Raw genomic sequence first — 134,684 nt, 5'->3', positions numbered from 1 at the left:
AAATATAAGGCGATATATGAGGCTTGATTCAAAAAAACAAAGAAAATGGGGTTTGACACTTATCCAACACTAGTAAAAAAGACCATTTTCGTTACATGAGTATATAACAATTGGCAAATAAAATCACCTTATACTTGGAATTATAACAGGTGGATGAAATCTCAGGTTGGGCTTCTACCATGCTATATTTCACTGTTAAATTCCCATTACTGCTGACTGTCAAATCTGTTCTGATTGTGTCCAATGGAGCAACTACAGTTATCGACGCAACCCCTGCAATAACCAATCCAGAACCGATTAGATGATTCAACAAAACATACCTTTAATACTAAAAAAGAAACCAAATGCATCACCTATATATTAATCGAATCTGACTTGAGAAGATAAGGCGCATGGGAGAATTACTTCTTGCACCTGAATTCTACTCAATCTGATGGCTTCACAGAGAAAGTGACATCTACACTATTACCCACTGCTTTGTTCTTAGAAAGAAATCTGGATTTCATGAAAATCTGCCAGTGTGAAGTATAGCCGTTAAAAGGTGTAGCACCTGTTAAAATACCAAAGAACTTCAATTGTTTTCACATATGTAGTCTTACAAAAGTTGCACATGTTTTCCACCTCTCACTAATTTTGTTGAATCCATACTGTGATTTACAATTAGAAAGACCCAGTCTTGTTAAAAACAATGATAAAGTCAACCTAATTAGCATGTGCTTTTCATGCCATTTTCCCCCCATTCTTGGTACCCGTCTTTACTATTTGTAAATAAACCCCATCTATTAACAATTAGGCGAATCAACTTAACAGAGGTTTATCACCATCCAAATACACTCAAGTTTTAATTTTCGTATGGTTTAAGTTTAAAGTTGGAACTTACAGTGACTTAATCCTTGAACCGTTTCCCACTAAATATAAGTATTACTGGGATCCAAATTAGATTCAATTGTAAAATGGTGCGCAATACAATTCAATTGTAACATAGTATTCATGTTAATCAAATGATTCAGTACTCAATTTATAAAAAAAGCTTTCATTTTTCTTGAGCCAGAGCACCTTGGCTTCAAAAATAATGTGGACTACGTCTTATGGTTTTTGGTTCATCCCGTATAATAGATTGAACTGGAAAAATGAAAGATTGCCATTGATATGTCTCTGTAGGGATATTAAAACCCATAAATATGTGCAATCACAAATCTAGAATACTAACCACGGAGAACATCATTCACTTAGTGATTAACACTGGTAAGAACAATTGAACCCACAACTTAAAAAAAGGAATCAGAAAATGTAAACTAAAAAGAAGAAAACCAAACCAAACTGAATTGAATTACCTTGTGAAGCTTAGAGCCATGTCATATCAAAAATATCCCATCGTACATTTCCTTTAGTAAACTATCAAAATCACAGTTTTCGTCATATCATATTCGATTCAAGCCAGGACTGGACAAATGAAAGAAAATACTGCTAACAGGGATGGAATTAAACGATAAGGGAAAATCCCACAATGTAAGAAGAGCACTCACTTGTAGGATTAAATCATCAGTTTTCTTCTTTTTTCCATTAAAGGTTCTTGCATTTATCTTCCTCCAAAAGTCCCACGGGATAGCATTGATAGACACATTTTTTTGTCTACGTTGTCCTTAATTTCATGTATTGTTGGTACTCGATTTTTGTATTTATTATGGTATTTTATGTGTTTTTAGGTATTTTATCGAGACATACATATGAAGTTCAATTACGCGCCGCAGATAAACCCAGTTGTCTTGACAGAAACCTTAGATGAGGACGTGTTCCTTCTTTTCATTTTTCTGAATCAGTGCAGTTGTCTCATACTGGTGTCAGCTCTATTTGGTCTTATGGACTCACAATTGTTTCGACTATTGATATATGACTTTAGAAGGTGACAATACTTTTTGAGGTATTTGATGTCTAGCTAAAAACTTTAAATTTAGTATTTCCTGGGAGGTACTCATGCTTACGGTAATATCCTTCCTTATTTCTTTTTCCATCCATCAAGTGGTAAGAGTTTCTTATTGTTCATGCTTTTAATTTCATCTTTAGAACATTAAGGACAATGTTAGATTTAAGTTTGGGGGTGGGGAAGAAACTATTTGTTAGCTCTTAGCTGCAACAAATAAACTCCAGAGCCTAGAAATTTATGCTTATTAAGGTTGGCACTAACCAATCTAAGTGGATGGGAACATCTTGGTTGTAGGAGTTGAGGAACCAATCTGATTAGATGGAAACATCTAAAGAGTCTATTCATAAAAGCACAGAGCTCAGGTGTTAGAATTAAAAAAATCATGGTAGTTTCGCCATATCTCGTTGAATCCTAATCCTTCTGTTTTTATTTTTTAAGTGATTTGGTGGGGCACACGATTCAAGTTATTACCTTTGCTAGGGTGGAATAGAGTGATTGAGATACCAACAAAAAAAAGAGAGAAAAAAAACAAAAAACAAAAAAACAAAAAAAAAAACAAAAAAAATAAAAAAAATAATAATAATAAAATAAAATTAAAAAGAAAAAAGAGACCAGACCATTAGACCAACCGGAATAAATTCAATAAAGTAGACCACTGGTGCCCTTGGAATTTCGCATCAGGGTACTTCCTCCTGTAGCCAACGAGAGTATGCCAACCAAGGAGATTCTTTAGTGCTTTCCAAGGTTTTGCGTAAATAGCTAGGGTCTGTAGTAAAGGTTTTGTGGGTACACCTCTGGTAAACCCTCCAGAGACAACACTCCGCCGCTAGGGCCACCTAGCGGCTTAACGGCTTGCTGCACGTGCTAAGTGTAGTCATTTTATTTTCTAGATTAGTTTTGCTCGAAGACTAGCAAATAATAAGTTTGGGGGTATTTGATAGACACATTTTTGTGTCTACGTTGTCCTTAATTTCATGTATTGTTGGTACTCGATTTTTGTACTTATTACGGTATATGTGTTTTTAGGTATTTTTGGAAATAAACATTCTTGGAAAAATCGGCTCGAAAAGTCGTCTAAAGCACCGGAAGGAACGTGTTATTCAGACTCTCACTTGTGGATAAGGGGCGCCCAAATGATAAGGGGTACCCAAAGGATATTTGCACCCAAACAGCTGATCAGAGACACCCCTCATGGCATCTGCTATTCGCACCCCAGGACCGGATAGGGGGCACCCATCTTCTTCTTCATGGGAAAGATATTTGGCCGGAAAAGAAATCTCAACTGTGTGAGATTCTGGTCATGATATTATGGGGATATTTGTGTCTTTAAGACATGATTATCTTCTTACCATGACAGTAAGATTTTGTACGTGTCTTGAATGGAAGGAAATCGTATACTTTTGGATATTTTCGAAAACAGAGAAGGAATTATTCACGGAATTAATTGAAGATATTCTCTTCATTATTTGGCTCAATTAAATACTTTCATCAACTGCAAAGATGTTTTGGAGTAATTGAGATGATTGTCGACCTAAGATTGGCTTCACAGTATAAATAAGAGTGTCTTGGGTATGAGTGAGGGATGGAGAGTTTCGGGATCGCTTAGAGCAAACCCGGTTTAATCATTATTTTCTCCCATTTCATCACTTGTAAACACTTTTGAGCAATGAAAAATTATTTTGAGTGTGTTTCCAATATGCGGAGCTAAAGCCAATCCTTGGGGCTATGGAGGAAGCTGTTGTTTCGGTAAAAGTGATATATTTTTATTAATTAATTACAACAAGTCTATTATGATTTTTGCATTGAACTAAAAATTGTTTATATGATTTTGATTAGTAGGGTGTATTTTCTCTTGATAGAATATGCTTGCTTTAGGGTTTTGATATTCTATGCTTGGATTAACATCTATTCTTTTGGAAATCTACATGTCTAGGCAATACTATTAGAATCAATCTGAATGTTGAGTTGCATAATTATTGTTTTATTAAATCACTAATATCAACCAATGGTGGAATCCTAGTCCTATTCTCTCCATAATTTTCACAACACCTTTTTAATTTAGTTCGCTATTTTTATTTATTAAGAAAAATCTAAAAATCCGCTTTCACAAGTCTTGAACGAATCATATTACTACAACAACTTTGAAAATACATCAAATTTTTGGCGCCGCCGACTCGGACTTGTCTTTAGGCTAGAGTTTTTAGATTTTTTTTTTTAGGTTTTTATTTTTATTTGTTCTTCTTTACGTTTTTGGGTTTTTGTCTTTTTCTTTCAGATTTTGGAATTTGGAGCGAAAGAAAATTTTTCCAAAGCTTTTGGTAAATACTTAAAGACTGGAGTAAAAGGCAAAGCGAAAGGAGGGAAAGAAGAAGATTTTTTTTCTTATAAAAAAAAGAGAGACATTTTTCTTTTTGCAGATTTTTTTTTTTTAGACTTTCTTTTTCTTTTGCACTTTATATTTTTGGACTTTGGACTTTATATTTTGGGACATTATTTTTAAACCCTACGGAAGGGTAGTTTAAATATAAACTGTTTGCAGAGAAGGACGGTGATTACGATATCACCTCGGCCCCTCGGGTTCGTACATGACATAGGAATCGTGACCCGAGTCGACTACAAAGGTTCATCCCCCGTCTGGTACGGGAGGTAAGTTTGTCGAAACACTCGCGAATCCCCTGTCAGAGAGTTACTGTCTTCCTTCGTATGTGTATATGTTGAGGACTTGAAAACGACTGCTTTAATTTCCTAATAAAGGGCAAGGACTTGCCATACAAGATAAGGGTTCGGATTTCATCACCGTTCTCTTCTTGCTTGCCTTAGGAAAAAGACACCAAACGAGAACCTAAGCCTAAAATTTTGACTAGAACGAGACCGGTAGGGTAACGAGCTTAACAGGAAAGTCACTCGAAAAATATTGGTTACTCTATTAAGCATACTTCGAAGTTCTTGACGGTTTCTGTAAGTTGAATGCATGACTGCGCCGCCTTGTAATACCGGTGAGGCCTTGGGTATCAAAGCTCCACCGAGCTTCCCTCGCCTCTATTCAACTTACTTTAACTCGGGTTGATTCCAGAGGGGTTTGCTTAAATTGTAACGAATTCCCGTTCGAAGGATTAGAAGCTGGTCTAGAAACAATCTAAGTGGAGCCATCATGCTTTTTGTTTACTAGAAATCAATAGGTTTGCTGTGGTGGAGTCATCCTTGTTTGTGTTTGCATAGAACATCCCTTCCTTTTTAGGGATTTTCTTTTTGATTTTGTTTTTCTAGTGTACACCCGAATCTTTTAAACGGGCTTGGAAAAGAAACACTCTAGGTCGTTTGATTAGTGAAAAACCTAGTAATTCTTCTTGTGAAGACGGGGGGCTCGGATACTCTTCTTTTGAGAGCCCCGTTTTTGAAAGCTTCAGTTTTGAGAATCTGTCTCTTTGTGAGAAAAGTATCCCTAGTACTCCTAGTCCTTTGGTAGTGCCAGAAATGGAAACTATGAAAGCTTTGCTAAACCCAACTAGGACCTATCGTCCGTCTTGTATCAAGTTAGCTGAAACCGATGCAAATTATGAACTGAAACCTGGGACTTTACAGATGCTCCAAATATTTTTAGGGAAGGAGAATGAGAACCCCTATTTTCATTTTAGGGAATTTGAGGAAGTTTGTAGTACTCTGAAAATTAAAAACCTAAGTGATGATGCGTTGAAACCTAGGTTATTCCCCTTTTCCTTAAAAGATAAAGCCAAATCTTGGTTGTATAGTTTGGACTCTGAGTCAATTGAAACCTATGACCAACTTACTTCTGCCTTTATACATAATTTTTTCCCAAGGCATAAAATATCGTCTATTAGGACAGAAATATGTACTTTTGCCCAATGATGAGTGCCAAATATTGTATATATTTATCCCTTTTTGTTGGCATTTAACTCATCTTTTATGCATTAATTCTACATTTTATCCCATATTCTGTATTTTCATTGTTTTCAAGAATAAATATTTTTCTTACTTAATTTTGCATTTTTAGGTAATAAATAAAGTCTGGATGACTTGCGGAGCGGAAAAGAGCAGAAAAGTAGTGAAAAGCCGGGAGAAATCACGCAAGGAAGCCGCGAAGAATGGTGCGCACAACCTCATTTTCTACACACAAAAACGCCTCCGTTCTCAGCCATCAGATCAGTTCTCAGAAGCATCCGATGGTCGCTACTTCATAGATCATCAAAATCTGAAGTCTCTGCCAAACACCACAGCGCTGAAATTCGAAGCCTTCAGATTAGATGGTAGTTGAATCCAACGGTCGCTCCCTTGTTGTTCATCAAATCCCGATACTTCCGCTTAACACTATAACACCTAACCCCATCTAGAGCCGTTAACTTGGTTGTATCAAAACAATCTGACGGTCGCTACCAGCATCTTCAGGAGGAACCATCCGATCCACCTACCAGCTTCACATCCCACGGCCCATCTCACGAAACATCACCTCTTGATGGACCCGCCTCACACCAGAACATCCCATACCCTAAAACTATCGAACCAACCTCATTCTTCCTCTTCCCTTCTCTTTCTTTTCCTTCTCCTTCACCCGACAGTTGCAGAGCTCTGCAATTCGAGCTCCTGCCTCTCTCCCTTGTCGCAACAGCCACCACACCACACCGTACATCACCACCCCATCCCAAGTTTCTCCCTTGTCTCGTTTTTAGCATCAAACTAGGTGCTACAAGCTAGAACAGTGAGAAGCTAGGGTTACACAATCGAAAGAGGGGACAAAACTTGAAGAGACAGGAGCAGAAGAAGAAGATAAAGCATGGGTATGAGCTTAATCGCAGAGGGGACAACGAAATCAGTGAGTAATTTTGGGAATTTGAGAAAACCCTAATTTGTAATTTGGGGGAAACCCTAATTTTAATGCTTTTGTATAAATAGAAGAGATGGGTATGGTGTAGAAGGTGTTCTTGGACTAGCCAAGTTACCAATTAGGTTTAATTTTAGTTTGTAAAATTTTAATTTCAATTTCAATTTATGCCTGTTACTGTTTTAATTTAGTTTTAATTTCTGTTGATTTTCAATATTCACTGTCTTTATCAATTTCACTGTCTTATGTCAGTTTAATTTTAATTGTTTTGATTTTTTTTGCAAATGTTATGTTGGTATCCTGTTTAGGTTAATTTTGTTCATTGTTAATGTTTGTCCCCTGTTAATGATAATCCTGTTAGTGTTAACTCTGTTTAATGTGCCTTTGTTAGTTTAAATGCTCAACTTGCTCAACTGTTGTTTTAGTTCACTGTTAGTTGTTGTTCACTGTTGAGTAATGGAATGATAAGTTAAAACCTGGGTGCATTGTGTTGATTGAGTAGTGGGGAGAAACTAGTGCTCACTAGTGACAATGAGCAAGCTAGTTCTCTTCCCACTCTAGATGAATGCCTTAGCTTTGCTTTGTTACTTCTTCTCCACATCCCTGCCCTTGGCTAACAGCCTTGGTTTCTTTGATTTTTGTTTCCTGTTACTTGCCACTATTACCTTGGCTTAGTGCCACCATTACTTCACTGCCACTGTTTTACTTTCACTTCCATGATCATTTTGTTTGCTATTTTCTCCTGCTGCATTCACTGCCCTGCTGTGCAGCACTTGTGCTGCTGCCACTTCTTCTGCTGTTGCTTCCCTTGCTGTTGCTGCTGTTGCTGCAGCTGCCTTTTCCTTCCTGCTGTTGCAGCTGCTTCCTAGCCAGCAACTCTGTTCTTTCCCCTGCTGCTGTGCACTTGCCCTTTGCACTGCTGCATTGCCTTCTTTGCTTTGTGTTGCTGCTGCTGCCTCCCTTCCACTGTCTGCTGCTGCTCCAAAGCTCACTTCAACATTGAGCCCAATTCACAGTTGAACTGTTGAGCCCAAAGCTCAAATCAGTTCACTGAAACCAAGCCCAGTTCATTGCTTGGCTATAGGTCCAGTTCAATACCAAGCCCAGGTTTGAACCAAAAGCTAAAGCCCAATTCATTCCCAAAGAACTCAAAGGCCCAAAGTACAATCATAACCCATTGGTTACCAAAATCCATTGGTACCCAAAGCCCAACAATAGCAACTAGAACCCAAAATAGGTAGAAACACTCCAAACACTCCCAATCTCTGTGGATCGACCCGTACTTGCACAAGCTACAACCGACGACCGTGCACTTGCGGTATTACTGTAGGCCCGCGCTTTTATTGCGCTTAATTTTATACACATCTTCGGGCCCACCACCCAACAAGAGGGAGAATCTTTATATAGGTGCTTAGAAAGGTTCAATGACTTGATATCTCAATGTCCTCATCATGGTTTGGAGAAGGTTAGGTTAGTTCAGATCCTCTACGAGGGTTTAGATTATTCAACAACAACCATGGTTGAGTCCTTATGCACAGGTGGGTTTGAGAATAAAACTGTTGATGAAACGATGACATTTTTGAATGAAATATCCGATAAGACATAACAATGGGAAAATAGTATGGAACCCCAGAAAAAAATTGTTCTAAGTAGAGGAAATGTTAATAGGGTAGAAGGATCTTATGAGTCAGATTCCAAAATAGCAGCTATAGCCAAAAGGTTAGAAGCCTTAGAATTAGGTCATTCTAGTAGTAGTAGTGGAAGAAATGATCCTTTTTGGGAAGGTCATGCTGTTGAAGAGCAAGCCAATGCTCTTTATAACAACACTAGGTTTGATAACCAACAGAAGTTTGACCCATATTCAGAAACCTATAACCCTGGCTGGAGAAACCATCCAAACCTTTCTTGGTCCAAGGGCCAAAATCAAGGTCAGTCTAGTAATGCTCAGGTTCCCCCAGGTTTTGGATATACTAAGAATCCTTCAGCTCCGGCACAGTTTCAGAACCCTTCAGATAAAAAGATTATGAGTTTAGAAGAGTCTCTTGCTTTGTTAACTCGTAACACTGTGCAGTTTCAGCAATCTATTGCTCAAGTTTTAGAAGAAAATAAGAGAATAGGTCAGGCTAACTCTCAGGCTATTTCCGAGTTGAAAACCCAGGTTAGTCAGATAAATGAGACATTGAGAGAAAAAGGAAAGTTTCCTAGTCAAAACACAACCCAACCCTAGGAGAGTCCATCAAATATCTTTAGCTGGTGAGAAATCATAAAACCATGTGAACTCGATAACAACCCTTAGGAGTGGTAAAACGGTAGACAATAAGGTAGCCATGCCTAGTGTACATACTGTAGTTCCACCTTCTAATTCCCAAGAGGATCCCGTAGCCGAGGAAACTGAAACAGTCTCTAAGCATTCCCAAGACATTCCTGATAGGTCTACCTTTGTGCCTAGAGCCCCATATTCATATTTGTTAGCCCCAACAAAGAAGGAGTCGACTTTCAACGAGATAATGGAAACATTTAAGCAGGTGAAAATCAACATTCCGCTATTAGAAGCAATTAGGCAGATGCGTGCTTATGCCAAGTTCCTTAAATACCTTTGTACACGAAAGCGTAAGCTTAATGTCCATAAGAAAGATTTTTTAGCTGGTCAGGTAAGTTCCATTCTTCTGAACCAAACACCCCCTAAGTACAAGGATCCTGGATGCCCCACCATATCTTGTGCGATTGGTAATCACATGGTCGATAAAGCTTTACTTGACTTAGGAGATAGTGTTAACTTACTCCCGTATCATGTATACACCCAGCTAAGTCTTGGTAAGTTGAAACCGACTAAAATGACACTACAATTAGCTGACAGGTCTGTCAAAGTCCCTCGTGGTGTCATAGAGGATGTTATGATTGAGGTTGATAAGTTTTTTTATCTTGTGTATTTCGTTGTTCTAGACACCCAGCCTGTTCAGGACCCAAGTCGTCAAATCCCAGTGATTTTAGGTCGCCCTTTTTTAGCCACAGCTAACACAGTCATCAAATGTAGGACTGGGCTTATGAAAATATCCTTTGGTAGTATAACCACTGAACTAAAAGTCTTTAATGTTACTAGACAACCTTCTGAGAATGATGATTTAGAAGAAGTGAATATGATTAGCACTTTAGTTAGGATTTGGTTCAGGATAATTGGCTTGACACTTTACTGGTAGATTCTTTAGATGATTTTGAGGAAACCATTCTCTTAGATCAGATATGTGATCAATCTTTAGAAGAATCTCTTGAGTATTTTAAAGATTCTATGGACCCAGAAATTCAGGCAATAGTTTTAGGTTTTTCTGAGAATAATGATGACCCTAAGTTTGGGGGTAGAGAAAGAAGAATCTCTTGAGTATTTTAAGGACTCTGAAGATCCGGAAATTCAAGAAATAGTTAGAGGTTTGTCTGTGAACCCTAAGTTCGGGGGTAGTGATGGTTCTTGTGATTGTATCGTATCCCTAATTAGAGTCCCTAACTTGGGACTCGAGCCTTGTACATCTGAGATATTACTTGAGTCTTTTCAGACTCCGCAACCCGATCCTCCTGATACTGTCCAGGAGGTAACCCAGGTATTAGAGACCCTTTTTCGGATGAATCTATTTATCGAGACACACATATGAAGTTCAATTACGCGCCGCAGATAAACCCAGTTGTCTTGACAGAAACCTTAGATGAGGACGTGCTCCTTCTTTTCATTTTTCGAATCAGTGCAGTTGTCTCATACTGGTGTCAGCTCTATTTGGTCTTATGGACCCACAATTGTTTCGACTATTGATATATGACTTTGGAAGGTGACAATCCTTTTTGAGGTATTTGATGTCTAGCTAAAGACTTTAAATTTAGCATTTCCTGGGAGGTACTCATGCTTACGGTAATATCCTTCCTTATTTCTTTTTCCATCCATCAAGTGGTAACAGTTTCTTATTGTTCATGCTTTTAATTTCATCTTTAGAACATTGAGGACAATGTTAGATTTAAGTTTGGGGGTGGGGAAGAAACTTTTTGTTAGCTCTTAGCTGCAACAAATAAATCCAGAGCCTAGAAATTTATGCTTATTAAGGTTGGCACTAACCAATCTAAGTGGATGGGAACATCTTGGTTGTAGGAGTTGAGGAACCAATCTGATTAGATGGAAACATCTAAAGAGTCTATTCATAAAAGCACAGAGCTCAGGTGTTAGAATTAAAAAAAACATGGTAGTTTCGCCATATCTCGTTGAATCCTAATCCTTCTGTTTTTATTTTTAAGTGATTTGGTGGGGCACACGATTCAAGTTGTTACCTTTGCTAGGGTGGAATAGAGTGATTGAGATACCAACAAAAAAAAAAAAAAAAAAAAAAAAATAAAATAAAAGACCAGACCATTAGACCAACCGGAATAAATTCAATAAAGTCGACCACTGGTGCCCTTGTATATGCCAGTTGTGTTGACCTAGAGTTAGGTTTATCGACCACTGGTCCCCTTGTATATGCCATGTGTTGATATTAGTCAGACCGGTATCTCAGTCCATTAGGATAGGTTCACCTTGGCAGAGGCCTTCAGACAGATATGGGAAACACCGTTCACTTTTAACCATCTCTTTATCCATCTTCTTAATCTTTCCATGTGATTGGTTGACTCCGGTTATGATGTACAGAAACTATCTGAGTAGAGCTCTGTCACTTATATATGAATTTTAGTATGCTGAGTGCAAACTCGTGTACATCAATTGGAATTTCGCATCAGGGTACTTCCTCCTATAGTCAATGAGATGCCAACCAAGGAGATTCTTTAGTGCCTTCCAAGGTTCTGCGTAGATAGCTAGGGTCTGGAGTAAAGGTTTTGTGGGTACACCTCTGGTAAACCCTCCGGAGACAACACTCCGCCGCTAGGGCCACCTAGCGGTTTAACGGCTTGCTGCACGTGCTAAGTGTAGTCATTTTATTTTCTAGATTTTGCTCGAGGACTAGCAAATAATAAGTTTGGGGGTATTTGATAGACACATTTTTGTGTCTACGTTGTCCTTAATTTCATGTATTGTTGGTACTCGATTTTTGTACTTTTATGGTATTTTATGTGTTTTTAGGTATTTTTGGAAATAAACATTCTTGGAAAAATCGGCTCGAAAAGTCGTCTAAAGCACCGGAAGGAACGTGTTATTCAGACTCTCACTTGTGGATAAGGGGCCCCAAATGATAAGGGGTACCCAAAGGATATTTGCACCCAAGCAGCTGATCAGAGACACCCCTCATGGCATCTGCTATTCGCACCCCAGGACCGGATAGGGGGCACCCATCTTCTTCTTCACGGGAAAGATATTTGGCGGGAAAAGAAATCTCAACTGTGTGAGATTCTGGTCATGATATTATGGGGATATTTTGTCTTTAAGACATGATTATCTTCTTACCATGACAGTAAGATTTTGTACGTGTCTTGAATGGAAGGAAATCGTATACTTTTGGATATTTTCGAAAACAGGGAAGGAATTATTCACGGAATTAATTGAAGATATTCTTCATTATTTGGCTCAATTAAATGAGAAGATTTGGATATACCATACAACTCAGAAGACGTGTGAAAATGGAGAGAATATTCCGTGAAATACTTTCATTAACTGCAAAGATCTTTTGGAGTAATTGAGATGATTGTCGACCTAAGATTGGCTTCACAGTATAAATAAGAGTGTCTTGGGTATCAGTGAGGGATGGAGAGTTTGGGGATCGTTTAGAGCAAACCCGGTTTAATCATTATTTTCTCCCATTTCATCACTTGTAAACACTTTTGAGCAATGAAATATTATTTTGAGTGTGTTTCCAATATGCGGAGCTAAACCCAATCCTTGAGGCTATGGAGGAAGTCGTTGTTTCGGTAAAAGTGATATATTTTTATTAATTAATTACAACAACTCTATTATGATTTTTGCATTGAAATATAAATTGTTTATATGATTTTGGTTAGTAGGGTGTATTTTATCTTGATAGAATATGCTTGCTTTAGGGTTTTGATATTCTATGCTTGGATTAACATCTATTCTTTTGGAAATCTACATGTTTAGGCAATACTATTAGAATCAATCTGAATGTTGAGTTGCATAATTATTGTTTTATTAAATCACTAATATCAACCAATGGTGAAATCCTAGTCCTATTCTCTCCATAATTTTCACAACATCTTTTTAATTTAGTTCGCTATTTTTATTTATTAAAAAAAAAATCTAAAAATACACTTTCACAAGTCTTGAACGAATCATATTACTACAACAACTTTGAAAATACATCAAGCATACGAAAGGAAAAACTGCTAACATGGATGGAATTAAACGATAAGGAAAAATCCCACAACGTAAGAAGAGCACTCACCTGTAGGATTAAATCATCAGTTTTATTCTTTTTTCCATTAATGGTTCTTGAATTTATCTCCATCCAAAAGTCCCACGGGATAGCATACGAAAGCCATTTCCACAATGTGTTACACCTGCCAGTTGCACATTAAGATCTTTCATTTATCAGATATCAATGGAAATCTTTATGATCATATCATTTGTATACATAATCCCTTAGGATTTGAGAGGAATCAAACCTTTACTCGACACTAATTCGAGATGGTAAACTTACTGCAATTGATAGATACTTACCTGTGGGAGAACCAATATTTTCGATCAAACTCTCATGACATGCAAAATTTTAATAAAATTCAGAAATTTTAAGAAAAATTAAACATATATTTTCAAATAAAAAAATTATAATCGGAAATTTTCTGCATTATCTACCTAGATTTGTTGACAATGACGCAGAAACCCTATGATAACAAAAGAAAGATCAGATTGAAAATATGGGTAAAATCGGGGCAAACCCTAACCCTCAGTGTACCGAAACAAAAGTGAAAAAAGGAAAGAAAAGAAAAGCTTATTTTTAATCATGCTCATAAATAATATTTAGTGTGGCCTTAATTACTCAAAAGTAACGCCTCCTACATTAATAACATTTCTGATTAATGGAGAAATTAGAAACGACTGACTGAGCAGAGTAATGGGAAGGAAAATCTGAAGTTGAAGGGGAAGACCAGAAGAGTAACGGGAAGAGTACCACATAAATACAATTTTGGACGTGTGATTTGAGTGTATCTAGGCCGCTCTTTATATGCCCAAAATATAGATCCATGTCCATTAACAGTGAATGAAAACATAAATTAGTGGCTTAATCTGGACCGTCCTTTATATGTCACAAATGTAGATAACCGTCCATAGAAAAAAACACCATTTCCCCTTATAATATAGATAAAGGATACTTTACATATGTAATAGGCTAATCAATAGATATCCTTATCTTCTTTGTCTCTTCCTTTTTCCCCTATTATTCTACTACAACGCTTTATCAAGCACGACTCTACCAGCTAGTGCAATTTTTTTTTCTTCATTCAATACCAATCATGGTTTCCTTCATGAACATAGTAGCGTTGTTCTGATCAAAATTAATTTTTATTATGGATGCGTTACCAGGTATTTCTTTTGAACAAAGAAATTTCGTTTTCGTAGTATATATTAGGATTCCACGAATGTATGATTATAAAACATAGAGATTTCACCATCAGATTTTCCTGAAATTTTAATATATTCGACCCAGTTAGGAAGGATGTACTCTATTAAAATTTCAATCTAATCGGAATATGTTGCAGTCTCATAAACAAGATATTAATGAATCTGTGTACGGTCAGGAAAACCCAAATTTATAACAGTGTCGAACACCTAATTTTTAGGAATTACAACCGTTAGATTATGCTGTAATTTTAGTACGTGTTACATGTTGTTATCCTTGAACCACTGTAAAAGTTTCATAAAGATCCGACCATGGTAAATAGTCCAAAGATCGTGATATTTCCAGCTGTGTTCACATAAACGTTAATGAAACAGTCATACGGCATCATGAATATATTTTTCTATGGCCGTTGGATTCCTTTGAAATTGTATTATGTCCATAAGAAAGCTTTTTTAGCTGGTCAGGTAAGTTCCATTCTTCTGAACCAAAGACCCCCTAAGTATAAGGATCCTGGATGCCCCACCATATCTTGTGCGATTGGTAATCACATGGTCGATAAAGCTTTACTTGACTTATGAGCTAGTGTTAACTTACTCCCGTATCATGTATACACCCAGCTAGGTCTTGGTAAGTTGAAACCGACTAAAATGACACTACAATTAGCTGATAGGTATATCAACCCTCGTGGTGTCATAGAGGATGTTCTGATTGAGGTTGATAAGTTTATTTATCTTGTGGATTTCGTTGTTCTAGACACCCAGCCTGATCAGGACCCAAGTCGTCAAATCCCAGTGATTTTAGGTCGCCCATTTTTAGCCACAGCTAACGCTGTCATCAACTGAATGACTGGGCTTATGAACATATCCTTTGGTAATATGACCACTGAACTAAATGTCTTTAATGTTACTAGACAACCTTCTAAGAATGATGATTTAGAAGAAGTGAATATGATTATCACTTTAGTTAAGGATTTGGTTCAGGATAATTGGCTTGACACTTTATTGGTAGATTCTTTAGATGATTTTGAGGAAACCATTCTCTTAGATCAGATATGTGATCAATCTTTAGAAGAAGCTCTTGAGTATTTTTAAAGATTCTATGGTCCCAGAAATTCAGGCAATAGTTTTAGGTTTTTCTGAGAATAATGATGACCCTAAGTTTGGGGGTAGAGAACTAGAAGAATCTCTTCAGTATTTTAAGGACTCTGAAGATTCGGTAATTCAAGAAATAGTTAGAGGTTTGTCTGTGAACCCTAAGTTCGGGGGTAATGATGGTTCTTGTGATTGTATCGTATCCCTAATTAGAGTCCCTAACTTGGGACTCGATCCTTGTACATCTGAGATATTACTTGAGTCTTTTCAGACTCCGCAACCCGATCCTCCTGATATTGTCCAGGAGGTAACCCAGGTATTAGAGGCCCTTTTTTCGGATGAATCTATTTATCGAGACACACATATGAAGTTCAATTACGCGCCGCAGATAAACCCAGTTGTCTTGACAGAAACCTTAGATGAGGACGTTCTCCTTATTTTCATTTTTCTGAATCAGTGCAGTTGTCTCATATTGGTGTCAGCTCTATTTGATCTTATGGACCCACAATTGTTTCGACTATTGATATATGACTTTAGAAGGTGACAATCCTTTTTGAGGTATTTGATGTCTAGCTAAAAACTTTAAATTTAGTATTTCCTGGGAGGTACTCATGCTTACGGTAATATCCTTCCTTATTTCTTTTTCCATCCATCAAGTGGTAACAGTTTTTTATTGTTCATGCTTTTAATTTCATCTTTAGAACATTAAGGAAAATGTTAGATTTAAGTTTGGGGGTGGGGAAGAAACTTTTTGTTAGCTCTTAGCTGCAACAAATAAACTCCAGAGCCTAGAATTTTATGCTTATTAAGGTTGGCACTAACCAATCTAAGTGGGTGGGAACATCTTGGTTGTAGGAGTTGAGAAACCAATCTTATTAGAAGGAAACATCTAAAGAGTCTATTCATAAAAGCACAAAGCTCAGGTGTTAGAATTAAAAAAAACATGGTAGTTTCGCCATATCTCGTTGAATCCTAATCCTTCTGTTTTTATTTTTTAAGTGATTTGGTGGGGCGCGCGATTCAAGTTGTTACCTTTGCTAGGGTGGAATAGAGTGATTGAGATACCAACAAAAAAAAAAGAGAAAAAAACAAAAAACAAAAAAATCAAAAATCAAAACAAAAAAATAATAATAATAATAAAATAAAATTAAATAAAAAGAGACCAGACCATTAGACCAACCGGAATAAATTCAATAAATTCGACCACTGGTGCCCTTGTATATGCCAGTTGTGTTGACCTAGAGTTAGGTTTATCGACATTGATCCCCTTGTATATGCCAGTTGTGTTGATATTAGTCAGACCGGTAATTCAGTCCATTAGGATAGGTTCACCTTGGCAGAGGCCTTCAGACAGATATGGGAAACATCGTTCACTTTTAACCATCTCTTTATCCATCTTCTTAATCTTTCCATGTGATTGGTTGACTCCGGTTATGATGTACAGAAACTATTTGAGTAGAGCTCTATCACTTATATATGAATTTTAGTATGCTGAATGCAAACTCGTGTACAACAATTGGAATTTCGCATCAGGGTACTTCCTCCTGTAGCCAACGAGAGTATGCCAACCAAGGAGATTCTTTAGTGCTTTCCAAGGTTCTGCGTAGATAGCTAGGGTCTGTAGTAAAGGTTTTGTGGGTACACCTCTGGTAAACCCTCCGGAGACAACACTCCGCCGCTAGGGCCACCTAGCGGCTTAACGGCTTGCTGCACGTGCGAAGTGTAGTCATTTTATTTTCTAGATTAGTTTTTCTCGAGGACTAGCAAATAATAAGTTTGGGGGTATTTGATAGACACATTTTTGTGTCTACATTGTCCTTAATTTCATGTATTGTTGGTACTCGATTTTTGTACTTATTATGGTATATGTGTGTTTAGGTATTTTTGGAAATAAACATTCTTGGAAAAATCGGCTCGAAAAGTCGTCTAAAGCACCGGAAGGAACGTGTTATTCAGACTCTCACTTGTGGATAAGGGGCGCCCAAATGATAAGGGGTACCCAAAGGATATTTGCACCCAAGCAGCTGATCAGAGACACCCCTCATGGCATCTGCTATTCGCACCCCAGGACCGGATAGGGGCACCCATCTTCTTCTTCACGGGAAAGATATTTGGCGGGAAAAGAAATCTCAACTGTGTGAGATTCAGGTCACGATATTATGGGGATATTTGTTTCTTTAAGACATGATTATCTTCTTACCATGACAGTAAGATTTTGTACGTGTCTTGAATGGAAGGAAATCGTATACTTTTGGATATTTTCGAAAAAAGGGAAGGAATTATTCACGGAATTAATTGAAGATATTCTCTTCATTATTTGTGATAGACACATTTTTGTGTTTAATTTGATCTCAATGCTATATATTGTTGGCACTCGAGTTTGTACGAATTTTGGTGTTTTATGTGTTTGTAGGCACCTTTGGAAAATAAATATTTTTTGGAAAATTCGGCTCGAAAAGTTGGTAAAAGCCCCGGAGGCATCTGCTATTCGCACCCCAGTACAGTATTAGGGGGAGGTCATCTTCTCCATTTGAATTTTGTTTTTGGCGGGAAAATGGAGAACACTTCTGCAGATTTTTGATCGAATTGTTGAACGTGTTCTAGGGAGATTCAGTGGCTGATTTTTGGTAGATAGTTGTGATATGGCCTATTAAACACACTGTGGGTGTTTGGTTCGACCTGAATTGGCTAGAATCAGCTAAACCATTCACGGGTTGAAAACATGGCAGTTCGTGTATATCACGGGTTTCACGTGATTTGGAGAAGATTCAACGTGTTTTGTGCATGCATGGAAGACCCTCACAGCCTTTTGGAGCGTGAAGGAGTCAAATACGGTAATTTGGAGGCTTGAAAACGTGTGAGAAGATGAAACAGGAAAGAAAATATTCCCAGAAATATTTTCTTTACCGCCGAGTTAAAGAGAATTATATGGAGTGAATGAGCGAGATTCGATGGGTATGTTGGCTATAAATAGGTTTCTGGGGTTGAGTAGAAAGTGTGTCGAGAGTCTGTGGGGCTGAGGAGAGCCAGAGAAGAAGAAATTCGAGTTTTCCCAAACTCGGTTTCTGCTGCTGCTGTTGCTGATGAACATGAAGAACACGAAGAAAGGACCTGCACCAGCAGTCGTTTTTCTACAGTAATAACGACTCACACCTGTGGGTCGTACATCAGGCAGACTTATTTGCCACAGCTTTTGCGACACAGCTGCAGCAGTCTTATTTTGTCACTGAGGGTCGTAGTTCTCTGGTTTGTAACAAATATAATTGTTACAAACCCGGTTTTATTGTATTTCTCATATTCTCATCATTTGTAAACCATTTTTGAGCATCAACGAAATTCTTTGAGAGGTTTTCCAACATGATGAGCGGCTAATTCTCTCGTAACCAAGGCAATGGATGAAGCTATTCACACATGAACAATGGGTAACTATTTCATTTTCTCTAATATTTAATTATAATTCACTCAATCACTGCTTTTGCAGAGTTCTTAAAAGTTTACATAATTTTCTTCATTAGTTGTGATTCAATTAGATAGGTTATGCTTTGGTTAGATAATCTATGCTTAAGGGATACAATTAATTTTTGAGAATATGTTTGATTATTTGTGGATTAATAAAGGATTAAAAGGATAATTAGAGTTATGAAATATTTGACATCATTCATGTGTAATAGTGGATTCTAGTGTCTTGGTTACCTCTCGCCCACTTTGTTAATATTTTTGTATATAATTTTATCAAATCTTTAAATTTAATCTTCACAAGTCCGAGAGTTTGAACCTCATTACTACAACATCAACAAAAACACCATCAATTTTTGGCGCCGCCGACGCGGATTTGTGCTTAGGTAGAATTTTTAGTTTTTTTTTTTTTATTTCATTTGTTCTTTTTACGTTTCTTTGGGTGTGTCTTTGTATTACAGGTTTGAAGTTGGATACTAAAGACTTGGAATCAAAGATTAAATCCAAAAGAGAAGGAAAAAGACAAAGCAAAAAAAAAAGCGAAAGAAAAATTAAAAAAAAGAGAGAGAATTTATTTTATTTTTTTTTAGAGACCTTCCATTTTTTGTAATTATTTTTTTTTTCTTTTGCTTTTTATTTGGACTTTGGACTTGGACAATTATTTTTTTTAAACCCTAAGGAAGGGTACATTAAATATTAAACTTTTTGCAGGGAAGGACGACGATTACAATATCGTCTCGGCCCCTCGGGTTCGCACATGACATAGGAGTGGTGGCCCGAGTCGACTTCAGCGGTTCTTCGCCCGTCTGGTACGGGAGGTAAGCTTTCGAAACACCCGCGAATCCCCTGTCAGCGGGTTTATTGTATTCCTTAAGGTGAATATATGTTGAGGATTTGAATACGGTTGTTTTAATTTCCTAGTAAAGGGCAAGGCCTGGAAAAATTAAGATAAGGACTCGGATTTCATCACCGTTTCCTTCTTGCCCGGCTTAGGAAAACGAAACCAAACTCGAACCTAAGCTTAAAATTTTGACTAGAACGAGACCTATAGGGTAACGAGCTTAATAGGAAAGTCGTTCGAAAAATATTGGTTACTCTTTTGAGCATACTTTGAAGTTCATGATGGTTTCTGCGAGTTGAATGCGTGACTGCGCCGCCTTATAATACCGGTGATACCTTGGGTATCAAAGCTCCTCGCAGCTTCCCTCGTCTCAATTCAACTTACTTAAACTCGGATTGATTCCAAAGAGGTTTGCTCAGATTGTAACGAATTCCTTTTCGAAAGATTAGAAGCTGGTCTAGAAACAATCTAAGTGGAGCCATCATGCTTGTTGTTTGCTAGATTTTATAGGTTTTATTTGGTCGAGTCAGCCTTGTTTGTGATTGTGTAGAATTCCCTTGCGGTTAGGATGTCGAACTGGTATTATAATAGCCAATACAATGAGTATCCGACTGAGCAGCTTGGACATTATCCTTTTTATGACCATAGTATGAATAGTGATTGGGAACGCGAAAATTTTGAAGGTTATGGTCCATACCATTGTGAGCCCAATTACTATCCATATACCCACAGGTCATATGAGCAAAACAATCCTTCTATTTCTCTAGAAGAGTCTCTCAAGAGTTTCAATGAGTCAACACGGAATTTATTTATGAAAGAGACTTATAATATTCTTCTCCCAGAAGAGTCCGTAAAGCGGTCAACTAAGATATCTCTAGAAGAGACCCTCAAGCAATTTACTGAGAATACAAATAGGATTGTGGAAAAACTTGCTCAGGATAGTCTTAGTTTCCAGTGTAGTTTTCCCAATACCACCCTCGAAAATAAGGATAGTTTTTATTCACATAATAAAGATGACGAGGTTAGAATTGGTAACACTACTTGTTTTGATAAGGTTCGATAATTTTCATGTTATTATAGTGATGATTATGATGAGGATAGTATTGATGAAAAACATGAAATATATAGGCATAGTGATCAGGAATTGGTTACTCCAATTGAACTTTACAATGATAATATTATTTCTAATTCAAATCCAAATAATTTTAATAATTATTCACCTATTCAAAAGGACGAGGATTTGACTAGAGATACCCTCGTTTTAGACGATGTAGTATTTCCTGTTTACAAAGCCGATAATGATTTAGAGGAGAGTTTATTCTGAGAATAATGTTTTAGAGTCTAGCGATTTAGAAACAATAGTCTTAGACGAAGAAGATGAACTCGTAGAGTGAGGATGAACCTGACTTAGAAGAATCAATTGACCATTTCCAGGAATCTGATGACCTAGAAATTAGGGAAGTTGTGACTAGTCTTTCTAGAGACACAGAAAACTCTAAGTTTGGGGGTGATTATCATTCTCCATGTGCTTTAACTCTTAGAAAGTTCCCTCGTGTAGGACTTGACATTTATGCCTCAACCATATTACAAGATTATCTTCATACATGTTTTCCCGAACCTAATGATGTCCATAGAGAAGCTCAGTTGTTAGAAACCCATCCTGGTTGATGTGGTTAACCCAGGCTATGATACCAAGATTGACTTTGTTTTCCCACCAAAAATTTTCTTCCAATTGTGGGAACATATGATTTTCAGATGTGCGGATATTAAGTTTTGAGACTAAACCTAATTACTTTAGGATATTAGGGTCGACACATTTTCTTAAGAATGACCATTATTATGGTCAACTTTGTGAGTCAAATCTAATTGACTTAGAGGATCCCCAATTATTCAGGTTATTATGTGCTTAAATTTTATTTGAGTTTTTACAGACTCTAGGACCTAATAATTCGGATCTCACTTTTGAGGAGTTGCAGCCTAAAGAAATTATTTAGACCCTTTTATAGAACCTGAACCTGAACCACAATTAGATGTAGTTGTCTTAATCAGGAAACTAGGTAAGGGCATGCTAGTCTTGTTCATTTTCTTGGTTTACTGCAGTTTCCTTTGGTCAGCTCTATTTGGTTTTGAAGACCCGCAGTTATTCCGGCTACTGTTATACGGTTCGAGTTGACTAATCCTTTCCTAAGTCTGGCTGAAGACTTTAAACTTAGCACTTCTTGGGAGGTAACCCATGCTCATGCAACATGGTAATATCTTTCCTTAACTCTTTTTCTTCAAGTGGTAACCGTTTCTCCTTGTTCATGCTTTTAATTTTATCTTTAGAACATCGAGGACAATGTTAGATTTAAGTTTGGGGGTATGGGAGAAACTTTTTAGTTGCACTTTTGAAACTTCTAGCGTCACATGGTATCCGGTTAGCTAAGTTTACATATGTTTCTCACCGAAAAGATAGAAATTGGAATGCTAGAGATAACAACTTATTGAGACATTAGAGAAAAAACATTGAGATCCTTGAAATTCAGGAGAGAACTTGTTCCTTTTAGAGGGTAACCGTGATGGACCTAACCATACATGATGGAAAGGCAAGTAGGTCAGGGAAATGCCAGAAAGACAAAGCAACCTCACAATGTAGTCTTAGTTACTGGATTGCGACTCTCTCTCAGTAGAAACTTATCATCATCAACAAGCGGAGCGACATCAAAATCTATGAAGAAAGTTGAAGACGTTTTAGGTTTAGAAGCAACAATAGAAGAGAATAATTCAAAAATCAAAGTTGAAGTTATAAGAGCAAATGATATAAGTTGTTAGAATCCATGATACCAAGACATCACAAGTTGCGAAGATCCAAGTTTTGAAAGTCCTTCTCTCATGGCCATGTAAATTTTTGTCTTGTAATTTTTGTTTTCAAAAAAAAAAAAAAAAAAAAAAAAATGAAAAAAAAAAAAATGAAACATTACGTTCTTTTTGTTCAATAAGGCCATAGGGAAGAAGAAATTTATAAGTCAAGCAAGAAATCGAAGAGAAGAGTTAATTGTCAAGGTTCTATGAGGTTCGAGAGTTTATCATCAACAGTTGAAGACCGAAGAAGGCGTTGTTTCTACTGAGCACTATGAGAGAGTCGAAGAAAGATGCATTTTGGTTGCTTTGTTAGTCTGCTTTCAATCTGGCACAAATCTTTCTAGCACTGGTTTAACTCATCACACGTAATTAGTCCAGCTGTGTAGCAGATGTCCCTCTCATTTTTATCTCTCTCCTAATCTTATCCAGCTGTAAAGCAGCGGACGCATCTTACAATGTTTATCTAGCTGTGTAGCGGATATCTCTTTATCTAGCAGTGTGTGGATGTGTCTCCCCTTTTCTTCAGTCAGCTTTAGAGCTGACACCTTTAATTTCTTTGGCATTTTACTTACTTGGAGATAGGTTGAGAATATGTATGTCCTCATAGATCTTTGGATACTTGTGACCAATTAGGAGTAAAGGTTTTGTGGGTACACCTATGGTAAACCCTCCGGAGACAACACTCCGCCGCTAGGGCCACCTAGCGGTTTAACGGCCTGCTGCACGTGCTAAGTGTAGTCTTTTTATCTTTTCAAAAATAAATTTTGCTCGAGGACTAGCAAATAATAAGTTTGGGGGTATTTCATAGACACATTTTTGTGTTTAATTTGATCTCAATACTATATATTGTTGGCACTCGAGTTTGTACTAATTTTGGTGTTTTATGTGTTTGTAGGCACCTTTGGAATAAACATTTTTTTGAAAATTCGGCTCGAAAAGTTGGTAAAAGCCCCGGAGGACACGTGTTATTCGGACTCTCACAGTTGGATAAAGGGCACCTCAATTACTAAGGGGAACCCTAGGTCACCCCAAAAGGCATCTGCTATTCGCACCCCAGTACTGGATTAGGGGGAGGTCATCTTCTCCATTTGAATTTTGTTTTTGGCGGGAAAATGGAGAACACTTCTGCAGATTTTTGATCGAATTGTTGAACGTGTTTAAGGGAGATTCAATGGATGATTTTTGGTAGATAGTTGTGATATGGCCTATTAAACACACTGTGGGCGTTTGGTTCGACCAGAATTGGCTAGAATCAGCTAAACAATTCACGGGTTGAAAACAGGGCAGTTCGTGTATATCACGGGTTTCACGTGATTTGGAGAAGATTCAACGTGTTTTGTGCGTGCATGGAAGACCCTCACAGCCTGTTGGAGCGCGAAGGAGTTAAATATGGTAATTTGGAGGCTTGAAAACGCGTGAGAAGATGAAACATGAAATAAAATATTCCTAGAAATATTTTCTTTACTGCCGAGTTAAAGATAATTATATGGAGTGAATGAGCGAGATTCGATGGGTCTGTTGTCTATAAATAGGTTTCTGGGGTTGAGTAGAAAGTATGTCGAGAGTCTGTGGGGCTGAGGAGAGCCAGAGAAGAAGAAATTCGAGTTTTCCCAAACTTTGTTTCTACTGCTGCTGCTGCTGATGAACATGAAGAACACGAAGAACGGACCTGCACCAGCAGTCGTTTTTCTACAGTAATAACGACTCACACCTGTGGGTCGTACATCAGGCAGACTTATTTGCCACAGCGTTTGCGACATAGCTGCAGCAGTCTTATTTTGTCACTGAGGGTCGTAGTTCTCTGGTTTGTAACAAATATGATTGTTACAAACCCGGTTTTATTGTATTTCTCATATTCGCATCATTTGTAAACCCTTTTTGAGAATCAATGAAATTATTTGAGAGGTTTTCCAACATGATGATCGGCTAATTCTCTCGTAACCAAGGAAATGGATGAAGCTATTCACACATGAACAATGGGTAACTATTTCATTTTCTTTAATATTTAATTATAATTCACTCAATCACTGCTTTTGCAGAGTTCTTAAAAGTTTACATAATTTTCATCATTAGTTGTGATTCAATTAGATAGGTTATGCTTTGGTTAGATAATCTATGCTTAAGGGATACAATTAATTTTTGAGAATATGTTTGATTATTTGTAGATTAAGAAATAAATGATTAAAAGGATAATTAGAGTTATGAAATATTTAACATCATTCATGTGTAATAGTGGTTTCTAGTGTCTTGGTTACCTCTCGCCCACTTTGTTAATATTTTTGTATATAATTTTATTAAATATTTAAATTTAATCTTCACAAGTCCGAGAGTTTGAACCTCATTACTACAACATCAACAAAAACACCATCAATTTGGCTCAATTAAATGAGAAGATTTGGATATACCATACAACTCAGAAGACGTGTGAAAATGGAGAGGAAATATTCTCGTGAAATACTTTCATCAACTGCAAAGATCTTTTTGAGTAATTGAGATGATTGTCGACCTAAGATTGGCTTCAAAGTATAAATAAGAGTGTCTTGGGTATCAGTGAGAGATGGAGAGTTTGGGGATCGTTTAGAGCAAACCCGGTTTAATCATTATTTTCTCCCATTTCATCACTTGTAAACAATTTTGAGCAACGAAATATTATTTTGAGTGTGTTTCCAATATGCGGAGCTAAACCCAATCCTTGAGGCTATGGAGGAAGTCGTTGTTTCGTTAAAAGTGATACATTTTTATTAATTAATTACAACAACTCTATTATTATTTTTGCATTGAACTATAAATTGTTTATATGATTTTGATTAGTAGGGTGTATTTTATCTTGATAGAATATGCTTGCTTTAGGGTTTTCATATTCTATGCTTGGATTAACATCTATTCTTTTGGAAATCTACATGTCTAGGCAATACTATTAGAATCATTCTGAATGTGTAGTTGCATAATTATTGTTTGATTAAATCACTAATATCAACCAATGGTGGAATCCTAGTCCTATTCTCTCCATAATTTTCACAACATCTTTTTAATTTAGTTCGCTATTTTTATTTATTAAAAAAAAAATCTAAAAATCCTCTTTCACAAGTCTTGAACGAATCATATTACTACAACAACTTTGAAAATACATCAAGCATACGAAAGGTATATTACCTGTATTCATTCCTGAATAATCAAATAAAAGAAAATACTGCTAACATGGATGGAATTAAACGATAAGGAAAAATCCCACACTGTAAGAAGATCACTCACCTGTAGTATTGAATCATCAGTTTTCTTCTTTTTTCCATTAAAGGTTCTTCAATTTATCTCCTTCCAAAAGTCCCACGGGATAGCATACGAAAGCCATTTCCACAATGTGTTACACCTGCCAGTTGCACATTAAGATCTTTCATTTATCAGATATCAATGAAAATCTTTATGATCATATCATTTGTATACATAATCCTTTAGGATTTGAGAGGAATCAAACCGTTACTCGATACTAATTCGATATGGTAAACTTACTGCAATTGATAGATACTTACCTGTGGGAGAACCAATATTTTCGATCAAACTCTCATGACCTGCAAAATTTTAATAAAATTCAGAAATTTTAAGAAAAATTAAACATATATTTTCAAATAAAAAAATTATAATCGGAAATTTTATGCATTATCTACCTAGATTTGTTGACAATGACGCAGAAACCCTATGATTACAAAAGAAAGATCAGATTGAAAATATGGGTAAAAATCAGGGCGAACCCTAACCCTCAGTGTACCGAAACAAAAGTGAAAAAAGGAAAGAAAAGAAAAGCTTATTTTTAATCATGCTCATAAATCATATTTAGTGTGGCCTTAATTACTCAGAAGTAACGCCTCCTACATTAATAACATTGCTGATTAATGGAGAAATTAGAAACGACTGACTGAGGAGAGTAATGGGAAGGAAAATCTGAAGTTGAAGGGGAAGACCAGAAGAGTAACGGGAAGAGTACCACATAAATACAATTTTGGACGTGTGATTTGAGTGTATCTAGGCCTCTCTTTATATGCCCAAAATATAGATCCATGTCCATTAACAGTGAATGAAAACATAAATTAGTGGCTTAATCTGGACCGTCCTTTATATGTCACAAATGTAGATAACCGTCCATATAGAAAAACACCATTTCCCCTTATAATATAGATAAAGGATATTTTACATATGTAATAGGCTAATCAACATATATCCTTATCTTCTATGTCTCTTCCTTTTCCCCATATTATTCTACTACAACGCTTTATCAAGCACGACTCTACCAGCTAGTGCAATTTTTTTTTCTTCATTCAATACCAATCATGGATTCCTTCATGAACATTGTAGCGTTGTTCTGATCAAAATTAATTTTTATTATGGATGCGTTACCAGGTATTTCTTTTGAACAAAGAAATTTCGTTTTCGTAATATATATTAGGATTCCACGAATGTATGATTATAAAACATAGAGATTTCACCATTAGATTTTCCTGAAATTTTAATATGTTCAACCCAGTTAGGTAGGATGTACTCGATTAAAATTTCAATCTAATCGGAATATGTTGCAGTCTCATAAACAAGATATTAATGAATCTATGTACGGTCAAGAAAACCCAAATTTATAACCGCGTCGAACACCTAATTTATAGGAATTACGACCTTTAGATTATGCTGTAATTTTAGTACGTGTTACATGTTGTTATCCTTGAACCACTGTAAAAGTTTTATAAAGATCCGACCATGGTAAGTACTCCAAAGTACGTGATATTTCTAGCTGTGTTCACAGAAACGTTAATGAAACAGTCATACTGCATCATGAATATATTTTTCTATGGCCGTTAGATTCCCTTGAAATTGTATTATGTCCATAAGAAAGCTTTTTTAGCTGGTCAAGTAAGTTCCATTCTTCTGAACCAAACACCCCCTAAGTATAAGGATCCTGGATGCCCCACCATATCTTGTGCGATTGGTAATCACATGGTCGATAAAGCTTTACTTGACTTAGGAGCTAGTGTTAACTTACTCCCATATCATGTATACACCCAGCTAGGTCTTGATAAGTTGAAACCGACTAAAATAACACTACAATTAGCTGATAGGTCTGTCAAAGTCCCTCGTGGTTTCATAGAGGATGTTCTGATTGAGGTTGATAAGTTTATTTATCTTGTGGATTTCGTTGTTCTAGACACCCAGCCTGTTCAGTACCCAAATCGTCAAATCCCAGTGATTTTAGGTCGCATATTTTTAGCCACACCTAACGCTGTCATCAACTGTAGGACTGGGCTTATGAACATATCCTTTGGTAATATGACCACTGAACTAAATGTCATTAATGTTACTAGACAACCTTCTGAGAATGATGATTTAGAAGAAGTGAATATGATTAGCACTTTAGTTCAGGATTTGGTTCAGGATAATTGGCTTGACACTTTAATGGTAGATTGTTTAGATGATTTTGAGGAAATCATTATCTTAGATCAGATATGTGATCAATCTTTAGAAGAATCTCTTGAGTATTTTAAAGATTCTATGGTCCCAGAAATTCAGGCAATAGTTTTAGGTTTTTCTGAGAATTATGATGACCCTAAGTTTGGGGGTAGAGAACTAGAAGAATCTCTTGAGTATTTTAAGGACTCTGAAGATTCGGAAATTCAAGAAATAGTTAGAGGTTTGTCTGTGAACCCTAAGTTCGGGGGTAGTGATGGTTCTTGTGATTGTATCGTATCCCTAATTAGAGTCCCTAACTTGGGACTCGAGCCTTGTACATCTGAGATATTACTTGAGTCTTTTCAGACTCCGCAACCCGATCTTCCTGATACTGTCCAGGAGGTAACCCAGGTATTAGAGACCCTTTTTTCGGATGAATCAATTTATCGAGACACACATATGAAGTTCAATTACGCGCCGCAGATAAACCCAGTTGTCTTGACAGAAACCTTAGATTAGGACGTGCTCCTTCTTTTCATTTTTCTGAATCAGTGCAGTTGTCTCATACTGGTGTCAGCTCTATTTGGTCTTATGGACCCACAATTTTTTCGACTATTGATATATGACTTTAGAAGGTGACAATTGTTTCGACTATTGATATATGACTTTAGAAGGTGACAATCCTTTTTTAGGTATTTGATGTCTAGCTAAAAACTTTAAATTTAGTATTTCCTGGGAGGTACTCATGCTTACCGTAATATCCTTCCTTATTTCTTTTTCCATCCATCAAGTGGTAACAGTTTCTTATTGTTCATGCTTTTAATTTCAGCTTTAGAACATTAAGGACAATGTTAGATTTAAGTTTGGGGGTGGGGAAGAAACTTTTTGTTAGCTCTTAGATGCAACAAATAAACTCCAGAGCCTAGAAATTTATGCTTATTAAGGTTGGCACTAACCAATCTAAGTGGGTGGGAACATCTTGGTTGTAGGAGTTGAGGAACCAATCTGATTAGATGGAAACATCTAAAAAGTTTATTCATAAAAGCACAAAGCTCAGGTGTTAGAATTAAAAAAAACATGGTAGTTTCGCCATATCTCGTTGAATCCTAATCCTTATGTTTTTATTTTTTAATTGATTTGGTGGGGCACACGATTCAAGTTTTTACCTTTGCTAGGGTGGAATGGAGTGATTGCGATACCAACAAAAAAAAAAGAGAAAAAAACAAAAAACAAAAAAACAAAACAAAAAAACAAAACAAAATAATAATAATAATAATAAAATAAAATTAAAAAAAAAAAGAGACCAACCGGAATAAATTCAATAAAGTCGACCACTGGTGCCCTTGTATATGCCAGTTGTGTTGACCTAGAGTTAGGTTTATCGACACTGATCCCCTTGTATATGCCAGTTGTGTTGATATTAGTCAGACCGGTATCTCAGTCCATTAGGATAGGTTCACCTTGGCAGAGGCCTTCAGACAGATATGGGAAACATCGTTCACTTTTAACCATCTCTTTATCCATCTTCTTAATCTTTCCATGTGATTGGTTGACTCCGGTTATGATGTACAGAAACTATTTGAGTAGAGATCTATCACTTATATATGAATTTTAGTATGCTGAATGCAAACTCGTGTACATCAATTGGAATTTCGCATCAGGGTACTTCCTCCTGTAGCCAACGAGAGTATGCCAACCAAGGAGATTCTTTAGTGATTTCCAAGGTTCTGCGTAGATAGCTAGTGTCTGTAGTAAAGGTTTTGTGGGTACACCTCTGGTAAACCCTCCGGAGACAACACTCCGCCGCTAGGGCCACCTAGCGGCTTAACGGCTTGCTGCACGTGCTAAGTGTAGTCATTTTATTTTCTAGATTAGTTTTTCTCGAGGACTAGCAAATAATAAGTTTGGGGGTATTTGATAGACACATTTTTGTGTCTACGTTGTCCTTAATTTCATGTATTGTTGGTACTCGTTTTTTGTACTTATTATGGTATATGTGTTTTTAGGTATTTTTGGAAATAAACATTCTTGGAAAAATCGGCTCGAAAAGTCGTCTAAAGCACCGGAAGGAACGTGTTATTCAGACTCTCACTTGTGGATAAGGGGCGCCCAAATGATAAGGGGTACCCAAAAGATATTTGCACCCAAGCAGCTGATCAGAGACACCCCTCATGGCATATGCTATTCGCACCCCATGACCGGATAGGGGGCACCCATCTTCTTCTTCACGGGAAAGATATTTGGCGGGAAAAGAAATCTCAACTCTGTGAGATTCTGGTCATGATATTATGGGGATATTTGTGTCTTTAAGACATGATTATCTTCTTACCATGACAGTAAGATTTTGTACGTGTCTTGAATGGAAGGAAATCGTATACTTTTGGATATTTTCGAAAACAGGGAAGGAATTATTCACGGAATTAATTGAAGATATTCTCTTCATTATTTGGCTCAATTAAAAGAGAAAATTTGGATATACCATACAACTCAGAAGACGTGTGAAAATGGAGAGGAAATATTCACGTGAAATACTTTCATCAACTGCAAAGATCTTTTGGAGTAATTGAGATGATTGTCGACCTAAGATTGGCTTCACAATATAAATCACAGTGTCTTGGGTATCAGTGAGGGATGGAGAGTTTGGGGATCGTTTAGAGCAAACCCGGTTTAATCATTATTTTCTCCCATTTCATCACTTGTAAACACTTTTGAGCAACGAAATATTATTTTGAGTGTGTTTCCAATATGCGGAGCTAAACCCAATCCTTGAGGCTATGGAGGAAGTTGTTGTTTCGGTAAAAGTGATATCTTTTTATTAATTAATTACAACAACTCTATTATGATTTTTCCATTGAACTATAAATTTTTTATATGATTTTGATTAGTAGGGTGTATTTTATCTTGATAGAATATGCTTGCTTTAGGGTTTTGATATTCTATGCTTGGATTAACATCTATTCTTTTGGAAATCTACATGTCTAGGCAATCCTATTAGAATCAATCTGAATGTTGAGTTGCATAATTATTGTTTTATTAAATCACTAATATAAACCAATGGTGGAATCCTAGTCCTATTCTCTCCATAATTTTCACAACATCTTTTTAATTTAGTTCGCAATTTTATTTATTAAAAAAAAAATCTAAAAATCCGCTTTCACAAGTCTTGAACGAATCATATTACTACAACAACTTTAAAAATACATCAAGCATACGAAAGCTATATTACCTGTATTCATTCCTGAATAATCAAATGAAATAAAATACTGCTAACATGGATGGAATTAAACGATAAGGAAAAATACCATAATGTAAGAAGAGCACTCACCTGTAGGATTAAATCATCAGTTTTCTTCTTTTTTCCATTAAAGGTTCTTGAATTTATCTCCCTTCAAAAGTCCCACGGGATAGCATACGAAAGCCATTTCCACAATGTGTTACACCTGCCAGTTGCACATTAAGATCTTTCATTTATCAGATATCAATGGAAATCTTTTTGATCATATCATTTGTATACATAATCCCTTAGGATTTGAGAGGATTCAAACCTTTACTCGACACTAATTCGAGATGGTAAACTTACTGCGATTGATAGATACTTACCTGTGGGAGAACCAATATTTTCGGTCAAACTCTCATGACCTGCAAAATTTTAATAAAATTCAGAAATTTTAAGAAAAATTAAACATATATTTTCAAATAAAAAAAATTATAATCGGAAATTTTCTGCATTATTTACCTAGATTTGTTGACAATGACGCAGAAACCCTATGATAACAAAAGAAAGATCAGATTGAAAATATGGGTAAAAATCAGGGCGAACCCTAACCCTCAGTGTACCGAAACAAAAGTGAAAAATGGAAAGAAAAGAAAAGCTTATTTTTAATCATGCTCATAAATCATATTTAGTGTGACCTTAATTACTCAAAAGTAACGCCTCCTACATTAATAATATTGCTGATTAATGGAGAAATTAGAAACGACTGACTGAGCAGAGTAATGGGAAGGAAAATCTGAAGTTGAAGGGGAAGACCAGAAGAGTAACGGGAAGAGTACCACATAAATACAATTTTGGACGTGTGATTTGAGTGTATCTAGGACGCTCTTTATATGCCCAAAATATAGATCCATGTCCATTAACAGTGACTGAAAACATAAATTAGTGGCTTAATCAAAATTAATTTTTATTATGGATGCGTTACCAGGTATTTCTTTTGAACAAAGAAATTTCGTTTTCGTAGTATATATTAGGATTCCACGAATGTATGATTATAAAATATAGATATTGCACCATTAGATTTTCCTAAACTTTTAATATGTTCAACCCAGTTTGGTTGGATGTACTCTATTAAAATTTCAATATAATCGGAATATGGTGCAGTCTCATAAACAATATATTAATGAATTTGTGTACGGTCAGGAAAACCCAAATTTATAACAGCATCGAACACCTAATATTTAGGAATTACAACCGTTAGATTATGCTGTAATTTTAGTAAGTGTTACATGTTGTTATCCGTGAACCACTGTAAAAGTTTCATAAAGATCCGACCATGGTAAATACTCCAAACTAAGTGATATTTCCAGCTGTGTTCACAGAAATGTTAATGAAACAGTTATACGGCATCATGAATATATTTTTCTATGGACGTTGGATTCCCTTGAAATTGTATTATGCTTGGCGCAACATTGTGATGAATCCGCCATAAAATTTGAAACATGATCGGACTATGATGCATTATCCTGTCGATCAGAACAGTTGAAAGAAGAAGTTTTCAATTTTTAGGGTTAACGATATGTTTTGGGCGCATATGCTAATAGTTTCAAACTTATTCTCAATGGGCCTGAATGCTTCATATATAATGGACCATATATGTTTATGTTAATTAACCATGACCTTGTCAACCCAATGGACCGTGTCTTGACCAAATAGTTGACCAGACTTTGACTAAACCAATTCAACTCTAATTTGACTTTTTTGACTCAGAAGTACTTGAGCACCATTAAAGAGTCTGAGATGTGGAATTTGTGTGAACAAGTAAAATACTTTCATCTTAAAAATATTAAACTTATGAAGATACATCGTTTAAAGAGGAACCATGCCTTCAACATTTCTAAGGCGACATATTGACTTCAGACGATGTAATGATTTGAAGGAAGTTTGTCGAAAAATTCACTTTCCTCCCAAACTTGAATGTTCAGTGGGATGTAATCCACTTGTTAGACTATAATGAGTCGATAAATTCGACAATGATATGTTGTAATTAAAAGCACACCTCACTTTTTGTGAAAACAAACTCACAAAAGTTTCCATGAGTCAGAGATGTAATTCTTGCTCCAGTAATGATGATACAAAGTAAATGTATCTACCTATAATGGGACAGAGATGTAATTCTGACTCATATCAATGAGAATTGAAAATCTTGGTATAAGCATTTTACTGAGAATGGTACAAGCGTTATAATGCAAGTATCATATATTAGTAGTCAACTATAAGAGATATAGGGAGTTTAAAGGAAAAAGAACTCACTATATTCTTGGAAAAGGTCATATCATAGCTACACTTCAACATTAATGGCAACAAGAAATTTTCCAACTTTTCTTATTGTCTATCTTTATTCAATTGAATTAGTATGGTTAGATTATATATTTTGCACGATTTGATCCTAAAATATTGTCTACATGATATTTGACCGATATTTCATTAGCTAAAATAAAGAAATTTTTTTTGCGAAGAATTAAATTCATTGTCTGCACTTATGGAATGAAAAGTATATCATTTTCATGAGATTGAAATACTCAAAAGAACGTGAGAAATACTCAAAAGTACTCGAGTTATAAGGATCATTCGTAAATTATGATGAAAAGTATATCATCTTCATGAACGGTAACACTCTAAGGTAAATGAGATAGATTTTCTTTTGTTACGTAATAAGGTCATACCACTTATTACACGAAAATCTTAAGGAATTTAAATTAGTTGTTGAAATATTTCCTTCTACGGTGATTGGATCATCGAGCGAAGCAATGTTCAAATTTTGTTTCCAAGAGGGAACAAAGATTAAAAGTCACAAAAGCTCTATATGTACCGAGAGATAATCACTTTGTTAAATTCCAAAGAGACCCTTGCAAGTGGATATCATATGGAAACTCACAATGATGAGAATGTAATTGATTGCATCTTTTATAGTCTCTAATATATTTGGAAGGAAATATATCTTAGAGAAACTAATGAGTCCATCTAGTGAAATGTAAATCACTATAGTATTTGGATTATTGAATCCATATTGACTTCGACGATGAAATATTAGAAATTGACTCATACATACTTTGACATAACCATAAAGGCACTTTGGTTATGAAATGGTGTTTCGTTTTGAAAGGACTCATATGTACATCACTGTGTTTGAGTGTACGAGAAAACGGGAAAAAGATTGACAGAATTCGAAGTAACATCATATCTCTCAATAAGTGTTCTCTAAAGAACTAGATGCACAACCCCCCTTCCCCTTATGCTTTTAAGTAAGAGAGCATATCACTCATTTCACAAAGCCTTCAGTAAAATAGGACTGAGACCATCCTAAGATGCAAATGGTAAATAATCGATATTATAAAGAAAGCGAGGTGATATTAAGATAAATATCCATGCAGAATGCAGACTATTAAAGTGACATATGGCTCTCGTGGATTTTTTGACATTTTTGACTAGTTATAGTTCCCAAGTAATGTTGCGTTTGGAAAAGTAATAGCACACATTATACATGTAAGGACTCACCACCCCTTGTAAATGCGAGAGAGTATACATCAAAAGGATTTGATGGTTATTGCATGTTTAATAGGATCAATGTAGAGCATCCTATACCCTACGGTCTCCCAAAGGCTATCATCAAAGGTTACATGTGGTGCCTAAGGCATGGTTATGCGTACAAACCTACCTTTAACTGCTTGGGGAATATGCAATATTACACATATCTTCACTTATTCTTTTTAGACCCACAATTGGTCAACCATTCTTTGCGTACCAGTTGGTAACTGGATATAAGACTGACATTTTGTGTTCTTACGCATTTTTGGTTGCACTATATATGTGCCCTTACGACTCCACATCGTACTATGATCGGTCATCGAAATGATTAAGTAATTATGTAGGACAAGAATTTCCAACAATTGTCCGCATTTTAAAACCTTTGGAAGGAGATCTCTTACCGCTATATTTGCGGGTTATCACTTTAATAAGATATACATGATTAATTTGTCATCATTAATTTGTCATAAAGCATAATGAGAATAAAGAAGTCTTAAAGTATAAAGACTCGCCTTGTGGCGCGAGGTTTCTCACAAATCCTTGGAATTGTTTTGTATTGAACTTCATAGTGTTCGGCTACTCAGTTATCTTGGTAATTTCAAAAGGACTTGAAATGCAGCATATGTATGTGGTTGTTACGTATCTCTGAAAGAATTAAGGGATAAAATATATCTACAAAAGTACTTGATAGCCTTTTTTTACCAAATTAGGTGACTCTAAACCACATAATGCGTCTACAGTTAGATAGAACGCTCACTTATAGATAGAAGAAATCAGGCGGATGTGGTATACCGTCTAAGTAGCTATTTGAATTGGAGGGGATAGACAAGTAAGTTATTTTTCCTTGCGTATTCACAAGAAAGTTCCTGATTTGGAATTGTAGCTACCTATGTCGATGGTACAGACATGATGGGTACTCTTGATGTAATAAGAGATCTTAAAAGCTATTTGAAATACGAATTTGAGATTAAAAATCTGGGGAAATCCCGACCGAATACTGAGCTTGTGGTATATCATTCCACTAGTTTGCATATGTCTAAAGTTTTCAGGCAATTTAATAAATACATGCATCCTGATAGCATTCCCATGATTAGTCGAGGTTCAAATGTAAGTAAGTGACCATTTCGTCTAAAGGAAGATGACGAAGATGTATTGGGGATGAAATTCCCATATATAAGTACAATTACGCATTGTTGTACTTAGTATAATAATATAATCGATTAAATTTTACATCCTCATGGAACTTGTTAGCTAGATATAGCTGAGCGCTAATGCAACGTCATTGGAATGGTACAATGAATTTAATTATGTACTTAAAAGTAATCATTGACATGAGTTTGTTTTATCCCAGAAAAGACATAAAAATGAATGCTAAAGGGACTGCAATCCAAAGGTTGTTGATTATGAAGGAACAATAATCTCTTCTCCAACGAAAGTAATCAGGGGGAGATATGGTAGACTATTTTCTAAGTCATCACCAATATTTAGTTTCGAAAAGTACATGACTAAAGAAACTGTCTAGAACAACTCTGAAAGTAATCAGGGGGAGATGCCGACATCAGGTGGAGGATCCAAGGATATGATGTCGACATATTTTACTTCGAAATTGAAGCTGTGTTGTACTTTTTTTCCCTCCGATCGAGAATAGTTTTTCCCAAAGGGTTTTGTTACTCGACAAGGTTTTTAGTGAGACAACACTAAAAACATCAAGTATGTTGAACGTTGAAGACATTAGAGATCGCGTTGATATTACTGAAAATATCTGAATCAAAGTAATGAAACACGATGTTCTCTTAAGCAACGTAACTTCCAGAATCAACAACATGGTCTTATAAACATCCAAGTCACCAAAGTAAAGTGTAATAAACTCCTTTTGAATGCATTATACTAATGAAAATTATTTGACATCAAGGGGAGCTCTTTCCCACAGGGTTTTGTTACTCGGTAAGGTTTTTATTGAGACAACAACAAACACCGGGAATATAATTTCCCATCTAAGGCTATTATCTTTCTCGCGAGGATTCTCTGTCTTAAAAGTTGTGAAGCAACTATTCAACTTCAATGGAGCAAAGTGATCATCTGCAACGGATCACCTTTACTTGCACCTATCACGTTGTACTCTTTTCCCTTCGTCAAGGTTTTATCCCGCTGGTTTTTCCTTGTCAAGGTTTTAATGAGGCAACATATTTGAGTCCATCTATGTTCTAAGTTTTCTTAATATTGTACTCTTTTTCTTTAGTTCAGGTTTTGTCCCTCTGGATTTTCCTGACGAAGTTTTAACGAGGCAATTAACTTAGACTCGTCGATCTTTGAAAATCGTATTGCATGTAATGAACTACATGTAAAGTACGTGACAACATGTGAAGTACTAAATGTGAAGAGTTTTACCAAGGTTTTATCCCACTGGGTTTTTCCTTGTCAGAGTTTTAATGAGGCGATTGATTTCGGCACAAGTCATCAAGAAGAGAACGACATTTGAAGACCTACATTCGAAGCACTATACGTGAAGCAATACAAACGGAGTTCTATTAGACCACACAAGGGGGAGTGTTGTAGGGCCTAAGGCCTATGGGTATGCGTCCCAACTAGAAGCCTAAAGGTTTCTCTTTATATGTATATAAATGATACTTTACATATGTAATAGGCTAATTAATAGATATCCTTCTCTTCTCTGTCTCTTCCTTTTCCCCTATTATTCTATTACAACAAAAACAAAGTAGAGTAAGGTTATTTGATGACTTTGGTCAATAAGGGCTGACTCAATCGGAACTAATTAATAACAAAACAAAAGGAAACTGAGATATAAAGGGTTCAAAAGGAAATTGAAGATATTTTCAAGGGCACCGTATTTCTGGGATTTTCCCACTTCTTCTCCTCTAGTCTCTAGATTTAGACTCAAATCTGAATTGAGAGTTTCTAAATCTTAGATTAATTCAAAGGTAAACTTTGGAGTTAGAGGACTTAAACTCCACTGCTAAACACACTTTCTTCAACAGGTATGCAACGCATGCTACGAGAAGTTTTTTTCATTTACGGGCCCAAATAATCAAGATTGCAGCCGCAGAAATTTCATAGTGGGTAACTGCATTAAAAGAATATATTTATTACAATGCAACGGGTAATTGGAATTTGGCACTCAGGATTTGGTCTTTCATTTGACCTATGTTAGGGCTTCATACCTAGACCATACATTGACCAGTAATGACCGTTTATTACCAGGCTATACTTATTTTTATAAAATAAAAATATTGAAAAAATATTATTTCACAAATATACCCCTGAATTGGATCCAGGATACAATAGTTACAATATAAACGCTTTGGCACATCAGCAACTAATTCCCCGATTCAACTTCTATAATAAGGGAATAAGTTGTTGAAGTGCTAGAATGGAGGAGGAAATATATAGAATTAGGTTAATTGATGGTGGAAATCAAGACCAGAGATTAAGTTTCTTCAGTTTAGATCCGTTAATTCAGTCATATGATAAATCGCTAAAAGAGATTAAAGATTAGGGTTCTTCAGTTTCATCTGTTATTTCAATTGTAAGTTTTTTCAATTTAAGTTTTTTCAATAATCGATATGTTAATTCAATCGTTTGTTTTTCTTTCCTCGTAAATCAAATATGATTTAGGGTTTTATCTGTTGAAGAACAGAAGAACCTTGAAAAACTTATATGAAATCTCGACTTCGAAGGTATTTGTTTCGTCATCTGTTAAATCAAATTTTAGGATTTGAAGGATATATACTTACTGATATAATCTGATTTTCAGATTTCATTTTAGTGTTTGACAAAATAAAGAACTTTGAAGAACTGAAGTTAAAGACAACAATTTTTATCAGTATGTATTGATTTGTTTAATTTCAATTAAAAAAAGAAAGCAAGCAGAGAAGACAACAATTTTTATCAATATATATTATCTACTATGAATTGATGTGCTTCATTTCAATTAGTACGTATTAATTTGTTAAATTTTAATTTTAAGATTTTAGTTAGTATGGATTGATTTGTTTAATTTCAATTTTAGGGTTTCAAAATATCAGGTGATTTTGGGTTTTTTTTTATCAGAGTTTGAACTCAAATTTGAACTTCGAAGAACTGGTCAGAGTTTGGACTTGGAATAACTGGTCTTAGTTGAACTTGGAGGAACTATGAAGGTATTGATAAAAGATTTTTCGGTGGTTGTAGTAATAAAGGTTCAAACTCTCGGACTTGTGAAGGTAATGGATTTTTAGATTATAAATATATATACAAATATTGACAAATTGGTAGAGAGGTACTGGGACTAATGATTCGGCCAATCTTCATAACATAAGGCTTAATGATTTATTCTCAACAATAATAGCTCAAAACATATATGGACTCTTATTTTGCCAAAGTCGATTCTCAAAACATTGGTTGTAAATGTTAAGCATGGAACATCAAATCACCTAAGCTAAGCATGACCCATCTAATCAAATAACACCCAATTTAATCAAATCATATTTCAATTAATTTTTAATGCAAAAGTCTTAAAAAGAATTAATAAAATTACCCATTTCTGAAGCTCGGCCTCCTCCGTCGCCCCAGTGTTGTGGTTTAACTCATCATAGTAAAAATGCTCTCAAAATATTTCATTGATGCTCAAAAGTGTTTTACAATGAAGAGAAATACAAGAAATTGATGTAAAACAGAACTCTGCGACCCACAGAAGACGTCCAGAATCAACGACAGAGCTGAGGTGCTGTTGTCGTTGAAGAACTACGACCCACAGCTGACAGTCGATTTCACTGTTAAAGAACGACTGCTTCTGCGAGTCCGTTCTTCGTGTTCTTCAGGCGTGTTAATGGCAGCAGCAGCAGCAGCAGGTAACTTCTCTGCAACGTTCCTTCTCTCCTCCCAACTCTCGACAGCCTCTCTAGTACTCCCAGGGAACATATTTATACACCTACAGCTCGTTGAATCTCCCTCAATTACTCCATATAATTCTCTTTAACTCGGCAGTAAAGAAAAATATTCTTGGGAATATTTTCTTTCCATTCTTGCTCTGGTACGCATAGATTTCCATCCTGGTCACTCTAGAAGTGCTTAAACACGACCCAAAACGTTTCTAGAGCCCTCATGCATGAGAAGAACACGCTCAAATCTTCTCCAATCCCGTGTCCAACCCGTGTTTCCCTGTTTTGCTTCCGTGAATTGTCCAGCTAATTATGGCCAAATTTGATCGAACCAAAAGCCCAAAACGTGTTCCTTAACCTATATCACATCTTCCTACCAAGTTTGAGCCATTGAATCGCACCACAACACCTTCATTTTGTCGATTGAAATTCTGCCAGTTGATGAATCAATTTTCCCGCCAAAAAGTTTATTTGAATTTGAGAAGAAGGTGCCCCTTATCCAGAGTGCTGGGGTGCGAATAGTAATTTGGGTGGAAATAGTAATTTTTGGGGTGGAAATGATAATTTTTCTGGGATCCTCCGGTACATTTCTGGGACGTTTCCGGTGCATTTTTGGGGTGCCTTTCAGTGCATTTCTCCGGGGTGTAAAACATTACTTATTGAGCAACTCTTTCTACACAAGGGGTATTTCTCCAAAAACACCTAAACAAACATAAAAACACCACAATAAGCAAAAATGGGTACTAACAAAATACACAAAAGAGATGAAAATAGACACATAAATGCGTCTATCAGGTATATGTTCCTATCATCTGAAGTTATTTTATAGTTCAACTATTTTTGTTTTTCCTGGTAATAAAAGCATGATTATATGTTAGTATTGTTTCATGTGAAGTTTTGATTTTGGATGACAATATAAGCATGAATCATACCCTACCCATACCCGCCAATCCTACCCTACCCGCCAGTTTTTTAACCGTATCCTACCCTATCCACTATTTGGCGGGTAGGGTGGCGGGTAAAAAATTTCTTAACCGCCGCTAGATGGGTAGGGTGGCGGGTAAAGCTCGAAATTATCCTACCCTACCCGCCTACCCGCCTGTTTATACTATTGATCTCTGCCGTTGGTTCTCGTTTAATCTCTGCCGTTGATCTTTCAACTATTGATCTCTGCCATTGCTTTATATTTTCCTACAACACTAAAAACTAAAAAACTAAAAACTGGATTCAGTTTTCGTTTTATCTCTGCAGAGAAACTCTCGTTTAGAACTTTAAATCTCGTTTACCAGTACCTCTCACATCTCGTTTAGAACTTCAAATCTGTTATCAGATCTCGTTTAGAACCTTTTAATAGGTTGATTCAAGGTAAGATCTAACTTCAAAGTTCATTTTGTTTCATTTTTTTTTTTTGTGTTAAATTGATTGAAAAATCATAAGGTTTCAATGTTTCATGCATGTTGCTGGATATGAGGAATCTGAGTTTGGAAAGCTAATGAAGGGTTTAGAGAGTGGTTCTTCCTCCTAATTTGAAATCCAAACTAATTTTCAGGTGAAAATTTGAATAATTTTTTTAATAATTTGAATGGTTTTTCTTTTATATGTTGTATTGCTTGGTGATTTTATTTGTATTTATTTGAAGAATAGTTGAAATCAGTTGAGTAATATGATTGCCATCGTGAAAAATTGACATGCATGTTAACTGATTGATGAAATTTCTCATAGAAATTTAGTTTGTTCCTCATGAATGACGAGTTTCAATGCGATTCTGTTAGGAGATGGGAAAAGGCAATTGAATGGGATTTAAAATCTGTGGTCATATGTAAACTGATTGATAAATTGTCTCTTCATGATTTCTATCTAAAACCCATGTCTTTAAATGTTTAGATTATCAATATTTCAAACAATTTCAGTGAGATTTTGATTATGTGACACCCATGTCTTTAAAGGTTTATCTAAAGCAATTGAATTAGCTTTAGATTCTGCTCACAGTAATAGTATTAATGAAAATCATTGGTTTGATTGAACATTAGCATCATGTCAGGTGAGTGAGTACATTTAAGACCTTTGCTAGGTGGGTGAGAAAAGGAGAGATTTGTTTTGTAGTTTAAATAGACAGTTGACACTGGAGTCCAGTATATATGTTTTCTCGCAAATAACTTGTCTCCACAATGCTTGTATGTCTGCAGAATATCTCGAATGCCACTTTCCCAATAATATCTATACATGAGTCTCAAATTCCTTATTCCAAGTCAATACAACGCAGAATAGCACTATCATCGATACCAATAGAACCCTCTAATTCTCCAAGGGTATCTTAACCAACACGGACGGATAACTACTGTCTAATTCTAGATTTCAGTGTGTTCTCTAGATTTCAGTGCTGTTATTAGGACCCTTTGAAGCCTGTTAACTTTTTTTGCTTTCTATTCATATCACTTGTTCTTTCTAGTGAGGAAGCATGGTTGAGATTACAGAATTGATGTCAACGAGACCTCCTATTCCCTCTCAAGATGCATCTCAATCCGTGCAACAAAGGGTCAGGGTTGTTATATCTCCGCCACCTCCACCTCCACCATCTTCTCAACCTGAGGTCAGGGAAAGTATGAAGCGGAACAGAACATCTTCGGTGTGGGAGCATTTCCAAAAGAGTGTTGATGAAGCTGGTATTAAATGGGGGAAATGTAACTACTGTGAAGGTGGTAAATATAGGGCTGGTGGTAAGAAGTATGGCACATCAAATTTGAACTGGCATTTGACCAAGTGTCGGAAGTATTTGGAGTCACTAGAAGCTGCGCAGTTGGACTCTCTCGGTCAGCCTAGCAATCTGGGAGATCAGCAGCAAACAGTTGGGGTTACGTTCTGTCAAGATGGATGTAGGAGAGCCTTGATAAAGTTCATCATCACAGATGAACAGTCTTTCCGAATGGTTGAAGGAGAAGGATTTATAGCATTTTGTAGATATCTTGAGCCGAGGTTCAAACTTCCATCGCGGATGACCGTCTATCGTGATATCTGTGGACTGTTTTTGAGTGAAAAAGCCAATTTGGTGAACTATTTCAAGTCGAACAAGGTTAGAGTTTGTCTCACAACCGATACATGGACATCCATTCAGAACTACAACTACATGGTGGTTACTGCCCACTTCATCGATGACCACTGGAAGTTACACAAAAGAATAATATGTTTCTGTCAAATTACTAGTCATGGAGGTGAGCATATTGGAAGAGCATTGGAGAAATGTTTGATAGAGTGGGGTCTTGAGAGAGTGTTCACCATCACGCTCGATAATGCATCTGCAATAAAAAAGCAATTGAATATGTCCAAGAGAAAGTTGTAAGTTGGGGATCGTCAATTGTAGGAGGTAAACATTTACATGTAAGGTGCTGCCCACGTATTAGCTTTAGTTGTTAAGGATGGGTTGAAGAAATATCATACTTCAGTGAGCAGAATCAGGTCGGTGGTTAAATACGTCACGGCCTCTCCTGCTAGAATGAAGAAATTCTTAGATGCCTTATTTCTTGAAAGAATGGAATACAAAAAGGGATTAGTGTTAGACGTGAAAACAAGATGGAACTCCATTTACTTGATGTTGGATGCAGCAGAAAAATACGAAAAAGTCTTTATAAGGCTAGGACGATCTGATAAATCATTTCGTGAGAGGTTTATCTTCGATATTCCCGATGAATCAGTAATGGGTGTTAATGTTGATGATATTGACAGTACTGATTTTCTTGATGAATCCAGTTCTTCTGATTCTGATGCTGATGAAGTTCCCTTATCTGGTCGAAGAAAAGCCAAGAAGAAAAAAGCCTCGCGTGCATGCTCCTGAAAAGTATGACTGGGCTAATGCTCGAGTCCTAGTTCAGTTTCTACAGGTATTTTAAAGATTTTATCAGCAGTTTATATTCGTTCTTTGGTTAGTTTATCAGTAGTTTATATTTCGAAGCTTCTCTTGCAATATCATATGAATGCTCCCATTCATAATGCTCCCATTTGACCATGAATCAATCATATGGTTTAGATTTTGAGCTCCTCTCGAAACCTCTAACAACTGATGTGATGAAGATTGTGGAGCATTTCTATCATCTCCTCTATATGAATCGTTCCGACACCCCAATTTTATTCATTCTAAGAATGCCTTAAATTTCTTTGCTGGAATTCAATTATTTCGTTTCATATCTGTGATGTCTATTTGCCATTAATTCTACGGATTTGTTGCAATGAGGAGTAAGTATTTGCCAGATGTCAGGTCTCAATGATCCATAAGAATATCTGAGCAAAAATTTATTTACAATTTTACCTGCTGATATAGACTGTAAGAACAAACATTGGACGCTGTTATGTTGTTAGGTTTATGTTTTAGTTCTTGGATATCAAATGACACAAACCTTTACAAAAAATGGATGCATGGAGTTTGCATGATAAAATTAGTTTGGCTTCAGAAACATTTAAAAAACAGAAACAAGGTTATAGTTCACAGTATTGGTTGGACTATTTTCTCTATTTTGGTTAGTTACAAATGGAAGGGGTTGTAAATAACTAGATGTCATTACAGGCAGAGTGATCTCAAATTCGTTTTTGTTTCGTGCTCATGTATTCTACAGCTAAGTAACACGCATAGGTTTCTTCTTCATGAGTTTTGTTGGGCGATGCTTTTGTTCTATAGTGTAAAGAAGGATGTTATATCAACTGCTTTTCTTGGTCTTGCAATAATTGTACTCATTGCTGTTTGTTCTTGGTAATTCTTTCACTCAGATGAACTGCTTTTCTTGGTCTTGCAATAATATGTGGTTGTCTAGATGTTTTGGTCTTTGCTTACGAGTTAATATGATCTGTATATGAAGTTTCAATAACAATTAAAACTGTTTCTACAGGTATTTTTTGAAGCCACTGTTGAGTTTTCTGGTTCTACGTATGTCACTTCGCATACATTTTTGGGGGAAATTTGTGATGTACGTGGAGAGTTAAAAGAATGGCAAAATGCTCATCATGATCCTCACTTAAGCCATATGGGTGAGAAGATGTTACTTAAATACAACAAGTATTGGGGTGAGCATAAGAACATGAATCCTTTATTGTTTATTGCTGTGCTTCTTGACCCAAGAGAAAAAGAACGTGGACTGCAAGTAATACTAGAAGACCTGATTGTGCATGATATTCCTTGGACGAAACAAAGATTGGTAAACAATTGGTTAGATGAAGTGAAAAAGGATTTTAATGAATTATTCAGCTTATAAGGCAGAATATATAGGTGTAGGAAGTGTGTTAGCCTCGTCGGAGTCTGTAGGTGATACTGGTGGTAGTCCTAGTCAAGAGAGTTGTAGTTCTACGTCACATAGAAAGAGAAGACATAAGGCCCATAGAGAAGAACGTAAAACACAGTTATCTATAACGGAGGATGTTGACAAATCAGAGGTGGACAGATACTTATCGGAACAGATTTACTCACCAACAAAAGACAACAAAAATGGTTCGAAGTTTGATATACTCACTTGGTGGAAAATCAATGCTGCAAGATTTGATATTCTATACTTATAGCAAGAGATATACTTGCTATTCCCGTCTCTTCAGTTGCAAGTGAATCTGCTTTCAGTACTGGAAAGCGAATACTTGGTCATTTCCGAAGTTCTTTAAAACCCCGAACTGTGGAAGCATTGATTCTCCTACAAAACTGGTTAAGGACACCGATTGATATGGATCCATCTACATTTGGAGCTGAAGAGAAGGAGGATGACGTCTTAGAATCAGGTATACAACTTTCCTACATTTGGGTTTCCTTACTCTTTTGTTTGCTTTTCTTAATCTGTCTTCACTATGTTTGCGAAACGACTTAGTTGGCATTTTCTTTATCTGTCTGTATCCATTTGTGCTTCTTTATGGGAAGTACTGGTGGAAGTTTGAATGTTGTTTAGAACTTTCCATTTCTAGTCAAGGAACTTGCATGTTAAACGGAAACACGCTACCGTGCTCAGTTGATAATTTGTCACAACTTTAGTTGCTTACTTTTGTACGTTGAGCCACTCGAGCTGATGCTGTTCTTGGCATGTGTTGAAGTCTAATTTTGCCAGCTCCAGATTAGTATTGTTACTCACATCTGGCAACCTGATTAGTGATTATATATGTTGAATGAGTACCTAAATTTTAGATTTTATGATATCAGAAATTGTCGAGAGCAGCAATGTGATATTTCACTAAAATTTGGAAAACTTATGCATGTGTATACTTATAAATATCTTTAAAACAACACTTGATATTGTGATATTACTTGATATTGTGACTGAACCAAAAGTCTGAACTTGTTGTGATATTGTATTCCATAGTAGGATGTTGTGATATCTCTTACTTGATGTTGGTATTATGACTGAACTTTGAATCAAATCGTTCACTATTATGACTGAATCTAACAAGAGATAACTTGTATGCAGATTTATTTGGTGATCTTAGTACTTATTCCATCATCGTAGATGATGATTGAAGAAGAAGGTCAATATGAAGAGCTTTTGGTGATGATACTGCTATATGAAGAATACAACTCTTTTCTTGAGAATACTTTTGTTTGTACATTTTTCGTGGTTATGTTTTTGTTTCTAAATTCATCGTTGGTCTATTAGCATCATTGCTGTAGTTGACAGTCTTGGTTATGCCTAGTTTTTGATGCTGATTATAAGGATGTGTATTTTGATGCTAACTAGTCATATCGATACAAGTTGACAGTCTTGGTTATGCCTAGTTTTTCTTTTCTTGTGCCACCTCTCCTGTCTGTGTTCTTTTCTTCCTTAATGGTGATTGTATTTCATTTTTTCTCTAGGTCCTTCAAGTTGGAAAGGAATTGCTTGGGTGTCGAGTCGTCTTTAAAGGATTAGCTGGTTGCGTTGAGGGTAAAAATGCTTTTGCATCCGCTGCTGATCAGATACAATGTTCTGGTTTTGAGAAAGATAAACCTGAGAGAAGGCATGAACAGGATGCAATGTCAGCAGCCTTTATGGCATTGATTGGAACTCGGAAGCGACACCATTTTGCTGCAGAAATTTATTGAGATCGATAGATGGGGAGGATAATTGTCTGCTTATGCGACTGAGGCTCTAAGTGCGATGTCTCTAGGTGCACTGTCCTTCTGCATTGATATAGACGGTTATACCCGCCACCCTACCCTACCCGACCCGCCAGAGAATGGTTGGGTAGGATCTTACCCGTTTAATGGCGGGTAGGGTGGCGGGTAAAATTTTTCTTACCCGCCAGTAAACGGGTAGGGTGGCGGGTATAGGCCATATCCTACCCACCCTACCCGTTGTGCATCCCTAAGCATGATGAGATTTGGATGATATATAAGCATGTTGAGATTTGGGTGATTGCTGAATTTCCATTTTGATTATTTATAACATAAGTCTATGAGCATGATGATATTAGTTCTACTGCCGATTCTCAAAAGCTACTTGTAGCTCATTCTCTCTTCTTTGAGAGGATGTTTCTTTCATTAACTTGCATGGCTTTGGCAGCCATGTACCTACTAAAACTAGTTTGTTTGAATTACCTTTTCTATTTTTTCCGATGTAAGTTTTTCCTTTGTATGTGAACACAAACTTGCTTATGAATGGATATATACACACTTTCAATTCATCTTTTATTTGTATATATGTTGGTCGTTGTTATGCTATATACTCCCTGTGCCCCAAATTAATTAAGCTAATTGTAGTTTGCACAATTTTTACACTACACCAAATTCCCGGATTCGTAGTAGGAAATCGTAACGGCTTCGTGGCCGTTACAAAATCCCCGTTAAAAATGGTCATTACGAAAAAAATTGGAACAGACTTTCGCCGTTACAAAATTTTGAAAATTTCATAACAGAGTTCAGCCTTTACGAAATTTTTTTATAGGCATGCCAGCCACATGTTCCGTCACACCAGGGTCGTAACACATTGAGTCTATGAGTGTGCCATTCACACGCGTACCGTTGTGTTTCCACCCAAGACTAGTAACATTAAAGGATATTTCCTCTCATGCGTGTGCGATTCATGAGTGATTTCTGTATTACCCTAATGAAAACAGATCGCAAATTTCATTTCTCTTTTCTTTTCTCTCTTCTGCTCTCAGCCTCTCTTCTCTTCCTCTCAGCCGACGAAACCAGATGAGTTTCTGCTCTCATCCTCTCTTCTCTTCCTCTCAGCCTATGAACCAGATCGAGTTTGATGAATCAGTTTCGATTCAGTTTCTTCATCATCTATAATAGGATTGTTAGGGCTTCATATATAGAGTTTAGGGTTTCGTCTTTTCGATTTTAGTTTGTTCGTCGGAGTTCGAACTTGGAAGAACTGACCTTCACTCTTAGATAATCGTGAGAAAGCACCTGTTCTACATTTTTCAATTTAGGTATCTATTTTTGGTTTTGATTTCGATTTATTTTCAGCTGGATTTAGGTTTTTGTTTTAAGGTTTCAAAGTGATAATTGATTTAGGGTTTCTTCTTCAATCGATTATGAGATTTGGGCTTCTGATTTAGGGAATTTTATTCAGATTTATTTTTAGATGCAGATGGAAGTTCATAAGTTGACCGAGAAACTACAAGGGATTGGGATTGCTTCTGCTAGTGCTGATGGTCCCGTCCTTAACAACTTCTAAGGGTAATTTTGATGTTTTGGGTTATTGGTTTTTTGTTTGGTTTTGTGATTGATTGGAGAGTTAGGGTTTCTGATTGGTTTTATTATTGGGGGTGTCTTATAAAGCGGAGTTCAACAGGTAAAGAACAAGTAAAAGGCTTCCTGGTGGAAAGATTAAGAAGAAGGTAAGTTTTTTTGTGTGAAATTCCAATCGGATTAGTACATTAGAAAACATGTTCAGCGTAGTGACGATGGTGGGTTGTTTAATGCAGTTAAAATTGGTGATTTAGAGTGTGTTGAGAGTCTTTTGAGAAACACAAGTTTGTTATAACAAACTCGTCTTTTTTGTTTTTCCGTTGGACATCGCATTCAGAGTCAATTGGGTGAAAAGCATCATCCTAGTCTTTATTACTATTGAATTTATATTGTTTAGATTGATCAAGGGTCTTGGCTCTCTGTGTCGGTATTGATGTTTCTGAAACTTACACTCTCGTTAGTTGGTGCCAGAATTTCTCTTTCATTTAACTATTTTGTATCCCCGTATCTTGATTATACTAGGATATCTGATGCACATAATTTGTTTTAGGGAATCCTCATTTGGTATGATTAGGTTTTCATCTGGTATATATTTGGATCTAATCTTTGGCTTTTCTCTATCTGCAACTGCAATTGGCAGAACATTTCCATTACCGCGCCAATTTTATTTATAAGGAAGTACGGCGGGTTTGGTAGTTTTTCTGGGGTGCGCATTTGTATTTGTAATTTTAAAAACAATGTGATATGTTAAAAGATTATGAATTGGACAAGAATATTTTTTCATGGATTGTGGCGGTTAGAAAAAGAGCAATCTTTCTCGGTTTACAGGCGACTTTTGGTAATGCTATCTGCTACGTTTCTTTGTCTGGTTTGAAGGTGGTTAGAGGTCATCCGAAAATGTGTGACCTTTGTTACTTAATGGCGGCGATATACAAGACTGAAGGCCTTCTTACAAATTCAGGAGGCATGGTATCTTTTTTGGGATCTCTGAGTTATAACTCACTGCCTACTTTCTTAGAGAATGTGATAGTTTACATAGTTCTTACATGTTGAGGTTTGGTTCTTTAGGTAGTGAATGATATTGTGGGAACGTTAGCCCTTGGAAATTTTCATGACAAAGACACTCTAGCAGTATTGATAATTGGAACTGGTACTAATGCTTGGTGTGTGGAGAGAACAGATGCAATAATCAAGACTCAAGGCCTTATTACAAATTCTGTAGGCATGATATCTTTTTTGTGATCTCTGAGTTATACGCACTGCCTCCTTTGTTAGAGAATATGTGATAGTTTACATAGTTCTTACATGTTGAGGTTTGGTTCTCTAGGTAGTGAACACGGAGTGGGGTAATTTCTGGTCGTCTCATCTGTCGAAAATTTCATACAATAATGATCTAGATGCGGAGGGTCCTAACCCATATTCATGACCTGATAGTATGACTTGAAAATTGTAAATATGCCTGCTTGCAAACGCCATTTGCATTTTTGGTTATGTAATGAGAGATCTTGCAGTATAACTTGTATTTGCGAGTTACAGGGTACAAATATTTTCTCGATGTTGCATACATTAACAAACTGTGATAATGCATAATAATTAGTTAACTATTGTGTTTAATGTTGCTTTTCAATTAAGTTTGTACCACTTCCTATGATTTCTTACCATTATCTCAATGCCTAAGGGTGCATAGGAACCGAGCCGGACCACCGGACCGTCCCGGAACCGGTGGAACCGTACTGGTTTTGTATCGAACCGAGGAAGGGGGTACATGTACCGGTCCAAAAATTAAGAACCGGCCTCTGGGGTACAGGTACACGGTCCAATACAAGTCCCGTGCCGTCCCGGACCGAATGTACCGAGTAGTAATATTCGTTAGATCTAGGGGTACTAAACTAATAGTATCCAATAGATTAAAGGTTGGTATATAATCGAGAAATGAAGCTAGGCTTTCTCATTTTCGTTTTTTTTTTTTTTTTTGGTTTTCCCGTCTCCTCTCTCTCTCAGAAGGAGAAGAACTCCATTAGATTTTTTCTGAATCTTCTATTCTCCATTAGAAGAACTGCACGAACTTGATTTACTTACCAGTTACACCTCTCGATCCAGAAGAAGAAGGAGAAATTTTTAACCAAGGGTAAGTGTTGAATCTCCTATTTTGATTTTTGGAACCTAGGGTTTTTATTCTATCTAATAAGTCTACCTTCCTTGATATTTGATCAGATTTGTAATGAAGATATCAAAAAGATTTCTTCCTTCTCTACAAGAGTTGATTGATTTGGCTTGGATTGTAAATCCACCAAACTGGTAAGAATTATATCTTCTTAATCTTTTGATTTTTCATTGTTTTTTAGTTCATATGAAACCTAGACTTTGAATTTGGTTTTAAAATTGTAGACAGTGATGAATCTAATAATTCCAATTTTGGGTATTTTGCATTTCTGATATTTTTGGGCATCGGGGATTTGTTTGAATAGTGTGGGTTTGGTAACCTTCATATCTGGCCGCAGTCACCTGTAAGGGTGATGTTAATATTTCGTTTCAAGGGGATAATTTTTGTGGAGTTTAGGGATTTATCCTCTTTTGTTGGATACTGATGTCAATTTGGTTCATTTTTTGTAGATTCAAAGATTTAGTTGATGTACTGTGTACTGAAAAGGTTTATATGCATACTGGTCGTCATTAGGACTCACAGTTATTAGATTGTAATTGTTTTTGTTCATTTTATTTTCTTTTAATGTGGAAAAGGCAGAATGAGAGCTAACTCTTAGTTTGGTCAGATGGATTGATATTGGCTAGGGAAATTTAATAGTCTGACTAATGAGTAATGATTCTATTGTGTCTATTAGTGAAAAATGATTTGCCGCTTCTGATGCATACCATCTACTCATCTACTACTGTTCAAGTGAAGCGTTCTTTTGCAGATGTTATTATAAGATAGTTTGTGTTTATTGAACTCTGTTTAGAGGATGTTACTACTCTGGTCGGTTCACATGATTGTAGTATATTATTCCTTACTGTTCATTTATTTCTGTTATTTTCAATGTAAAAGCAATGGATGCTAGTTGACTGATACATCATTATGAAACTCCTGCTTTGCTTTGTATCATTCACTTACTGAAACTTCTGCTTTGCTTTTTACCATGTTTGTTCTTAATTTGTTGTTGTGTTCATCATTATTGCAGAGTTACTGGGTCCTATCAAAACCACCAGTGCAGCCATGGAATAGATCTCCACAACGACTTCATCACCAATGCTACAACTTCAACTAATTTTCTATTAGTTGTTAAGACAAAAAAACTTAAGAATTAAGACTATTGTAGATTTCTAGTATTGTTCATTTGTTTGTGTTGGTCAGTGTGTGTGTTTGTGTGCTACTTGTTAGTTGTTATTTTTTCCGATTTTCAAGACTTTGGTTGTTTGGCACTTTGGTTTGCTAGTATTATTACTACTTGTTAGTTGTTACTTTGTTCTTTGATTGAGATATTGCTTAATAAATTAAAAAACAGGTAAAACATGTATTTAATTTGTCTGGAAAACTGAAAGGGAAATCTGTCTGGAATTTCGATAGAAAGTACCGATTGGTACCGGAACTGTACCTGGAACCGTACATGTACCGAATGGTATCAGAACCGAGGTACAAGGTACAGGGACCGGTCCAAAATTTTGGAACCGATCCTAGGGAAGTTCAGGTACTCGGTCTCGCCAAGAACCGAGCCGAACCGTACCGTGTGCACCTGTAAGGACCCTCAAATTCGTCAACGCTATTAGACTAGTCAAGAGACGTCTTAGCAGATAATAAATTGATTAATTTGAAATGAACGTTAATTAATATGAATTAATCTAACAACGAACCAGATACGAAACTAGCATCATTGTATAGGTCTCGAAAAGTTACGCGGAATAGACTAGTAGAACGCGTCATTATACGAAACTAGCATCATTGTATAGGTCTCGAAAAGTTACGCGGAATAGACTAGTAGAACGCGTCATTTGGATAAGAAGATATTAGCAGATTGGTCTGAAGGGTAGAATCGTCATTTTTTCAAAGCACCGGGTGGATCCCTTATCTGTATGGCACGTGTCCTAGTAATATTTCCTTGGTATTATCTAAATCCAGGTCGAAGATGAGACCATATCTCTTTCTTTCTCTTTTCATTTCTCTTTTTATTTTTCTCGTATTCTCTGTTCTTCTTCTTCTTTTTCTTCTCTTCTTTATGTTCTTCCTCCGAGAGATTTACGAGCTATAAGTGAGGATTGATTAAAGAAACTCAGAGATGAAGATTTATAGATGATGGCGGAGTCGAGTTGTTGTTGATGAATATTAAAAGAAAGATGAATCAGAGAGAAGCAGAACTAGGGTTTTTGGTAAGACTTTGAGTTCGAAGTAAATTAGTTGGGTTACAGAGTTGCTTGTAGATGATGGACGAATTGGTTACTGTTTATTTGATGTTTTGAACTGGTTCTGTTGATGAACTAAAGAATTTAGGGTTTGTAAGAAGTTACATGGAAGATGAAGTTGATAATTTTGAAGTATGATTAGAGGTGGGTTTGCTGTGAATTAGGTTTAGACCGAATTATTAATTCGAGATTGGATAATTTAAGGTTTTGAAGATGAGATCGATTGAAGCTGTTAATAGATTAGTTTTTCGTTGTTTTCTTGAGAAAGTAATGAAGGTGATTATGAGTCTTAAATCGATAGAAGAAGAGTTGGGTTATGCTAAGTTATTGGAGATGTTGTTGATTCAGTCGATTATGCAAACTCAGGAAAAGGAAGAAAAGGTAATTTAAGGTACCCTTATAATTGAATGAATTGATAATTGTAGATATGTGTTGCTTAGATTTAAACTGAATTGAGCGTGCTGGAGTTTTACTTTTTCTTAACTGTGGAATTGAGATGTGTGAAACTCTGAATTGCAAATGGTGGTGGTTTGTGTTTTGAATTAAAAAGGTGGATGGCTAAGGTTGTATATGATCTTAGTTTTTTTTATTGATTGGTGCAGTGAGTGATATAAATGAAGCTTAGATGTATGGAGTATGAGTTATATGTAACGGAAATGTAACTAATGATGATTTGATGTAATGAACTGAGTTGCTATTGGTGGTACTTTTGTCCTGGTGATTGCATGAATGTGCAGTAGTGGAACTAGTGTTGGTGTTGTTGCAGTAATTCTGTAGGATGTAGCTGGTTTTAGTGTTGAATTAGTTTGATTTCGTGGTCATGATGAGGTTGCAGTTCATGGAGTTGGGTTTTCTGAAATGGTATAGCAAAAAGGATAGTGGAATGGAATTGAAGGATGTGTATGAATATAATATGGGTACAGATTGCAGGGTATGGTTCAGTTATATGTGTTTATGAATGGTGTAAATGTTGGTATTGCTGATGGTATAGGTTGCAGTTCATGAACTTGGTGTTTAGGTTGTTGTACTGGTTGTAATGAAGATGGATGTTAATGAGAAGCTCAGAGTTACAGATGGTAGTGGAACTGAAATAGTAATATGAATGAGTTCATGGTAGAGGTCTTAGTGTTATGAATTAGTGATCATGTATACTAGATGGTTGTGTTGAGCTACAAGTGCAGATAGCATATGAATTGTAGAAAGGTGTTGCTTAGAGCTGCAATTGCAGGTGAAGCTTGAATTTCAGTTTTATTGAAATTATAAAATTGTATATAATGAAAGTTTGTATTTTGATCTAATGAATCGAATCAGATTGTTAGTGAAACTGTAGTTACACTAGAGTGATGCGTGTCGTAACCACAACAAATTAATTAATGTTTTTCTCACTAATTAACAAGTAATATAGCGATAGTAAGGATCGTTCCCACGAGGAGCAAGAGGTTTTAATTGTCTTATAATGTCACAAAAAAGGGGGGTTTTAGATTTTATAAAGTAAAAGAACAAACAAAGCAATTAAAAAGATAAAGTTGAAATAAATAAGAGAGATTAGATCAAGGAATCCTTCTTCGTTGCAAAACAATGATTCAAGTTATGTTCTTTTCCACTTTTTATTAGTCACAGATTATCACCAACCGTAGGTAAAGCAGCTAGCTCAGTGCTAAACCCCTAAATCCCTAGTATCACCGGATACGGAAGTTCTCGACTACCGGATTTTATTCACCAAACCACCTAGTAGTAGTTCACTCAAGATATAATTTAGTTAAACGCATTAATATTTATGAATTTATTAGGTTGATATTAGTAGTTAGACTTTTAGCTCAAGGTCTACTTTCTAACGTTGTTTCCACACACAATTGCTCCACGGGATCCCTACGCAAGGTCTCGTGTTTGCTACTTGTGTAAAGAGTCAAGAAACGATTACTTATCCCCTAACTTTCACTAGATTTAGATCAATTAACAAATCAATTTAGTATGCATCCTAAACGACCTATCAATCAACCATTGATGTATAAACATTCCTATTAGTAAAAACAAACGATAATCATGTGAAAACTTCAAAGTAGATTTAAAACAAAACTCAAAACATGTTAAGAACTAGGAATTCATCCTCAATCAATAAAATTAGCTACTCATGCTAAGGAGTTCACACAAATAATAAAGAAAAGAGAAGTGTTATGTGTGTAGAGGTGTGTAGAAGTTGTGTAGAGAACTTCTCTATTTATAGACTTCAATTTCCTAGCAATCCTCTTAGGATTAGAATCCCTTTCCCTTTGTAGATCAATTTCCAAATCCAAGTCTTTCTCAAATCTTTCATCTTCTCTTTCCAAATCCAAGCCCAATTCTTCAAACCTATGAGAGAAATCCACACAAACCTCTCCACAAATTGGTTCGCCGGAATATTATTGGTACCACCGGAATCCGGCCTGAAATGGCACCGGAATAGTACTACCGGTCGCAAGAATCTTCATATCCGCTGATGGGATATTCCGTCAGATATAACTGTCAAACTGACAGTCCACTGTTAGTGCAGGGGGTCAAGGGTAAATTCCATTCAGCTTGAGTTAGCTATCTTGATCAGAGCTGAATCGTCTTAGTCGGCTGATGATAGACCCATTTTTGTGTCTGAATTGTCCTCAGTGTCTCTATTGCTAGTGCTTGATTTTGTACTTATTATGGTGTTTTTATGTTTGTGTAGGTGTTTTTGGAGAAATACACTTGTGTGGAAAAAGTTGCTCAAAAAGTGCTATTTGAACCCTGGAGGACATTTGCAATACGGACCCCAGATTTGGCTAAGGGGTACCCAAGGTTATGCATAGCCCAAATTCATCCTCAGCACCCAAATTTATCCTCAGTACCTCAGTTGGGCACCTACTATTCGCACCCCCGGTTTGGTTAGGGGGAGGTCACCTTCTTCACGATTTGAATTTTTTTTGGCGGGAAAACAGTTGTGAAGCTGGCTGAAATTAGGGTTCATCTCCTGAACTGGATATAAAGAGATTCAATCACTGGAATCTATTGTGATAGGCCTGTTTCGTCTTAACAGGCTTGGTATGCTCGATGGATTTGATCCAGTTGGGCTGGATAAGCCGGGAGAAGGAAAAAAGAGAGTGAGAAGTTTCGGTCTCTGTTAATGACTTGCCAGACAATATCATAACTTCTGGTGGGATTTTTAGCGAGTTTTAGGGAGATTAAAGAGTTTGAATTGGTTGGAGATATCCTTTTTCGATTAAACAAGATTGGTATGCCAGTTGGATTCGTCTAAATTTGGCTACAATCTCGTGTGGAAGAAAACAGAGAACACGAGTTATTCACGGCTTTTGTGTGTTCATAACATGTTTTGTGTGTTTTTGGAGTATGCTGAGTCTCAACAAAGGCATTGTGGAGTTAAGAAAAGAGATTATACGAATAATTGACAGCTGCAGATGCATGGCGCAGGCAAGAAGGGAAAGAAAATATTTTCTTTACTGCCTGAAGTATGAAGAGATTATTCGGAGTAATGAGGAGATATTCGAAGGCCTGTGTAGTATATATAGAGTGTTGGCGTATCAGAGAAGGTTAGGGAGTGATCGGGGGAGAGACCAGAGCAAAGAAACGCGAGTTTAAGATCTGCTGCTACCATTGAAGAAGATACGAAGAACATAAGACCACAAGGATAATTCGTAATTGCTACAGTGATTGCGACACATATTTGACAGTCGTATAAGCTACAGTGACAACGACAGTTTACTTTTATCGTTCTCTGTAAGAGTGTTTTGCAACAATTAAAAACGTTGCAAACACCCGATTTTCATTATTTTCTCTCCATTTTATCTTTGTAAACAATTTTAGAAGCAATGAACAAATATTTTGAGCGTGTTTACACAATGATGAGCTAAACCCATCCTCTGGGGCAAAGGAGGAAGCTATTTCACCAATGAAAAGTGGTAATCTCTAATTTATGCCATTATTATATGATTATTTGCCTAGATAAATAAATTGATAAATGGTTTTTGTTAAACAATTGTCATTTCAATTAATGGAGCATGCTAGCCTAGGGTTTTGATGTCCCATACTTCCGATCTACAATTGTTATTTCTAAAAAATCAACTATTGCAATATTAAGAATCAATTTGAATGCATGATTTTCCTACTGATTTTCATTTTTTTCAAAGCAATTATCGGACTTTTAGGGGGTCACTAAGTTTTCTACCTTCCATTTTGTCTTTGCAGCCTAATTTGATCTTCAACGAGGTGAAAACTCCACTTTAAGCATCCATCAACTAAGCAGCTGTGGCTTACATGATAGCTCTCTTATCAGTCCTTAAAGCCTTCGTAAAAGTTGTTACTGATATCTTTGATGGTGATAAACCAACCACAGAAGATTTGAGGGAGAAATAGTACGCAAGAGAAGATAAAGACTGTTATGTGACTTCTGCATCTGTTAATGTTATCTTATATGCTCTTTAAGTTCTAAACTGATATTGTATGAGCTGTAAGCTACTGAAAACTTCTCATAAGTTTCTAACCATCCAATGTATTCCCTCAAAACATAGGAATTCTTTGAAGTTGTTCTTGTTGAAAGAATAAGAATAAATGTTGTTGTTGAATATGTGACTGAATTTGGTTGAATTGAATGAAAGATTTTTGCAGTAAACTATTTTTGAATTACGGCATATTTCCGACAGGGACTGAACTGCCAGTCAATATTAACCTGGTCAAAATTGGTCAGCAATGACTAATGTTGACTGACAGTAATTTTTTTTGCTGTTACAAAAAAGTTCGTAACGGCTAGAACGTGTTACGATGCTGTAGTTAAAAAATTTTCGTAACGGTTCTCAGTTGTTACCACATGTCATTTCGTAACGGCTCATCTCTGTTACTAACGCCGTTACAACCCAAAATTCGTAATGGCTCCATTGCCATTACGAAAAAATGTAACACCCACTTTTGAAACAGGCGGCAGCCGTTACAACCCCAATTCGTAACGGCTTAATTCTGTTACAAATCCCAGAATTTTGTGTAGTGTTAAGGCAAGGAAAAATGGAAAATATATTCAAGTATTTTTTACAATTATACAACTTTTAGATAATAACTAGTAAAACTTAGAAATGATTTATCTCTTAAACTATACCACGGTTTTTTGTAAACTTCATACCGTTGAAAAACGTTTTAAACATCTACGTAACGAAAATAAACATGAATATCAAATTATACATATTTCTTATAGTAAAAAAATCTTTCTTTATAATAAGGGACCCCAAAATGCCACATGGCATCGTTACAATTGTTTTGAGTTGTGGTGAAGCCACATCAAATTTACTTTACACGTTATTTCCATGTCATCAATAGCCATTTTGTGGTCTGAGCAACACAAGTTAATTGTTTAAGGAACTATGCATCTCTTCATGATTTTTTATAAGAGTCACAACTGCTTTATGAAGTGATATATCTCTTCGAAGGTGAGTTTTAAATTGTTGGTTGACCAACCCTGAAGCGTTATAACTCTTCCAAATAAGTTCCCATCTTTTCGACATGGGCATATTTAGTGAAAAAGCGAGGGTCTAACAACACCAGCCAATATTTCGCTTAGCAATCTGTATGGACAAACTCGAATATACTTTTAAGAGAATCAACAAGAGTCAATCAATTAAAAGTAAATCAACGAGTTTATATCTCTCTCTCTTGATTTGATCTTCTCAAACAGAAACTGCGAATACTAGTCAAATACAAGGAATAACTTGGATGGTACCAAAAACCAATATCCAAGGATCAATCAATGACAATCAACAAACAAAGGTTGGATTACTCTAATTGATGATCTAACGCACAACCTATATTATTTCAATTATAAAGATAAAACAATATAATGCGAAAACTGAAATAACACAGACACCAGAATTTTTGTTAACGAGGAAACCGCAAATGCAGAAAAACCTCGGGACCTAGTCCAGATTGAATACACACTGTATTAAGCCGCTATAGACACTATCCTACTCCAAGCTAACTTCAGACTGAACTGTAGTTGAACCCCAATCAGTCTCCCGCTGATCCAAGGTACAGTTGTACTCCCTACGCCTCTGATCCCAGCAGGATACTGCGCACTTGATTCCCTTAGCTGATCTCACCCACAACTAAGAGTTGCTACGACCCAAAATCACAGGCTTTGACAAAAAACAAATCTGTCTCACACAGACAAGTCTATCAAAGGATCCATCTGTCTCCCACAGAAAAACCCTAAAGTTTTTGTTCCGTCTTTTGATAATAATCAAGGTGAACAGGAACCAATTGATAATCCGGTCTTATATACCCGAAGAATAAACTAGATAAATCAATCACCCCACAACAATCTTAATCGTATGGTAGCGAAACAAGATGTTGCGGAATCACAAACAATGAGACGAAGATGTTTATGACTACTTTTTATATCTTGCCTATCGGAGATATTAATCTCAAGCCAATCAATCTGATTGTACTCGTATGATAGAAGATGAAAGATCAGATTACACAACTACGATAAAAGTAGTATCGTTCTTGCTTCACAATCCCAATGAAGTCTTTAAGTCGTTAACCTGGTTTTAGAAGAAGAAAACCAAAGGTTAAAGGAGAAACAACTCTAGCACGCAAACTAGTATCACACGTGAAGTGTGGGGATTAGTTTTGCAGAGTTGCTAGATGTCCGTTTATATAGTCTTTCAAATTAGGGTTTCGCCTTGGTCACAAAGCAAACAATATCCACCGTTAGATGAAAACCTGATTTAGATTCAAGCTAATATGTCTCAACCGTTAGATCGAAAACTTAGATTGTTATACACAAATGAAACGCACGCTTCTAGGTTTGTTAACCATACCCAAACGTGTACATTATTGGTTCAACAATAGTTAACCAAAAGGTTATCCATATGAGCGTTTCATACCAACCATATTCTTATTCACCATAACTAGTTCAAATGACTCAATTGAACTAGTTAGAGAGTTGTTCAATTGCAAGGAAATCTTATGTACTACACAAGACACAATTGAATCAAAGATGATTTGATTCACTCGAATCGATTTATGAACCTTATAGCCACGGTTTGCAAATGGAATTCCTTAGTATTTATAAGTTTAAATTCAGAAATCATCTTCAGATATATAACCTTCTTAAGTTCGCACACTAGGTTCGCGAACTTAAGCAACCGGGAAAAGACTTTCCGCCGGTTCGCGGACTGGGTTCGCGGACTGATACTCACGCAACAAGTTTTTCAAATCTAGCATAATTTCTCGGGATGATAAGTTCGGCAGTTCGCGGACTTGGAAACAAGTCATTCTTCCGGTTTCTCTTGACCAACAAAGTTCGCAAACTTTGGTTCAAGGGATATGACTTATGCACATATGTGTTTTCACAACAATACTTATGTCCATCATTGGTTATGTAATCTAAACTCTCATTCCAACCATTGAAACATTCTTAGAGGACGATATATAGTTGCTACACCATTTTCCTCAAAGAAATTTTCAAAGTGATTGAAACATATCATGACTTACGTCACTAGGTAAAGATAAACATGGTCGAAGCGAAACGTTTACCAACACATATTTCGAGATATAGATAGGCGAGGTATACTCGGCTCGAAATACAAAATGTGTATAATCTAAGTCTATATATAGCATACGACTTAGTAGATAGACTTTTGAGTGACAGATAAGTTCAAGTCTTAACATACCTTTTTGTCGAGAAGTTCCACCGGTTCCTTGAGTAGTTCTTCTTCTTGTATGATGAATCGCCATGAAGTACTTGAGCTCAACTACACTTTCTATCCTAGTCCGAGACTTAACTATATTAGACTAGAAATCAAGACTTATAGTTTTGATCACTAACATTGACAAAAATGCTTGAGATAGCAATTCATGCGAGTTCGACCGAGCAATGCTCTAACATTTAAAAGGACGGTTACAATCCATTTAAATATATTCGTTGACATAATAAAGAGGAAACAAGCAATTCCATGAGTACAAAAAAATTGTCGTACATCAAACTAAATATTTATACTCGTGCGCCGTAATAACAACAATAATATTGCAGCAAGTATTATGTAGATCTACAACAAATGATACCGATGTGAAGATCAACCAGATCAAGTATGTACTTGGTACGTCCACATTTTCCTTAGATGATTATTTTGTTGGCTTTCATGAATTACGCTTGGTAACAACTTCTTTAAGGTTCAATTAATGGAAATACCATAGTGAGCGCATTCAGAATTCTATTCAATGAAACATATAAAAGAATAAGGAGTTTGGACGGATGTATAATAAACTACGCAAGCGTTGAGGTAATTTCTCGAGAAGTAAGCATAAACATGGATATAAATGGAAAAGGATGTCAACAATGATGCGGAAGAGATCTTATTCGGAAAAGGATGTCGACAACGATGCAGAAGAGATCTTATTTGGAAAAGGATGTCGACAAAGATGCAGAAGAGAAGTTATTTTGTGGTAAAGAAAAAAATGGCTCATTAACTACTTAAACTACGCGTCTTTAAATTTCCTTTGGAAAGTCAATACGAAAAATATGCATTTTTTAAGAGTAAGACTTTTCGCCCAACTATTGATCTATAACGGTTAAAATCCATCAATCGACAAACTTCAAACTGCTTTCCTTTGTGCACACAACCTTTCAGGACATCCTATCTTTTGGGATCTCTGTTAAAACACAAACACTAAACAAATACAATTGCCAGACAGACAATTGCACAAAACACAGTAGTTTCGCAAGGCCTCATTGGGTTTCAGAAATTACACTCAATATACTTAAGCACACTTAGATCATTTCAAAGTTGAAACTCCATCATAAATAAAGTATTGACTAATGCTGTAATGATTATACAAAGAGAAAACTCAAGCACTTGACAGTTGAAGAAGCTTTTAGTGCACGGACAGAAGGTGAAGAATAATGTGGTTACAGTGAGAGATCAGAAATTATATATATTCATTTTTTTTTTGGAGAAGATGACTTGGGTGTTATTTCCAGATAAATAAATAGTTTATGCAGCGGATGAATGCCGATTGTACATATGAAAGCACCTGATATTAATTTATGCAGTATTTCACCAGTTGAATGTAGTACATAAGAGAACAAGAGGTGGTCAAGAGGACAGTCTAAAAAGGATCAGAAATTCTTTTACCATGCATACAACGTCGAAGGGATAAAGCCACTTCCTACTTAGGTTACTCAACATGCTAAAATAGCCACATGCAGATGTTGAGGAAATCAGGACCTTTAATGGAGTTGTTTACCAAACCTTCGGACTTGCGGATGATTGATCCAGAAATGCATCCACCATAATATCTAAACAAGCTTAATTAACTCTACTTGCTATGAGTGTGTAAGTACGAGTGAGTCTAATAGATTTAAGAGTGATGTCTTGAGGATAGAATTGGATTGGATCAACGCTTTCTGGGTTTGGTGAGTTCAATATGATTCGTTTTAATTAGTACACATTTTGAATATTACTGATTTGCAGTATAATATTTCTGGGGGCGTGTTTTGACAATATGTGAATTAGAAAGATAACCAGAAATATAGGCATACAATTGAGTTAGTATACATATGGGAGTTAGTAGAAAAGCGTTATAATTGTATACAATATACCTTTTGTTCTTATTGAAAATGAAGCTTTGATCAGTTACTCTGGTTCCAGAAACAAGGCGTCCCATTAAAGTAAAATAAGGCTTTGAAGCATGAGTATTGAGAGAATTAAGGAATTTCATAAAAGAAAAATGAGGGTTCGAGGCAAGAGTATTGGGAAACAAGAAGAAGAATCTAGGAATATTGAAATTTCTGGAAAATATTAAATCATTTTGGCATAACAAACTATAAGAACCTTTTGAAGAAAATTGTTACATGTGAATCAATAAAGAAGACGAGTAACTGTACAAATATAATGATAGTAATAGAATTTTGATCTCTTAGTATGTTAGAAATTCTATATGGTGCATATGCACTGGGTTAGAGGCTTGTAATGAGTTAAAAGGATAGTTTTAGAGATATTCTCATGATTAGTGAAATATCTCAATTATTTATGAGGGAAAACATAAAACCAAATAGCTCAACTAATTTGGGGCGGAGGGAGTATATCTTAATGCACATGGGACTTCATATAAGGTCAGTTGAAGTAGTGGTAGCCATCTTGAGAAATATCAATACTTTAACTACTTCACTTGGTTATGCTTTTACTATAAATTTTAAATTTGTGGATTTTAACCTTCAATTTATACTTGCAATGTATTATGCCGTGGGGGAGTGAACGATAATTGGATTGACATCAACTTTCGCGCTTGTTAGATTACCTAGTAGGTACTTTACTTGTATACTCGCTAGATCCCATGTTTCGAGAGAGATAGCTTATGAACTTTGGTTTGTTGCAGGATCAACGGTTGTAGTTACAGTTCAAGCAGAATGAAAGTTGTAGTACTTGGTTTTGTACATTCAAGTTTGGATCTGAAAGGTTGGAGAGCAAATGTAAGTTTTTTTAAGTTTCTATATATATTTTACATTAGCGGAATTTGTGAACACGGGAATTTTTATAAACTGAACTTAGTAAGTTCCTTTGTATTCCCTTCGTATTTGATTCTTAACAAAAAAAAAATGGTATTTATAAAAATTTATGTTCTTTTTTGTATGAATGGATTTGAATGTGATAAGAATTGATCAATTGTGAAATGAATTTGGTTGAAGAAGATATTTTTTTATTATGAAGAATGAAATGAAAGGTTTATATAGTTTATTTGGAATTACGGCGTTTCCGGCAAAAATGAGCCGCCGGTTAACATTGAACAGGTCAAAATTGGTTGTTATTGACTGAATTTGACCAGGTCAATGTTGACTAGCAGGAAAAAAATTCAAAAAAGTTCGCAACGACTTATGGGTGTTACAACTTCATGTTACAAAATAATTTCTTTACGGCTCAGTCATGTTATCCATGTAGTAATGACTGCTAGCTTTTACAACAACCATTGCAAACAAAATTCATAACAGCTAGTGGGTCGTTGCATAAAATTTATATCACCCTTTTTAGTTATACCACAGAACCGTTACAACCTCGATCATAACGCTCAAAAATCGTTTCAAATCAGGAAATTGGTGTAGCGATTCTAATATCTTTCACATTACTTGCATCAGCTTTTTCCAGTGAATCAAAGACAACAAAAGTAGACTCAAAGGAATTGACATATATCCAGAAGGAAATCAAATGTGTCGTGTAGATTGGATACACTTCTAGTATATTTTTAAGTAGTCGTTAGCATGGAGATAGATCTATGCCATCATTGTATTACATCTTTTTTCCCGATTTGCTAGTACACTTATCTAGACATAATTTTCGGCTGCTGGTCGGTCTTTTGTTTCATACAAGCAACCAAGGACGAAATGGAGAACTTGGCTTATTTCGATATTTTTTACCGTCTAGTTGTACTATCTTCCACAACCTTTTTTCTTACCATTCCAAACCTGAACATAAGAACACCAAACACCAGCAAATGTCATACAATATTCCAAATAAAGTAGAGAAAATGTCACCCAAAACTGGAACTAAAAATTAGGAATCAATGAACATCGATAAAAATATTCCAAGATTTAAATTTTCAAATTGTTAAAGGTAGGTTATATAATAATCACATCCATATGAAAAACTTATTGACTTCAAGTTAAACCCATGTTACTAGGTAATATCACACTGTTAAAAAGAATATTTATCGAATACTATATTTATAGGTTTCTAAAGATATCTATTGTATGTAACACATCTGTAAATAAATGATGCATGACTGGTATTTTAATCCTGCAGGTTGGACAAAGATATGGGTCAATGGAGATTAAAGTGTGCTTCCATAGGTTGTTATATCTGAAAATTCAGATGTGACAAGCTAATTAGAGACATAGTACCAAACTGAAAGGATTTTATAAGTTGGCAACAAGGGAATGCAAACAGAACATGCAAGCGATAAATGAGTCTCCAAGGATACAACCATGAAAGTCTCAAAGGAAAATCAACAAACAAAAATCAGGTTAAAGCAGGTCACTATATAAGCAATCCAGTTGAAAAATTATATTCGAAATAGGTTGACCAAGGTGAAAGGAAGCTGCAAAGGAACTGTCAAAGCAGTACAGGGGGGTAACAACTTTTTGGACTTGAAAACGATGGATATGATTACACATATTTAGAACTTCTTATGTCTATTATAAGAGCCAAATTCAGGTCTTATGTATTTAAAAAAATATATGAAGAAAGACAATATGACTTATTGAGACAATCTAATAGAATTGAATAGAAGAAGTAGTTGACAATTTTATGGCTCCAGCTTCATTCATCAAATCTGCACCAGTCTATCATTAATAATCAATAAAATATCTAATAACTGAAATCAAGAGCATAGATAAAGTAGATTCGTTCCTAGTGGAGCAAACATTTTATCAAAAAGAGAGTTTTTAAGTTCTGGATCAAGAAAAGAAATAAAACCAATTCTTTTCAATTAGTTTGAAATCAAAATGGCAAGTAATAGAAATTCAAATATCTACATAAAAAAACCATCAATACCACTTTTTCCTGGATAAAACTATGATTTTGAGCCAACATGATGAAAACCTTTTTCATATTTCAATATATATCGGATATTGTTAAAGATGGTTATGAAGAAATTGAAAATACGTCAAATCTAGAATAACCCCAAAAGGATTCACTGAAGGAGAGTATAATACTAAAGCTTCCATGTACATTCAACAAGGAGTTGGAGACAATATTCTACCTAGGGTGATTTGTTTATCAAAGGATAAAGAATCTTGGGGTCTCCGTTAATAATAGTATGGAGGTAACAAAAAGGTAAGCGAATTAAAATTGCATTCTTATATAAGAGATTTTGAAAGTATTATAATGAAAGATGATGAAAGTTTGAATGAGTTTTCCTCTGGACTTGCTGAAATTGTAAAAATCAAATGATGAGGTGTAGTGATAAAACGGAAAAAAAAAAGAAATTGAGAGAAAAGTTTTATTTGTTTGCCGAAAAATTTGAACATGCTGTGGTGGTTTTGGAGGAGACTAAGGATATTTCTACATTAAAGTCACAAGAATTATGGGCTTCTTTAAAGGTGTATGAACAAAGGGTTTCAAGGCACTATGTGCAGCCGATTGAAAGTGCTTTTCAATCAAAAATGAACTTGAACTCAAAAAATTCAGCGATGAAGAAGAATGAGTACATGGATTGAAGCAACAACAAGTTATAAATCCATAGAAAATTGGAAAAAAGGATAATCAAGATCCATCAAATACAAAAAGAGTGAAAATGAAGATGCAGATTTTCTAAGAAAAATGGTCATTTGGAGAAGAATTGTTGGTACAAAGGAAACCCCCAATGTCATCATCATTCCAAAAAGTATATGGAAATTTGATAAGGATTTTAGATACAGCGATGGGGAATAAGCTGGTAAAGTGGAAGAGGTACAGTTTGCGTGCAAACTATCAATGGAGAAAATACATTCGAGATGTGTTGTATGTTCCATATTTGGCATAAACTTTGCTTAATGTTGGGAAACTTGTAGATCTTGGGTACGCTATCCACTTTGAAGATAGATATTGCACCATTTATGACAAGAACACAAGTACAGGAAACAAGTAACGAAGACTATAAAGATGCATAAAAATATATTATTTTCTATTGTTTTTTAAAAGGAAGATAATGTAGCAACGATTATTAAAACCATATATTAAACATGGTTATGGCATAAAATACTTGGGAATTTAAATTTCAATTTTCTCAAGGTTCTTTCCAACAATAACATGGCTCAATGAATTCCACATCACGTCGACCACAAATAATGGGTATGTGAGGGTTTTGCACTTGGGAAACAACGTTGCCAACCATTTCCAAAAGGTGTAGCATGAAGAGCAAAAGAAATTATTGGCCTGTTACTTACCGACGTGTGTGGACCGATGAAAAAACCAACTCATGGAGGTAATAGATACTTTATCTTATTTATTGATGACTTAAGTCGTATGACTTGGGTTTATTTCATGAAACAAAAATCTGATGTGTTTGGTATACTTAAGAATTTTAAAATCCTTGTTAAAAATAAAAGTGTTCACTACATTAAAGTTTTGATAAGTGATAGAGGATAACAATACAACAACAAATAGTTTGATAAATTTTGTGAAGTTGAAAGTTAAACGTCGGTTATACTCCTCAATAAAATATTGTTTCCGAGAAAAAGAGCCAAACCGCGATGGAGATAATTCATGAGAATAGCATGTCTAAAGAATTTTGGGCCAAATCCTTTAAAACCACCACCTACTTGTTGAATAGATTAACAAAAACCGTATGGATTCAAACTCGTTGGTAAGACATCTCAATTTTTTGGTGGTTTGTGTTACTATCAAGTTCCAAGGCTGGTGAAAAAATAGCTTGATGAATCAAGCAAGAAATGTGTTTTTCTTGGATGTAGCCTCCAATAAAAAGGTAATAGGTTGTTTAGCTTGAAGAGGAGAACAATGATTACTAGTCGTGATGTGTTGTTTGATGAAAGTGCTTCATGGAATTGGGAGTAAGTCACAATTGAAAAGAGAACGATTGTCATTTATGAAGAAAAAGAAAATTCAACAACAAATGAAAATGAATAAGATGAAGAAGTACCTCAAACACCTCCAAATGCAAGATTTAGAGCATATCCAAGTGCTAGTGCGTCAACATCACCATCACCATCACAAAACAAGATGCACATGTTTAGTGAAGTACATGAAATATGAAACTTTTGTACAGTTGAACCGGAAATTTTGGAAGAAGCATCAAAAGAACCCGTTTGGATAAAATCCCCGGAAGAAGAGATTGATGCTATAAATCAGAAAGACATATGGAATAAAGTAGCAAGGCAAATAAGTTATTTGTGTAAAGTGGATCTACAATGTGAAGTACAATGAGAATTGATCGGTTCAAAGTTACAAAACAAGATTAGTGGAAAATGGATACACATAACAACCCGGCATCGAGTTCAATGGACTTTTGAAACGGTTGCTCATATTAAAAATGTTAAATCCATGCGATTTCTATGGATTCCCAAAAAGGTTTGTGGTTATATCAACCTTATGTGAAATCGGGTTTTTAAATGAGGAACTCCAAAAAGAGGTCTATGTAGAAGAACTACAAGGTTTTGTGGTGACATTAGAAAAAGAAAAGGTATACAAGTAGAAGAAAACATTGAATGGCCTCAAGCAAGCACCAAAAGCTTGGTATATAGTGAGATAATTATGGATACTTCAAAAGGAAAATTTTCAGCCAAAGCATGAGTAAGTATACATTATATGTGAAACACAAGGTACATCGTTGCTTTATATGTTCATGACCTTAGTTTTATGAGTAATGATGTTTATATGATTGAAAAATTCCATAGACAAATGATGATGAATATGAAATGAGGTACATGGATTTCTCAAGTATTGAAGTGCATCAAAGTGAAGATTGAGTGTTTGTTTCTCTAACCAGGTAGGCCAGAAAATTTATGAAGATTGGTATGCTTGGTTTTAATCCTACATCAACACCACTTGTATTGAATGAGCTCACAAAAGATGATGGAGGAAGAAAAGTTGATGATACTTACTATAGAGGTCTTATTGGAAACTTGGTGTACCTTACACATACCAGACCAGACATCATGTTTGCATCAAGTATACTTTCGAGATTTATGTGTGCACCTATTCATTTACATATTTAAGCGACATAAAGGTTGCTAGGGTACACACAAGGAACAATAAATTTTAGAATTATATATTTTATAAATTCGAGTGTCAAATTATTTGTCTATTGTGATAGCCACTTGGGAGGTTGTATTGATGACATGAAGAGTACATCGGGTATGTCTTTTTTTCTTGGTTGGGGTATATTCTTATGGGAATCGAATATGCAATAAACCGTGACTCAATCTACGGAATAAGCGGAGTGTATTTGAGCATCAATAGCTAATTGATCATGTGGCATGGCTAAGAAGAATCTTGGAAGACATCCAACAGAAACAAGAAGGGAGAACTGAAAATTCAGTTGTGCATTGTAGACTAAGGAACATCAAATTCAAGTATCACTTCACTCGACAAACATTTGAAAAAGGTGAGATTCAACTCAAGTATGGAAAGATGGACGACCAATTGGCGTACATATCCTCAAGGCTTTTCCAAAGGGAAATTTTTAGAATCTTCGTGGGTTGATAGGAGTTTTAGAACATCACATCAAGGAGAAGATAGTTAATACGTTGTTGGTAATAGAAGTGTAACTTTGAGAAGTATTGCTAGATAAGTAGTGAGTGCAAGAGACTGTTCCACAGGAAGGTTTTGTATTTGGTGGAATTGCCTTCTCTAGTCAGTATTCTCACAAGGAAAAACTTTTTCTTTTAAGCTATATCATTAATACGTAGCACAGTTTGGACAACTTAGCCTATGTAAGTGATGGTTAAGATTTGTTCTCACAATACATAAATCAACGGCTGTGGTTGATCCCATGAAATACAATCTCATTATCTCTACCTTAAATGAAGATGATGGTTTTGACTTTTCAGTATTCCGAACCCAAATACAATGTTAGATTAAGCAAACCAGAAAGAAGATGTATTCTTCTATCTTTTCCAAGTCGGCGCAGCATCCATGGTAAGAATAATAAAACCGTAATCTCATTTCTTTGAATAAAATGGGGATCAAACCCTAGCAAACAAAGGAGATAATTATGCACTCTTTTATGTTGTTTTTCTTTGAATTTTAAGTTCATTGAATAAATTAGAATGAACGGGTTTTGTTTGTTTGGTGCTGTGAGTTTTTATGAATTAGTGATGTTCATTGTGTATAAAATTTCTGAATTTAGTAAATGAAATCAAGTCCCCTCTTTCCTGTTCTAATATTAAAATTTGAAATTGCAAAGGAATCAATTGAGAGATAATTATTCCCCTTTATGCTGTCTAGCTTTGAAGTTCAACATGATTGAATTGATTAGGATGATTTGTATTTTTTTTTGGTGGGTATCGTGACTTATGTGAGTTTTCATGAAATAGTGATGGTTCGAATTAAGTTGTTCAAATAATTATTTCTTCACTTGAATTCTTTTTTCGGGTTAGTTTTTCGATAATTCTGAACTTTGATTTATTTGGTTTTGATTTTGTTGGTATCTGAATGTAACAAAGTTGCTAAATTGGACTAAGGATAAGAAACCTGAGGGGACATGTGAATGTGTCAAAATAAAGCAAACTCCAAGACTTCACCTCCAAAACTTACTCCAGGAGCATAAAACTGATTTTGCAATGCACTTGATCCAATTCAGGTGATCGTTACTATCCCAGTAGACTAATGAATTATCAACATTGGTCTCAGTCTTTGATCTAATCACATAAGAAAACAAGGGATGACTTGGATACGTTTATTTTCGAATGTTCATTTCAAAGACCTGTGTTAATGCACTGATACAGTAAGAACTATTCTATTTTTACTGGAATCCCAGTTGTGATTATAAGTGCTTAAAACAGTTAGAGAGTGTGACGGAAATTATTTCCTTTCCCTCTTTTTAAAAGACAATCTCCAATATTTTTAGTCAATGTTTATAATTTTGCATATGGAATTCATCATGGTGTTTCGAATCTTGAGGGTTTTATGTTCTCATATTCTATGAATAACAAAAGATACAAGTTTGTATGTGATCATTTTGGATTCATAACAAAGTCAAAACCCAGAACTATTAGGTGTTTGTGGCGAACGGTTGAAGTCCTGCCCTAGAGCTTTAAATGATAAAGTGTAAGTTTGATGTAGTTTATTTGTTGGTTTTAATTGTCATGTTAGGACTTTTTCGTTGTTCAAATATATGGGTTAGGAAGACAATCCAAGATAGTGGTGATTCCTTCCATCAAGTATACGGGTTTGTATTTTTTCAATATAAATTGGTATTTGTAAGAATTGGTTGCTAATATATGAGAACCTGATCGAGGGATTTATTTTTGTGCATGTACTTATGCAGTATACATTGTGATTCATACAAAGACTTTTACATTGGCTTGCTTCTTATCATCAGTAATTTTCTTCCTCTGTTCTATCCTTATTGGTTGAGTAGGTTTAGCAACAAATCATGAAAGTAATCAATCTAGGTACTAATTCTTTACGTCATTGCTTCTGCGATGCTGACTGTTCATGAGCCATTCATTGCATTTATGGGTGTTTTGCAGATAATCAAAATTTTGCATGGTTGCAAGAGCGTTAAGGAGAGAGTATAGAAGCGGTAATACTCAGGAAACTTTGTGTTTGCTTTACACTTTTTAAGAATATTTTGTAAACTGCTTTAGCTGTTTTAGATCGCATCTGCTCGAGAGTTCAGGAGCACCATAATGCCCATAACTATTATTGTCATCTAGGAACTGTGTTTATAATTTCATTCAGGTCCAGCAGCAGGTGGACAATGAATGTCATCAAGTCTTTGCAAAGCTAAAGAAAATGCTACTTAATTAAGGCATAAGTGTTGTGTGTTGCTAACCGTTTTTAATATGAATTCAACAGATTGAGCTAAATTTTAGAATTGCATATATAACGTTAGATAATGGTTTTTATGGTCACAAATGATCTTGGGGTGTACTTGAGATTATCCATGCTCTTATTGCCATCCAGAAATACGTAGAAAAAGTTTTTGTTCTTGATTAACTTGAACCATTATAATATTTCAGCAGTAATTGGGATTTGTTGTAGAATTTAACGGAGTTCGACAATTAGCAAGTAATGATTTTTGGTGAAGAAGATATTAACATTTTTGATGGCTTTGTAGGGTGACCAATTAAAAGGTATTAGGGAATTTTGGAAATTTTATTTTTGATTGTTTTTCTTTTTTAAGAAACATCTCACATTTGTGTTGATGCCATTCTTGCATATAGAACATTTAATGATTACTGATCACATCAGTATATTATATATATGATCCTTCCCACAACCAATCTCGAGCATATGAAAATCAAGGAACCACAGCGAATTCGAACAAAAGTAATCCGAAATCACTACAATTCCGTTGGTGAATGATCCCACAACCAATCTCGAGCATATTAACATTTTCACTTCTTTATGATAAACTATCTTGAATTGTCTTCCAAATATGCAGGCATCAAGAAATAAGATATGGAGGAACAAAAGCAGTTTCAAGAACAAAATTACCTGTTTTCTTATCTCAACAAGAGGGTAATTGGAAGCAGCTTACTACTGGGTATGTCGATTCATCAATCATACATATAGTGCAAAATATACATCGCATGAAAAAAATGAAACATATTTTTGAGATCGTCTATGGGATTCTAATGCGCCAGATTGTATTTTAAATACATATTTCGGCCAAAAGAGGGTGAGAAAAACCTGATACTTACAATGAGTGGAACTCAGAAATGGAGAATCAATATTGGCGTCAACCATTTTACAACGAATATATGTGAAATAATTGATTGAATACATTCAATTATACCCACATATTACTAATATGTTTTGCAATGTATAGCTGGAAGATGAAGTTAAGAAAATCCAAACCCTCTACAGGTATAAGAGCAATATGGGAAACTGTTGGACAGGGTCAAGATCCTATGCTTGAAGTTGTAACTGTAAAAATACCACGAAGATGAAACTTAGACCGAAGCAATTGTAACAACATCATGATAATCTACAGATGGAAACTGGGATACTCATTAAGAGAGTTAACGAATCAATGCAAGAATTGGATTGAGGATACGCCATATTCGAAGGATCGAAAACTTATTTAAGTTCTGAAGTTTAGGTTTATCATTCTAAATTTTACACTCTTTAAAACTTTTTGATACCATGTAAATATGCCTTTGCATTGATCTCTTTTGCCATCTTTCGGAGTTACGATATATGTACATATAGTAGTATTAACTCACAATTGGAATATAAAACCTATAAATTTGTGAAGATTTGTTGTATCAAATTATTTTTGAGTTTTATGTTTATTCCGTTTGTTTTTTTGGGCGATGAAGATAGATGGCAATAGAGGTAAGGGCTGTCGTCGGCTGATAGGGTTGTTGACAACTAGATAAGTTAGAAAGAATTGAAGTAATGTAACGAGCCTCCCTATAAATCTAAACTTTAGATTTTAAGGGCCTAATGTCAAATTTCCGCATAGGATGACCTCCACACAAGTTTAATGTCACATTTCCATTTATTTATTTTTTTGTAACATTTGTATTGGAGTAGTATTTTTATCTGTAACAAACATAAAAAAAAAATTCTGCATTATCCTGTATGTTTGTCCACCTACGAAGAAAACATGTTGAGAAGTGAAACAGCGCAGTGCATCCTTACTGGGCTAAAAGGGGCATAACCAATCTCCAGATATCCCCAAAAGAAATGAAAATAAAAACGGTATATATAAAATCCACACCTAATTTTTTTAATAAACTGTATGCCCGTGCCGTTACGGCACGGGTTAAGCCCTAGTCAAAGAATAAAAAGAAGGCAGAACTCAAATCAAGAAAGAACCACAAACAAATACGCTAAAGTGATATACTGTTTGTACCTTAAATTAGTTTAAAATTACATCTGTAGTAGATGAAAATTAACTGAGTATTTACTTAGTAAAATAAATCATGTCCTGTTTCTTTTTCGTTTTCTTTTTCTTTACCCTATTTTTAGACTTTCAGTGGCTGCATATTTTCTTTTTGGGGAACTATCAGAATGCTCCAAGCCAAGGAATCGATCCCGAGGTCCAAAATAATATGTTACTCCAAAATAACTTCTTCTCTGAAAACATTTGGACACTATATCTGAGTCCTTAAGATACTCAAGTCGACCCATCCATGACGGAAATGTGAACTTCCACTTGGAGAATTGTTCGTCAGGAACCTGCAATTTCTTCTGAATGCGCAATTTGACTGCATGTAAAGTCTCTCCTTCATGGATGACCAAGAAAAATGGTTCCCCAAAAAACTGTTCATGGTATACACCTTTTGTGAAGTGATAAACATGAATCAAGAGATCCTTAGGACCCAAGTTCTTCTCCTCCTCTAGAATCTCCTCTGCACGTAGTTTCCAGTATTGATCAATGTTTTCAATCTTTTCACTAAGCGGTAAAATCTTCCCAATCTTGTGGTAGGTAACTACTAGCAATCTAAGTTCCACATCGGGACGAGACAGCTCAACCTTTTTCTTCAGATCATTAATCAGGTCACCGACTGTACTTTGTTTTGGAAGTCTAATACTATGAACGACCGTTTCATTTTTTGTTGAAAGAAGGAATGCGACATTTAGGGTTATCAACTCTTCCAACTCAGGTAAAGGGATGTCCAAGACTTCATAATACATAATATCAGTTGTCCGCCCGAACTGAATTAACACCTCAGACAAGTGGTCAAAACCTTGGTACCTAATAGCTTCTTGTTTTCGCTGATAGTAATGGTTATGACGGAAAAGTCTGATCTTGGTTGGGTCATCCAAACAAAGATGGAGCGCTACTCTGTCCGTGATATCATCATATTTTAGTACCTTTGACAGCTCCAAACAAAAATCATCTTCCATCGGCTTCTCCAGAGATCGAAAATGCACATTCCGACGGTTACTGACATCTTCCAGAAAAGAAGTTACATCAGGACAGCGGCATTGTGTCAAACTATCAGCTGAAGCAGGTTTCTGGAAGCAAATAATGTCCCCATCCATGAGCCGACTAGCAGAGAATGTGAGATTTTTGTCTAATTGTTTACACTTAGCAGTGGGCGCAAACGATAATTCCTTATAGAGTTCTATTTCATCGTCTGGAAAGAACCCAGCCATCTCATTAAGCTTTTTAAGAATTTCCAAAGGCTTACCACTCCACTTCACAAAAAGTCTCCCTACGTACCTAATTTCTTCCTTTTCAGCATCATAAAGCTTGAAAAAGAGAAGAATATCTTCATGTCGCCAATAACAAGGAGGAGGAACGGGATGGAATTCAGTCCCAATCTCTATTTCCAAGAACAGCTTTAGATCTGCACGGCCATCCGCTTTATATGAGAATTGGCTCAACTGCCCAACAGATTGTGTCTCCTCTTGAAGCGTTAACGGACGATCTGGACGATAAGAATCATATCCACGCTTTGTCCATAGCCAAAACCGCTGAAATTGCCCGGGAACACCAAACTCTTTAGCAACCTCCTCCTTGAAGATGTTAAAAGGCATCTTTTTCTGGATACGAAAACTACTAACTTTTTCGTGATCAACAAGATCAAAATAGATATCTCTCCCAATCTGTTTCAAAAGGTCCTCATGTCGAGCAACCTTTATAATAGTATACAGGTGAGCATCTTTTTCATCCTTCTTCTTACGCTCCTTTTCTTCTTGTTCTTTCTTCAACCTAATCCTCAGGTGTTCAGCAATGTCCTTCTCATCCACGTTACAAATAATTTCATCTCTATTACTTTCACGTATATACACAAGCATATATGCATTTGAATATCTTGCCTCCCCACCGTATTGCTCCTCTAATACCTGCTTGATATCTTCTTTTGTTACCATCTCATCATTAAATTTAAACCATTGCTTTGAGACTGTTGGTCTTATAAGAGCATAGTAGTGTCCACTGTGTCCCCCGCCACTGTGAGCCAAAATAGCCTGAAGTGTGTAAAGATTGCGAACATTCTTATCAGCATCTGGAGATAAGTATTTGCCATCCTCTCTGTCAAGATCAAGTTGTAGGGGGAATTCATAGCGATCATTTATCTTTACCATAGTGTCCCGCTTGATATTATATTCATACCGTTTTAGATGGAGTTGGAGAACAGGTGGGAAGTCAATGAAAAGGACACCCTTCTTTGCATCCTGCAAACCATGCTGTTGATCAGCGTGATACTTGTTATCACCTTCAAGACGCTCCACTTCCACATACTTGTCGAAAGAAGCATAAACATCCTTATATCCTTTTACATCAAGTTGAATGTCATAAAATGACTCCTTTCTGGTAGATTTGTAGTCCACATTGATGCATTCAACGTAGTTCATATGGTGACCTTCAAACAAGTGTTGTATAGTACCCTCCACAGCAGTTCCCTTCATTTTATTTTCTAGATTTTCACACAGAACCCTATTAAGTTCCTGCACATCATGTTGCGTGAAAGACTGGTGCGTATTCCATCCGAAAGATTTAGTGAGCTCCTTTGTTCCGACACTATCCTTACTATACTGAAGCTTATAAAACAAAATCTGCAGAGCCAAAGGGATGCTGCTTCCTGAAGCAAAATCATTCTCAGTTGTTGGCATATGGTATACTGCCTTCCTGAAATTTGGAATATGATATAGAGTCTGGAGAAGAGAGTTCAAATAACATGTTGCACCCTGATTCTTAAGACCAACGTAACCTGTTTCTATTCGAGAATCATATGTCCAGTCATCCTCCCTGATCATAACCTCTGTTTCAACTATACAAGTATCATCAACGAGATACCCTCTGCTAAGGTCGTAGAGTTCACTAAGAGGCATGATATTTGAAGAACCACAGTTACTTCTCCGTGCAGTAAATTTCATCGGTAGTGCATCGTTTCTCACTGTGTCCTCGTTATTGATTTGATTGACGACTGACAAACTGAACTGTGCACACCTACTCCACCCATATGGCAAATCATCCGGGTCCGCAACAGAAAGGTACATCGACAAGTAATCTACGTTGTTTCCCTTGGGAAACATCACCACACGCCATTTAGAATCGCCAGCAGTGAACACATCAGAGTAATGATGCTTTTCTTTAGGGTTCAGCCTAGAAAAATTCTCAATCTTCCAAGTAAATTTCGAAGAGGCAGGATCCAGATTTCCCACTGTGCTAACAACGACTTCTGTTTGAGCGACTTCCGTTGGTTGAGGACTTTCAACAAACTTCTTTTTAGTATCTTCCTTATCTTCCTCAGACATCTCAGCATCATCCTCATCTTGAACATAACTCTCATCAACATCATCCAGATCTAACAACAACTTCTGACTTTCCACTTTGCTAACAACGACTTCTGTTTGAGAGACTTCCGTTGGTTGAGGGACTTCCATTGGTTGAGGGTTTTCAACAAACTTCTCGTCGGTATCTTCCTGATCTTCCCCAGACATCTCAGCATCATCCTTATCTTGAACATGACTCTCATCATCATAATCATTGAGACATAACGGTGGAGGAATCATGAGTGTAAATCAAAAACAAACTAAAGATTTCTGAGAATAAGATCGAAGAAGTTAATAGAAAAAAACTAAACAAGAAAAGAAGGGAAAAACAAATACAAGAAGGAAAAACAAAGAGAATTATTTTTTTATATAATTTTAGGGTTAAGAGTTTGAAAAACAGGGTATTACAAGGAAAAGGAAATAAACACGGCTTAATATAGTTGGAAATTGGTTTTATAACAAGAAATACGTATTATACAATTATGACTACTAACTGGTCACGTCTCGAACACATATAGAGTATCCTTGCACAACTCAGAACTTGCTCTACTCCCCAAATTTTAGATAACATTGGAATCCAAAGCAAAGTAATTAAGGTTATTTTACGGATGACTTTGGCCAAGCAGGGCTGGCTTAAAAATAAAATAATTAATAAAAAAACGAAACTCGTCCCTTTGGTAAGTGGTTTGCTGATGGCATCCGCTACCTGAACTTAAAACTCGTTAGTATGGGCTAAGATTTTTTTTTGTCTCCACACTTCATTCATGGACTTGTAGAGACTTTTTCTTATAAGAGAGTTCTGAAACTTTAGAATTTTGACTGTACAGCCTAATATTCATTTCATCAATTAATTTGAACACTTCCCAAATTTATTGGAGCATTCATTAACACATCAAATAATTTTCAGTGAAATACTTTCACTTGTTTTGATAAATCTAAAACGAGTGGTAAGAAGATTACATCAAGGTACTTAATTAACAATATGGATTCTCGTGAATGTAATGATAAAAGATAACATATGCTCCCTCCATCCCACTATTAAATGACATACATTAAAATTGATTTTTCTTATAAACTAGATCAGTTAATAGTGGGACGAATGTAGTATTAAGTTTTTGGTGTATTAAAATTAAAGAGAATTATAACCTAGGGTTAATAGTTTTTAATTTATAACCTAGGGTTAATGTTGTTAATGAAAATGAAGATAATCGGAGAAGAAGAAGAAGACAAGCAAGAGTGATGATAGTTATTGGTAATTTTAATTTGATTTTTCTAGGTGGTAATTAGAAAAAATAGAATTACAAAATAGAATTGTGTTAGAATCTTCACCAATTTCACTAGCCGAAGCCGAGGACCCGTTTGTGCAGCGTTTATTCATAAGAAGCGTAATATACCTTTTTAGTGCAGTATTCATTAGTCCAACTCATGGACAGAGATTGCCGGTTGCAACAAAACTGTAGAAAATCTGATATCAAAGACTTGAAAGAAACACAAATCTAAACCAGAAAATACTTCTCTTAATTGATGTGTTTCGACTCATGGCTCAACATCCTATTTATATGACTAACAAACTTGACTTTCAAGCAAAAAGACTTTTCTAACATAATCAAACTCTAACAAAGAAACTTCTAGACAATTCTCACGTAAACAAACTCTTAAAACCAGTAATACTTGTAACACAAGTAAACTTCTAAATATGGTACCACGCGTCAGCAACACTTGTTGATCCATTCACTTCATATCAACTATACCAGTTGACTCGACCATACTCTATCAACTTTCAGTGTTGAGCCACACTGCTGTATCAACAACTCTTGTTAATCCCTTATGTCTTCTTTATAGTATCTTGGTTTATTCTTCAACATACTCTCTTAAACCAAGATACTCTTTGTTAATCATATCCAATTTTCCACGCAAGTAAATGAAGGTGTTAGGATTCAAAGACTTAGTGAAAATATCAGCCACTTTCTCTTCACTTTCAACGAACACCACAACGATCTCCTTGTTACTGACAAGTTCTCTGATGTAATGATACTTAATATCAATATGTTTACTTCTTCCATGAAGCAAAAGATTCTTAGATATTGAAATTGTCGACTTGTTATCACAAACTATTGTTGTTGGTGTTGTTTGTTCTAGAAACAATGACTTCGGCATCATTCCTAACCACACAGCTTGTGTAGCACAATTGCTAGCAGCTATATACTCAGCTTCCGTTGTAGATAATGCAACAACTTGTTTCTTCTTAGATGACCAAGAGAAAAACTAGTTCCCAACTAAAATCTATAACCTGATGTACTTCTTCTTCCTTTTGTATCTCCAGCCCAATCACTATTAGTGAAACCTACCAACTTTGGATCTTCTGAGACATTATAAAGATTCTCATGCTTGTTGTTCCTTTTACATACTTCAAAATACGTTTTACAGCTTGTAAATGTGATTGTCTAGGAGATTCCATAAACCTACTAACCAACTCAACTACATACATGATATCAAGTCTTGTAGCAGTCAAATATCTTTAACATCCAACAAGACCTTTAAAGTCTGTTGAATTCACAAGCTCTCCTGATCCATCTTTTGTCAACTTCAGTCTCTCTTCTTCTGGTGTTAAAATTGGATTACAATTATCCATATTGAAACTCTTCAAAGTTCCTTCAACATACCTTTGTTGTTTATTAAAAATTCCTCTTTCAGTTTGTTGTACTTCAATACCAAGAAAATATGACATCAAACCAAGATCTGTCATCTCAAATTCCTTCACCATATCCTCCAGGAATTCATTGATCATCTCAGAACTATTTCCAGTAAATATGAGATCATCCACATACAAACATACTATAATATGATTGCCAAGAATATCCGCTTTCAAATATAGAGTATGCTCATGTGGACATCTTGTAAAACCTTTCTTGATAAAATAAGAATCTATTCTTGTATACCAAGCTCTTGGTGCTTGTTTCAAACCATACAAAGCTTTGTTTAAATTGTATACTTCATTCTCCTTCCCCTTCATAATGTTGCCAGCTGGTTGCGCTACATAAACTTCTTCTTCTAATACTCCATTCAAGAATGCTGACTTCACATCCATCTGAAATATCTTCCAATGCTTTTGTGCAGCTAAAGCAATGATCATCCTCATTGTATTAAGTCTTGCAACTGGTGCAAATATTTCTGAATAATCAACTCCTTGTCTTTGTCTATAGCCTTTTTCAACTAACCTTCACTACACCAAATTCCCGGATTCGTAATGACTTTGTGGCCCTTACAAAATTCCCGTTACAAATGGTCGTTATGATAAATTATAACAGACTGTGGCCGTTACGAAATTTTGAAAATTTCGTAACAGAGTTCAGCCGTTACAAAGTTTTTTTATAGCCATGTCAGCCACACGCTCCGTCACACCAGGATCGTAACACCTTGAGTCTGTGAGTGTGCCATTCACACGCGTACCGTTGTGTTTCCACCCAAGATCAGTAACACTAGAGGATATTTCCTCCCATGCGTGTGCGATTCACATGAGTGATTTCTGTATTACCCTAATGAAAATAGATCGCAAATTTCATTTCTCTTTTCTTTTCTCTCTTCTGCTCTCAGCCTCTCTTCTCTTCCTGTCAGCCGACGAAACCAGATGAGTTTCTGCTCTCATCCTCTCTTTTCTTCCTCTCAGCCTATGAACCAGATCGAGTTTGATGAATCAGTTTCGATTCAGTTTCTTCATCATCTATAATAGGATTTTTAGGGCTTCATAAATCGATTTTAGGGTTTCTCTTTTTCAATTTTAGTTTGTTCGTCGGAGTTCGAACTTGGAAGAACTGATCTTCACTCTTAGGTAATCGTGAGAAAGCACCTGTTCTACTTTTTTCAATTAATGTATCTATTTTTGGTTTTGATTTCGATTTATTTTCAGCTAGATTTAGGTTTTTGTTTTAGGGTTTCAAAGTGATAATTGATTTACGGTTTCTTCTTCAATCGATTATGAGATTTTGGTTTCTGATTTAGGGAATTTTATTCAGATTTATTTTTAGATGCAGATGGAAGTTGATAAGTTGACTGAGAAGCTACAAGGGGTTGGGATTGCTTCTGCTAGTGCTGATGGTCCCGTCCTTCACAACTTCTAAAGGTAATTTTGATGTTTTGGGTTATTGGTTTTTTGTTTGGTTTTGTGATTGATTGGAAAGTTAGGGTTTTTGATTGGTTTTATTATTGGGGGTGTTTTGTAAAGTGGAGTTCAACAGGTAAAGAACAACTAAAAGGCTTCCTGGTGGAAAGATTAAGAAGAAGGTAAGTTTTTTTTGTGTGAAATTTCAATCTGATTAGTACATCATGTTCTGTGTAGTGACGATGGTGGTTTTTTTAATGCAGTTAAAATTGGTGATTTAGAGTGTGTTGAGAGTCTTTTGAGAAACCCAAGTTTGTTATAACAAACTCGCCTTTTTTTGTCCCCGTTGGAAATCGCAGTCAGAGTCAATTGAGTGAAAAGCATCATCCTAGTCTTTATTACTATTGAATTTATCTTGTTTAGATTGATCAAGGGTCTTGGCTCACTGTGTCGGTATTGATGTTTCTGAAACTTACACTCTCGTTAGTTGGTGCCAAAGTTTCTCTTTCACTTAAGTATTTGTATCGTTGTATCTTGATTATGCTAGGATATATGATGCACATAATTTGTTTTAGGGAATCCTCATTTGGTATGATTAGGTTTTCATCTGGTATATATTTGGATCTGATCTTTGGATTTTCCTATCGGCAACTGCAATTGGCAGAATATTTCCATTACCGCGCCCATTTTATTTGTAAGTATGGAGGGTTTGGTAGTTTTGCTGGGGTGTGCATTTGTGTTTGTAATTTTAAGAACAATGTGATATGTTAAAAGATTATGACTTGGACAGGAAAATTTTTTCAAGGATTGTGGCGGTTAGAAAAAGAGCGATCTTTCTCGGTTTATAGGCGATTTTTGGTAATGATATCTGCTATGTTTTTTTGTCTGGTTTGAAGGTGGTTAGAGGTCGTCCAAAAATGTGTGACCTTTGTTACTTAATGACGGCGATATTCAAGACTGAAGGCCTTCTTACAAATTCAGGAGGCATGGTAACTTTTTTGTGATCTCTGAGTTATAACTCGCTGCGTACTTTCTTAGAGAATGTGATAGTTTACATAGTTCTTACATGTTGAGGTTTGGTTCTTTAGGCAGTGAATGATACTGCGGGAACATTAGCCCTTGGACATTTTCGTGACGAACACACTCTAGTAGCAGTGATAATTGGAACTGGTACTAATGCTTGGTATGTGGAGCGAACAGATGCAATAATCAAGACTCAAGGCCTTATTACAAATTCAGGAGGCATAATATATTTTGTGATCTCTGAGTTATAACGCACTGCCTACTTTGTTAGAGAATATGTGATAGTTTACATAGTTCTTACATGTTGAGGTTTGGTTCTTTAGGTAGTGAACACGGAGTGGGGTAATTTTTGGTCGTCTCATCTACCGAAAACTTCATACAATAATGATCTATATGCGGAGAGTCCTAACCCATATTCGTATGATCAGGCAGGTAGATGTCCTTAATAGACTGTTTTATTGCGCATGCATGGTTTTTCATTGGTTAATTCGTAATTATTGGAACCTGATTTCTTGCATCAGGGTTTCGGAAAAATGATTTCAGGAATGTATCTAGGTGACACTGTAAGGAGGGTACTTTTTAGAATGCCACATGAGTCGGATATATTTGGGGAGCTGTCTTCTAGCTTGTGGGTGCCCTTAATACTGAGGTGTGTTTCTTGTACAACATTTCTCCTATCTTTACATTTTTCATGTGTAATCATCCTGATCAATATCACATATCTTACTGTTCAAAACTTGTATTATTTGTTTGAGTCGTAACCAATTTAAAACACTTCCTTCTATGCAACATATATCATTGTGTGGAAAACATATATCTCTTTAAGCGTGCCTGCTTGCAAATGCCATTTGCATTTTTTGTTATGTAATGAGCGATCTTGCAGTATAAGCAAAAATAATATGCATTTGCCATATGTTGCAGTCATATGACCTGATAGTATGACTTGAAAATTGTAAATATGCCTGCTTGCAAATGCCATTTTCATTTTTGGTTATGTAATGAGCGATCTTGCAGTATAACTTGTATTTACGAGTTACAGGGTACAAAGATTTTTTAGATGTTGTATACGTTAACAAACTGTGATAATGCATAATAATTAGTTAACTATTGTGTTTAATGTTGCTTTTCAATTAAGTTTGTACCATTTTATATGATTTCTTACAATTATCTCAATGCCTGATTCAGGATTCCGTTAATGGCCGCTATGGATGAGGATGATTCTCCAGACTTGAGAGAAGTGACCAGAATCCTTAATGACATGCCACATGTACAAAATATATTTCACCACTTGATGTTTTCCTACTGATTTTCATTTTTTTCAAAGCAATTATCGGACTTTTAGGGGGTCACTAAGTTTGCTACCTTTCATTTTGTCTTTGCAGCCTAATTTGATCTTCAACGAGGTGAAAACTCCACTCTAGGCATCCATTCATTGAGAAGCTGTGGCATACATGATAGATCTCTTATCATTCCTTATAACCTTCGTAAAAGTTGTTATTGATATCTTTGATGGTGATAAACCAACCACAGATGATTTGAGGGAGAAATAGTATACAAGAGAAGGTAAAGACTGTTATATGAGTTCTGCATCTGTTAGTGTTATCTTATATGCTCTTTAAGTTCTAAACTGATATTGTATGAGCTGTAAGCTACTGAAAACTTCTCATAAGTTTCTAACCAGCCACTGTATTCCCTCAAAACATAAGAATTCTTTGAAGTTGTTCTTGTGGAAAGAATAAGACTAAATATTGTTGTTGAATATGTGACTGAATTTGGTGGAAATGAATGAAAGATTTTTGCAGTAAATTATTTTTGAATTCCGGCATATTTCCGACAGGGACTGAACTGCCGGTCAATATTGACCTGGTTAACTAATGTTGACCAGGTCAATGTTGACTGGCAGTAAATTTTTTTACTGTTACAAAAAAGTTCGTAACGGCTAGAACGTGTTACGATGTTGTAGTTACAAAATTTTCGTAACGGCTCTCAGCTGTTACCACGTGTCATTTCGTAACGGCTTGTCTCTGTTACTAACGCCGTTACAACCGAAATTCGCAACGGCTCCATTGTCGATACGAAAAAAATGTAACACCCACTTTTGAAACAGGCGGAGGCCGTTACAACCCCAATTCGTAACGGCTTAAGTCTGTTGAATCCCAGAATTTGGTGTAATTCTTGCTTTCAATCTATCTTTTTCACCATTTGACTTGTATTTTGTTTTTTAAACCCACTTAACACCAATAGGCATATTTCCTAGTGGAAGTGTTGTTAGTTCCCAAGTATTATTATTCTCAATTGACTCAAATTCTTCATTCATAGATTGAATCCAACCTTGTTCTTTAGAAGCTTCTTCATAAGCTATAGGATCACAATCTCCAAATAGTACAAAATTTACCACTTCATCATCAGTATCTTCATCATCTCTTAATACAACATAATCATTCAACCTAGCAGGTATGATATATTTTCTTCTTGGTCTTGTATTTTCTTGTTGTGTTATTGCTTCAGTTCTTGCTTCTTCATGTTGTTCTTCAATATTGTCTTGAGTTTGCACTTCTTCCTCAACTACAATTGGAACTATTCTGACAGCAGCAGGTGGATCAACATCCCTTGTTGACCCAGAATTTGGATTAACATCGTTTGTTGACCCAGTATTCCAATTCCATTGTGAGTCTTCATCAAAGATCACATCTCTACTTGTAATTAATTTTCGTGTATCCGGATTAAAAAATTTATATCCTTTGGTCACTGAGCTATAACCAACAAGAATACACTTTTCACTTTTGCCATCCAACTTGTTTCTAAGTTCTTTAGGTACATGTGCATATGCCATGCACCCAAAAAATTTCAGATATCTTACACTTGGTCTTGAACCTCTCCAAGCTTCTTCTGGTGTCATATTATTCAAACTATTTATAGGACATCTGTTGAGTAAGTAAACTGCTGTATCAACTGCATATCCCCAGAAATTCTTTAGTAAATCTTTTGTTCTTCTTCTCAGCACCCGCCATTGGTAAGTACCAACAGTGAAAACATCAGAGTAAAGTTTTCTTTCCGAACTAGAAAAATTCTCAATCTTCCAGGTAAATTTCGAAGAAGATGCAGGATCATCCTCAACTGGCTTTGTAGTACTAACGACTTCTTCTGCTGGTTCCACTTCCATGGGTTGAGGTGGACCTTCAACACACACTAAATCTGAAATCAGCATCACATCATCCTCCTGATCAACGTTTGTCACGTCATCCCCCAGATCAAAAAACTCTGTAACATCATCCTCCTGATCAACGTTTGTGATCATATCATCCTCCTGATCAAAAAACTCTGTCACATGACTCTCATCATCTTCCTCCTCCTTTGAGGGAAGGAGACGAATCGTCAGAGTCATGTCTGGTACTGAGGAAAAAATCCGTTGAGAAAACATAAAAACCAATAAGCGCAAAAAGAGAGATTTTGATGATATAAACCACAAGGTATTCAAATCCAGGGTATACAAAGTAGAGGGTAAACAATACAAGGAAAAGCCGACCAAACAATATAATAAAATATTACAATGAAAGTTTAGCAGAGATTATAATCAACATAGCATTTGAACCCTAAAACCTTAAAAGTTGTCATAAGAAAACTACATTCTTAGTGTTAAACATGTAAAATAAAAGAACAAAGTAATAAGGATTCTTCTGGTTTTTGATTATCTAGACTTACATAAAAACATATTCTAAGGTTTCCTATTACCTAGCAAAAACAATAAGGGAAATAAAAGAATAGAACATGGGTTCAGAGCAGTATAGAATACCCACTACTACATAACACAGATTTTTCAATGGAAAATAGCGTTACTAATATTTGATTTTGCGTCACAAATATATTCCTGTAACGTTTTCAGTTGTCGATCAATGCGTTATAAAAACAGGTGTTGCAATTAATCTGTCTGATGCCAAAAGCGTCACTTATGCCGAGGGGCTTTCCTAACACAATTTTTCATCGCAATTACGTTTTTCATGCGTCACATAAGCTATTTTTATGTTAATTATAAATATTTATTTATTGCAATTTTTCTTTTTTACAATTATTATAAATAATACTCCATACGTATTTTTAGGGGTGACAATATTCAGCCAATTTGTTGTTGGGAAGATAAACAAATGTGTGCGCCATTAACATAAGTTGCACATGAATAAATAAAAATTATATTATTTCCAGATGAAAAAATTACACAATTGAACCAAAAAAAAAAACTTTTAAAAATACATATTGTATAACCAAAATTCATAATTTTTAGATTTAGATTGATTTCTTCCATCAATGGAGCGTTTTGGCTTTTGGTGTTATTTGAGTCGCAGAAGTTGACTCTTGGAAAACGATCAACCATCTTTTTCCTTCTCTAAAGATTAGTCGCCTTGCTTACCTGGAAATCCCATGTACACAAATCAAAATTTTGGATTAGAAGAAATTCACAATTGAATCAGAATAACGAACTGAATTCCAAGGGAAATTTGATATTTGAAAAATGTAATCGAAAATCCAGAAACAGAATTACATAAAAGTGGTCATGAAAGTCTGCAAAAACGAAGGAAAAAAATCCATGAAAATCAATCACATAAAAAAAATTAACCAACAGATGTAATTATTCCAAGGTTTAGATTGTTAAATCCTTAATTCTAAGATCAGCAAAAAAAGAAGAAGTAATAATTGAAATTGTCATACAAAAACGAAACCGTAAGACTGTAATGATTTCGATAAATCTAAATTAAAAGAATAATAACGATGAATACCTATTTGAATATCCAAATCCTTATATAGAAAGAAGTTCCGGTAGAAATTCAAACCATCAAAAACAATTGACTACTGAACAGTAAGCGAAATCAGGAACCACTTCATAACTCCATACAACTTTTGGAAATGAATCTCCAATTTTATTCACAACCCTCTCAATTCCCACATTAGAATGCAAAATTTGTTTATAATAATTAATTTATGCCATCACCTATATCAGTAGTACCACTTTATCACAGAGAGTTTTAGAGAGGTGGGGAGTGGTAGAGGGATATAGAGAGGTAGACGGCTTATTTTGATAATGGAGTTTAGAACAGGGAAGAGAGAAGAAGACGATGGCTTAACAGTTAGGGTTTCTCGCGTATGTGTATATGGCAACACTTGGTGGGCGGTTAATTTTTTTTTTCTTTTAACATAATAAGCTTGGTGTGCAGTTATATTTTGACCAAGTTATCAGGTAACGTATTAATTTTTCCTGCCACTTATGAGGTAATTATTTATTTTTAATTTAAACGTTCTTTTTAATTTTTTTCTCACACTTAAAGATGTTGATAAACATCATTTATTTATGCACACAACCTTTCAGGACATCCTATCTTTTGGGATCTCTGTTAAAACACAAACACTAAACAAATACAGTTGCCAGACAGACAATTGCACAAAACACAGTAGTTTCGCAAGGCCTCATTGGGTTTCGGAAATTACACTCAATATACTTAAGCACACTTAGATCATTTCAAAGTTGAAACTCCATCATAAATAAAGTATTGACTAATGCTGTAATGATTATACAAAGAGAAAACTCAAGCAATTGACAGTTGAAGAAGCTTTTAGCGCAGGGACAGAAGGTGAAGAGTAATGTGGTTACAGTGAGAGATCAGAAATTATATATATTCATTTTTTTTTTGGAGAAGATGACTTGGGTGTTATTTCCAGATAAATAAATAGTTTATGCAGCGGATGAATGCCGATTGTACATATGAAAGCACCTGATATTAATTTATGCAGTATTTCACCAGTTGAATGTAGTACCATGCATACAACGTCGAAGGGATAAAGCCACTGCCTACTTAGGTTACTCAACATGCTAAAATAACCACATGCAGAAGTTGAGGCAATCAGGACCTTTAATGGAGTTGTTTACCAAACCTTCGGACTTGCGGATGATTGATCCAGAAATGCATCCACCATAATATCTAAACAAGCTTAATTAACTCTACTTGCTATGAGTGTGTAAGTACGAGTGAGTCTAATAGATTTAAGAGTGATGTCTTGAGGATAGAATTGGATTGGATCAATGCTTTCTGGGTTTGGTGAGTTCAATATGATTCGTTTTAATTAGTACACATTTAGAATATTAATGATTTGCAGTATAATATTTCTGGGGGCGTGTTTTGACCGTATGTGAATTAGAAAGATAACCAGAAATATAGGCATACAATTGAGTTAGTATACATATGGGAGTTAGTAGAAAAGCGTTATAATTGTATACAATATACCTTTTGTTCTTATTGAAAATGAAGCTTCGATCAGTTACTCTGGTTCCAGAAACAAGGCGTCCCATTAAAGTAAAATAAGGCTTTGAAGCATGAGTATTGAGAGAATTAAGGAATTTCATAAAAGAAAAATGAGGGTTCGAGGCAAGAGTATTGGGAAACAAGAAGAAGAATCTAGGAATATTGAAATTTCTGGAAAATATTAAATCATTTTGGCATAACAAACTATAAGAACCTTTTGAAGAAAACTGTTACATGTGAATCAATAAAGAAGACGAGTAACTGTACAAATATAATGATAGTAATAGAATTTTGATCTCTTAGTATGTTAGAAATTCTATATGGTGCATATGCACTGGGTTAGAGGCTTGTAATGAGTTAAAAGGATAGTTTTAGAGATATTCTCATGATTAGTGAAATATCTCAATTATTTATGAGGCAAAACTTAAAACCAAATAGCTCAATTAATTTGGGGCGGAGGGAGTATATCATAATGCACATGGGACTTCATATAAGGTCAGTTGAAGTAGTGGTAGCCATCTTGAGAAATATCAATACTTTAACTACTTCACTTGGTTATGCTTTTACTATAAAGTTTAAATTTGTGGATTTTAACCTTCAATTTATACTTGCAATGTATTATGCCGTGGGGGAGTGAACGACAATTGGATTGACATCAACTTTCGTGCTTGTTAGATTACCTAGTAGGTACTTTACTTGTATACTCGCTAGATCCCATGTTTCGAGAAAGATAGCTTATGAACTTTGGTTTGTTGCAGGATCAACGGTTGTAGTTACAGTTCAAGCAGAATGAAAATTGTAGTACTTGGTTTTGTACATTCAAGTTTGGATCTGAAAGGTTGGAGAGCAAATGTAAGTTTTTTTAAGTTTCTATATATATTTTACATTAGCGGAATTTGTGAACACGGGAATTTTTATAAACTGAACTTAGTAAGTTCCTTTGTATTCCCTTCGTATTTGATTCTTAACAAAAAAAAATGGTATTTATAAAAATTTATGTTCTTTTTTGTATGAATGGATTTGAATGTGATAAGAATTGATCAATTGTGAAATGAATTTGGTTGAAGAAGATATTTTTTTATTATGAAGGATGAAATGAAAGGTTTATATAGTTTATTTGGAATTACGGCGTTTCCGGCGAAAAATGAGCCGCCGGTTAACATTGACCAGGTCAAAATTGGTTGTTATTGACTGAATTTGACCAGGTCAATGTTGACTAGCAGGAAAAAAAATTCAAAAAAGTTCACAACGACTTATGGGTGTTACAACTTCATGTTACAAAATAATTTCTTTACAGCTCAGTCATGTTATCCATGTAGTAATGACTGCTAGCTTTTACAACAACCATTGCAAACAAAATTCATAACAGCTAGTGGGTCGTTGCATAAAATTTATATCACCCTTTTTAGTTATACCACAGAACCGTTACAACCTCGATCATAACGCTCAAAAATCGTTTCAAATCAGGAAATTGGTGTAGCGATTCTAATATCTTTCACATTACTTGCATCAGCTTTTTCCAGTGAATCAAAGACAACAAAAGTAGACTCAAAGGAATTGACATATATCCAGAAGGAAATCAAATGTGTCGTGTAGATTGGATACACTTCTAGTATATTTTTAAGTAGTCGTTAGCATGGAGATAGATCTATGCCATCATTGTATTACATCTTTTTTCCCGATTTGCTAGTACACTTATCTAGACATAATTTTCGGCTGCTGGTCGGTCTTTTGTTTCATACAAGCAACCAAGGACGAAATGGAGAACTTGGCTTATTTCGATATTTTTTACCGTCTAGTTGTACTATCTTCCACAACCTTTTTTCTTACCATTCCAAACCTGAACATAAGAACACCAAACACCAGCAAATGTCATACAATATTCCAAATAAAGTAGAGAAAATGTCACCCAAAACTGGAACTAAAAATTAGGAATCAATGAACATCGATAAAAATATTCCAAGATTTAAATTTTCAAATTGTTAAAGGTAGGTTATATAATAATCACATCCATATGAAAAACTTATTGACTTAAAGTTAAACCCATGTTACTAGGTAATATCACACTGTTAAAAAGAATATTTATTGAATACTATATTTATAGGTTTCTAAAGATATCTATTGTATGTAACACATCTGTAAATAAATGATTCATGACTGGTATTTTAATCCTGCAGGTTGGACAAAGATATGGGTCAATGGAGATTAAAGTGTGCTTCCATAGGTTGTTATATCTGAAAATTCAGATGTGACAAGCTAATTAGAGACATAGTACCAAACTGAAAGGATTTTATAAGTTGGCAACAAGGGAATGCAAACAGAACATGCAAGCGATAAATGAGTCTCCGAGGATACAACCATGAAAGTCTCAAAGGAAAATCAACAAAAAAAAATCAGGTTAAAGAAGGTCACTATATAAGCAATCCAGTTGAAAAATTATATTCGAAATAGGTTGACCAAGGTGAAAGGAAGATGCAAAGGAACTGTCAAAGCAGTACAGGGGGTAACAACTTTTTGGACTTGAAAACAATGGATATGATTACACATATTTAGAACTTATTATGTCTATTATAAGAGCCAAATTCAGGTCTTATGTATTTAAAAAAATATATGAAGAAAGACAATATGACTTATTGAGACAATCTAATAGAATTGAATAGAAGAAGTAGTTGACAATTTTATGGCTCCAGCTTCATTCATCAAATCTGCACCAGTCTATCATTAATAATACATAAAATATCTAATAACTGAAATCAAGAGCATAGATAAAGTAGATTCGATCCTAGTGGAGCAAACATTTTATCAAAAAGAGAGTTTTTAAGTTCTGGATCAAGAAAAGAAATAAACCGAATTCTTTTCAATTAGTTTGAAATCAAAATGATAAGTAATAGAAATTCAAATATCTACATAAAAAAACCATCAATACCACTTTTTCCTGGATAAAACTATGATTTTGAGCCAACATGATGAAAACCTTTTTCATATTTCAATATATATCGGATATTGTTAAAGATGGTTATGAAGAAATTGAAAATACGTCAAATCTAGAATAACCCCAAAAGGATTCACTGAAGGAGAGTATAATACTAAAGCTTCCATGTACATTCTACAAGGAGTTGGAGACAATATTCTACCTAGGGTGATTTGTTTATCAAAGGATAAAGAATCTTGGGGTCTCCGTTAATAAGAGTATGGAGGTAACAAAAAGGTAAGCGAATTAAAATTGCATTCTTATATAAGAGATTTTGAAAGTATTATAATGAAAGATGATGAAAGTTTGAATGAGTTTTCCTCTAGACTTGCTAAAATTGTAAAAATCAAATGATGAGGTGTGGTGATAAAACGGAAAAAAAAAAGAAATTGAGAGAAAAGTTTTATTTGTTTGCCGAAAAATTTGAACATGCTGTGGTGGTTTTGGAGGAGACTAAGGATATTTCTACATTAAAGTCACAAGAATTATGGGCTTCTTTAAAGGTGTATGAACAAAGGGTTTCAAGGCACTATGCGCAGCCGATTGAAAGTGCTTTTCAATCAAAAATGAACTTGAACTCAAAAAATTCAGCGATGAAGAAGAATGAGTACATGGATTGAAGCAACAACAAGTTATAAATCCATAGAAAATTGGAAAAAAGGATAATCAAGATCCATCAAATACAAAAAGAGTGAAAATGAAGATGCAGATTTTCTAAGAAAAATGGTCATTTGGAGAAGAATTGTTGGTGCAAAGGAAACCCCCAATGTCATCATCATTCCAAAAAGTATATGGAAATTTGATAAGGATTTTAGATACAGCGATGTGGAATAAGCTGGTAAAGTGGAAGAGGTACAGTTTGCGTGCAAACTATCAATGGAGAAAATACATTCGAGATGTGTTGTATGTTCCGTATTTGGCATAGACTTTGCTTAATGTTGGGAAACTTGTAGATCTTGGGTACGCTATCCACTTTGAATATAGATATTGCACCATTTATGACAAGAACACAAGTACAGGAAACAAGTAACGAAGACTATAAAGATGCATAAAAATATATTATTTTCTATTGTGTTTTAAAAGGAAGATAATGTAGCAACGAGTATTAAAACCATATATTAAACATGGTTATGGCATAAAATACTTGGGAATTTAAATTTCAATTTCTCAAGGTTCTTTCCAACAATAACATGGCTCAATGAATTCCACATCACGTCGACCACTAATGGGTATGTGAGGGTTTTGCACTTGGGAAACAACGTTGCCAACCATTTCCAAAAGGTGTAGCATGAAGAGCAAAAGAAATTATTGGCCTGTTACTTACCGACGTGTGTGGACCGATGAAAAAACCAACTCATGGAGGTAATAGATACTTCATCTTATTTATTGATGACTTAAGTCGTATGACTTGGGTTTATTTCATGAAACAAAATCTGATGTGTTTGGTATACTTAAGAATTTTAAAATCCTTGTTAAAAAAAAAGTGTTCACTACATTAAAGTTTTGATAAGTGATAGAGGATAACAATACAACAACAAATAGTTTGATAAATTTTGTGAAGTTGAAAGTTAAACGTCGGTTATACTCCTCAATAAAATATTGTTTCCGAGAAAAAGAGCCAAACCGCGATGGAGATAATTCATGAGAAGCATGTCTAAAGAATTTTGGGCCAAATCCTTTAAAACCACCACCTACTTGTTGAATAGATTAACAAAAACCGTATGGATTCAAACTCGTTGGTAAGACATCTCAATTTTTTGGTGGTTTGTGTTACTATCAAGTTCCAAGGCTGGTGAAAAAATAGCTTGATGAATCAAGCAAGAAATGTATTTTTCTTGGATGTAGCCTCCAATAAAAAGGTAATAGGTTGTTTAGCTTGAAGATGAGAACAATGATTACTAGTCGTGATGTGTTGTTTGATGAAAGTGCTTCATGGAATTGGGAGTAAGTCACAATTGAAAAGAGAACGATTGTCATTTATGAAGAAAAAGAAAATTCAACAACAAATGAAAATGAATAAGATGAAGAAGTACCTCAAACACCTCCAAATGCAAGATTTAGAGCATATCCAAGTGCTAGTGCGTCAACATCACCATCACCAGCACAAAACAAGATGCACATGTTTAGTGAAGTACATGAAATATGAAACTTTTGTACAGTTGAACCAGAAATTTTGGAAGAAGCATCAAAAGAACCCGTTTGGATAAAATCCCCGGAAGAAGAGATTGATGCTATAAATCAGAAAGATATATGGAATAAAGTAGCAAGGCAAATAAGTTATTTGTGTAAATTGGATCTACAATGTGAAGTACAATGAGAATTGATCGGTTCAAAGGTACAAAACAAGATTAGTGGAAAATGGATATACATAACAACCCGACATCGAGTTTAATGGACTTTTGAAATGGTTGCTCATATTAAAAATGTTAAATCCATGCGATTTCTATGGATTCCCAAAAAGGTTTGTGGTTATATCAACCTTATGTGAAATCGGGTTTTTAAATGAGGAACTCCAAAAAGAGGTCTATGTAGAAGAACTACAAGGTTTTGTGGTGACATTAGAAAAAGAAAAGGTATACAAGTAGAAGAAAACATTGAATGGCCTCAAGCAAGCACCAAAAGCTTGGTATATAGTGAGATAATTATGGATACTTCAAAAGGAAAATCTTCAGCCAAAGCATGAGTAAGTATACATTATATGTGAAACACAAGGTACATCGTTGCTTTATATGTTCATGACCTTAGTTTTATGAGTAATGATGTTTATATGATTGAAAAATTCCATCGACAAATGATGATGAATATGAAATGAGGTACATGGATTTCTCAAGTACTTCCTTAGTATTGAAGTGCATCAAAGTGAAGATTGAGTGTTTGTTTCTCTAACCAGGTAGGCCAGAAAATTTATGAAGATTGGTATGCTTGGTTTTAATCCTACATCAACACCACTTGTATTGAATGAGCTCACAAAAGATGATGGAGGAAGAAAAGTTGATGATACTTACTATAGAGGTCTTATTGGAAACTTGGTGTACCTTACACATACAAGACCAGACATCATATTTGCATCAAGTATACTTTCGAGATTTATGTGTGCACCTATTCATTTACATATTTAAGCGACATAAAGGTTGCTAGGGTACACACAAGGAACAATAAATTTTAGAATTATATATTTTATAAATTCGAGTGTCAAATTAGTTGTCTATTGTGATAGCCACTTGGGAGGTTGTATTGATGACATGAAGAGTACATCGGGTATGTCTTTTTTTCTTGGTTGGGGTATATTATTATGGGAATCGAATATGCCATAAACCGTGACTCAATCTACGGAATAAGCGGAGTGTATTTGAGCATCAATAGCTAATTGATCATGTGGCATGGCTAAGAAGAATCTTGGAAGACATCCAACAGAAACAAGAAGGGAGAACTGAAAATTCAGTTGTGCATTGTAGACTAAGGAACATCAAATTCAAGTATCACTTCACTCGACAAACATTTGAAAAAGGTGAGATTCAACTCAAGTATGGAAAGATGGACGACCAATTGGCGTATATATCCGCAAGGCTTTTCCAAAGGGAAATTTTTAGAATCTCCGTGGGTTGATAGGAGTTTTAGAACATCACATCAAGGAGAAGATAGTTAATACGTTGCTGGTAATAGAAGTGTAACTTTGAGAAGTATTGCTAGATAAGTAGTGAGTGCAAGAGACTGTTCCACAGGAAGGTTTTGTATTTGGTGGAATTGCCTTCTCTAGTCAGTATTCTTACAAGGAAAAACTTTTTCTTTTAAGCTATATCAATAATACGTAGCACAGTTTGGACAACTTAGCCTATGTAAGTGATGGTTAAGATTTGTTCTCACAATACATAAATCAACGGCTGTGGTTGATCCCATGAAATACAATCTCATTATCTCTACCTTAAATGAAGATGATGGTTTTGACTTTTCAGTATTCCGAACCCAAATACAATGTTAGATTAAGCAAACCAGAAAGAAGATGTATTCTTCTATCTTCTCCAAGTCGGCGCAGCATCCATGGTAAGAATAATAAAACCGTAATCTCATTTCTTTGAATAAAATGGGGATCAAACCCTAGCAAACAAAGGAGATAATTATTCACCCTTTTATGTTGTTTTTCTTTGAATTTTAAGTTCATTGAATAAATTAGAATGAACGGGTTTTTTTTGTTTGGTGCTGTGAGTTTTTATGAATTAGTGATGTTCATTGTGTATCAAATTTCTGAATTTAGTAAATGAAATCAAGTCCCCTCTTTCCTGTTCTAATATTAAAATTTGAAATTGCAAAGGAATCAATTGAGAGATAATTATTCCCCTTTATGCTGTCTAGCTTTGAAGTTCAACATGATTGAATTGATTAGGATGATTTGTATTTTTTTTTGGTGGGTATCGTGACTTATGTGAGTTTTCATGAAATAGTGATGGTTCGAATTAAGTTGTTCAAATAATTATTTCTTCACTTGAATTCTTTTTTCGGGTTAGTTTTCCGAAAATTCTGAACTTTGATTTATTTGGTTTTGATTTTGTTGGTATCTGAATGTAACAATGTTGCTAAATTGGACTAAGGATAAGAAACCTGAGGGGACATGTGAATGTGTCAAAATAAAGCAAACTCTTTAGCCCATCTTGTTATCTTTTTTTTTTTAAGCATTTAGCCCATTTATAGGAGAACTAAGATAAAAAAATTCTTTAAACAATAATTGCTTCCATTTTTCTTCCCTAAACCATTAATTTCTTTACCCAATCGCGTTTTTCATAGATTTTGTTCCTCATTTGTGTATCTATCTAGTATTTCAAATGTAAATATGAATTATTATTCGAGTGGTTCTGAAAAAAAATTACGACCCTCGGACGCTTTGCCAACTGCTGGAGCTCCAGACCTACCCAAAAAAAGATTTCTGGGTCCATCCCTGCGTTGAATATATAGAAGTAACCATTAAAATAAAGACCAAGATATTAAAATTATCATTATTTTTATTAGGGTTTGAACAACATAATCCATGTATACGACGTCGAAACTTTTAAAAGTTGTGGTCACATACCTTGTATACTTTCACCTTGTTTTGTATCAGCTGCTTCTGCATCAAGTCCTTTAGCACTGGAATCCATGTATACGACGTCGAATCTTTTTCCTTTCCGGATACATATCTTCTTTAATGTATTATATATATTTATATGGAACTCGATTGTTTAGGGAACCTTTAGAGTTTGCATATTATTAGGAATTTACTATAATTAGGAAATTTTTTGGTTGAGCATTCAAGCTTTTGAAAGTTTTTTTATATAGAAACACAGTTGGATCCATATGTATTTTACAGGAAATCTAATCGTATTTCTCATAAACCTAGACTTGCCGATCTACACTGTCTCTGCAAACCATGAATAATTTATTTTTAAAGGAAGCCTGAATATTTTAAAATGTAGACTTACGTTTGCAGATTATTTGTATCATGCAGTTTGTGAATAAAATTTTGCGTAACCGTGAAAAGAATAAACTCCAACTTATCAAAGAGGCAATTGACTATATTGGACTGTATTTCCACGAAATCAATTGACTGTTTTGTATACGAATGTTATGGTTTGAACAGAGACAACTTCTACCTAATTGTTCCTTTAATGAAAATATAACTTACATTTCAGTTTTTAAGTTGAGAGAGATTTTAAAAAAATTATCTTACAGTTTTATGAAAAATGGTTGACTACTCTTGGTTCAAGCCAAAGCTGTATGGCTAATTTTTGTGCCGATGTTGCGAGACTGTATCAACACTTAATAATTATCCTGCCGTATATGACTGCATCTACCCAACTGAAAATCCGATGCGCACATTCATGTTCTCTTTTACGGCATATGCAATTTAATAGTGTAATATATTAAGCATTGGCTTCAGGTTTTTTTTCTTGGATTAGGAATCCCAAACGAATGAATCTGTTATTGCTGAACTAAGAAATTTTAGCACAGTGGCTTATAATGAATGAACGTATCAACTCCGTGAACAAAAACCAAACGAAATGCAGTTAAATTTAAAATCAAAGGAGTTCAAAGTTCTAATGTAACAAATAATAAACATAGTTTTTCATTTCCCAAAGTCACTCATCTGTTTTCTCCATCACAATGTCGATAGCGATATATATAAGTGGCATATATATATACTCAGAGAGCTACGTGATCACTTTTAATGTCGTTTCTATGCACTCGAATAGTGTTTGTTAATTATCATATTGAGATGGTAAATTGTTGGAAATATGAATAAAAATTAAGTTAGTTACAACCAACTTGTGAAGGGTTGTGTCTATTCATATAAACTCTTTCAAGGGATGTGTCTCTCCACTAAGAGATATGACATTTCATGAAAGGACTTATCCAAAAGTCACGTATAAACCTATATAAACCCCACATATTCTCCATTTCATGTGTGTGGTTTTAGAGTCATAAAACTAGTACTAGAAATTTAAGAGTTTGCAAGTGTCTTCAAGAGTTAAAGAAGAGTTTGTGCTACATCCATTCGCGTTCGATGTTCGGTGTTATCGAAGTGCTGCGAAAAACATCGAGGTATTGTTGAATGTTGGAGACATATGCCGCTAAATCTGTAACAGCATTATATACAGGGCATTAAATGTCTTAAACAAAGAGATTACTAGCCTCAATATACCCCAAGTAAATTTGTTTAAGTTTTGTGATTGATCATCTTCTTCTATCCTTCTTTTCTTGTGTTGTTGTTGGTATTACGAAACGTAATACATGTTACAAAGAGTTGTAACAGATCTGTGGATAATACACGAGTTGTATTATTGGAGAATCGGTAACAAAGATACTTATCCAAAAATCTTAAGACATTGGATTTATCTTTGTTACTGATTTGTGGTTTACATGTAAACCCGTTTTTGGCTATTCCGTTCAATACTGGAACCACCATGATGATTAGTGGTTAGCAGCTGTGCCATTTTGAGAAATGAAATGTGCAAAAGAACTATCCATATGGAGTTTCTTTACTGTTCAATATTTAGTTTGAACATTTCATTGCCCCCCATCAATTATGGTAATTTCTAGGGCGACACAGTACGTGTGGCTGGTAATGTGCTTATTTGGGATTTTGTAATGTACTCAAAATTTCAGAATCTTAGGCATAGTTTGCTTGGATGGTTTGGGGATGAACTTAGTCTGAAAGTCCCAAAAGACATATACTCCAAGAGTTATAGCGTGGGTTCAGAATAGTTGGAAGTTTGCTTGCCGACTATAGAAACTTACCTAGTGTGTTGGAAGTTTTCTCTTCCTTCCCTCCACATATGCATCTCTTCAGAATAGTTTCCTACACAGTATGGGAGATTCGGCTTTGAGATGTCCTTTACATCAAAGGTGCATGACGGTTAAGTTCCGACGGTCATGATTAATGGTTCCAATATCTGAAAATTTGGAAAATAAAAGTTGTGTGTATCCGAATCTCTTCTCCAAACCCAGTTTTGAATCTCTCATTCTCTTTATTTGGTGTTTGACAACGCTGTAGAGATTTTGATGGATTTCCCAACTGGAGAGGAATTTGGATAAATACTTTTATCAGTGTATGCAAGACATTCTAATGATTGTCCTCACAAAGAGTAGTAGAAGCATTTTTACAAAATTCAGAAAGCTGAGTCTCATTTCTGCGAAATTATCAAACAGCGGGAAATTAGTTCGAGCCCAGAATGATTTCCAAAAGTTGGAGTTGCTCTTTTGATTTTTTGGTAAGAAATGAAAGTTATATATCAGGAGTTTTTCTTGATTACACTTTTAATCTCCATTTGGTATCGAGATGCAAAAGATAAAGCAAGTCTAAAATTTTCATCAGAAGGCATTAGAAGAGAAAGAAGGAAGTTGTAACCGTCTAGTCCATTGGGATGTATGGATGTATATCTTCGGAAGGATACATCTGTTAGCAGATTCACATTATGACGAATCAGTGGTACTGGTACATGATTAGACGTATTGATGAAGGTTTTCAAGTGAACCATTCTTGAATGAGACAGTACATGTGATGATCTCTTCATTAAAGTGGCTGTGGAAGAGTCCTTGCAAACTCCATAAGAGAGACTATGTATACCGGATACAACACGAGTGTTGACAGCTGACAAAAACCGGTCAGTGATCTGGTATTTAGTTTCAGAACTGTCATTGAACAAGGTTGGTGAAATCGTTGTTCATGGCATGGCAGTATGGCACACTCTGTGCCTTATAAGATGAATTTGACCCTTTCAAAGGATGATCACCAGCTGAGGTATACCGTTAAGATTTGTAATTACTTTTGCCAAAACCTATAATACATTTGCTATTTGGTTTTGGTTGTACTGATGAAGTATGACATGAATCTTCTTGGTCGAGATCTCAAGACTCAACAAAACTGTGGTTGTTTTGAATCATGAATCCAAAATCCTAGCGACAAGAGTTTTAACTGTGAATCAAAAGGTTTCGGTTTACTTAGATGCATGTATTGCGAGATTGGGAATATCTCGGAATAGAAAAAGATTTTGGATTAATCTTTTATAAGGTGTGTAAAAGACATCCTGGTGATCGAACATACCAATTTTCAGAATTTTGTACCCGTGGAATTATTATTAGAAATTCCTCAAGGGTGAGTCCTCTTCCTAGAAAATTCTGAAAGGCAACAATGTCGGTCCCGATTGATAAACATCGCAACCAACGGAGATAAAGCATAATGAAGTGTACAAGTTATAAATTATGCTTCAACCCCACTGTAATCCTAGTCTTGGGCAGAGATTAACAAAGATGTTGTTAATCTCGGAAGAACTTAGATCATTGAAAGAAATGATGATATTTCGATTCCTAACAGTATATGTATATCTCGGAATTGTGTGGGGAAGCCGAATGAGAATTTCCACCTTGAAACAAGGAAATGCTTGATATACTTGGAGGATTGTATAGGACAATGGTTGAAACCAAGATGGTAGGATTTCCATTGTTGAATACCTCGATGTAAATCTGGTACAATACAATGTGTTCCAGCGGAAAAACACATAAATCTCGCAGTAGAGATTTGCTGTTGGTGTTTTGGAATTTCTGGGCTGTACTTATTATCGGGTTTGTCTCTGGTTTGGCACTATAGCAGTAGTCCATCATTTGGACAGGCTTGTTAGTGTCTGGTTTAAATTACTTCAAGTAATTTGGTTTTTGTTTTGAAAGGGTGCAGATGGAATCATCAGATGGATGATTTATTGATTGTCTTTCAGAAATTGAAGTAACGTAAACGTCTTTTGGCACCCGTTATCTCGTCTTGTTGTGATGAGATACAGTGGAATATCAAAGGTTGCAAGTACTCTAGTACGAGTAAAGTTGTAAATGATAAACTTCTTCGCGCAAGCGAATTTGTCAAAAATGTGGGGGTGCTGGAAAAAAAAAACGTAGCTAGTACAATGGCATCCCTAGGTTATATGCGGTAGATGAGTTAGATAAATTTACGGACCTAATTTATATAACTCGAACACAAATCATGGTTAGAATTCTAAGAAATGTGAGGAAAGTTATTAGGGATAATAATTAGCACTCCATTATGACATATCTAGGAAAGTGATACGTACATGGAATCTTAGATACAGATGATATGAAATTACCAAATGGGAAACTATGTGCTCGTTGGAAACAAACGTTGACGGTGAGATCAACAATGAACTCCAGAGCTTTGCAAAGTTAGAGAAAAAGTAAGAGGGACTTTGAAATTTCCTTGTATATATACTTGTAGAGAAAGTATATGCATGTACAAAATAAATGTATTGTTCTGATCAATCAATATAATTATTTGGAAATAACACATAGTTTGAGATATTATGGTACGTCTCGATAGACGATAATAGTACCATAAAGCAATTGTTCTCAAATACGCACATCGAAAAGAAATAGTGTCCGTGAATTATATCTAGCCGGCAAATGATACGAATTCTAGAGAGGGTTTAATGGCGTCATCGAGGGAAATGGGATTAGCTTATATAGAGTAGTATTTATAGCGGACACCCAACCTAGCGATTGGAGATCCCATGGTTAACTAGATTCAAAAGGGACAACCAAGTTATAAATTTATACTCACCGGAAACACTGTGAGAGTTTACTCTCTTTCCCATTTATATGATGAAACAGTAATGCCTATCAAGTGAGAGGTTGAGATTTTCTCTTAATGATTCCTATGTCTTAGTGTGACTAAGAAAAGTATGGCATGATACTTTCAAATAGGAGATCACCTATATGAGTGTGAAGTGGTGACGCTTCTATGATAACTATAAGGCTAAATTAATCTAGAACACTCATGAAAAACCAACATCGTTAAGGGCCGAAATGTAAGAAAATAAACTGTGATATTTATTGCATTGGTTTACATCATACAGTTGGGCGGTTCAAGACATGGCTTTCATCGAACAACTAGTAAACCCGGTAGGTATTCACTACAAAAGATTCAAAGCCAAAAGCTATCTCTCCTGATGCAGTGATGTTCCGCGCATAAACTCTTTCTAGTGTCTCCATTAGGTTTGCATGAATTTCAATTTAATGTGGGGGATTTTTGGAAATTTGAATGGAAATTAAGTTAGTTACAACCAACTTGTGAAAGGTTGTGTCTATTCATATAAACCCTTTCAAGGGATGTGTCTCTCCACTAAGGGATGTGACTTTTCATGAAAGGACTTCTCCAAAAGTCACGTATAAACCTATATAAACCCCACATATTCTCCATTTCATGTGTGTGTTTTTAGAGTCATAAAATTAGTACTAGAAATTTAAGAGTTTGCATGTGTCTTTAAGAGTTAAAGAAGAGTTTGTGCTACATCCATTCGCGTTCGTTGTTCGGTGTTATCGAAGTGCTGCGAAAAACATCGAGGTATCGTTGAATTTTGGAGACATGTGTCGCTAAATTTATAACAGCATTATATACAGGGCATCAAATGTCTTAAGCAAAGAGAATACTCGCCTCAATACACCCCAAGTAAGTTTGTTTAAGTTTTGTGATTGATCATCTTCTTCTATCCTTCTTTTCTTGTGTTGTTGTTGGTATTACGAAACGTACTACATGTTACAAAGAATTGTAACAGATCGGTGGATAATACACGAGTTTTTCTGATTGATCATCTTCTTCTATCCTTCTTTTCTTGTGTTGTTGTTGGTATTACGAAACGTAATACATGTTACAAAGAGTTGTAACAGATCGGTGGATAATACACGAGTTGTATTATTGGATAATCGATAACAAAGATACTTATCCAACATAAATTGTATCAGTTATTAATACGATGAGCATTATTGTTTTTCGGTTTATCAGGGCCCGAGAAGAAGAGTGTATCACACGTCCAAATAAGCTTTTCAGGGAGTCCTCCATGCATTTCTTCTTTACACAGTGCAATATCTTATGCATTTAAACTCAAAACAATAATGCAGATAACTGGAAAAGCTATCAATCCAATAGTCCTTTAAAAATATAAAAAAAAAATTTAATCGAATGACTATGCCAAATAATTGCAGTATCCTAGTATAGATTCATCAGAATTTATGAACCTGTGGGCATCTTTTTCTTATATCACTGCATACACATCCATATTAAATTAACGAAATGCTAATCCACTCCAATTCTTTTCCAGCAGCATTCACGGCATTCAGAGCCAACATACTGTCAGAACTTATCTTCTTGAGTTGAAGGTTCTGGTGTTCCTATTTGAACGACACCACTAACAGCATCACTACAATCGAATAATGGTCGTGGCATATCTTTGAAATATTCAAGAGACCTATCAAATCGACGCAGTTGTTTGCTCAAAATATACAGTCCAAAATCAAGTATTTGATCTTCAGTTGACTCCTTAATATTATACTTCAATCAAGTATTTGATCTTCAGTTGACTCCTTGATATTATACTTCACTCTCAGTTGAAAATCCAGATCATTACACATGTTGAGTTTAAACTCGGACGATAAAACGCACGGCTGAATCATATCACCGTAGCAGAGAATATTTTGAAAAAGATTTCTTAGCCGAGCTCCAGTTGTCACCTTTATTGCCTCCTGTAAACACTCAAACCATTCTCCGTCTTTCACTGAAAATCCAGAGACATCAAAATCATCATATAAAATATTCACGTTATCTTCTACTGCTAAAATCACTAATGATTCAACATAATAAGATTGTTGTAATCTTGAGACTGTTCTAATGATGGTTGATGGGATTTTAGGTGACCAAGCAATAGTAACAAATAAATTTTCAACTACTAAAACACTTGGAAAGTGTTAAATCTACATGAAATTAATATTACCTCGTTTTGCCACCATCCTTCTTGCTCGTATGACCAACCTTAGAAGTAAACTATTGGACGACTGTGATAAATACCTGTGACCAAGCAATAGTAACAAATACGTTGTTACGTACTCGTTTAGCAGAGATTTACTTACAAATATGACAGGCATATGTATTGGTTTCAGTCTTTCTAACTGATATAGGGTTAGTATTTTCATCTCTAATCACAGATGCCACTTGGAGCACTACAGATTAGATATAGAAATACTAACATAGTTTAATTAGAACTGGACATGTGAATGTAGGTAATCACGTTGAACACGGATCGCAAATATCCCAGCTTAAGTGTAGATATTTCGAAGATCAGCCCCATTCAGGGAAGGTCCCAAGAAGTCTTAATTCTTTTTCAGTCCGGGCTAATAGCATGGGTCGAGCATAGCATTTTTTTAGGCTTTTGGATTACATCAGTGACCCTATAAGAGATTTCCGAGAGACGACATGTAAGAAAAATGTTGAGCATATTTCATAAAGAAAACCCACACCACCTGAAAATTAATATTACCAATCATCAATTTTAACCTTATCGGTTTCAGTATCAACAAATTTTCAAAACTCAAAAGGTTACTCGCTACTTAGGATTAAAATTCTTATAGCTAGGGTTTGGTAAATCTTTACCTCAACAACAACATCAATTACATTAGGCAGATACAATCTTTACCCCATCAATTTATCACAAATCTTCTTCCTCCTATGAGATCATCCAACACCTTTTATTTTAAAACAAACAATTTGAAAACTATAAAACATTGTTAATAACAGTAATTCAAAGGGAAGGTTGAACACTGATCACCTCATATTGATTACAGAAAATAGATAATCTCTCCTTCCTGTGAGCTATTAAACCGATGAAATCTATTGATTATATAATCAAAGATCTGATTCCGATTACTTTGCATGAGAACATGGAGATAACCACTGAAGGTTTCTTCGAAAAATCCTAGATATTTTAACCTAATTTCATAAGAAACACCACGATCCAGCTATCATACCCGTGTATAAGAGAATTGCACCAACTTCAATAGCTAAAAATTAAAAAAACAGTGATATTTTAGTAAGAAATTTAACAATTTTATTAACGTAGAGAAGATGAGAAAAACACCGGTAATATTCAATTTTGACTGAGAAAGCGCTTCAATTGAACTGTAAATCAATCTTAAGGATTGCATAGATTAGTAAAAAAGGACAAAAAAAAGATAAATAAATCAGGAAGGATATCTTAAGTCTACAAATGGAGTTGTATTTATAGTTAGATATGTGCTGGAAACTCAAGAAAAACCTTTTGTGTCAGGAAACCAATAAATAAAGATGTTCTATATAGTAGGTAGTATTGATGGTGGTTGTTGCTGGTTCTAGCAGTGCTTGTATTGTTGTTACGCATGTTCTTGTTGGGTTTCCTGGGGGTGGCAGTGTTGGTGGTGCTGATGGGGTCAGTAATGGTGTTGGTGTTAATTTGAAGCTTAAGGATTTGAAATTAACTTCACTCCCTGCAGTTCAACAACAGCTCCATCAGTTTAATCTAGTATATAATAGAACATGCCATTAGCACATCTGTATTTTCTTATAAATCTAGAATTTTAGACTACAGTTACGATAGTGGTTGCTGTGACTACTTTTTGAAATTGGTACCACACATCATCTCTAGATCTTCACGAACAGTTTCATGCACATCCAAATTGCCCCTAATGCCATAAGCCATCATAAGATTGCACGCGTGGACTTCATTGATCCGATGATGATGAGCTTGGTGACATTTGGATTGACATGAGTCTAACATCGGGTCATGATCGAGTCTGATTTTGCTTCCACACATTAATCCTCTTGCAAATGGTTGCCTCTCTTTTCTAAATCTTTGCTGGAGTTCTCGTTCTCCTTTTATATAACCAATTAACATGCAATTGCAACGATGCTCACTACACGTAAAAAGGAAATAGTAGAGGAGGCAGTAAACTTCACTTGTGGTAACCTAAGTCGGGGCGAGTAAATCAATGGATGCAATTATTTGAACACATCAGATAATAAACACATCAGTAAATCAATTGAGAAAAATCTGCTACGTACAAAGGATCATCCATAATAAACGCATCTAATGTCATGAACTTTAACACACTAATAAATCTGCGTTCCAATATTATTGACCGCATAAAACACTGGCAACAGAATACTCACAATTCATATTAAAAAATTTCCCTTCCCTCACCATCTCACTTCATTCCTCAGCATCAATTAACCGAAAACCCTAATCAGAGTATAAACAAAAACCCTAATTAATATTATCTAGTTCAATTTCATTAGATATGTTTCTGCAAGAATTTAGAATCACGTTTATAAGTTATGTTTTTAGTTATGATTATCAGCAAGGATTGCTAAAGACAAAAACAGAACGAATAGTTAAAAAGATCCGATTTAGGCTTTACCTTCTACTCAGTGGCAACAGAAACTCCAAATCTTCACAAACGTTTGAAACCGAGTTACACAAAATCATAATCAATCTTTCTGTAACAATCCATAAACTCAAAACCCAAATTAGATTTAACTTTGAAAGAGATACTATACCAATTTAGAGAAATCTATTTAATCGATAATTCATCATCAACTAAACATCATACTCTCACAACATCTGCAACTGAATCATCAAGATTATCAGTGATGTAAAACACTGTATTCAATAAATCAAAACAATTGAAACCCTAAAATTAAACCCTGATCAAATCATCAAAATATGTAGCTACAATCTCAAAATTACACACACAAAAGAAACAGAACGTCGGAAGCAAATAGGATATAGAAAAATCAAATTCATTCTCGTTTGTAAATCTATATGGTAAATCTTGTTTTATTTGTTTTTTTTTTCTCTCATCGTTTTAATAAGTGTGGCCCCCTATCATTCCCGGCCGTCCAAGTCAAACGAAATCAAGAAGATAAGGACCGCGAGATGACCCTTTCGGATGAATCTTGTCCACCGATTGACTCTTTGATCAAGGAGTCAATTACCACGTCTTTTTGTAACAATGATATAAATTTACAATATATTTATTTTCACTCACACCTGCATCACGCCACGTTAACAAAAATCAGATAATACTTTTTTTTTTTGATGGAATGAGGTATCACCTCATAATTTCATTAATATGAAATTTTGCTTACATTGATCAACTACATTTGAAAACAGAAAAAAACAATCCGTACAAAATTTACATATTTCAAGAATGAAATAGAAAATTGTACAGAAATTTTGCAACCCGTTGGAGGAATTGACATCCTTCTAATGGTTTCAAACCATTTTTTTTGTTGATCGTTTATTTCTCGATCATCATCATCATTGACGTAAGATTCTTCCATAATAAGGAAGTAATATGCCCTTATTGTTATCATCGCAATCGGTCTTACACTGATTTTCCGAAATACATCGTCTCCTTTCAAAATATATTTGATAAGAGTGCAACACCACCAAAAAATGCCATAATGGATATGAGATAACAAACCTAAATAGCATAAAAACACCATTAGACCGATTAGAAAATAAACAGGAAATCCTAAAAATTGTTGGAACAACAATTTATATTATTTAGATAAATAATAATATCTACAACTCCACCGGAATCTTAAAATAATCCATGATCCGGTAGAAAATCTATGAAAAATCTAAAAGAAACAATGGAAAATATGAAGATAACTGTTAAATAACTTCTAATTGAAGAGTATAACTGCTTTTATTTAATATAGAGTTGCAGAGCAAAAATAGGGGAGAGAGAAAAACAAAACGCTGAAATAAGATAATACTTAGCAACATGTAACTATCGTGTCCTCAACACAACACGATCATACACCTGTTGTTGAAAATGGTAACCACTCTTCTTCTTCTTCTCCCAAACCTCTTTTTCAAAACCTTCAAATGACTCTCTCTTGAGATGAAGATTTAAATCTAACGGATATTTGGCAGATCCTCCTCAATCCAGCAAGCCTAAATTTCCTTTTCCGGAACCCACTTAAATTTCCAACTTTACTTATATCTTCCAGGTTTCATCTTTATTTTTCCTCAAACCCTAAAAAACTATTATTGGTTCTTTCTGTTTTTCCTTTGATGGATTATTTCAAGTTTCTCCCAGAAGAAATAAGATTAGATATATTAACTCGCTTACCAACCGAGACAGTTCTTCATTCCAAATTAGTTTGCACAAATTGGAGTCTAGTTCGTCATCCATCACTCTCCAAGATGCACTTTCATGGTAATAATCATTCTTCTGATTCTGGTAAGCTTGGTTTTATTTATTTATCTTATGATGAAAATGCATATTTATGGTATTTTGAATTTGATGAGAATAACGAGTCAACGCCCATTTAGAGAATTATAAAGATTAATTTCATCCCTCCATTTATGAAGAAGACTATTAGCTTTGTTGGTTCGATTAATGGTTTGATGTGTATTGCTAGAGGTCCGTCTGTCTGTATTTGTAACCCCATCACTAGAGAATATGTTATGCTTCCTGAAATTAACAGAGATTGTGGTGATTACTATGACTTTTGGGCGAGCAGCTTTGGTTATGTTTCCTCAACCAATGAGTACAAAGTTGTAGTAATATATGTGTCGGAGAGGAAGACCCATGTAGAAGTCCGCATATACACTATAGGCAGTGGAACCGGATGGAGAAACATTGGAAAGTTCAATTTTGGATCCAACCTACACAATAGTAAAAAGGTTTTGTTTGCCAATGGAGCTCTTTATTGGATGGACGATGGATCAGGAAAGGTCGTTACCTTCGATTTGGCTGAGGAAAAGTTCTTTGAAAACCTATCACCACCTCCTTTGCCACAAGACGGTGAATGCTGTCATAATAGAATATGGGTTCTGAATGGGTCCTTGTTTTATGCTGTCGTTGATGAAGAAGACGGATTTTTTGACTTACAGTTATTAGAAAAGAAAAATAATAACCATGACATGAAAGTGAGTGACCAACATCAGTCATTGGGTTGGAGTAAATGGTTTAGGGTTGATGATAGAGAAGTGTTGGCCTTTACAAAAAGAGATGCTGTTTTAACTTACAGGTATTGGTATATCAACATTTACCATACTAAAACTTCAACCTCGAAAGGACTTGCGCAGTTTAAGAATATGGTTCATCAAGTATCCCCTCACAAGAACACCTTAGTTTCTTTGAAAGAACAAGGGGAAAAAGATACAAGAATAATGGAGTCAGATGAAATTGAGAAGACAAAAGGCCGCGAGCAGCCACAGAAGGATGCGAACCCTGAATACATAATTGTAAACTGGTAATATTCTTGTTGAATTTCACTTTGAATTTACCTAAGTGCTATTGACATTGTCTTAGTAATAAATCAAGACTACTGTGATTTTTTCTCCATATCATCTATCCAACAGTATGTGTTTGTTTTTGACTTTCTTATTTAAAGCTATATTGCGCTGTTAATTTAATTTGCACTTCTATCTGGTTGTATCATAACATGAAGAAAAGGAAAAAAACACTTTGATGTTTGTTAAAGATTTGACCTTATCTGAATGGGAGAATATAATTGACTGTTTGAATAGGTACTGTAGTTTGTCTTCATTCATTAATAAGTATTACAAGAACAATAGTCGATTAGGCAGAGTTCTTTGTGATTCAGACTATTGTCGAGAATTAGAAGTATTAGAACTATGATTCCGTTCACAGACATTTAGCAAAAGCACCATACACACTTGATGCCTACTTCACAGTTGTATTCGTTTTGATTCAGTGGCGGAGCATTAGCCACCACAAAAACACTTGTGAATTGTATTTTGAATCTGAAACCGTATCTGTAACAAACACTCTCTATAAATAAAGTCCATCAACCACACAGTAAAATGTGGAAGATTTTCACCATATTCTGAGTTCTAAGTAAATGAAACCGCAAAGAGGCGAGATGTTGGAATATAATACAAGTGCAGTACAAGACATAGTTGGGACCGTACACCAAAGAAGAAATCAAGTGACAGTGTCTAATCTTGCATATGAAATGAAGACCAAATCATAGTCAGAAGACAGAGTCGTAATGCCCTAGTTAGTAGCTAAATTTTTGCAGCAAAGCTTAAGATACCTAGTCAAGATAAGATAGTTAAGTTGTTATCTTCTAGGTTTAACTGATCCTATCCATCTCTATAAATAGGATCGTTATGTATTTGTAAAAGTATCACAGTAAGCCTGGAGATCAATTCAATTCACCCGTAGGTTTCTCAGTGGATGTAGACGTTAGTGCCGAACCACTTTAAACGTTGTTTTCTTTAATTTCGTTTTTTCTAATCGATGATCCATCTCGATACCCATAATTTATTATGGTATCAGAGCGGGGAGATCAGCTCGAAATCGCTTCCGCTACAAATAAAAAATTTAGTTTTTTATTACAACACAAGGAAATTTAGAAATTTCATTTCCCTTGTTATCAGATTTGGGTATCGTACTTTGGATGAATATTTGTGATTATCTTCCGTTATTCACATTTGTTTACATCTAAACTAGTTAATGTTTTTTTTTCCAAGCCATCAACAGTAAAGCTTTAGTAGTATTCACGATTTTGCATGTGGTTCTATTATCTTCATCAAGTTCTTTTTGACGTTTTCATATTCACATTACTGTATGTATGCTTTCGAGTCTATGCTGTACACATAGATATAGCTTCTTGGTTCTTTTTTTTGTCAAGAAGATTCCATTCAATTTCAAAAATGGATATTTTCCATATTTTCAGAAATCAATTATGTAACGAATTTCCTTAGTCAAAGCCGGTGATTCCTCAATATCAGTAATCCAGTTGTCAAACTGATTTTGATTCGAACTCGTATATATTCTTTTCGGATATCGTTTTTATCCCGTCATTATCGGAAATTGAATTGATCAATATATTTAACATTTCCGACAATATTTTTCGGATTCAATTATCCACGGAAAGTCTTATCTTAAGTTTTGATGAGTTTCATTTTCAAAAATAACTCAAACTCCAATAATAATGGTTTCCAGGTTGTGATCCTATTATTTCAGTAAGTGTTGTGATTGACAACAACTTCTCCTTGAGTATGTTCTCTGTCTACAGAAGTTTATTTAGTTCCTTGAACTATGTATGCAAGTCTTGTTTTATCTATCAACGAAGCTCTTCTTCTCATGGGTTCGGTACCCTAGTACCTGGTACGCACATCAGTTCCAGTTCTACTTAATAACCTTGTCTTTGTCGATATACAGATTGGATAAGTGATTTTAATTCTTATTGTTGACATGTTGGTGTTGTTGCCAACAATCGTCTTCTATCTCGACATCACCGAAAGATGTCTGATTTCATTTTGTCAAATCAGATCCTTGCTGATTGATTATCTTTCTTGCTGCTGTTGTTTACCAACAAGATATAATCATTTTTTTTAGTCGATGATCATTTTACTGTCAACTAACCATTAATTCTTGCCAACCTCTGGCAATCAATTCTTTTGGAAATATTTTCTATAATTTCCGTCTTTCAATTTTGAAAATTTCCGGAAAATATATTCTTTGAAGAACATAAGTTTCGTAAAACTTGTTCTTTTTATCATTTTGGTTTTCTCATTTTCTATATTCATGGTGTTCCACCACAGATCAGCAATGGTCCTAATCTATAGCCATTGCAGTGGTTACTCCATATATGATTCTATACCAGAATCCAACAAGCAAGAGGCTATATAAGATTCATGTATTAAGGTATCAATAGTTTTTTTTTGTTTTGTTATCGAACTAATTTATTGTTCTCTCTCAAAATCATGAGTTTCTTCTCATAGTTTATGGGTATCAAACATGGAGCTAACCATGTCCCGTATACTCTCAATATCTTTGCATTGTAATATCTATTTTCATTTATTGCACTGTGAAGAGCACTAAATCGTCTCCATATTCCATTTTTTTTGGATATGCGAAAATTCTCTCAATTATTATCTCCTCGTATCCTTTTATGAGATGTATCAATTCAGTTCCAACAATATCATTCCATGTTGGATATCTCCATTATTTCCGAAATTAGTTGTCCAGGTTAGTAATTGATTAACCTAGCCTATTCGGCTAATCTAAGCTCTTTGAGTACGTTATGCAGCCAAGCCAATTTTCAGCACAAGACTGGTGCTCTAATTGTGAAGATCATTTTTCTGTTTTTTGGTTCATGTATACCACTTTTGTTCAAGTGCCGGCGTTACCGAAGAAGAAACGACTGCAATCAAAGTTCATGTTACAACATTCCTTTCATAAGATTATCCAAGTTGAACATTTCAAAAATTTCCGTGCTCAACTTGCGGGGGGTGTAGGAATATAATACAAGTGCAGTACAAGAATGCAGTACAAGACATAGTTGTGACCGTACACCATAGAAGAAATCAAGTGACGGTGTCTAATCTTGCATATGAAGTGAAGACCAAATCATAGTCAGAAGACCAAGTCGTAATGCGCTAGTTAGTAGCTAAATTGTTCCACCAAAGCTTAAGATACCTAGTCAAGATAAGATAGTTAAGTTGTTATCTTCTAGGTTTTACTGATCCTATCCATCTCTATAAATAGGATCGTTATGTATTTGTAAAAGTATCCCAGTAAGCTTGGAGATCGATTCAATTCACTCTACGGGGTTTCTCAGTGGATGTAGGGTTAGTGCCGAACCACTTTAAACATTGTCTTCTTTAATTTCGTTTTCTCTAATCGATGATCCGTCTCGATACCCATAATTTATTACGAGAAACTACAAGTGCATATATTTTAGTCACAATTGAAATAAATTGTACAAGGAAAAATTGGCAAAATGCCCCAAAACGGGTGGTCACCTTGCGAAAATGCCCCGGCATTTTGAAATAAATTAAAATGCCACATTCTGTTTGTTTAACCGTTAAAGTGAGTTAAGTGGTCAATTGGGGAAAATTGACCAGTCAAAGGGGCATCTAAAATTTCCCTTTTAACCGGACAACTAAATTATAAGAAAGGGTTATGTTCTTTTTGTGGTCGAGATTTCTTTCAGTTTATGATTGAGGATTTTTTACAGAGAGAGATAGAGACCGAGAGAGAAGAGTGGTGGAATGACAGAGAGTTAAAGTCATTTACTCTCTATCATTCCACAGTGGAGTGGTGGAATGACAGGGAGATGGAGAGAGTGGTGAAATGACAGAGAGTGGTGGAATGAAAGAGAGATAGTGACCGAGAAAGGGAGAAGCGAAACACATATTAAGAGAGAGGTTTAGATCGAGAGAGTGGTAGAATGACAGAGAGTTAGTTATCCCGAGAAGGGAGTCATAGATGCAGAAGAAATTGAAGCCCTAATTCAGCCATAGAGGAAAATAGGTAACTGAAATCCTAAATTTGTTTTGAGTTTTGTTGATCTTTTAATGGGTTTGTAATTGATTTTATAATATGTTTTTGTTCTGAAATTGGCGTTTAGAGAAATAAAATCAAGGTTTCAAATTATCACTTTATTTGGAGATCTAGAGAAATTAGGGTTTTAATTTAGTTGGGTCTTTTTAATTTCTGAAATTAGGGTAGTTTGATTGCTGAAATTATGAATGATTTGAGTATGAAATTTTGATTTTATGAATGATATGATTGCTGAAATCGTAATTGCATAGCAACCTAATGTTGTAACCTAAATTAGGTGTATTTTGTATTTACAATGGCCTGGTTTTTTTGTTTTCTAATTTTACTTATTAGTAATGCATATGTATTTATGCAGTTACTGTTGATTAATAAACATATAATGAGATTAGATGAGGAAATGTATATTTCCAAATGATGTATGATTTTTTGTATATTTCAGTACCAATTTGGTCATTTCCAGTACATGATGATTATTATTTGGTTTTACTTTGTGTTAATCTTTGAGAATGGGGATATAGATCTCTGTATAAGTGATATGAGTGGCCAGTAAAGGGACTTGTATTATTGTAAAGCTGGTACAAGTAGAGATAAATTCATGGCTATGATGAAGATTAGGTTGGTAAATGAACATGGTTTCGATCCTAAGTTGAATCTTTTCTTATTTAGTGATGATAATGAGGATAGAGATCCCTGCTTGAAGTTTCACAACAAAAATTTTGGGGTAATTTGCGTTACCTCCCCTAGCAAGATCAATAATTTGAATTACCTCCCCTACAAAAATAAAATTAGGGGAACTTCTATATTCTGTTATTTTCATGTTAACTGACTTAGCAAGAATATGCACGTAGAAGAATTATACACGTGTTGAGCGAGGTACCAAAAATACCCTAATATATCAATTTAATCTAATGGCAGTGGTTAAAGTTAAATAATCAATGGTGGAGATCTACCATCAGGTTCGACCATTTGTGTATCAATCCAGAAATAATGGTTAGTTGAATCCTGAATGGAAATGGGTTCATTCAATTGATAGCATTTACATCAAAATGTTAACAGAAATGAGTTCATTTGATTGTTACAATAAACACTCAAATTTAAGTATAGTGAAGTGAGTACTTACTGTGAGTAGCTAATTTGAGATTTCTCGGTCACCGAAAGTGGGAGCATTTTTTAGTGTTCACTTAAAGGTTGTTTGATTAATTTGATTCTTTGAGATTTCAGATTCTTCATCTCTTATTCTAGCTCCGCTTCATTCAAAACCCTTTTGGGATTGAATTCAACTTAACCCACTTCTCCAGCAACATCAATTCTTCCTCTATCGTCTCTGATTTCTTGTTCAATTTCAATTGCAAAGACCAAAACCCCATCAAACCCTAGATTCAGAAATTCTCAGATTTTTTTTTTAAATTAATCAATCAATTTCTTCTCTCAATTCTCTAGAATCACATCATCTCTGTCTCCCTCAACAAACCCTTAACTCTTCATCCATGTTCTTCTCTCTTGAGATCTCAAACCAAATCTCCTTCGTGTTCTCTGCTAGAGACAGCTTCAACCCCTATTTCGTCTTGATTAATCTTCATCAGCACCTTTTATCTCTCTGTTTTTTCTGTTTCTTCATCTCGATCTGAAATTTCAATGTTAATTTCTCGGAACAATCACAGCAGCCACTGTTTATTTTATCTTCTCAGTTTCAAGGACAAATACAAATTTCTGCTATTGATTTTTCAAGAGTTTCGATTTGATTTTGTTGGTAACGAAGTAGGACAAAATCGTACGCAAATGAGGGCATTTTTCTTTCCTTTTTTCCTTTTAGTTGCTGCTGCTGCAAGTGAAATTAAGAACATGTCAAGTGTTGAAGATGAGGGTATTTTGGATAGATAAGTGCCCCATGTTTAGTTTTGTCTACCTGTACACAGCTGATGACTCAGCTAACTGTCATTTGGAGAGGTAACCCAAACTACCCAAAACTTTTTGTACATTTAATTATCAGATTTCTTGCCGGTACCTTTGGAACTATTTTCCTATGAGCTGAAGTTGAGTGTTTTACTTTGAACTTCAATGTTATAGTTATTGTTTTGAACCAGCTCACCCGTCCCAAGTTTTATTTATATGTGGAATTGGTCGAAACTGATCCCAAATGAGCATTGGAAGGATTTTTGGAAGTGGTGCCTGTTGAAGTGGATATGGCAAAGGGTAAGTTTTGTGAAATGCTAAGCTTGCCATCTAGTTAGAATATTTATTGGCCCATGAATAATATGTGGAACTGTATATGTGAATCCCTCCCAGAATATTTATTGTCTCGGTTATATGCAGTAGACTCTAGTAACACCAACTATATATGTTTATTTTGCCGTTGCGTTTCGTACTGCTTGTCACCTAGTCAAATGTATACAACACTTCATATTCAAATATTGGTACTACTATCGTGTTTACTCAAGTTTTAATGTTCATGTCTTTTGATTTATTCGTATAATGCAATTGTAAAGATTGAAATCAGTTTTAAGTTATTAGCTGTTTTGAAAGTGACTGAAATTGCATTGCAGATTTACAACAGCAACATCATCTGCTTCCAAAGGTAAAGCACCTTCTTCTCACCACCATCTTGTTCTATTACGAAAAGATCTGCTACTCCCCCTCCTAGTTCTTCTGCTGGTTCCAAAAAGAAGGGTGCAGTACAGCTGAATCCTCTTCTATTGCAGATGCTACTGGTGCTAAGGACCTTTCTAAGTACTACACTCAGATTATTGGGATGGTTATGGATGGTGCAGCTGGAAGAGGAGAAGCAGAATGCCTTGTGAAAGGAGTAAATCTGTTGATTGCTACCCTGGAAGACTTCTTGATCATCTTTAGAATACCAAGGGATTTATTTATTTATAATGGAAGACATCATATGTACATTAGTTCATTGAGCTATCTGCAATTTATCTTCTAATTGTGCACAAATCTAATTTCTATTTCTTTTAATTCAATAAGTTTTATTAGTTAGTCTAGTTCTCAATTTATAGCCGTCAATTTCGGTAATCTGCCACGTGTTGGAATCTTAGATCATAGCATATGTTGGAATTTTTCGGAAAGATCATGTCATTTGAGTAGAACCAACAAAGAAATATCTGTCAGTTCAAACTACCGTGTGTGAAACTGTCTTTTTCACACACGTGTGAGTTCACATGTGTGCTGAATTGACCTTTTAACAGCTACTAACGGCTAACTTAACAGAATGAGGCATTTTAACTTGTTTTCAAAATCGGGGGCAATCCCACAACCATGCCTCTCAAATTGGGGCATTTCAGCTCTTTTTTCCAAAAATAAATCAGGAAATGATATGATAGAAAACCTCTTTTTACGAGCGAATGCAGTGTTTCCCGATCAAGTTCTCCTAATTAACAAATGCTTCTTCTTAAGTACCAAACCCAAATTAATATGGAATGAAGTTGTGCTAACCAAGGTTTCTTTTTTCTTATGGTCTACTCTTTAGAATCCCACTCCAATTTCGGATAATTTAGCAAGCAGTGTGTTTTTTTGTAGAATTGAGGATGAAACTATTCACCATATCCTCATTCATTGTAAGTTCTCTACTGCGGTGTGAGAATATTTTCTGAACTTCTGTGGTATCCAATTTGCTATGCTAAGATCAACCGAATGATCACTACAAGAAAAGGTGGCTTTAGTGACAAAAGTTTTTGCGATAAAGAAAAGTTCGCCCCTAAAGCTTTGTTATTGTGACAAAATAAATTATGGTCACTGTTGTTAGGTTTTCTGTGACGGATCTCATGTTTCGTCACTCATAAGTTTTTAGTGACTACATTTAGAGACAAAATAATGTTCAGTCATTGATAAGTTTTTTGAGATAATATATTTGTGTCACTATTTAATTCTATTGTGACGATGCTAAAAAAATCGACAAAAAATCTTTTTAGTGATAATCTATAACTTTCGTTGCTAAAAAAAAGTTTATGCTGATCAAATTAGTTTGTCACTAACTAATTTTATAGTAACGAAACTAAAAGTTTGACGCTATATTTAATTTTAGTGACCATCAGTTTTTTTTGTTGCTAATATTTATAAGGTAACAACGTCTAATTGTCACAAGAAAAAGCATTTGCAACGAAGTAAATTTTGTCGCTTTAGTCGTTTTTAGTGACACTATAAATTCATCGCAGTTCATAAATTTAGTGATTACGAAAATGTCGTCACAAAGAATTCTTTATGGTGACAAAAGCAAAAACAGTTGTTAAAGAATAAGTTTTTGGTAACAATGTATTTTATCATGTAATAACTTATAAATTAAAAAAAAATCATAAAGAAAAAAATACAAGTCATCATTTGTTTACATCATATACGGGGAAAAGAATGAAAAGAAACCAACATAGAAAAAAAAAAGTCCTACTAGCGCAAAGACTCCAGAAATTAAAATAGGTGAAGTTTGGTTGGGACGATGAGATAATTTATAGATGGAAACGATTGAAATGCATCAGATGGAATCAACCTTCTAGTCAGTTATATTGAGCATTATATAGAAATTTTAATGAAATTGAGTAAATGTGTTTAATTGGATTGAGTTTATCAATAATCAGTTAAGGTAAGTGTGGTCTACTAATGTTGACGGAAAGTTCGGTACAATTGTGCTGAGTATACAAATTTTCCCTACAAGAATAGATACTAACCTAGTCATAGGTATCCCAAGTTAATGGTGAATCCCTAAGGAAACTTGGTCCTACCATTTTTGTGGATTTGACTAATTAAGCTCAATGAATTAACGCTTTTAGACCGTATATTTGGTGTATAACTCATTTACCAAGTCTTTCTTTAAGCTCAACTAGATTAGTATTATTCCAAGGTTAACTATTCTAATTCATATGTACTAAAATACTTTAAAGAGCTTTATACTTCAGATTCAATCGAGTTAAGGTGTTCCTTAAAGAACATGTGTAACTATAAAGAAAAAATTACTTGTCTTTTTTGATCCCTCCGAGGAGTCTTTAATCCCCACCCTATGTTGATAAAAAGAAGCAAGTACCAAAGGACTCAGACCTATACACAACTACTATTCCGAGAATAAGATATGAACTATAGAGCCGCAGAAGATCCCCTTATACATGGATGAATGTCAAGGCTTTCTTTAATTTCCAAGTTAAGTCGTTTTCATCGATGAAGAGTTCATTATTTTGCCCTTATATAATTTTCGAACTCAATTTCTTATTATTCAAATTTTTTTATCGTATAGACTAGACGTTATCTCAATCCAAAAACATAGATAACAGTTATTGGATTTCTTTTTATTATTTGGACTTGTTTTCATTTGTCGGATTCTTTATCATTATTTTGATTAATATTCTTTTTTCGCATTAATTTTTGGTCTTACAATTTCATAAGTTATTTTCGGCTATAATTGTATGTATACATATGTCGGATTCATTGAGTAGAAAGTCGATAAAGGTTCATTGTGTTCATTCTCATCGGAAATTTTTTTAAAATTTATCTATCGACTCCATGTAAAGTTCACCCGACTTTGAGATACGTAAATACGCTTACTGATTTATACAAGTCGATTTCAAGAGAAAATGTGATTCATGAATTCGTCCGATCTCATTGAACCTCATGCTTCTCACACATACACTTACTTGATCCGTACAAGTACTCCAATACAAATATCCACTTCCATAATCGGTATGACTACACCATTACACGGGGAGATCGTCGTCGATAACTTTCATCAAAACATTTTTTTCTTCTCTCACTTCACTTTTCCCCTCTCTCGTCTCGCATATATTTGTCTTTCTCCGGCTCTCCTTCCATCACTCTTATCAAAAAAACCCATCTTTTATCACTCCCTCAATATCAACACTGTCTCTCGTCTGATTCTTCTCTCAGCAGCAGATTGAAGATCCGTCTTCACCAATCGACCAACTTCAAGCCCAATCGCGAACACAAACACATCATTTTAATCGCAACACCTCGTTCTCAACGCCCTCGATTCGATGCAATCCGAACTACTCAAAGCGAAAGAAGAGGGAGAGTTTTAGTACAACAATACCAATAATAAATCCTAAATCTATAAATGATGCAACACCTTTATTAGATGCTTTAACATGTTCAAGTTTTCTACAAATTTTGTGAGATCTTTAATTTTTATCTGTATTGACCTCTAATTAGGTTTTGATTTATATCTTTCGTATCATCTTCTGTCGATTTCCTCGTTAGGGTTTTAATGTCTAGTTAGGGTTTTGATTCCTATATTTTGTCTCATTTTCTATTTCCTCGTTAGGGTTTTAATGTCTAATCAGGGTTTTGATTTCTAATTAGGATGCAGATTCTAAGAATGGTTTTGATTTCGTAAGAATCCGATTATTGTCTTGAAATTCTAACGAATCAGAAAAACCTCAAATTCATAGTAAGGTAAGTGGCAATCCAATCACTGTTTGGGAATTACATAATACTTTCTCATCTAGGTCCCTGCAGCATACCCGTTGCTGGATTTCAAAATCAAACCAATCACAGTAATAACCAATCACAGTAATGGTATTTAATTTTGTATTTAGTTTTTGCATTAGGATGCTATTGATCGTCTCCTATTTACCTGTGATAGGAGTGTCCGGATTACGTTAGGGAACTGATAAGAAAGAAAAGAAGCTTAACTGACAAACCATTTGGAATTTATGAAAAATTTGCATTACTTCAAGTTTATTGGGTGAATTCTCAAAGGGGATTGTAGATGAAGCTCACAAAGCAGGGGTCAAGGTGGTTCACCAAGTGAGCTTTATAACATTTTCCTATTTGTAGTGTTTGAAGTACATTTCTGAGAACTGAAATTGATCTTTCCTTGAGAGAGAAACGGGTACTTGGATAAACTCTTAGCAATCGATATTTTTTCGTTTGGTGTCTCATTACCATGCATATATGCTTTTAATAACATATTGGAAGTGTAAAAGATGCCGAGAAATCCATTAGTTCTGGTGTAGATGGAATTATTGTCCAAGGACACAAAGCAGGTGGACATGTCATTGGGAAGGTACTGCTAACCTTGTGACTTAGATGCATAGCATAGATGTTCGGTCAAGAGACTTAGTATGTTCTTTTTGTAGAACTTCAAAATATTTAAGAATCACAACATCTGTATAACTCAGGGCCAAATATTTGGTATACCACCTACAATTCTGAGATACACATGATCGTACTTCATTTTTTTTCATTCGCTTATGATAACTTTATTGAGTGATGGGTTTCAGATCATATATGCATTGTGGAGAAGCACATGATGACTGAGGGGCACAAAGGCTACCTTTGACGGTTCCCCCTCTAGTATTATTTGTACTCAAGCTTGGTTCTGATTTTAGGTAATTATTTCTCATGTTACTCATGGCAATTGTTATTTTTAAGATTTACGCTTCATGTGAGTTGGGTCCTATGCCTTTCTCAGTTCCTTAGACATGCTTTTTTTTCGTAGAGGTAATCTAACGTTCAACTGGTCAGGGGAAGTTGAGATTCAAACGACAACCATACATATATCACTGACGGAATATGTGCAGTTGTTTTGATTTCTGATGAAGCTCGCATTGGATGGGTAAGTAGACGAATTAATGTTCGTGTGTTGTGTGTGTCTAAACCAATATGATTCAGAAACCCATCCAATCAATATATGTTGTCTTTTCTTAGTTAATCTATGATATCATTGGAATTGAATTACCTACCAGTTTCACATTCTGGTGAACATCTATATCTATACAACACAAGATTAACGAGCTATTGCAGCAAGGCAATAAAGACGGGAGCTAAACAACCCACTGAGTCAGAAGTATATGCTGATGTTTGAAGAGAAAGCGAAGGCGACGATGACGTGCTACAACCACTCCTGAATCCTGATTCTAATAGTGAAGCACTTCAAGAATGATACAAGCTAGAGATGACCAAATAGGCGCACAAAATGAGGCTATCAAAAAATTGAAAGAAGATAATGAAAAGTTCACACTAAACATGATCCGGGAACAACAAAATCTGGTGTAGACTGGGGCTATAGTCTTGGTATTATATTGTTAGTGGTGGCAGTGTTTATTTATTTATTAGTAGAGTATATTTATTAGGTGTTTTTCAGTTTGGATATTGTTTCAATAATTTATTTTAATGGTTAATTATTTTTTATTTAATTAATATTATTATCTAGGTAGATTTGTATCGGAGACGATGTTATTCGTCGGTGGAATAATTATACAGTGATCATCCTAATTGGTCATTATACTTTTATTTTGAGACGAAAAAATTTCGCGGCTAAAACTATTTTATGTGACGAATTTGTATCCTTACTAAAAATGTATTCTGAGGCAAATAAATTTTGGTGCTAAAACTATTTTAAGTGGTAAAGTATTTTCCTCACCAAAAATACCTAGAGTGACGAAATTCTTCATCACAAAATTAGTGAACTGTGTCAATTTTATTTGCTCACGAAAAGATAATTTTGGTGGCAAAAAGGCTTATGTCGCTAATTAAAAAAACTCGGTGACTGTTTTTTAAGGACGTCACAGAACACTTTCAACGACTCACTATAGGTGATGATATTTTTGGCGCCGCTGAATTCTTTTTGCAACAAAGAAATTGGTCTTCGTGACACAATATTTTGCCACTAGAAGCGACTTTTCTTGTATTGGATGCATCAAGTCGTGGAAGAAAATATTATCGAATTAAATATATAACTTTATATGGAATTACTTCCCTTAAAGTATTATTATATATCTGTTAAAGCCTTATTGCATCAATGTGGTGGGCATTGTGGATTGAGCCGAATAGAAGAACCTTCCACAACATGGAACAGCCAGAACCCGAAATTAAATTATTATATCTGTTAAAGCCTTATTGCATCAATGGGGGCTTCTTGGCTCCTTGATATCTATTTTAATCTTCAAAAGAAAAAAAAGTACAAATGCTTCTTTATATTTCGATAACCACCCACGGAGCTGCTCAATACACGAGACTTGTCACCAACTTGTCGAGTTGATACATATCTCGACTGAGCACTAGGCGGAGCAACTACCTTTTTCACTACCGTATTTGTAGACCTTTACTGGCCGCATATGTTCTTTTCCGGGAACTATCAGAATGCTCCAAGCCAAGGTACAGCTTCGGAGCTCCATAACCAAAATATCTCTGAAAACAGCTGGACAATATATCTGAGTCCTGAAGGTACTCAGGTCGGCCGCACCATGTGGGAAATGTGAACTTCCACTTCGCAAATTCCTCATCAGGAACCTGCAATTTCTTCTGTATGCGCAATTTGATTACATCTAAAGTCTCTCCTTCATGGATGACGAATAAAAATGGATCTCCAAAAAACTGTTCCTTATGATATGCACCTTTTGTGAAGTGATAAACATGAATCAAGCGATCCTGAGGACCCAAGTTCTTCTCCTCTTCTAAGATCTCCTCTGCCCGTAGCTTGACGTATTGAGCAATGCTCTCAATCTTTTCACTAAGCGGATAATTTTTCCAGATCTTGTGGTAGTCAACATCCAGCAATCTAAGTTCCGCATCAGGATGAGACAGCTCAACCTTTGTCTTCATCTTCAGATCATTAATCAGGTCACCAACTGTACTTTGTTTCCGAAGTGTAATACTATGAAGGACCGTCTCGTTTGTTGTTGAATGACGGAATGCAACCTTTAGAGTTCTCAAACTTTCCAACTCAGGTAAAGGGATGTCAAGAACTTCGTAATACAAAGTATCAGATTTCTGACCGTTGTGAGTCAACATCTGATACAAGTTGCCAACACCTTGGTACCTAATAGCCTGGTGTTGAGGTTGCTGAGAGTGGCAGTCATGAAGGGTAAGTCTGATCTTGGTTCGGTCATCCAAACCTAGATAGCGAGCTACTCCTTCCGTGACATCGTCATATGATAATACCTTTGACAGTTCTAAACAAAACTCATCTTCCACCGGCTTCTCCAAAGATCTAAAATGCACAACCTGACGGTTACGAACATACTTCAGAAAACAAGGAACATCAGGATAGCAGTATATACTATCAGCTGAAGCTGATTTCTGGAAGAAAATAATGTCCCCATTTTCAAGCCGACTAGCGTGAAACGTGAGCTTCTTGTCTATGTGCTTACACACAGCAGTGGGCTTAAACTCGAGTTCCTCATAGAGTTCTATTTCGTCATCTGGAGAGAATCCAGCCATATCGTTAAGCTTTTTAAGAATTTCCAAAGGCTTACCACTACCCTTCACAATGAGTCTCCCCACATACCGAATTTCTTCTTTTTCAGCATCATAAAGTTTGAAAAAAAGAAGAATATCTTCTTTGATATTATAACAAGGAGGAGTAATGGGATGTAACTCCGGCCCAAGTTCTATTTCAAGAAACAGCTTTAGGTCTTGGTAATTCCATACCCGATTAGCAGCCAGCTTATTGGAAAATTCTCTCAACTTCTCAATAGGTTGTGTCTCCTCTTTAAGAGTTAATGGTCGGTATGGACGATAAGTTTCATCTGGATGCTTTATCCATAGCCAAAACCGCTGAAATTGCACAGGTACACCAAACTCTTTAGCAACCTCCTCCTTGAATTGGTTAAAAGGCATCTGTTTCTTGATACGAAAACTTAAAACTTTGTCGTGATCAACAAGATCAAAATACATATCTCTCCCGATTTGTTTCAAAAGGTCCTCATCTCGAGCAACCTTAATAGTAGTATACAGGTGAGCCTCTGCCTTTTCCTTTTTCTTATGCTCCTTTTCTTCTTGTTCTTTCTTTAACCTAATCCTCAGGTGTTCAGCAATGTCCTTCTCCTCCACGCTACAAAAAATATCATCCCTATCACCTTCACGTATGTACACGAGCATATATGCATTTGAATATCTTGCCACCCCACCGTACTGCTCCTCTAATACCCGGTTGATATCTTCTTTTGTAACCCACTCATCATTGAATTTGAACCATTGCTCTGAGACTGTTGGTCTTATAAAAGAATAGTAGTGTCCGCGGTGTCCCCCACCACTGTGAACCAAAACAGCATGAAGTGTGTATAGATTGCGAACACTCTTATCAGCATCCGGAGATAAGTATTTGTGATCCTCCCTGTCAAGATCAAATTGCAGGGGGAATTCATACCGGTCATTTATTTTTACCATAGTGTCCTGCATAATATCGTATTCATACCGTTTTAGCTGGAGCTGGAGAACAGGTGGGAAGTCGGTGAAAAGGACGCCTTTCTTCGCATCCTGTAAACCATGCTGTTCATCAGCATGATACTTGTTATCGCCTTCAAGACGCTCTACTTCCACATATTTGTCGAAAGAAGCATAAACATCCTGACAGCCTTTGACATCAAGTTGAATGTCATAAAAGGACTCCTTTCTAGTAGACTTGTAGTCCACATTAATGCATTCAATGTAATTCATATGGTGACCTTCGAACAAGTGTTGTATCGTACCCTCCACATTAGTTCCCTTCATTTTATCTTCTAGCTTTTCGCACAGAACCCTATTAAGTTCCTGCACATCATGTTGCATGAAAGACTCACTTGTATTCCATCCGAAAGATTTAGTGAGCTCCTTCGTTTCAACGCTATCTTTACTGTACTGCAGATTATAAAACAAAGTCTGCAGAGCCAAAGGGATACTGCTTCCTGATTCCAAATCATTCTCCGTTGTTGGCATATGGTACACAGCCTTCCTGAAAAAAGGAATATGATATAGAGTCTGGAGAAGAGAGTTCATATAACATGTTGCTCCCTGATTCTCGAGACCAACATAACCCGTTGCTTTTCGAGAATCATATGACAAGAAGTCCGCCATGATCTTAACCTCTGCTTCAACTATACAAGTATCATCTACGAGATAACCTTTACCAGGGTCGTTGAGTTCACTAAGAGGCATGAACTTTGGGTAACCCCAATCACTTTGTTGTGCAGTAAACTGTTGTGTTCCTTTTATCACTATGCTGTTGTTATTGATTTGATCGACGATTGCCAAACTGAACTCTGCACATCTACTCCACCCATATGGCAAACTATCAATACCCGCAACAGAAAGGAACATAGATATGTGATTTCCATTGTTTCCCTTGGGAAAGATCACCACATGCCATTGGTAAGTACCAATAGTGAAAACATCAGAGTAATGTTTCTTAGTGTTCAGCGTAGAAAAATTCTCAATCTTCCAGGTATATTTCAAAGAAGATGGAGGATCCTCCTCAACGGGCTCTTTAGTACTAACGGCTTCTTCTGCTGGTACGACTTTCATGGCCATTGGTTGAGGAGGACATTCAGTACACTCTGAATCTTGAACCAACATCATATCATCCTCCTGATCAACGTTTATCACATCATCCTCCAGATCAAAATACTTTGTCTCATCCTCCTCCTCCAGATCAGCAAACTCTGAATTCGGAACAGACATCATATCCTCCTCCTGGTCCAACGTAGGGGGAGGAGTCATCACAGCCATGTCTGGAAATTTAATAATAAATAAGTAAATATTTCTAAGAAAAAATTCCAAGGCTTTAAGAAACCTAAAAACAAATACGAGTAAGAAGAGAGATTTCGATGATCCATATTCACGAGTAGGAGTTTGCAAAAAAATAGGGGTATTACAAGGAAAAATAAACCTTACTGTTAAACAAAACTACATTCTCATCATTAAACAGTTAAATAAAAGAGCAATTTCTAGGGTTTATTACGTAAACAAAGTTAATAAGAAATTGAACAAGGGAGCAGAGCAGTATAAAATTAATACCTTAACTTCTTCGTAAATTTAATGAACTATATTTTCTTCGTGAATTGAATGAACTATATTTTTGTGGTTTGATTAGAGAGAAAGAATCAGACTATCATACTATATTTTTGTGATTGGAGTCTAAAGACAAAATTGTTTATATTGTTTATATTTATAGAGTTAACAGTTTAGGAAACAGGGCATCACAAGCAATAAAAGGAATTAAACACCGGTTTTATATGGACATTACTTGTACAAGAAGAAATATAATTAAGGAATCTGTTCTGCCCCAGAAATCGTGCCTGACTAGGTCACGTCTCTATAACACCTTGCAGAACTCAGAACTTAGTCCGGTGCACGTCTCTAACTGAAGCCACAAGTCACCAGCCCAATCCCGGATGAATATCCATCTAAATCTCGTACAGCACTTGTTGTAAACACCCCATGCACCGTGACCAGTTTAATCTCCGGCATATAATAACTGATATATAAAAAGTTGTCTTTTAAGTTGTTTTTATTTTTTCATCACATAATATGCCAATACTGATGCGACAACTAATTGAATACAGGGAGTTTTGGACGGTTGAATGCGGCAAATCATGTATCAGAAGAGAGAACGATTGCTTCATGCCCGAAGAAGTCTAGTTTTGTTTGTGTCATATGTAGGTAGACGAAATCGGTTCGCCACATGTCGAACATAAAGAGAAGAAATAGGAATAGAAAATCTCACTAAAAGATCCCAGTCAGAAACTTGTCAATTCAAATGTCAGAACTATCTCGTCGTCGATCGCCCCTGCGAAGTACAAAGAGAGTTAGTGCGAAAGCGAGGAGACTCGCACCAAGTTGAAGTATCCAACAAGATATCAAGGACGAAGTCGTAAGGGACGAAGTAAGATTACTTGGCTGAAAAGACAATTCACGAGATAGATAAATTATGGAGCAAGAAAGAGACAGGTGTCCCGACAAGCCCATCTAAAGTAAGCGAAAGAAGGGGGAAAACTTTATGGAAAACGGTTTGGGCGAAGTGTAAAGCGTTACGCGAGAACGCGACGAGATAAAATGAGTTGTGTTCCGTTAGGGTTAGATGGCCTATAAATAGAGGTCCTGGGGAAATATATGAGAGATCGGATTTTTGGAGAGGGGGAGAGCTTAACCTAGGGAGAGAGATTAGGGTTTCCTTATATTCAAAAACTTGTATCTTTGTTACTTTGAATGATTCGTCAATAAGAATTTTCGGTGCTTGCATTACTTAATATGTCTTAGATCTAGGTTACTGTCACTTTGGGTGTGCTACTGGATTTCTAGTAGTTACATTTTGGCGTCCAGAAACAGGGAAATTAGATTGGGAATTCATCCTCATCTAAGGAGTGGAGAGAAGCTAAAGTTTAGGAGTAATAGATCTTGGAGAGACGTCTTATCTAAAGTTGTAGGAGTAAGAGATTTTAGGAAACATCCCTTTTAAGATTAAGTTTTAGAGAAAAACCAATATTAATATTAGGATAAGTCAATGAGTAGAACACCAGATCGGGCGGCACACATGGTAGCAACGAGGAGAAGCAAGCGACTGGAGGCCAAAAGAAGAGGAAGAATGGAAAAAGGAGGAACATCAGCTGCAGGAGAAAGGCAACGCGTGAACCAGCGGCAGACTTAGGAGGCCAACGAAGATTATTTTCGAGAGGGTTTTGTACACACTTCTAACAGAGACACCATCGCATAAGAAGAAACGACTCATGATGAGGAATTGGAGGAGAATATCGGTGAAGAAGTCATGACACTGGACCAACTGAGGGAAACGGTCCGTCTTGAAAGGGAACGAGATAGGGGTCTAGCGGAGCAGCATGCCCGATTGATGAGGCAAAATACCAGGTTAATGTTCCAGAATCGTCAACTGAATGAAGAAGCGGCAACTGACGTCACGGATTCGGAGATGAACGTGATATCATCAGGCGAAGAAGAGTTACGACGAAGGAGATACACCCGCGAGGAGAGCGAATAAGGAAGCGACGAAGAGAAAACAGTGAAGAGATAAGATTAAGAAGAGCATTGGAAATATCACGCTGGGAAGATCAAAGACAAAGATATGAAGGAGAGAAGAAGCATGAGGAAAATGGGAGGAGAAGAGAAGAGGAAAGACAGCTCGAATTCAACTGGAAGGATGAGGAAGAAATGAGACGTGGTGAAGGAAGGCTCAGTGTGATGAGAGGAGATCGATGTGAGAGAAACGGAGGGAACCTGAATCAGGAAGTGTTGGACGAGATGCAAGATACGAGAACACTGATAAAAAATTCGCGAAGAGGCAGTAGAGTGCAGATGGCGGAGGCAATAGAAGAGGCCGATAAATCTCCATTTACCTATGAGATAATGTATGCGGACATCCCAGAGAAATGCGTGCTACCAACGCTACCAAGTATATTCAGCGGATCTGAAAGTATTGTGCAGCACTTGAAACAATACACCCTTTCGTTGATGCAATGGGGACGAAGTGATGCGGTACTTTATCGATACTTCCCCGCGAGCTTGGCCGGGGAAGCGTTGGCCAGGTTTTATGAGCTACCATAAAGATCGATTTCGTCGTTTAAAGACTTACAGAGGATATTTCTGACCACTTATATAACTAACAACATGTTGAGACCAGGAATAGAGAATCTATTCAATTTGAGAAGGAGACCCACAGAAATCCCACGAGGATTGGTAACGAGGTGGAGAACGGTATGCAGGGAGCTTGCAGGAAGAGTTGACGAGAAAAATTTCATCTTATCTTTCGTGAACGCTTTAATCCCAACTAACCTGTTGTACACTCAAATATTCATTATTCTAAACTCGTTGACGATGAATGAATTGAGAGAATACCAAGAGGAGTACATATCCTTGGAAGAAAGCAGAGGAAAGTTAGCAAGTGGCACCGATTCCAGCAAAAGAAGGAAATTCAAGGCTATTACCAAGGACAGTGCATGTCGTGGAGAGTAATTCGAAACATGAGAAAGGAGAGCCTTCAACTCCAGTCCCAGTTAAGATTGTAGCTGTATCGAGTGGAGATCAAGAATGGATTGATCAACAAAAGTATGAGGAGTCAATACGAAGGAATTACGATCCACGAAATTAAAAAACAGGGTATCAACAAAGGAATAATCAAGGACCTATATTTGGAGAGCGGCGACCAAATGTGCCAAATTTCGAAGATCTGAAGCTCCCAAGGCTTAACACGACTGTGGAAAAGGTATGGGAGGCAATAGTATTAACAGAGGAGATCCCACCACCACCCAATTTGGGAAGAGAGCCACCCCCAGGGACCAGGAGTCATGACATCTGTAGATATCATCGTTTTCACGGGCACCACACAAGGGACTGTCGAAACATACGACGAATTATACTTCGTCTGATAGAATAGGGAAAACTCGCACATTTTCTGGAAGGCTATGTGCCACCACTACCACCACCACTTCGTGAAAATCATCTGATATACCAAATTGAAATAGATCGGGGAGCACAAAAGCCGAATTGTAATACGATAATACATGCAGCGAAGAGCATCCAAAATTTCCATGACAACATACTTAAAAGAGTACATAAGAGGGACTTCGAAGGCAATTAGATATTCAGCGTTACCACAAGAGAACCATTAGAGGAATGGCAGAAAAGAGAAATAACATTCTCAGCAAAGGATGCACCCGAAGGAGGAAAATTCTCACACAAACCCCTTGGTTGTAACCCTGAATTTTTGGAAATCCTCAAAGTGGGAAGAAGATCAAGTTGTAACCCTGATGAAAGCGTTGAGTTGCATGATTCTATAGGTAAAGGGAAAAGGGCTTACGAAGAAGAAGAAATGGAGCGATTGAAGGAGGAACTCTACCAAGAAAGAAGAAAGAGGTAAGACTTAGTGAAGAAACGCATAAGGTTGGAAAGACAAAATGAGAAGCTTATAATCAAAAACAATCATTTAAAAAGGAAGCAAGAGGGGAGTAGTGCACACAAAGGAGAATATGTTCCGAAAAGGATAGCTGAAGGATATCGCGACTAACGGCGAGATAACAAGGCGCGAGGGGAACAAAACGAACGAGAAGACTTAAAGAAAGCCATAGAGAATAGCATGAGGGAATTCAAAGAAAGAGAGTATTTAATGCGGCAATCGGTGGTGGCCGGAAGGAGAGGAAAGAGTACCCAAATAATAGAAAAGGGAACCGGGCTGCAATCCAAACTAATGAACAAATGCGCAAGAAGCGAACCATGCAAACCAGAAATAGCAGCACTGTTTTCGTTAAGGCAAAGAGAAAATGAAAATATGCGAAGTCTAGTGGCGAGATGGGAAGCGATCTGCAGAGAACTAAAAGGAAGGATTTCAGAGGAAGATTTAATGCGCTCATTCATCTATGCGTTTTCAACTAGGAAGCCTTTATTCACGACGTTATTTAAGATCAGAAACGAAGTACAAATGAAGGAATTGAAAATATATCAGTCTGAGCACATTCGCATGAAAGAAGAACACTGATAATCAAGAAAGAGTGATAGAAGCCATATGAATGTACTTAATTTAATCTATCAATTGATAACGTATCAAATTTCAAAAGGCTAGCAATGAAATTTTTATGAATTTTGATAAATCGTATCACGAATATTCACAAGAGAAAGATAAGCCCTCACATTAGGAGGCAAATAAGATTCATAAAATAAACAGTTTCTAGGGAAACTTAAAAACTTTGCCTAGGAAGGCTGAGAATCCACGACATGCACCCTAGTTCGCATGAAAGTGCAAGAGGCAAGATCTAACGCATGTCGTGTGATAGACACATTTTTGTGACCCAATTGTCCTCAATTTTCAGTATTGTTGGTACTCGATTTTCTACTTATTATGGTGCTTTATGTGTTTATAGGTATTTTTGGAAAATAAACATTTTTGGAAAATTCGGCTCGAAAAGTTGGTATAGGCACCCGGAGGACACATGTTATTCATACTCTCATTTTTGGATAAGGGGCACCTAACTGATAAGGGGCACCCCAGGGAACCAACTGCTAACCGCACCCCATTACTGGTTAAGGGGGTTCCATCTTCTTCCTTGATTTGAAAAGAAAAAAATTGGCGGGAAATTCGGTTTCAACGGTAAAGGATTTATTATCTTTAAGATAAGAATACCTTCTTGCCTTACAAACATGAAGTTTTGAAGAAAAAGGAAGTTATCTTGTGTTAAACAAGAAAGATATCCTCAGAAGATTTTATCTTGGATTTTATTCTGCGAATTAAAGAAGATATGGGTTTAGTAAAAAAATATATAGAATAAAGAGAAGGAAAAATTCTGAAGATATTTTTAATTAAAAATAAGAAGATTTTGGAGTTATGGAAGAATATATTTGAGTGATGTGTATTTGTGTGTATAAATAGAGAGCTAGAGAGCACATTTTGGGAGGGTTTTGGGAGAGAAAAGAAAATCACTGCTTTAATAATTTTCTCATATTATCATCCTTGTAAGCACCTTTTGAGCAATGAATTATCTTTTTGAGTGTGTTTGCATCATGAGAAGCTAAACTCATCACTGGGATGATAGAGGAAGCTGTTTTTCACCCATCTGGTAATTAAATTAATTCTTTTATAACTATGTGCATAGAATTTAATTGTTTCATGATTTCAATTAATTATTTGTTATTTTGTCTGATGTCGCATGCTTAATTTTGATTACTTTTGATGCGTCATGCTCACAACTTACAACTAATGTTTTATGAAATCTACTTCCGCAAAGAATAGAGTTAATATTTCTTTTATTTTAAGCTATAATTTCCTAGGATTAATTTCTGAACCACTTGAATATGAAAAACAGTGAAATCCTGAGTCCCAGTAAATTCTTCATCCTGTGACATATTTTGTATATATTTTCATATTTATAGTATTTAAGCCTAGATTCAATCTCAACAAAGTCCGAGTGAACGACAACCTATTTACCACTATATAAAATTCGATCAATTTGTGGCGTCGCTGCGGGGGATTTGTTTATAGATTTGTTTTTAGGTTTTATTTAATTTGTTCTTTTTTCGCGTTTTTGTATTTTTGTTTGCCTTCAGATTTGGAGCTAAGCTAAAGGAAAAGAGAAAGTGCTGAAAAGAAGGGAAAAGCCCAAAAAGGAAAGAAAAGAGAAATCCAAAAGGAGTGAATAATTTTATTTTTATTTTTTTTTTAGAAACTGTAATTAAGGTTTTTATTTTTGTAATATTTTATTTTTGGACATTTTTTTTTCTTTTTTTCTTTTGGACATTGAACATTGGACTTTATTTTTAAAACCCTACGGAAGGGCAGTTTTAAATAAACTGTCTGCACAGAAGGACGACGATTAGGATATCGCCTCGGCCCCTCGGGTTCGTACATGACATAGGAGTCGTGGCCCGAGTCGACTTAAACGGTTCATCCCCCGTCTGGAACGGGAGGTAAGAATTATAAACACCCGCGAATCCCCTGTCAGCGGGTTTACTGCATGATTTTGTATGAATATATGTTGAGGACCTGAAATCGGATTTAATTTTCTAGTAAAGGGAAAGGCCTGGACAAATCAAGATAAGGACTTGGATTTCATCACCTTTTCCTTCATGCCCGCCTTAGGAACACGTAACCTATGCGAATCTAAGCCTTAAAACTTGGACTAGAACGAGACCGATAGGGTAACGAGCTTAATAGGAAAGTCGTTCGAAAAATATTGGTTGCTCTATTGAGAATACTTCGAAGTTCATGATGATTTCTGGAAATTGAATACGCCGCCTTGTAATGCCGGTGAGGCCTTGGGTATCAAAGCTCCACTGAGCTTCCATCGTCTCTATTCAACTTACTTTAACTCAGATTGATTCCAGAGGGGTTTGCTGAAATTGTAACGAATTGTCTTTCGAAAGAATATAAGCTGGTCTAGAAACATCGTGAACAACTCTCATAGAGATAAGCTAGGGGAAATGATAAGATCTATCCGCTGAGGGTCCCTTTTATGATGGCCTTCAGTAAGGGGTATAGAAATATGACCAAGGCGCCGACGTATTCGGTTGAGATGCGGGTGCCTGGGACGCCTGGAGCGTTACCGGCCATGTCCGTATGGCAAGTCTTGGCTACGGTGCACTCGATCCCAAAGAAACCTCACTTAGGGTGTGGCTTCGTAACCCCGAGCCATATCGGTGAAGGTGATAAGAAGTCATGAAAACAACTGACTGTCGTAATAACAGGACGGGAGGAGACCAACATGCATGTTAGGGTTAACCTCCTTGAAGGGGAAATCAGGGGGAATATAAAGGGATGGCACCCTCCAGATTAGGGAGATGTGTGACCAAAAAAGACGGCAATGTCATGAGGCTAATGTTCATGGGAACAGCTGGGCCTGTCGCATTGTCGCGGAAAATAATAAAATAAATGTTAAGACGAGGTAGATCGATTATTATTCGTAAGGGTAATAAGCGCCTGATACTTCGTCGAATTAAAATCCTTCAAAAAGGATGAGGCAAAATAAGACCTTAATTAGGAGGCGCGCTAAGACCTTGTATAAAGTAACATATAACAATCAAAATGTGAATAAGAAATAAAGGCGGAGAAATAATTCTTGGAAGATAAAGGCAATAAGGTAGCAAAGGTAAGGCTGTCAGAACTGAAGGCGGCGAGATAGTATTTTTTACATTTTATGTTTAACATTATCCTCGCGAGGCTTAACGTTTCTCCCCGATAAGAAGGGTAAGAGGAAGACGCAAGAGGCAAAGGAAAGAAGCAAAAACAAGAGAAAATAACATAAGAAAGCTGAAAACAAAGACCACAAGAGGAATGCAGGCGGAACATAAGATAAGACAAGATAAGATGCTTCATGAACCCAAAGGAAGGGAAGCATTTGGCAAGGTTAAGGCAAAGATGGGAGATATCAATTATCTCTACACCATACCTCAGAAACACACAAAAGAATAAGAGGCATGTATATACTTTAAATTTAATTATTCTTTTGAATGTTTCTTCCGTAAGTATATACTTGGAGAAATAGAAAATTATAATATTGAATAAATATATATTTAGCAAAATAGAAAATAACACAAAAGTCAATCAAAATACTACCTAAAGAAGTTAAAATGTTTGCCCCCCAAGCTTGGGAGCGCCCAGAAAGAAAAACAATTTCTAAAGAACTCAGACATAAAACCAAAATGATTGAAGAAAATTAAAGCTACTGCTGAGGGAGGGCGTTATCAGTAACGGTTGTCTCGGGAATTTCATCACGCACTCCACTAAGACCAACACTAGTACTAATAGAAGAACCTTTGGACTATTCCTCCACGACCTTCGTGTCACCAGCCTTATGCTTCTCGCAATCTTCAGTGAGCCTATCTTCATCACCATAGATGACAATATCATACTTTGGTTGTTCGTCATCGGAGAACACCTCCAAGAGAAAGGTAGGATGAGGAAGGCCTTGCTCGTTACAGAAGTTGCCAAAAAGAGAGACGAGATAGCTCTGAGTGTTCTTGCGAGCTAATTTCGCCACCTTCGCAGAAGACTCAAGCATTTCGTCCATATCCTCGTTCAAACCATTGACATCATTTTGAAGGCGAAGAATTTTTGTGCGTGACTCATCCATTTCACGAGAAAGGCGGAGGACTTGGCTCTTGTGACGCTCTTCGGACTCTGCAAAATCTAACAGAACTTCATCAGAAACTAGAAGTTTGACGTAATCAATGATATGTGGCATCGCAGCTAAAACTACCTTCCGTATGCAAGATAGTGGTATTCAAGGTTTCTTGAATATCAGTATGCAAATAATCCATCTTGGAGATCGTTAGATCCATTCTTGAAGCCGGATACATAACTCGTGATATGCACTATCACAGCCTTTACCATGACCAGACTTCGAGGTATCTTTGTCGGATTGAATGAAAAGAGCACCCTTGTTTTTGCGAGGTTCGGTGGACTTATCTTGAGAGGAAGATTTGATGGACTTCGGGAGAGATGAGTTATATAGCTGAGCCTAAAGGAGTTCCACTTTCCTTTTTATACAGTCAATCTCTTCGTTTAAACCGGCTACTTTATTACGAGACCTGCGAAGATCATCCACAACCTTACTTTTACTATTGATTACGCGCTCGTAATCTTCTTCCAGTATCTTATAGGAAGCCAACGAAGAGAAGTGGAGACTTCTCGAAATAAGAAGAGAATTTTTGACTCGTTGAAGTTCCAACTTGAGGCGCTCATTGTCATCATGAAGATGGTGATTCAGCTTCTCATTACGAGAATAATCAATGGACAGGCGATCAACTTGCGAAAAAATAGTTTCGACCTTCTCGTTTAAAATTGTGTTCTCAGACACATAGCAGTCATTCTGGGTCACGAGGTTCACGTTCTCGGCACGAAGATCTTCTAGCGAGGAAGATGCTTCGGAG

The 134,684-nt window shown here is 35.7% G+C and overlaps 4 protein-coding genes and 1 long non-coding RNA gene across 5 annotated transcripts; 3 read left to right on the top strand and 2 right to left on the bottom strand.

The window, feature by feature from the left end:
* The first annotated feature begins 47,719 nt into the window (after positions 1-47,719).
* LOC113295624 lies at positions 47,720-51,764 on the top strand. Its single transcript, XR_003332875.1, has 5 exons — positions 47,720-48,004; positions 48,160-48,254; positions 48,357-50,394; positions 50,481-50,564; positions 51,443-51,764. It is a non-coding gene; the product is annotated as an uncharacterized LOC113295624 (long non-coding RNA).
* A 21,524-nt stretch (positions 51,765-73,288) lies between these two features.
* LOC113294123 (ubiquitin carboxyl-terminal hydrolase 13-like) lies at positions 73,289-76,801 on the bottom strand. Its single transcript, XM_026542541.1, has one exon. It carries the CDS (start codon positions 76,799-76,801, stop codon positions 73,289-73,291), a length of 3,513 nt encoding a protein of 1,170 aa, XP_026398326.1.
* Positions 76,802-80,592: 3,791 nt separating this feature from the next.
* LOC113294121 (hexokinase-3-like) lies at positions 80,593-83,104 on the top strand. The gene is made up of 7 exons (XM_026542540.1): positions 80,593-80,661; positions 81,557-81,649; positions 81,749-81,916; positions 82,007-82,111; positions 82,205-82,332; positions 82,869-82,950; positions 83,066-83,104. Exons 1-7 carry the CDS (start codon positions 80,593-80,595, stop codon positions 83,102-83,104), a joined length of 684 nt encoding a protein of 227 aa, XP_026398325.1.
* Positions 83,105-107,656: 24,552 nt separating this feature from the next.
* Positions 107,657-108,553, top strand: LOC113294120 (putative F-box protein At1g19160). The gene has a single exon (XM_026542539.1). The coding sequence runs from the start codon at positions 107,657-107,659 to the stop codon at positions 108,551-108,553; it is 897 nt and encodes a 298-aa protein (XP_026398324.1).
* A 13,093-nt stretch (positions 108,554-121,646) lies between these two features.
* Positions 121,647-125,048, bottom strand: LOC113294119 (ubiquitin carboxyl-terminal hydrolase 12-like). The gene is made up of 2 exons (XM_026542538.1): positions 124,966-125,048; positions 121,647-124,860 (listed from the first exon to the last, which is right to left on the bottom strand). Exons 1-2 carry the CDS (start codon positions 125,046-125,048, stop codon positions 121,647-121,649), a joined length of 3,297 nt encoding a protein of 1,098 aa, XP_026398323.1.
* Between the last annotated feature and the right edge of the window lie 9,636 nt (positions 125,049-134,684).

This window comes from Papaver somniferum, chromosome 7 (assembly GCF_003573695.1).
Source record: "Papaver somniferum cultivar HN1 chromosome 7, ASM357369v1, whole genome shotgun sequence".
NCBI lineage: Eukaryota > Viridiplantae > Streptophyta > Magnoliopsida > Ranunculales > Papaveraceae > Papaver > Papaver somniferum.
This window is presented reverse-complemented; position numbering and strand designations above follow the sequence as displayed.

Excerpts from the sequence above, each read along its gene's own strand:
- LOC113294123 (XM_026542541.1), bottom strand. The coding sequence starts at position 76,801 with ATGATTCCTCCACCGTTATGTCTCAATGATTATGATGATGAGAGTCAT.
- LOC113294119 (XM_026542538.1), bottom strand. The coding sequence starts at position 125,048 with ATGGCTGTGATGACTCCTCCCCCTACGTTGGACCAGGAGGAGGATATG. Across the intron at positions 124,861-124,965 it reads TCAGAGTTTGCTGATCTGGA|TCCTCAACCAATGGCCATGA; the intron begins GGAGGAGGATGA and ends TACTGAATGTCC.
- LOC113294120 (XM_026542539.1), top strand. The coding sequence starts at position 107,657 with ATGAAGAAGACTATTAGCTTTGTTGGTTCGATTAATGGTTTGATGTGT.
- LOC113294121 (XM_026542540.1), top strand. The coding sequence starts at position 80,593 with ATGGAAGTTGATAAGTTGACTGAGAAGCTACAAGGGGTTGGGATTGCT. Across the intron at positions 81,650-81,748 it reads TTACAAATTCAGGAGGCATG|GCAGTGAATGATACTGCGGG; the intron begins GTAACTTTTTTG and ends TTGGTTCTTTAG. Across the intron at positions 82,333-82,868 it reads TGGGTGCCCTTAATACTGAG|GATTCCGTTAATGGCCGCTA; the intron begins GTGTGTTTCTTG and ends TGCCTGATTCAG.